We start from the raw sequence: 122,169 nt of genomic DNA on the forward strand, positions 1-122,169 counted from the left end.
TGTCAAGAAAGGAAACGTTGTTATAATTGGTATTGGAAGTAGCGTGGTGGTGGTGGGGAGTTTCTAGTTGAATGAGGTAATGGTTGTATTAGAAATAGTCGCCGACCGTGATTTGATGGCGAGGTCAAAGGTTGTGTGAAAGAGCCAACCTAGTGCTTAGGCATATGCAAATTTACACAGCCATGATTTTCAGTCAAATGTCGTTTTTTATTCACACTCACATTACATCCACATATAAACAACGAAAGTCATGTAGCGCATATTTTAGCATCAGTTTCTTGCATGAATGCAAGAATGGAAACGTGTAGCCAAAGCTATACACGTGATATTAGTCCATTCGACATTTGACTTCGCTATCAAATTATGAATGAACTGTAGTATACTAGTCGATCACGTTTGTTGGCAAGGTCAAAGTTTAAGTTGGAACTGTATAAAGTATATACAGGACTGTGTTTCAGTGGCCTGGCCATAAACGTATTTCACTTTGAAGACTTTTGGTCGTCTTGGCGCCTTGTTCATGTTCGTGTGACGTCACTATTCCGACCATTGTTACACACCAGGCATGACCATAAGTTAGAAAATCAAGGCGGTACGGTCAATGGATGAGCTTCCCAGGAGACAATTTGCCAAGAGAAATTAAATAATTACTAAATGAATAGAGTTCATAACCAAAAAATATCGCTCTTTCTCTCTCTCCCCCCCCCCAAAAAAAAATGTGTGAAAATGTATTTCCTGTGTGGTTCAACCAAATATGTGTCTTAAAGTGGACCATAGTTTGTGTCATGAAATCTGGATCAAATAAATTCCTTAGGTCAGACCCCAAAACTTACCGAACGATTATGTATATTTTTGTTGTTTTGGGTTTAACGCCATTTTCTCAGCCAAGGATAACTATACATGCCTAGTATATCTGAGAATAACCACCGACCCACGGTAAGTTACTGACAAGCTTTCTTAAATACTCATGCTGTCCGAGCCTGAGACTAGAACCCACGCAGCCAGAGGTGAGATTTCGGTGATCTGTATGTATATAGTTTGGGTCCCTCTATTGACACGTGAAAGAGATGATGAAGCACAAAACACATGACTTGATCACCCGCTTCGTTCTAATGATCCCGTCGTATTTACATCCAATCAAGTGAGCAGAAATACGATTGAATGTAGAAATCCTTGCAAACTCAACTTATATCTAAATTTACAGAACACATTCTTCCACTTGACCTCTGACTTCGCCGTTCAATCGTTGTCAAATAAAGTAGTTTTCTAATGCTTTGTACGCAGTGTTTTATTTATATTTTGGAGTACAACCGGTCTGACTAAGAAACTTAGAATGGTCAGTGATCGAATTAAGCAAAGAACTGCACGGTCAGTGATTGAATTAAGCAAAGAACTGTTATTTAATGGCAACACCTGTCTGTGAAAATGTGATTACCTGTGTTTTCCTCGGCAGATTTATACATTTCCACCCCAAAATCAAACTAGATTTAAAGTACATAGAGTACCGTGTTCACACATCAATGTCCAACGGAGAGAGAGAGAGAGAGAGATAAATTTGGATTTTTAACGTACCTTTAACAAGTTTAGTCATATCGCTTGTATCATTTTTATAAGTCTTTGGTATGGCTTGGCCGGGGTTTGAACCCGCGACCTCCCGTATCCGAAGCGGATGCTCTGACCATTTAGACCACTGTCGAACGGGGGAAAAAAAGCTACCTGCTTTGCCTGCAAGTAGCAGTAGGAGGAGGAAGCTGGTGGGAAGGAGAACGCATCAAGTATATGTAGCCTGAAAAGAAAAATGTGTACATGGTTTGTGATTATATCATCACATTTTAAATTAATTTAGGGTGAGTTTGGCATGCAAATGGCTGTAATTGGTGTTCACTAATTTAGCTGACGAAGTGAATGAATGCTTTCTTCTTTGCGTGACAGTGCGTCATAAACTGTTGTATATTTTAGAAAGTTAAAGACGTTAATTGTCATGATTACTTTAATGAATGAATTTCTATCAGACCGTTATAACAATATAAAGATATAAACAAATGAGAACACACAGATAACTTGCGCCCTGAAGTATGTCTTAGAAAAAATAAATATTGCTTCTTATTTATTTCACAAAGTTCAAAACATCGAATGACTTTAAAAGAATTAGAAAGTGACTAAGGAACACGCGTAGCGTTTCATGGGTAATTTCTTAATGAACGTATGTTTTAATATTAAAAAAATAATGCATTCACATTTAGCAATTAAACATAGATCATTAGAAGAGAAACCACTGCCTTGGTGATGAATCAAGTTTTAACGTATTCTCAAAACAAACGAAAAGAAAATTTCACAAAAAGAACGAAATTTTCTCATTATCATCAATCATATATTTTTTAATCTGGCCTAAACTTAGTGTTTCCCTTTACGCACATGTGTGCGTCAGGGACGCACGCTGGAGAAAATTGACGCACACATTTTGTTGCCGTGCGTTGTTTTTTTTTTACGTAAGGGATTCGCATAATGCAATCAGGATTTTTTATTTAATATCCAATGCGTTGGACGAAGGGTGGCATCGTGTATACTACGAGCATAGGCACTGACTGGTTCCCCGCTTTGTTTACTCCCTGTGTTGGGTTCCTCTATTCGTATAGCGGAGTGGAACGCAGGGAACATACGAAATAAGGAACCAGACTAGCATAGGCATGTTATGACAGAGTAGCTTCCCCTAATCTCGCGAGCTCTCACGCGATTTCCGTTGAGCTCAGCCAGGACATAGTACACAATTAATTTTACTATATGTTCTCTACATTTATTTCTCAGTACTGACCTTTCCACTGTGTGACAATCAATGCAAATCATATGTTAATCTAAAATACCTTCAAAGATGACTTCACGGTGAAGTTCTTGTCAAAGGTTGACCTGCTCTTTTTTTAGATGATTGACTGTCAACATAACAGCATGTAAACAGAACACATATTTCACTTCCGGATCATCACCAAGGCCTTATTACTCACTGTGCACTGTCGCCAAAATACATACAGACAACAACACCCTGAGCTCATATTATCAAGAATAAACAGTTACCTTTAAATCCCTACCAAAAATGCATAAATAAAACTCTTCTATCACCACCAAAATGAGAGAGAAAAAAAATGTTCTAAAAATAGACTAGAACTACATTCGTGGGTACTGAACTGGAAGTATTAATTGTGATGTAATTCCAGCAAGATGCCATGTCTTGATGCTTGACCTCAAGGCTTGTTGCACTAGAAAGTGATCTCCATATTAAAACGTCGTGCACTAAAAATCATTAGCAAAGAAAGTGAAAGAAGCAGAACACAAAAGAGTAACTGTGGATCTAACTGTAATGAAAAATGGAGAAAATAATTCCCTTGACTGGAATACGGCACATCCATTAGGATTACCGGTATGACTTCTAACAGCGTGATTGCGAAGACTGCAGAAGTGAATAATCCTTTCGTGACAGGGTTTAAGAATTTTAACAAATCTGCCCTCGTTCGCCACAAGATATCTGGAGAACACATTATAACCCAAGACATTATTTCACAACAAAGAAATCAGTAAACTTGCCGAGACAAATGCATTTATTTGGATTACAGTCAGGGGGTCATTGCAGATTTTGTTGGTTTTTAACTCTGCTGCAATAAAAGAAAGACCTTAAAGTTCAAGTGTAACTTATTAGAAACAAGATGAATCATTAGCCTCCTTGATTTTTGGATAAATTTGTTCCAGGACGAAGTACAATGAAACCGATGACAGTACACATTTTATGACAGGCAGTAAATTGACTGCCATTCGGTTAAAAAGATTTATTGGGCTTTTTGTATCGGCTTGTATGTAATATGTTGGTCTATACTATTGCTTCAAAAAGATTATAAGGAGACTGTTAAAAGTACGACTTTAAAAGAAAAATTAACTAATACAATTATTCTTTGAATGGACAATGCATTTGTTTGTTAACTGTGCATGTTGGTTTATTTGTATGTTGAGAGAGAGAGAGAGAGAGAGTATGTTGTGCAAGTTGCAATATCCTATTTCAAGCTGAAAAAGTACGAGTTGGATGAAAATTTGTCAATATTTTTTGACCCCCTCATTTTTTATTTGACCCCCAGTTCTGACACCAAGGTTGTTTTTTTTACCCTCAGTTTTACACCCCTGGGGGATACACTGCCTAAACTATAAAATATCAGAACTCAGGACAGGAACAATTATGAGATAATTACGTAGGAATAATTTTTGTTTTCATTGTTATGTAAAAACAGGTGAGTATGTTTGTACTCGTTCAAAAAACTTCTTGTCTCCTTGAGGAAGAAAGGTCACCAAAAAGGCAGTAAAGTACTTCTTAGAATTACAACAAAGTTACAACAAAATGTTCAATTTGTGACAAAAATTCACGCGCAAGAATCCAGCACGCTAGCTAATTATCCCCAAGCCAATGGGCAACGCTACTTTCCTAGGAAGACACATCCGAATGATGGTATGCAGGGTCGTCCTAACGGTGGGTGGATGGATGGATGGACGGACGGACGGACGGACGGACAGACTAACTTTCAATCTCATCTAATCATTTTAGACAACTTTTTATGTCTTTTTTTTCTTGTTCAAAATGTATAACTTTATCTATTTATTCGGTGTATGTTTTACGATCGCACTTGATTATTGGCAATACGCTTGTAATACTCTACCTCTGTTTATTTTTAGTTCTGGGAGGAAGTTTTACTTCAAGCGACTGCCCGCCTTTACCCCCCAACTGTAATCCCCATTGTATAAAGTTTGAACCGCATTGCCGTAGATGCGTCTGTGAAGAGCGTACGTTTTACACTAGATAGCTACGTAAATGTCTATTTATGGATGTGATTTTGCTGTTAATAAACCATTATAAACTCCTGTGTTCGACAATGGGTAATGATGGGATGTAAGTAAAAACAAAAGTATTTGATTAAAAATAGCATTCAGTATTACATTATATAATTTAAATCCTTTCTTCTGTGTGTGTGATGAGAGGCTGTGTGTGTGTGTGCTGGTAAGGCGACGAGTGCTGAGACTCCCCAGCCCAGTTTTATTCTCACTATGGGATAAAGTATGCTTCTGTTAATGGTATGACATAATGTTATATAAATCTGTGTGTGTGTGTGTGTGTGTGTGTGTGTGTGTGTGTGTGTGAAATAGATCAGGGCCACTTATATAGTCATTTTATTCCCACTCTTTCAGCTCTTCCTCAATATCAGGGTCTTCTTAGAGGATAGCAAAAATCCAGCGTGGGCAGGGAGATATATATAGTTCCATTTTCATCGTTTTTGCAATATATGAATAGATGAAATAAAATGAATATTGCTTTTATATCAACACCGTTCTTGTTTTCTTTTTCTCTGTTGTTCACATTCACATCTTCACGTACATTCACAAATAATGCTCATAATTTTGAATAATATTGCACCTTGACAAATCAATATGAATCAATATTTTATCTATTATCAAAGTATTTACGGTAATTTGCATGCAGTATGGTGATGCATTTTATTTTTAAAAATTAATTAATAAAATTTTTAAAAATTATTTTCGCTGAAAACCGACAATTCATTAGTGGGCAATCAAGATAAAAAGTTGTATTTCACAGGACCTATAACAAAATCAACATTAAGAACAAGTTGATTGATGTAGATTGACGTTAGAAACACATACAGTCGGAGTATATCTATATCACTGAGAGATAGGATGCGGTTACTGTATCAGATGAATGAATGTTGCGAGGACGAGCTACTAGTCAAATGTAAATAATTCTAATTCTTCCAAGATGCTTGCATTTCTTTGGCATGCTGTTCTTGATTATTGCTCGTTCCATATTTTCATTGTTCTATGAGTTTTCTCGCTCATGTGAATATAATAACTTATATGAGTATATACTACTCAGCTATATCTATCTGAAGGTATCTTCTACTCATTTTACCCATACACTAGCTAATTTTGACGCGTATGTATATATACATGCAGACACATGCATACATATTAGATACATATATACAAAAACACGCTTTCAAATATATTCCTGTACTTGTAAATTATATATTTCACATGGAAAATAGCCTCATTTTAGATAAACGTTACTATTTCATAACAATTGCGTTAATTGTATGGTGTGTCACATACTAGTGCGTAAATCGTTGGATATTCTACCAAGAGCCTCGTTTTGAAGTTGAGATATATATAGTCTTGCATTTCCCGCGCTTTCTATACTGGATAGATATGGTATTGATGCCACTGAGGCAACGAATATAATCTAATGATAATCATAGTACTTTCATAAATATATCACATGTTTAATATGTTGTGTGTCACTTTAATGTTTCTGTTACTATTTCTGTTATTTCTGTTTTCTAGATTTTGAGTTCAAGACCTACATACGTGTTAGTTGGGTTTTCCATTAAAATCATCAATACGTCGTAGGTCAAATGGGAATATTTATAAATAGGGTAAGCAAATTATTTATATTTTTAGATAGGTCTGGACTAATTTTCAGTTACTGATAGTAATCTCTTTTGAAGAGGAAATAACAGAAGTCATACATACATACATACATACATACATACATGCATGCATGCATGCATGCATGCATGCATGCATGCATGCATACATACATACATACATACATACCTTCTTTCATCTTGCGTTTTTCAACTGGTATTCAATCAACATGGATGCTCCATCTGTTTAACTCTATATCACTAATAATGACTGTATCACCCTAGTTGGAATCATGTGCAACGTGCAGTAATTCGATTCTGTATTAGATAAGATATGGCGATAAATAATGCTACCTCGTTGTAAAGCAAATTGATACAGCATGTGGGTCTCATTTGCAGCTGAAGTATGTGTTTTCAGTGACGTTCGCGTCTGGATGTTATTTGGATCTAACATAAGTTAAAATATTTGTGGATGCTCTAACAAAAATGATATCTAATAAATAGTCTACTATTTTCGGTCGGAATTTGAATTGCTCATTTTGATGGACGTGTGAAGACGTATTCGTGATTCATTTAAGTGCATATCGTTCGATTAGGTATAGAGCGACTTATATGTGTATAATTTATCTGAAATTCTCAAAAGTAGCTTGTAATGTATCACTGTACTATTGTGATGTAATATTGTCCCCATCTCTACATCATTTAGCATTGCCACGATCTTGCTCCTCTGTGATAAAATTATATGACAATTAAATAATATTAAAGACAGATAAACAGAGAATGAAAGAAATATTTTAGTTGCTTATCAATAAAATAAATGAATATACCATATTAGAAAGGTCGTTGAATAATGTTTTTGCGTTTCTTGTCAAATTAGGGGTTGTAAATAATTTGATGAAGACTCCCCCTCCAAAAAAAAAACAGAAGACGATATAAATAGTAAATCCATTGGATTCAATTTAATTATGTATCGTATAATACAACAAATCTCGCAAGTTCTCGTTTTCATTTATATTTGTTCTGCTTCTTCTCGTTCTTCACTTTGTCGCAAGTGAATAAGATTAGAGATGTCATCATTTCTAAAATACAAAAATTTAGCCTGTTTTCCCGGCCTTAAACGTGTTGATTGACAAGTGATTTAACTAAGCCTTCATACCTTGTCATCCTCTGTGTTTATTATTTCTGTATACAGTTGGCAACGCTGACTTTCGGTGACGATCATTTTGTAATATTATAAACTAATACGCAATTTCTAACATTAAAATAATTATAATATTAGATATTAAAATGTGTTTCCAAATAACTTTTTATTATTAGAAATTTATATCATAATATAAGAAAATGATTTTCCAATATTAAAAAAAATCGATTTTTGTCTACAATGGCTTGTGTGTGTGTGTGTGTGTGTGTGTGTGTGTGTGTGTGATGGCCGTTGCTAACCTCCAACATGCAGTAAGTATGGATTATATGCTTTGCGAAAATTACGACCCACTTTTTAAAGTAATTTGGAAGGTAAGAAAAATAATTTATAATGATGACTTACCCAACGAGACAGGCACATGGGCATATGTCAAAGAAAGTGAAAATAGTAATGTTAATTGACTCCGCGTGTCAAAAATATACATGTTTACAGAAGCGCTCCCTGCACTTGTGGCCTAACTTAAAAAAAATATTATTTTCATTATTTGATAGCTCTTGAAAGGTTGTGAACTTTTTATTAGTAATTTAATGTAAGTGGTAAAAAAAAACCGTGGCAGGTTTTGAGGGTTTTATTTAAAAAAAATTGTTATCGTGTTCGGTCTGAACGAAAAAAGAAATATTTCTTGCTGAACTTTTCTCGACTACATGCGATATTGCGTTTCACCCCCAATCTCCGTCACATAACCTTCTGAATTTTAAATTTCTTTAAAGAAACCCTAAAAGTGAGAGAGAATTAAAAAAAGAGTAAAGTCTGCAAAATGCCTGGTTAGCCAGTTCAGCATGTGAAATGCGCTCATTCTAAAATGAATGGAATTTCCAAGTGAACGCTGAAACGCCGTTTGGTTCACATTTTCTTGATTGAATACCCGACACTGTGTATTTCTTTCAATACTTTAAACTAAACTACAAATGGTACAGAATAACTTCATAAACGGAAATGACACTATATTCGATGCTTCTTATTCATTTTCATCGGTGACAATGGTATTATTGACAGTTTCAAATATCAGTAGTGTCCTGACGAGGCTGTGGGTGGGGACGGGTTGCCCCGAGCTCCAGATGTGTTGTGGCGCCAAAATAATTGGGCACTAGATGTTTAAAGGGGCGCTCACCAGTTATTATGTACTTTTGAGAGAGTGACATATGTAAGGTGAAGTCGTTTGCATTGGAAACATACACAGTGGAGAGAATGTTGACATACCTGTATAGTACTTTGATGTAATATTGCTGATAATTCTTTGGATATTGTAATTGTGGAAATTGTACATGATCTAAGCACATTACTAACTAAAATGACTGCTATCGTAGGCTAAATAAATCAGCCTGAATTAGTCTAAAGTACACTATCTTTAGCACCTATTAAAATAGGAAAATGAATTTTACCCAACTAGACAATACCAGATTTTGAAAGTACAATGGATGAATTACTGCATATATAGAAAATGTAAACAAAAAGTTATTGGCTCTTTTTTTAAATACAATTTACCTCTGATGTCCAGTTAGTGAAAATAACCAAGCGGAGCTAGCAGTGTTTTGAAAGGTGTACATCTGGAACAAGGCCAAGCTGATAACTCTATAACGCATATTACACCCGTCAATCATACACCAAAATAAAGGGAATTATAGGTTCTTTGAACAATATCTAAGATATACAAGGTCTCTTTTTAAATAGCCAGTATAAACAGTGAGGAAAGCCGGGGAAATTCTTTTTCTTTTAAAATTATAATGCAAAATACGAAACTGTAGAGCGCTATCTAAGGGAAACCAACACCATGGGCGCCAGAGGTTTTAGGGCGCCAAACCACTTTGGGTCTTCTTCGTCGCTCTGGACGCAATTTATCCTTAGTACGCTAGTGTCCAATACGTAAAAAGTTGAACCTGAAAATGTGACACATAATCAATACTAAATATCCGCAGGGAAGGAAGAGGATTTTTACGATTTTCATTCTACAACCACAGAAAAAGTAATGTCTGTTAAACTGAAAGTAACCATCATGCTCTCTCTCTCTCTCTCTCTCTCTCTCTCTCTCTCTCTCTCTCTCAAAGCAACATAATTTCTCGCCAATCTGATCATGCTATTAAACATGTGGAACTTTGGAAGATCAAATCCCCATATGCCTTTGTTTTAAGGGCTAGGTCAAACTTATTACAGTGTAATCATAATGTTGAATTCTTATATATTCTCGTATACTCGGCAAGCGTTTTTTGACATAGCCTCTTCTGAAAATGCAAATTGTTTAGATCTTTAATTCAGTAAAATCCGATAAAATTATTGTTTTATTTTAATATTTTGAACAATCATTTAGTCTAGAAACTTGCGGGAATTTATCATGCGGACCATACGTACCGTAAACATGACTATTTTTGTGTAGGGAATCTGGTACTAATTGTGTAGGGAATCTGGTACTAACATACTTTTTCTCAAATTTGGCTCCTTTTATGTTCTTATATTGCAATTACATCAAAAAAAGGACGGACATCATAGTTTACTGTTACTACAATTAGTGAGTGTATCGTGTAGTGGAGTAAACTGTTACTACAATTAGTGATTGTATCGTGTACGGGAGTAAACTGTTACTACAATTAGTGATTGTATGTCATATTTGTGATCTGAGTCAAATAAAAGTTAATGTTGTGCTGTATTTTGTTGCGTAGTTTTGTGTTATGTGTTGTGTTATGCTATGTTGTCTTATGTTGTGTTTTTATGCAGGGTCATATTATACTACATAATCTAACACCATAATGTCATATATATGCTCTGTTGAGTTTGTATGCAGGGTCATTGTATACTACATAATCTAACACCATAATGTCATGTTTATGCTGTGTTGAGTTTTTATGCAGGGTCATATTATACTACATAATCTAACACCATAATGTCATGTTTATGCTGTGTTGAGTTTTTATGCAGGGTCATATTATACTACATAATCTAACACCATAATGTCATGTATATGCTCTGTTGAGTTTGTATGCAGGGTCATTGTATACTACATAATCTAACACCATAATGTCATGTATATGCTGTGTTGAGTTTTTATGCAGGGTCATAGTATACTACATAATCTAACACCATAATGTCATGCTGAGGAGCTTCACTATCGCTATCAATAAGCATGTCTTGCAAAAGAGGTTCCTGATGTATCAATTGCTTTTGTGCAACATTTTTTAAACGCTACACGTAAATTCAAGCTTTTGTATGTTGTAATTTTAACAATTTTTGTTTTTCTGTCAAAATGCCAAATTAAATTCAATGATAACAAGTAACTGAGTATACCTTGTGAATACGTTTCATTACAACCATCATTGAACAGGAAAGTTTTCTAAACTCTCATTCATGCCCAAAGTATAAAAGTTGCTTTCAAGCTTGAGCGTTCTACAATCTAGAGTAGTGACCAGTGGTCATAAATCAGGCAGCCCTTGATAAGAACTGGAATTTCTCATCAACTAGAAACTTCCTTCTTTTTTATCTTATGTCTCTCGGCTCGCACTTGGAGGATAGGTCCTTGACAACGTGTCGGACCCGGTCTGGGGCTGTTCACTTCAGCTCGGCCCACTTTGTTCTGTCAGCCTTCTTATCTTCCTCCACAGACCTGTGGCATGTCTTTCTTGATCTTTGTACCCTACTCTTGCCTTGGGATTTTAATTCTAGGGCCTGCCTAGTGATGTTGTTAGGCGGCTTTCTCAGTGAATGCCCGATCCACTCCTATACCCTTTCGGAGACTTCCTGGTGAATAGTAGCTGGCCGGTGGTTTCCCATAGATCGTTATACGGATCTTCTTTGTCGCCCTCCAAGTCTCGGAGTCTCAGCGCTGGACAAACTTCATGTTTATGTTGAAGAGTCGGTCCCTGTCTGACCACCGTTTAGACTTGGAAGACTTCTGGGCAGTTCCAGTTGTGAATCACTTGGAAGTGGAAATGTCGTATGACTGCTACATTAAATATATCTACTTCCCTGGGAAATCGTAATGTTGCATGTTCCTGTTTCTTCTATTCATATTTGCATTATTGATTCATCTGCTGCTTTACTGTTCTACGATAGTTAACGAGCGACCAGGTCTCTAATGTCAACCATTCTTTGTGTCTTCTTTATCTCTTGATCGCATTGTGCTACAATAGTTCTGTCACAGCTCCTTTAATTTGATCCCGTGGTCGTCAATGGGTTCCCGAGTGCTGTGTAGCTGTAGCTAATTTAGAAGTTTAATTCCCTGCTGATGTCACTGTACTTCAAATTTTCACGTTGAACTTTGTATGTAGCCTGTCGCACCTGTCTCTGTAGCTCCATAGTTTCATTCTGAATTAAGGACTACAAGGTGGTGATCGGATGCTGCATCTGATTCTTTTTTTACTCGTACACCTTGGTAGTTTCTTCTCCACGTGCGGCCAATATTGTGGTGGTAAGTCATATTTTCTGCTTTCCTATCAGGTGAAACCAATGATGCTTTGCCGATTAGTTTATGGAGGAAAACAGTTCCGTCATTGATCATGTCATTAATGGCACAGAAGTCAGTGAAAAGTTCCCCGTTTTCATTTATTGTGCCCAACCCGTGCTTTCCCATTGACAGTTCTTTCTCTGTGTTGTCGGGTCCCACTTTGGCATTGAAGTCACGCATTATGATTCTGAGGTCTCTTTTAGGTGCCTGGTTAAACAATAAACTGTCAAGCCTACTAAAGCCGCAGACAATAAATTAAAGAAGTGATCTCTACCGTATGTTTCATGTACATTGCGTGCTCAGCTGTGGACATCTTAGACTACAAAGATCTGACGTCGAAAAATGTGCTGGCAGATACGAATTTACATTTTCTCTTCTGGTATAAGATAGATGCTCAGACACTGATCTTGCAGAGCAAACTGCGATGATAGAATTGGGTTTATAATATTCTCAGTCAGGTGCGCGTTATCCACGTGCTGGGATGTTACTCGTATATGATATTATTAAAAACAAATAAGTTGTTGCTTGCATATGCAAGTACTGTCAAGAACTGACACCCGATTAATATCATACTTGTTTTCGTACTAGGTCAAGACATAGACATCCTGTTTGGTTTTAAAATATGTAAACATAACTCTGATTGATTGGACGTCGAAGTCTAAATTCGTAGGCGGCAATCCTTAATGTGAGACAATAAACTTACACGAATCGATCAAACATAATACTCACGTTTTAAATAATGCCCCCTCCCCCACCCCCAGCCCCCCAAAAAACAAAACTAAAACAAAAACGACAGTCTATTGAGGATTTCAAAGTTTATCTTTCGACAACTCAGAAAGAGTGCTACGTTCCAAGATGCTTTTCGAATACGTACATGAGGTTTCCACTATTGAAGTCGGCTCTACATATTTGAAGTATAACTAAATACATTTGATGTTTTTCTTGCTTCACGACTAGTTCATGATATATACATTTCGCTTGCAATGGATTTTAATTCAGTAAAACAAATAACGTCTTCTCTGATTACTATATCTACTGCACGAAAATAATAAATTATTCGTTATTATCATTACTATTTCCAGATAAACAACTGTTGTATCGGACAACCTTACTCTGTATAGATGTTCTTTTAAAATGCTTCAGTTGTCCCAAACATGTTCCAAAGTATAATTTCTTGATTCAAGAGACTCTTTGAATCTCAGTTTTGTGTAGTATCGTTTATCACCCCGGCAAAGTGTTCCACGAATTTTCACTAGATGTTATGAACGAATATCTATATGAAAAGTACATAGGTCTGTAACTATAAAAAGGTATAGACTATTGGCATCATCATATGGAAGAATTATTTCCTGTAAATTTAATAGGGCATCAACATTTTTATTGTCTTTTACTCAAGGGAGTGAAGCCAATCTCCGAATATAAAGTTGACTTTATGCCGTAACATAACAACCCAATGATAAATCTGGACCACTTTGCACTGCGTCTAATTTCATCGAGCGTTCTTCGCCAGTCTTCTCGATTGGATATTTTGACTGTCTAGTTTGTTTGCCATTGGATATTTTAACTATGTTATTTGTTTGCCATTGGATATTTTAACTATGTTGTTAACTTGCCATTGGATATTTTAACTGTCTTGTTTGTGTGCCATTGGATATTTTAACTATGTTGTTAGCTTGCCATTGCCTATTTTAACTATTTTGTTAGCTTGCCATTGGATATTTTAACTATGTTGTCATTAGGTTCATTCCATTTTAAATTATTCTAAATTGTGAGACTAATATTCTTCGTTAACTATCATCATAGAAAATGTTTCTTCCAGATAGATTTTTCATCATGTGTTTTTTTTACAGCGTTAGTTTCGTAAGCCATTGTTTTGACCAATCATATTAGTTTCTCCTAGTCATGATTTATTACAGTGACGTAGGATGTGACGTAGGATGCTGGATAATATCAAGAAGTGTGAACGAGTATGAAAGCTCGAAGATTCAACAGCATCACTAACATAAATATAAAAACAGCCATGGTACCAACATTGATCCTTAAGCCTTAATATTATTTTCCGGCAATATCAGTTCCATGTTTTTTTAGGTACATGTTAAATTTATTAGAATGTTATGTTATTCCTTGCGTCCTTGGTGTAATAATTACTGGATTTGTACGCTTTGTGTATTGTTTGGCAGATACGTAGGTCGGAAGAGTGATACACAAGATTACCATTACTGTAATGTGTTCGCTCTTCTAAGATACAGCAAGATTGTCGACACTTTCTCTTTCACTGCAGCAATATCGATTAAAACACGAATGTCCAACACCTCCAATATTCGATCCAAACCTTTCTCAAAACTTCCTTAATACTTTCCAGCAAAAGAAGTGCGATTAATAGAAGCTGTAATCTGCACTGTGCTATTAATTTCTTCAACCGGCCATAAAAAAGAGGGTGACGCGAGTCGTGCGAAAGAATGGCGGTTAGAACCTTATTGAACTCATTATATTTTTTTCAACGAAATGTGATATCGTGCAACTCTTCTTTGAGCACAATTTGAATAGCGTGTTTTTGTGGGGTTTTTTTCGTACGAAATTAATTTTTCTTCAGGAGTTTGATACCTTTATTAAGAAAAGAGCAGAATCATTATCCAGACTTAAACGACACGGTTTTTCGTCCATCCACAAAATATGAAACACGCGAAGAATGTAGCATCATGTCCCACCCAGTCATATGTTATCCTGACACCAGGGCGACCAGTAATAACACTAACTTCTTAATAGTGAGGCAGCTGCTATTAACATTTTTCGAAGTCTTTGGCATGACTCGGCCGGGCTTCGAAACAGCGACCTCCCGTATCCGAGAACGCTCTAACCACTTATGCCACAGGGGCGGGTTTGAAGAGTTGAACAGTTGAACATCTAAAACCAAGTAACAGATTGGTGCACAGAGTTTGTGTGTGTGTGTGTGTGTGTGTGTGTGTGTGTGTTTGTGTGTGTGTGTGTGTGTTGCTTTTACTGTCCTTACTGCTTGCCAGCTGACGAATTAGTACCAACTAGGACTACGGGTGATGGAAAAATCGACAGATCTTCAATATTACAACAGCTGCCACTGATCTCATTAGCAAATGAATATCAAAGAGGTCAGCTCATCCATACTTAGAACCGGACTCAAAATGGGGCAGGAATTTTGCGAATGAAGCTAGAAACCTTTCTGGAATATTCGAGGTTAGTAGGTGGTAGGTTCTGATGAAAGAGATTTATCATGATTTCTACACTCCAACTCGACAAGGCCGCAAAAAAGAAGCAAGTTAGTTTTGAGTCTTACACTCCAATGCGACAAGACCACAAAATAAGCAGCTTAGGTCTGATTTCTACACGCCAACGCAACCAGACCGTAAAAGAAACAACTTAGTTCTGTCTTCTACTCTCCAACGCTACAAAATCTTAGAAGAAGCCATTTAAATCTGTTTTCTATTTTCACACACGACAAGACCGTAAAAGAAGCACGTTAGATATTTTTCCTACACTCCAACGCAACAAGACGGTAAAAGAAGCAAGTTAGATTGGATTTTTACACTTCAGTGCGACAATACCATAGAAGAAACAAGTTAGATCAGTGTTCTGCACTTCAACGGAACAAGACGGTTAAAGAAGCAAGTTATATCTGATTTCTACACTCCAAAAAGAGGCAAGTTAGATCTGATTTCTACACTCTAATGCGAGAAGACCACAAAAGAATAATGTTACATCTGTTTCCTACACTTCAGCGCAACAAGATCGTAAGAGAGGCAACTTAGAACTGTTTTCTAATCTCCAATGCGACAAGACTACAAACGAAGCAGCTTAGATCTGATTTCTATTCCAACTCGATAAGACCATAAGAAAAGCAAGTTAGATCTGATTTTTACACTCCAACACGATAAGACCGTAGGAGAAGCAACTTACGTCAGTTTTCTACACTTCAACGCGACAAGACTACAAACGAAGCAACTTAGATCTGATTTCTACTCCAACTCGACAAGACCGTAAGAAAAGCAAGTTACATCTGATTTCTACTCCAACTCGACAAGACCGTAGGAGAAGCAACTTACGTCAGTTTTCTACACTTCAACGCGACAAGACAACAAAAGAAGCAACTTAGATCTTATTCCTACACTCTAACGCGTCAAGACCGTAAAAGAAGCAAGTTAGATCTGATTTCTACACTCCAATGCTACAATACCATATGAGAAGCAAGTTAGATCTGATTTCTACACTCCAATGCTACAATACCATATGAGAAGCCAGTTAAATCTGATTTCTACACTCGAACGTGACAAGACCGTAGAAGAATCAGGTTAGATATGTGTTCTACGCTTCAACGCAACAAAACGGTAAAGGAAGTAAGTTAGATCTGATTTCTACACTCCAACGCGACAAGACCGTGGGAGAAGCAGGCTAGATTTTATTTTAATCAGAATATGCCCTGTTTTATATTAAGAGTGGTTGAATTAATTTGACTTACATAAACATGCTACGTAAAATATTGAAATTATGTATATACGCTGTGTCCTACGTAGAAAACTGTGTTATAGTTAAACGTAGGGCCGTTTTTAAAAATGTTACATATAAACAAAATGTACTGAACATAAAATTTTAATAGCGATTCTCCGTTATGAGATTTTTCTTTTGCATGATCAAAAGTGAAATATTTCTCTATAAATAGAATGTCTGTGTCTGCTTAAATAGGAAGTATGAGTGCTTCCTTAAGAATGTACAAGTTACAAATGAAAAAATGTATTAAGCCAAAATTACTAGCGATGCTTTATAATGTGTATGCTGAAGTAATGTCACGTTTGCTCAGCCTAGTTCGTAAGTCGTGTATAAACTAAAGTATTAGTACAAGCCATGTTTAATGTCTAAAACATAGCCGCAGGCTAGAGTTAATCTCTTATGCAATGTTACTGTGACCAGAGAGACGATGCAGCATCTTGAATCGGCACAGGCGTTAGATTGAACGACTTCCCACCAGGTGTTATAGACTGGCCTAAGATCAGAGGAACCGCGAGAGACTGGGCGTGTTCTAAATCCGTCCCAACGTGGACAGACAGCGAGAAGGACATTGTCCGCTAAGTTTGATTGGATCGAATCAAACATACATTCAATCGGAATGGAGGGTGTGGCAACAATTTCGATCCGAATTATAAGTAGCAAGCGAAAATTTAGTCTCGCCTAGGAAGATTGATGAGCAATATAGGGTTACTCCGAGAGAGCCACTTGTAATTCGGCGGTAAAACTTAGAGAGAATATTCTAAGTAAAGACAAAGCTTCGTAAAGGGCAGTAAGTTATTTGCTCGATTTTGCAGAATATTACGGCATTGTAATTTTAATCATGTGAAGTATGCATACTTAATTAATATAATCGTTTAGTACGTATAATTACTTTTGTAGTTTTTAATATACACAAGTATTTGAGAAATGAGCTTGAGTATTATGTAGAGAATTGTGTAGATTGTTAGCTTGTGGCCAGAATTAATTTTGTAATTCGCTATTAGATTACTTTTTAGTAAACTAGTGCGTTTATTCATGTGATATATTAGATTTTACACATGCTTGAATTGTGAATTTGGAAACTGGTTGAAGTGTGTAAGATTGGTTAATATGGATGTATGGATATATCAGAGCATGGGTATTTGAATAGTTGTGTACTTTGCATGAGTTGTAATGTAAATAAATGCGTCTGATTGTTGTGATTTTGTATAGTATAATGGGATTAAGAATATGTACTGTTGTAACGCAATTTATTGATGTATGTATGAGAAGCAATCGATACTGTGCTTTTATTACGACGTTGTTTTACCATACAAGGACGTATGAGTATTTCGATGTGAATGAATGCGTGACCGAAGAAATTTAATAGCCGTTATCTGATGATAGGCTGGGTATAGTGTGTTATGAGAGGGCTAAGGAAAATATTGCACCGCCCTTTTCACGGGAAGCTTTTTGGGGGACAGTTAAGTCCCGTGTCTCTAAGAAGGGAGAAGGAAGTGAGACTTATCAGAGCAGTCGGAGTCGACAAGTCTAGTCGGTATAGAGTCTAGGAGGAGGAGGAAAAAAGTCGAGGATGACAAAATGGAGAAGGAGGAGGGGTATCGAGGAGTCGGTGGAGAGAAGGAATTTGGAAAAAGTCAGGAGGAAGAGGAGAAGGAACTGGAGGGATAGGAGCAAAGAATACACAGATTAGTAGAATATAAGGGCAGGTGGAAAGCTATCTCACACTACAAATCAAATGATGCAATAGGCTATCTCAGGGTCGAGCGGAAGGAGAGTACTTGGGAAATTTTAATCATTTGATTATTGAATTGTCATTTAATTGTTATTAGTTGAACGTCACTTTTTTATATAAATCATTTAACAGTCGGCATTGCTAACTGAGGGCTCAGAGCTTTTACATCTATCTTTCACTAATTTAACTTCCAACCAAAATCGAGCCTGGGTGGAACTTCTATAATAATTTAAATAAATATTGGAAGCACCCCACCCCACACCTACCACAGTGACGGGATAACACCCCGTCACGTCACAGGTAAAGTACATTCAGTGGCACGAGTTTTAAACAAACGAAAATCTTAAGTGGACGTGTCGTGATGAAATTGGACCCAGCGTGAGAAATTTACAATGCAGATTTTGTTTCTTCAAAATTTAAACATCCAGATATATGTCCATATGCAACCTGATATCCTATTTGAGTGAAATATTTTGTTTTGCCATTTTAATAACATTATACTTTTTTCAAGGAATTAAATGCTTATATATGGTAACAGACTGACCATTATTGTAAATTGTTAGTTTTATACAATTCTTCTTGATCATATACGTCTAATATCATCTGCTTTACTCATTTAAATTTGCAATAAAAACTAACGTAATGACATCCAGTACAACACCGATATCCCATAATTACACAAATTTCACAATTATGTCGGCTATCTTTATTTCATCTTTTCTCTTTAATGCCGTAAATTAAATTTTTGTTGCTCAGGGCCGTGGGTTTCAATAACATAAATAAGGACCAATAATCGGACATTAATTATCTTGACTTACACATGAAATTGCACACCTAAAGATGACACCTGTGATGGCATTACTGATCTTCGATAACGTTTCAAAGGCCAACAAATACATATCTTTCGCTTTATACAAGTCATGACGTCAGCGAAGATTGTAGCCAGCCATACTTTAATAGGGTGAAGTATAACCATCGGTAAAGAACTTACATTTGTGAAATTTATAGATATCAACTTAGAAGTATGGTTAGCTGGTATTGCGTTAATTCCTATTTTGAAATACGTATAGTTCTTTTCTTTTTATGTGTGTAACAGATTTTCTCACATATATTTATGTATGTGTTGTGCATATGAGGAATAGATAATTTATTTCACATATGTGAAAGCCTATTTTATATATGTACAATTCTTTTTCATATATGTGATATCCAACTATTTCACATATGTAAACTTTCTTTTTAACATTTGTTTAAACATTTTTATCACGTACGTGATAATGTCAAACGTGCGAAAAAGAAGAGAAATAAATGCTTAAACGACTTGCCATGTGGTGACCTGCTTTTTATATGTGTGGTGTTTAGGAATATATTATTATATAGTTAGATACCGTTTCGTCAATTACGGTTATTTAGATCAATCAGAAATACACAACATCTGATTGGAATTTTGCTGGAATTGAACAACATCAGACATTGCTTTATAAGGTTCAGATTTTGTTCAGTCCGAATATAAGAATGTTTGCAGCAGAGAAAACAAGTCATTAAATTTCAGAAAACCCCATTTTACTGTAAAATGTACAGATAAATAAGTGTCTTGAAATAAAAGAAATATCGAATTCAGTCATTTCACTCACGTTTTGTGCAAGTTCACGCAAACTTTAAATCTTATCGCCATGGGATATGTAGACTTCGTTGTCATTGATGACTCTTGATAATCGATTGATATCATTCATGGCGTCGTTACAATTCCTGCATGTACACTTGTGAAAGAAAGACACGAAAGTTGTATTTCGTGATAATAAAGAAGTAGGAGGAAGGTTTTAATCACGTCCCTATTTCTTTAACAACCAATCTTTTGATGTACCAACCACGCGACAGACTAAACACTAATAGTGGAAGGTCTCTTTATCATACCAGTTGGTACTTGCACCTGCTGTATTGTCCATGTCTCAAAGATGTGGCGGATAATTGTTGTGTTATATACAATATTTTCTGTAAATATAAAAGGTAAGTAAAATAATTTATCCCGTATTCATGTTTCGGTGTTGTATTTACTGTTAAATGGGGAAAAAGAAAGTTGAATGAATTCATGACTGAGGTCAAAGCAGTTTATTTTAGCCTATCGCAGTACGTTGGACTAACTTCTATAGATTCGTTACTGAGTTAGCATTCCTTGCAACAAGACAATTTTGGGTGTGAATCAATTTAGATAAAATACATCAGTTGTTTTCACTTGCACTCCCGTCGTACCATCTCCTCGACCATCTTTTTTATGGATGTCTATTTTCCTTTCTTTTCTTAATATATATGTTATCGATCGTAAATTTATTCTAATCTTTAGAAAAAAAGTTCTATACCAGCTTAAAAAACATATTCCGAGTTCGAATCTTTGAAGTCGCTTTCCATTACCCTTATACATACATACATACATACATACATACATACATACATACATACATACATACATACATAGGGACCCCTAGTGGCCGAGTGGTCTAAAGCGCTCTCCGTTACGGATTGCTGCCATCTCACCTCTGTCTGCGTGGGTTCGAGTCTAGGATTCGGCCAATGTGGGTATGTGAGAAAGCTTGCCAGTAGCTTCTCGTGGGTCGGTGGTTCTTCCCGGGGTTTTCCCGGGTTCTTCCTCCACCATTAATACTGGCCGCCATACATAGCCTATCGTATGCTGAAAAATGGCGTTAAACCCCACAACAACAACAACAACATACATACAGATATATATATATATATATAATGATTTCACCGACAATATCATTTCTCAAGTAGACTGGGTATACATCGCCATTTGACTTCGAATACACATTTCTCACATCTGCCGAAGTAGGCTAGATGATGAACAAGCAAATCGTTTTGCCTCTATTGAACAAAAATTCATTACAAACAAAATAATAAATTAATCAAAGCGACACAGAAAATGGGTGCAAATGAAACGTAAAATCGGTGAACCTTTACTAAATAATGCGCTTGTCAGATTCCATCAGAGAATACACCTGCAGAGTATAAATGTGCGTGTGTGTCCGTGCGTGCGTGTGTGTGTGTGTGTGTGTGTGTGTTAAAGGAAGCAAAATACAAGAAGATTAGACCGGAAAACGAGACATTAAGGATTTCATAAGGGTTGGGAGGGGTCAGAGTAAAGCTAGAATTATCTAGTAGTTCCGTATGCCTCCGCTTTAAAACATAACATAGCATTGACTATGTATTCCAACTGGATCTATTACTGACTAGGATTCTTTGCAAGCGTCTCTTGGTTTCGTTTCCTTTCAGGTATCCAGTTCAATCCATTTAGCATTGAGGGAGTATCGGATTTATTTGGTAGCCAGGGGTCCGGAGGATCAGGAGGGTCTGCCTCTAGCCAGGGGTCCGGAGGATCAGGAGGGTCTGGCTCAAGAGGCAGTTTCTCCCACCCGGCCTACTCCATGTTTATGCATATGCCCATGGCGTTTCCAGGTTCTATCCCTGACATGATGCATGGTGGCGCCGCGCATAATGGCGGGATGGAGTGCATTCGGGGCAATATTGTTTGCCCCGAGTACTGCATCATGGTGGACGAGTGGGGATGCAAAGCTTGCCCATGTGGCCCCGGTAAGTCAAATTTTGTGGTTATTGATCAGGCAAGACAACGTTTCTGCAACGTGCAGGAAGTTGGGACATAAAAAGGGGGTAACGTGGGATAAAGATAAAGATATAAGTATAAAACCTAATGAAGTACAAACTTTAAAAATATCAACTTTTTTTTTAAAGACTGGAAAATTTTAAGATTTGTTGCGTTTGCATAAATCACAAAACAGATCTTTAGTCTTGACACTGAATTAACCGCAAGTATTCCTCCTAAAACAAATTGGAAAACGATTAAAAAAATGGGATTTTTATGAACGATGAAGACTTTTCAACATCGGTTTACAATCTTGGACAATGGTGATTTACTGTTTTAAAAGTTTTAGGTCTGTAGTTATCCTATTTTGTGCAACCAAGAAATATATGTTTATCTGACGTTTAGTACGTCCTTCAAATTATTTAAAACTGCATATTAATATTTTTAACTTGAAAATGTTAAACAAATCTATAAATTTGATATTGACTTCAAAGGAATATTAACATTTATAAGTTTTGGAGAGCCAGATAGAGAATATGGATTGGGACGTACTTTTACGAGACGTTAAGATGTAAATTAGGTCGGATAAAAAAAAAAGATTTAAAACATTTTTGAAAAGACGACAAGCAATGGAAAGCGAATAAATCCAGACTTTAGAGTTGCTGTCTGTGGTGATCCACTTATATCATGCCAAATATATAGATATATAAAAAATATCAGCCAGTTGTAAGCAAGTACTGCATTTCGGTTCAATCTCTTGAGTTGAAATTAGCAGCAAACTGTCGATAGAATAGATACAAATGCTATCATTATAGATCTAACTTTGACAGTATATCGCTGAAATCTAAATCGACTGGAAAAAGGCGATGGCATTATTGTTGTCATTACTCGAATAATTAGCGTGAATCAAATGATTCGCTCACACTTGGAGTAGAAAATTGAAAATGTCTGCATCCATGAAAACTCAAAATAAAATTTTGGTCGAACACTTCTTGATCTTGAAATGATGCTGTATTTGATATCCTTAGCCAATGGGATGTCGCCTCCAGTTGTGTCTCATGAGTACAGTGCACCAAATGAGGGTCCACCTAGAGAGTCAAAGGGAGGAGATTGTTTGGGGACGGTCATTTGCATGATGACATGCAAGAATGGGTACATTTTGGGCCCCAAAGGGCACGACGGATGCCAGTCCTGTTCGTGCAGTAAAAAAGGTAAGAGTGACAAAAAGTTCAAAGATTACGGTCTATCTGATTATACATGCTAGATTATTAACTGGGATTGTAGTGCTAGCGATTTTAGTAGTAATGCTTGTAGGAGTGCAAGTGGAAGCAGTAGTAGCGATCTGGTGTTGATGATAGTAGTTATTGTTCCAGGAGGAGGAGGAGAAAAGCAAACGACGGACCACGATGAGGACAGTGTGTCGTGGAGGAGAATTTGTCTGGGTCATCTTCACAGCGCGCTTCAGAGCGCGCAAGAGAGAGAGAGAGAGAGAGAGAGAGAGAGAGTACCTTCATTTCAAATCTAAATGACAAAAGCAGAAACATCGGCAGTACCATAAGTATTGTTTTTTGTATTGAGTCTCTAATAGTGGGAGTAAATAAAATAGTAGTTGCATTAGTGGTAGTACTAGTAATATTACTAGTGGTAACTGTAGAATTAGTAGCAGTAGTTGCAGTGGTAGTAATAGTAGTAGTGGTTGCTTTTGTAGTAATAGTAGTAGTAGTAGTCGTGGCAGCTGTAGTAACAAAGCGCCATCAACGCTGGCTCAGAAGCCGACCTGCAACGCAGTGTCATCATGTTCTCCAGCTCCTGCACAAGCTTCGGTCTCACCATCAGTACCAAGAAGACTGATGCCATGCATCAGCCGGCCCCTGGAAAGCCCTATGTTGAGCCCAACATAAGCCGTCACAGGCCAAAACACTCAACGTAGTGAACCACTTCGCCTACCATGGCAGCACACTGTCACAGGGCGTCACTATTGACGACGAGATGAACCTCCGCATTGCCAGAGCCAACGCAACTTTCGGCAGAGTGTATGCCAACATCTGGAATAGAAGAGTCTTCGGCATTCAAACCAAACTAAAGGTATACAGGACAGTTGTGCTCCACGCACTATTTTACGCATGCGAAACGTGGACGGTATACCAACGCCATGCCAGGAAGCTGAACCACTTTCACACCACAAGTCTCAGGAAAATCCTCAACATCTTGCAGTACACGGTCTCCTCAGCATCCACACCATCCTGGTGCAGTCCCAGCTACGCTGGGCGGGACATGTTGTACGTATGCCAGACCACCGGCTGCCTAAGAGACTCTTCTATGGCGAGTTACATGAAGGACAGAGATCCCACGGAGGTCAGAAGAAACGCTTCAAAGACAATCTGAAAGCTGCATTGAAAATGTTCAAAATGAACACTGATTCCTGGGAGTGAACAGCAGCAATCGAGTCACTTGGCGTTCCTCCGTGCACAAAGGCTCCAAATTGTGCGAATCTAGCAGGACAGCAGCTGCAGAGCTGAAGAGGCAAGCCAGAAAAGCGCATGTCATCAACCCTCCTAGAGATTTCCCACTCACCCTTTGTCCCTTATGCAAACGAACATTCAGTGCAATGATTGGCCTCATCAGCCACCTGCGCACGCACAGAACAAAACAAACCCTTCCATTTGTCGGATGACTAGAGTGGTCCTTGTCGACTGAAAAACATCATGTATGTGTGTGTGTGTGTGTGTGTGTGGTTTCATTCAACATCTTATGACGTATATGGAATTGAATTACTATGTATGAGTTTCATTCATTGTTTTTATACCAAGATAGAAATTCAACTGTGGAAATGCCTACCTATATATAGAAGTACATTCAACTGCATATGTTAAGATATAACTCACTGGAATTTTGTAATTCTACAATTACATATTCATTCGGTACTTGATATAATATAGTGCGACGTCAATGTAAGAACAGGCTCTTACTCCTCAGTATTGGCTCAAGGACAGATTCGCCTGACATCTGTACTTTTTTTCTAGAAAACGAAAGTTCTGTGACATCAACTACGATTACTCCAGATACACAAGATGGCGGACCGGGGCAAAATGGTAGCAATAATGGCAGCAGTAGGTTCCAGTTTTCTCATATCGAAACAATTATACAATGTATCTTGTCTAATTAAATGCAGATCCACATAATTAAATCGTGCATCGTGGAGGGGGGGGGGGCCACTATTATACATACTATAGGAATAATAATAATAATAATAATAATAATAATAATAATAATAATAATAATGTTATTAAGTATTATGTTAAAAATAAACATAATTACAAAAGATAACTCAAATTAAAAAAATTAAAACATTTTGTGTTTCAGTTTTATTAACTAAACAAAACGCATATAAAATATATTTGATGGAAACACTTCTTAATTGTTAGTTTTGAGCTACCAGTGAAACTGAAGACATTTTTATTCTTGGAGAAAAAGTTGAATCCTGATAAATTAGAGAGAGGATGTTGTGCTTGTCTGCAAATAGAGGGATTGATGTACTCCAGTATATAGTGTGGTTATTTTCAAAAGTTTCGCTTTTTTAGTTGCATTTGCATAAATAAGGTAAGGAACTATGGTGACTCAGGTGTGTGTGGTTCTGGGTGGGTGGGTGTGCAACTAACATATATCAGACTAAAACACCATCCAGGGGAAAGGAGCAATTATAAAGACTGTGTGGTAGCTCCAAGATTCAATACATAAATAAAAATGTCAGTCCCTTTCTGATCATCGTTTAACACTAGACTGATTCGCTGGACATAACTATCAAACCAATATCTGTATGAGCAAGTCACTATAATGGTAATGAAAGCTGCTTTAAGAACTGTTCTGTTTCGTTCTGCTATTTTCTAAAACCAGTTTATAATAATAATTTTTAAAAAAAACAACCTATGCAACCAGTTTACGTGTGTTTATGGGCCAAATTTCGTCATAAAGAACATGACATTCAGATTAACCTGAAGAAAGTGCTATTTTTCGTGCGCGTTTCAATTTTGTATTTTCAATTCGCACGTCTTCTCGAACATTCGATGCAATAGATGATGAAACTATATGTCATGAAATTTGTACTGGTACACATTTTGAAGGACCTTTTCAAAAAGTATTTCTCGGCAGCAAACTTAAGTAATACTCATCAATAATTTGAAATATGGAATCCACCATGCCTACACGGATTTCCCTTCCAAATCGGACTGAAATGCTAACACTATGACATCATTTACAAACCATTAATTGGCTGTACAGTGGGTCATTGCCATAGCGACGCTTTGTGAGGAAAATTAAAACTAACCTTGTTGTTGTTGTTCTAGGGTTTACCGCCATTTTTCAGCACAAGATAGGCTATACATGGCGGCCAGTATAACTGGTGGAGGAAGAACCCTGGAAAACCCAGGGGAGAACCACCGACCCACGAGAAGCTACTGGCAGGCTTTCCCACGTACCCACGCTAGTCGAGCCCTGGACTCGAACCCACGCAGACAGACGTGAGATTGCAGTGATCCGGAACGGTGAACGCTTTAGACCACTCGGCCACTCGGGGCCCCAAACTAACCTTGACAAATGCAATTAATCCATAGCTGAGAAATTACAAGCAGCGAGTTTTCTGTTTGTTTGTGTTTTTAATTTTTCCAACACAATATATTCATCGAAATTACGTTTTTCGTCCAATATTTTTCGTTCCCATTGTATATTCTTATTAAATAAATGAAATATGTGTTGAAATTATAGCTAAACTTAAGCAAATATTTGAATTATTAAAATTAAGTTTCCACAGAAAATGAAAGTATTTTTTAATGTGCGAAATATTACAGACCTTATAGTCGCATTTCGTCCTTTCTGACAGGCCTTTTCACACCGGGTACTTTGGGTGAATCGTGCATAGGACCAGCATGTTCAGCCAAAAATGGCAAGATCTGTTTTATTTCTATTTACCGCCATGCCTGCTTGACAGCTCGTTACATAAATTCTTGTACAACATGAATGCTTCTAGCAAATGCTTTCCTTTTCAATGTTTGCGTCGCTTGCTAGTATGAACCTAGAACCTATAATACATTCATCATTATGACCGCACATGCTTTTAGTGTGTGTTACAATTTTGGAATTTTCATTTCTTTTGTGAACTTATGATAGAAATAAAAAAAAAATATTTTTAGATTCTTAACAATTAATGGGTGAATTGCCAAAGAAACATATCGAATGATTTTTCTTGATTCAACATCAAGTTTCATGTCGTCGATATAGATCGATTCTCAATAACAAAAATATATAATTGCTAAAAATATAGTTTTTACAGATATGATTTTGCAAACCATATGCGGTCTCCATGTTTCATGCTTCATACCTCAAAATGCTGATCATTTGTTGGTTGACAATTTTGAAATCACAATTTACTATCGATATTTGAAATCAAATGATAATGTTTCCTTGCACTCTCTGTTAATTCCCACCTAAATTTAGCCACGAATTCATGTTGAAATAAGCAGTTCCGTCACCTCACCCGTCGATCGTGGGAGAATTTGCCGTAAGTTTAATTTTTGTACAATTTTCCTTGAAATCGCGACAATTAGTTTCAAATTGCTCTGATAAACTGTATATCTATCTATCTATCTATCTATCTATCTATCTATCTATCTGTCTGTCTGTCTATATTATATTATTTCCATCGTGGCTGATTGGTTCCAGAATAAAACCTTGTTGATATCCCTGAGAATTGTTGGGAGACACTATAAAATGCCATTCTTTTATATTATTAATGCACAATAAATGCACAACTGCATGTTCGCTGTTAGCCTATATCTACAAAATGTTGAATGTCTGAACTCTTTTTCTTTTCTTCTCCAGAACTAGATTAAGTCCTTATTTTGTTTGAATGTGTCTATGTCCACACTTCATCACTATGAAGTGATTTTGTCGAATGTACAATTTTGTTGTTAACTTCAAACTTAAATCATCAAGTTATCACGCTGACTTTATCTATTCTTATGAGTGATATAAATTACGGAAGTTCGGACAACTACGTTTAATTAAAAATTTCACGTCAAACAGTATTGTAGTCAGTGGACTCAGTCATGAATCTGTGGTAAACTACAACCCCCGAGGGGCATTGATTATATAATACATCTTATAAGGCCCGTGACCAGAAATTAAAGTTGCACAAGCCTGGTTAAAAGCATTAACGATTAAGAAAATAGTTTAAGTCTGATGGCATTGCATCTTCCACCCACTTTCATTTTTCAGTGAATAATACAAACGAAGAAAACATTTCAACTGCCAACGCTTCCACAGCTACTAAGCAGGCGTCAAGTCTTCAAAACAACGGTAAGAATGGAACTCATCTACATTTTACTCCATTAGATGGCGCATGCATTCTAGAAACCTTTTGGTTTTATGTATAAGATTATTAGATTATGCAAAGTTTTAGATGACAAATATAATAACAAAATGTATTATTATTATTATTAGTAGTAGTAGTAGTAATATTATTAGTCGTAGTTTTAGTATTAGTAATACCCTAGCTTCTGATAATTAAAGCAGTTACCATCATTTAGACTTTCTAACGCCGTGTTGTTCTGCTGTACCTGGAAATTAATATTCCTAAGCTTTGAGGTGCAGAGAGAGAGAGAGAGAGAGAGAGAGAGAGAGAGAGAGAGAGAGAGAGAGAGAGAGAGACCATATGTTTCTGGATTTAACACTTGTTTCCTTGAACCAGAATATACATAATGTAAAATATGTACATTTTTAAGTTTTACATAGAGTACAGTGAATACTCTAAAATGTGTAGTTTTTACAGAAGATGAATACGAAATGTGTAGTCTTTACAGAAGATAAATACAGACGTATGGATATATAAAAATGTGCAGTCTTTACAGAAGATAAATACAAATATTTTCATTTGTTAAGTGACAATGGGTGGGAGAAATATAAGAATCTGCTCAGATTCACAGTCCAGTGTATTCAGTTCTTTTTGTCAAAACCAATCTTCGTTGTTTAGCAAAAATATGACATTTTGGTCAATGGTTAGGAAAAATATGACATTTTAATCAATGGTTTTGATAAATATTACACTTTGATCAGTGATTTAATAAGAATAAGACATTTTCATTTGTGCTTTAGGAAAAATATGATAATTTGACCAATGATTTAGGACCAAAATATGACATTTTCATCAGTTCTTTAGGAACAATATTATAATTCAAACAGTGGTTTAGGGAAAATGTGAAATTTTAATCAGTTGTTAAAACGAATTTTGACAATTCTTCCGTGGTTAGAAAATATATGAGTTTTGATGAGTTTAGGAGAAATGTAATATTGTTATCAATGGTTTAGAAAAAAACATGGGACATGTTCATCCGTGATTTAGGACACGTGCAATTTCGATAGTGGAAAAATATGACATTTTGATCAGTGGTTGAAGAAAAATTTGACAATCTGATCAGTTCTTATTGATAAATATGACATTTTGGTAAATAGGATATGATAATTGTGACATTTTAATCATTTTTTTTTAGGAACAATATGACATTTAGGTTAGCGATTGAGTAAACATTTGACACTGTTGTCAGGACCTAAGTCTATTGCTTGTAATATGAATTTATTTGTCATCGCCGATAGATAATTGTTTGGATTCAAGTCCGTTCGTCATCACCGATGATAACTGTTACTTGGGTATTTAAATTTGCGATTTGCAGCAACTAAGAAAACTGCAAACATGTATATACCCCCAATCACCCAAAAGAATTAATTCACGGTATTTACTATCATTTTTATCGGGATTACAAATTGGCAGAGTTTAGCACAACAGTAAAAAAAACAATTTTCTACCCTATGATCTACGAGAGATTATAAAGAGAGAAAACAAGAAAAGAATAAATTTATGAAAAGAAATAAATAAGTATATGAGGATAAACAATTCCATTTTGAATATATTTACCTTCCTGAGGATATAAATCATTGTACTGTGGGAAATAACAATTTATTTATCGTAATGAAGAATGGATGCAACTTTGCCCATTTCAATAATTTAACAACCATTATCAGAGTTGTGCAGAAATGTAAAATGTTACATGGTCCGATTATGTTTAATATATCTGTAATGGAGTTTTATTGCCATTGAATATAAAAAAAGACAAAACACACTGAAAAGATGTTCATCCTCTAGGAAAAGTGTATTTCTTTCTCTGTATTTAACTCCATTTTATTCAGTATCCTCTTTATTAAACCTTATCTTCCGATTCCGGTAGGAAGCATGAATGCTGAAACACGTAATCTTTAACTCATGGATTTGTCAAGACTCGTAAACTGTATCATGTTTAATTGGCTTATTAAACAGCGGCATTGCATTGTTAATGATGCAGGTAAGTCTCTTCCCCCATTCACATTTCGGTCATGAAATAGCAAATCATGGGTAATAACGGGGAACCATAGAAACGGTGTGGAGGGGAACAACCTATATAAATCCAACGTTTCTTAAAATAAAATATTCTTCCCTCTCATCCGTCCTGTAACATATAATCAAAACATGGATAAATATATCCGCTTTTCTCTTCTTCAAATTGCCAATTATATAATGTCTACTGATTTGTATGGATAATGCTGATCTATCTCGGTTTGTCGTTTGGTTAGTCACTCATTTCCCCTGCATATTTTACGCAAATAAGGTGCTGAAAATTCCGAAAGAAAGCAACCAACAAACCAGTGACCTACATGAATTACTTTGTATGTCACAAATAGGGACGTTGTTTTATCCATGATTGAATATTAAATTATGTTTATCTCAGAAACGGAATTGACGGGAGTCCTGGACATCAAGAATGGTATGCAAACTATTTTTTTTAAAGTTCTTTTCTTGATAATGTCACCAAGATTAGCAAATATGGAATAGATCAAACTAATGGATTGTATATATGCCCTCTACGACACTACTAAACGGAGTCTCTGAATTGTATACTTGCTATCTACTACCAAGTCCATTACATAGAGTATGTATATTGTCTAATGCTCTCTACTACACAGGGCATGTGTTTTGTATATTTGCTCTCCACAATCAAGCCTATTACACAGAGTATGCGCACTGTCAATGTGCTCTCTACTACCAAGAACATTACACAGGGCATATGTGTTGTATACTTGCTCTCTATTACCAATACCATTACACAGAGTATGTGTATTGTATATTTGCTGTCTACTATCAAGATTATTGCAAAGAGTATATGTATTGTATATTTGCTCTCTACTACCAGATATATTACACAAAGTATGGACCGCTCTGGTGGCCTAATGCCTCACTTCGCGCTCAGAATTAAGAGGTTAGTTTTAGGACTGGTCGGCCTAGTGTCATGATAATGTGACTGGGTGAGACATCATTCTACATGTCTGCGGCATGATGCCCCAGTGCTAGCCATCACTATAAACTGTCACACTGCAGACATCGTAGTGATATGACTGAAATTTTTTTAAAGCTACAATAAAAAATCCAAATCGCAGAGAGAGAGAGAGAGAGAGAGAGAGAGTATGAGTATTGTATATCTCTCTACTACCAAAACCATTATACAGAATATGTATCTTGTATATTTGCTGTCTACTACCAAAACCATTACACAGAGTATGTATCTTGTATATTTGCTCTCTACTACCAAAACCATTATACAGAATATGTATCTTGTATATTTGCTGTCTACTACCAAAACCATTACACAGAGTATGTGCATTGTATATTTGCTGTCTACTACCAAAACCATTGCACAGAGTATGTGTATTGTATATTTTCTGTCTACTACCAAAACCATTAAACAGAGTACGTGTATTGTATATTTTCTGTCTACTACCAAAACCATTATACAGAGTATGTACAGTGTATATTTGCTGTCTACTACCAAAACCATTACAAAGAGTATGTGTATTGTATATTTTATGTCTACTACCAAACCCATTGCACAGAGTATGTGTATTGTATATTTTCTGTCTACTTACCAAGACCATTAGACAGGGTATGTAGATTGTTTAATTGCTCTGCTCTATTAAGACCACCGCATAAAGTGACCACAGTGCATACATACTCTCGACTGTCAGGAACACTTCACCGAGTGAATACTTTTTTCTCACAAGCAGGACCATTATCCATAATGGGTGCAATGTATGTCAGCTGTCAACCACTAAGAAATTACACAAAGTATGTGCACTGAATGGCTATTTCCACTACCATAACTGATGCACAATGTGTGTGCGTGTATTATGTACTCGCTCTCCACCAACAAAATTACTACACCTGAGCGTTTGTACTGCATGCTTGTTATCCACAGAGTCCGTGCATCGTATTTTAGCTTTCCATTACAAAGACCATTACACAGATTGTGTGCATTAAATGCATTCTTTCCACTACCAAGACAATGCAAAAGAGTGTGTGCTCTGCATACTTCCTCTCCACTACCAACACCATTACACAGATTAATACACAGAATGTTTTAATCGTATATTTGCTCTTTAATACCAAGACAACTCCAATGTGTGCATTGTATACACTAACAGGACCACTCCAGTGTGTGTGCATTGTATATTTGCACTCCACTAACAGGACCACTCCAGTGTGTGTGCATTGTATACTTGCACTCCACTAACAGGACCACTCCAGTGTGTGTGCATTGTATATTTGCACTCCACTAACAGGACCACTCTAGTGTGTGAGCACTGTATACTTGCACTCCACTAACAGGACCACTGCACACGAACATCTACATCATTGTACACGAGGTACCATGTCAGCACATTTTGTCTGAACAGGGAACAAGAAAAAAAAGACTGATTTTTTTAGAATTTTTGCAAATATAATGTTTGTCACATGTGCCATTTCACGGACACAAGTATGGAAAACGTTCCCATCTTATTCTTAGTCTTTCAAATTAAAGTTCGACATATGCTTGCACATAGCAAAGAGGCTTTTCTATTCGCATCAAAGAAAATATTTATTCCAGATAAATGCATAGCAACCAAGCTTTGCATTGCAACTTGTGTGGACAATTATGTGCTTGGCGAGAAAGACCTGGCAAGTTGTCAGGCATGTACATGCACGAGAAAAACGGGTAATATATTCGTGACAATCTCTATCTTTCTCTTTCGTCCATTTTAGAAATAGACCGTTATAATTTCAGTGAAATTTGGGGTTTGGGGTTTGGATTGAACAGTATTTGACCGGATGAACATCTGATTGTAAAACATTTTAAGATATTTCAGGGTAACATCAGAGAAACGACCACTTCCGAATGAGGTTATCATACATATATATTTATGTATGCACTGGCAAGGTATATCTCTTTCATATAATATTGAATGAATTTGCATTCTGGGAAATGGGCTTCCTAATAATATGTGAGGACTTTAAGTTAACCCTGAATACTGCAGCTAAGCAATGAAAGCTAAGCAGCTACTGCAGCTAAGCAATGAAACGTATCTGTACCAAAAAAGAAATAAAATGTATGTCACAACAATACACAGACTGGTGGGTGGGTGGTAGGTGAGAGGTGGGTGGTAGGAGGTGGGGAAATGGAAAAAACAAACAAATATCCTTTGAAAAGTGATTCTAAATTATTTTAATAAATTTGTGTTGCCCATTTGTATGCCTTAGAAACCAAATCATGCAAATACTTTGCAAGAGTTTAAGTAAGAAATGCATTTTATTATTTACTTTCGTTATCTACTTTTATCGTTATGCACCTTGTTGTGTCTTAAACTCTGGTAAAGAGTTAACGTCTATGTGAGGGAAAAAGTGATGTATATTGCAACATTCTTTTATTACAGTTTTCTTTGGTTTGTGGGCCCAAGTATAATGTTTTTGTTTTGTTTTTGTTTTTTGGTTTGTTTTCCATCTTTCTTCTCGATTCGTTCAATGTCTCACCCAGCCAAGCCTTTCTATATTTGTTTGACAACATGTTGAACGTTTGTACTCTTTCTAGCTTATCTCCAGCAACGCAACCTCTAACATACATGCTTTGTAAATTTGCTGCATTAATAACCTGCCGTATTAGACTGTATTACCCTTGCATTGTTAACAGCTTGTCATATTAGACTAGATGATCCTTTCCGTGTTAATAGCCTGTCATATTAGACTAGATGATCTTTTCTGTATTAATAGCTTGTCATATTAGACTAGATGATCCTTTCTGTATTAATAGCTTGTCATATTAGACTAGATGATCCTTTCCGTGTTAATAGCCTGTCATATTAGACTAGATGATCCTTTCTGTATTAATAGCTTGTCATATTAGACTAAATGACCTTTCCGTGTTAATAGCTTGTCATATTAGACTAGATGATCCTTTCCGTGTTAATAGCTTGTCATATTAGACTAGATGATTCTTTCCGTGTTAATAGCTTGTTATATTAGACTAGATGATCCTTTCTGTATTAATAGTTTGTCATATTAGACTAGATGATCCTTTCCGTGTTAATAGCTTGTAATATTAGACTAGATGATCCTTTCCGTGTTAATAGCTTGTCATATTAGACTAGATGATTCTTTCCGTGTTAATCGCTTGTTATATTAGACTAGATGATCCTTTCTGTATTAATAGATTGTCATATTAGACTAGATGATCCTTTCCGTGTTAATAGCTTGTCATATTAGACTAGATGATCCTTTCTGTATTAATAGATTGTCATATTAGACTAGATGATCCTTTCCGTGTTAATAGCTTGTCATATTAGACTAGATGATCCTTTCTGTATTAATAGCTTGTCATATTAGACTAGATGATCCTTCCCGTGTTAACATCTTGTCATATTAGACTAAATGATCCTTTCCGTGTTAATAGCGAGTAATATTAGACTATAATTTCAATTATTTTAATACAGCAATAATTTATTGAATCTAACAACCTTCGAAACAGCAGTTTCCTTTAAATATATGGCTGTGTAAGATAACAACACAGGAGTTGGCTAAGATGTGATTTTTTTATCGCAAGACAACCATAATGTTACAAGCTTTTAAGATGAGGTCAGTTAAAACTTAGTCAAGATTTTTCAATACAAATATGAAACAAACGTATGTTATATCATAAATACTGAAGAGCAATATTTAAATTTAATGAATCTATTAAATAATTAGTATATTAACTGTATCTACTTAACTTATGTTTTTGCTCTGTACATATAAATGTCTAAACATTCATCCTCTAAATTTCATTCTCAGTTTACAAATGTTTATACAATGTTTCGTAATGATTTTTGCATACAAAACTAGGTCAGAAACTTCTGGAGCAGCTACTGCCCACGACCACTCCGGCCCCTAAGAAACAGTGTCCGGCTACAGACACGTGTATCCGATCCTGTACAGATATAATTAAGTTAGGACAACCGGACAAAGATGGATGTAGATCATGCCAGTGTGTGGTGGAAAAACGTAATCCAAGCTCTCTTTCTTCTTCTTCCATTATTAAAATAACTCTTTTATGTCGTGCGAGGGGTGGGGTGCAAACATAGCAAATCATATCTTCAGTTTAGTGTAAAGTGCTGTGAATTTTAGGTAACAAAACAAAACTTGTCTACAAGAACTTTTTAAAAATTAAGACTGCCATAGACTGTCCTTGTTTACAACACTTTAAATCATTTTCTTCTCTTGCGCTTTATTTAATTAGCCTTTGTTCTGGTTTCATTATATCGTTCATTCCATATATACTCGCTTATAAGTCGATCAAAATAGCATGATGCGCATGCAGATCAGTGTCTGCGTTGTTTGTTCCACTGATTACTCCTAACAAACTGATCAGATCCGGATGTGTCCGTGCATTATGCGACGGCAGATCTCGGTCTATGCAGTTTGCATTTTGACTCGACTTATAAATGAGTGAAAACGGTTCGGTTATTCACTTCACTTCCTGGTCTACATCTGAAAATGAAGAAAATTACTCTTATGTTGTGACTTTGTTTCGATGGTTTTCACAGGAATTACAAATGAGTTACCATTTTTCGAATTTTTCGAATGTTTTTTAAAAGAGATTTTGCTGTTATTATTGCTCTCGTTTTTTTTTATAGGAGTCTATTGTAAAACGATGTTATAAGATTTGAATTTGTCCATATATTTATTTTTGTTCAAATTAACGTGCACATTAATATGAATTTAAACCATTTAAAAGGCCAATCCAAATTGTTAAATGTCATTATGCGCATTTAGAACGTAAAAATTAGACGAGCTTCCGAAACTGAATAGCATTGAGTTCAGGTGATAAAATATTCACAAGCGATAGAAATTACGGTACATCTTTTAAAAGCTTTCGTTTACAATTTCCCTTGAAGGGCGTTCTTTTATAGTCTTATATATTGTCTATATAAAAGAAATAAAACAAGAAACAAAATAAATCTTGCCTACATCTACCTCAGCGTGCGCTGGGTAGAGCCAGCGTTGCTAATGATGTTCTTGGTTCTATTTCTAGTGGTGTAACAGTAACCCATAATCGACCTTTCCTGTGGCCTAAGTGGTTACAGAGTCTGCCTCGGATGAGTTAGGTCGCGGGTTCCAACCCCGACTGAGTCATACTAAAGACTTATATACAAAACAAAATTGTAGTAGCAGCTACCTCGCTTGGTGCTCAACATTAAGAAATTAGTGTTAGGACTGATCGGCCTGGTGTCAGGATAATGTGACCGGGTGGGACATCATGCTACATGTATGTGGCATGATGCCCCAGCGCTAGATATCACTATAAACTGCCACACTGCATACATCATATGACTGGAAAATTGTTAAAAGCAACATTAAAAATCCAAATCACATCCCAACCCCACCCGACCCCACCCCATCCCACATCCCCTCCCCACACAGTAAGTCATTAGTCATAACCCTTGCTTGCCATATTTGTACTCAGTATTAAATATGAGCTGAATACCAATTTTCAGCCTTGATTCTTGCGACATCGCCTCCAGAACAGAAACTATGTTCCGAGACAGTGGCATGTATGCTGGCCTGCAAAGACACAGGGTATGAACTAGGCCATGACGACCAACATGGATGCCCATCGTGCAAATGTCTGCAGCATCGTAAGCATACCACGAATTTATATGTTGTTATAAGAATTTTGCTGAGGTAGTTTGCTACAACAAAAAGAAATAATGATTTCGGCAATAGAAGGGAGTTGGATTCTTATTACTCTTTCAACTCAATACGTTACTTGAATGTTTAATGGTAGGTGATGTTTCTGTTGTTTTCATCGTTGCAATTATTTTGCATTTACATTTTTGGGACTCTGGATTGGGTCCCTTTTATTTTCACTGCAAGAAATGATCTTAGCAAATAAATGACATTGACGATTCTATGTTTTCAAGCACAATTTAAATATTTCTCTTGAAGAGCATAAAATGATATTAAAATTGGCTATGTAAAGAAGTTATTGCTGTTCGCATCCTAAAGAAGAATTTTTAGAAAAAGGTATTTGTGATATGACACAATTTGACCAATATTCCACGATGTCATTATCTACCCATAATTTATTGCAGGTGTCATGTTGCCTTCTAAATCACAAAACTGCAAAAATGCTTCTTGGTACACAAATTAACGACTACTCTTCTCTGAACAAGTAAGGGGAGTGGAGTAAATGGGGTGGTGCTGCGTTTTATTAGAAAATTTGCTCACTTTTTGTATTTATTTCGTTCGGTTTATTCCTGTCATAGTTGTTGAAATTCGAGTTAGATGATTGCACAATAGTATTTTGTCTAGTGTATGAATGTTTCAAACTGTGTAGATGCTATACATTGTATACATGTCTTATTTTCTTTCTTTGCCCTGGTGTCTAACAGTAAATCGGTTTATCAATTCATTCGTTTGCCTATTCACGCTGACTCAGAAAACGAAATATGTAAATATATACTCTTATACATATTCGTTTAAATTTCCAGCAACACTCACAACACCAGCCCCGATAGTCCTAGTTCATCAAGAAAACAGTTGTCCTGAGGTCACCAGCTGCATGAAATCATGTCGTCATGGTTTCCACTTTGACTCTAATCCAAATTCAGAAACTTGTCCACTTTGCAAATGTATGATTCGTAAGTGTCACGATATGTATGTACGTACGTACGTATGTATGTATGTATGTATGTATGTATGTATGTATGTATGTATGTATGTGTGTGTGTATATACACAATCGAAATATAATTTTACATTAGTTTTATAAATTTGGGAGATTTAATTCAGTGCAGTGCCAACTCGATGACACAGAAACCATATGTATATCTATCTACCTGTGCATACACCCAGGTGAACAAAAATGAGATAACCATAAGTAGTTTTTAAATTCGTGCTAGAAGGTTGTCTTTCTTCTATCTTGGACAAAAACAAAATACAGGCACACACAGAAACACATGCACGCAATGGTGGGATATAAGAATTGAGAAGAACGCCCGCCAATTTAGCAAGAATTTGATTTGTTTTAAGCAGTTGCCCCTATTTACTTATGATTATGCTGGAAATGGCACGTGAGTTTTACGTAGCAGCACAAATTCTGAGGATGACATACGTTATTTACTTGTGTGCTTCTGTCCGTCCGTACGTCTCGCACACTCAATTCCTTTCAAAAATGTCATGGATTGAAACCATATTTCATCACGGGTGTAATCATGCTAATACACTGGACAGGTCCGAGATTCACTTGGATTTTGTCCATTAATTGCGACGTTCGTTCACTCTCCATAACTTGTGAAGCAACATTCTGGATTGAAATGATAATCTTACAGGCTTGATAGCAACACGCCCTAGATAAGTTTCATCGTAATCTTATAATCATATAAGGTTTAATAGAAATGCGTCCTAAAATAGGTTTGATACATCATTGTGTTTTGTGACTGTTGACGCCAAAATTTATATTTACAGCTAGAACGAAATCTTTATTTAGCTATAATATATCATACATCAGTACGATCCAAATGCAAACTGTATATACTAAGATCTACAGTCAGATGATGCGCTGTTAGATCATGGTGTATGCAGCTTATTGGGATTAATCAGTGGAATAAATATCAGATCGGGGTCTATATTGTTTGCAGTTGTATCTGACGTACAAGCGAGTATATACGGTATAGTGGAAGGAGTACCCACGTCCTATTAACTCATTTCTTTTTGCCTGTATCGTTTCCTTTTTGCAACCAACAAGGTGGAAGCAAAACTAACAACATGCATTTAAAAAACCTGTCCTCAGTCAAATACTCTCTTAATCAGCTGCTTATAAGAAATGTTTATTGGTGGTGGGTGTTGATTTTGTTGTTGTGTATTGTTTTTAAAAAATCCTATCTAGGTCATGATCATTAGTAATTTCCCATAATCAGAGCATACATTTCTTAAGAGTTCGAAATTTTCGGCAATATCACGCTGCCTTCATCAGCTAATGTTAATCACGTGATTTATAATGGTGAACTCTTAAGATGTGTATGCTCTGAGCATGGGAAATTAGTAATGATAATGAATTATAAAGAGAAAGGAAGCGACCATTTCAGATAAATTACTTACAAACATCCCACGGAACTGATTCATCCATCCACCCATATAACGCTTAGTATGGTAGAAAGATAGACAGGTATGCATACCAATGCTACTAGAACCTGCTGATGTGTACAAACAGATTATTCCTCCAAAACAAACTAAAGAAAAGAACAAGTATCACAACCATATAATTGAATCACTAAAGTTTTCAGCAAACGAATTCAAATACACATGTGTGTATATTTGGATGTGTATTTATATGTTTCAACTTACATGCCATGCAAGTGTGTCTGTCTGTCTGTGTCTGTGTGTGTATGTGTGTTCTACATTTCTGTTAATATTTTAAACGAACATGCGTCAGACAAATTCAGAGGCGAATCACACTTCACTATTAGTGTCCAATATTGCTGTCCAAAGCTGTTGTTATCCAAAACAAAGAGCCTCAAATATCAATGTCCAAATCTTCTATTGTCAAAAATAAAAATACAGACGAAAAATAAAACTATTTCGGTGTCTGGTAAAAAAAAATCTTTACATTGCAAGCTTCTATTTATTTTATTTTTTTTCTAAAATAATTGTCCTTCAAAAGATATAAAGAAGAAGAAAAAGATGTCGATTATCCAGATGTTAATTATATTTAAATTATAATCATGTAATTGTACAGTAAACTACGTTTATCCTGAAAGAGTTCCATTAATTTCTAAACATATTACCGTTCGTTCCAAGATATAGAAGTATCAATCGATATAAATGCTACCACATTTATATGCATTCTGTAGTAAACTCTTGTATATCTTGATACGTTGAATATACGGGAAAACATTGAACATTGACTGTTCTATGTTGGAATTTTTCAAGTTCCATGCTTTGTACTTTTCCGGCTAAGTTGATGCTTTATTGAGCTCAAAATTTGCACGTTGATAAGGACTATATAGTTCCTGTAATGTTTGCTTGATTTTTGAGCGTGTTTATTGGCTTATCAATACATGAAAGGTTATAGTGTCAAGGCAATAGGGGTAATGTCCCTTGATGATGGATACACACTGGGACTGACCAAGCTTGCACTGGTCAGAATGTGAACCCACAATTCTTTATATATCTGTATATGGAGAGAGAGAGAGAGAGAGAGAGAGAGAGAGAGAGTGTGTTTCTGGGCTTTGTAACAAAAATAAGAAAACAATCATAACAACAACAATTTTGACCAATTAAAACTAAATTTAAAAAATGTATTTTAGAAGTATTGTTTAATCATTTTATCAATAATCTTAAGAATATAAACTAAAAGTCAAACATAATACGTCGCAAGGTAACGTCTTTTGGACAGAATATCAATGCTGGCACAACTATTGAATGTCATAGAAAACTTATGATGAGGTTTAGGAAAAGCAGCATGCAGCTATTTCTGGGTTAGGACTAATTACACTTCGCAATTTGTAAGTAGGCACTGATGAAAGCGTTAAATAGCATACAATATCGCTATACGTGGCAACAACAAGAGGAAAACAGTTCTAATAAGCATGAAGCTAGGTTAAGATAGGAAATAAAAAACAAGAATTACAACGTTTTCAATCCAGACTTATTAAGAATATAGAGTCTTCAGTTGCTGATTTCAACTGTATCTTTTCGATCTATAGCAGTGCCTCCTACCACCCCAGCTCCCACAAGGGAACCAGACTTCCTAACCCTGATGAGAAACTGTCCGGAAACTGTTCACTGTATGAAGATCTGTAAGAATGGTTACACACTAGAATCATACCAAACAGGGTCCTGCCCAGCATGTAGGTGTCATACAGGTAAGTCGTTTTTTAATTTACTGTAATTTTCTTAACAAATGTGCTCCATAGTATATAACAGAAGCTGACACATCCATATCTCATTCTACCCAAGAATGTATACATGACTCAGACAATAGTATGAAGATTAAATTAATGTAATTAATATAATACGAAGATGAAATTAATGTAATACGAAGATAAAATTAATGTAATTAATGTAATATGAAAATAAAATTAATGTAATTAATGTACTATGAAGATAAAATTAATGTAATATGAAGATAACATTAATGTAATATGAAGATAACATTAATGTAATTAATGTGATATGAAGATAAAATTAATGTAATATGAAGATAAACTTAATGTAATGTAATATGAAGATAAAATTAATGTAATGTAATATGAAGATAAAATTGATGTAATATGAAGATACAATTAATTTAATGAAATATGAAGATACAATTAATGTAATAAATGTAATATGAAGATAAAATTAATGCAATTAATATAATATGAAGATAAAATTAATGTGATAAGAAGATACAATTATGTAATTAATGTAATATGAAGATAAATTAATGTGATAAGAAGATAAAATTATGTAAATTGATTAAATTCAACATTCATGTTTAAGCAATAGTCAATATTTACATGATATCTGCCTATAGGAAGTTATTGCTATTATTGATACCTTTATAAACGTACATAGCTAGATTATTCAAAGTTTTACTATTCTGGGTATTCGTAGCTTCTAAAAGTTTATAAATATATCATCTTTTTCTGAAATCTTTATCTATATATTTTACCGTTAGATCTTTAGACAATGCGCATTCAAGTGCGTAATGATATTCGTCTTCATTTAGAGCAAAGGTTATCATGATTCGCTTTATACATACATAATGATATTCGTCTTCATTTAGACGATTTACGTACATAATTATATTCGTCTTCATTTAGAACAAATGCATCATGAATTGCTTTATACGTACATAATGATATTCGTCTTCATTTAGAACAAAGGCTGTCATAAATTGCCATATACGTACATACTGATATTCGTCTTCATTTAGAACAAATGCATCATGAATTCCTTTATAGGTACATCATACTGATATTCGTCTTCATTAAGAACAAAGGCATCATGAATTGCTTTATACGTACGTAATGATATTCGTCTTCATTTAGAACAAAGGCATCATGAATTGCTTTATACGTACATAATGATATTCGTCTTCATTTAGAACAAATGCATCATGAATTGCTTTATACGTACATAATGATATTCGTCTTCATTTAGAATAAAGGCATCATGAATTGCTTTATACGTACATAATGATATTCGTCTTCAGTTAGAACAAATGCATCATGAATTGCTTTATACGTACATAATGATATTCGTCTTCAGTTAGAACAAATGCATCATGAATTGCTTTATACGTACATAATGATATTCGTCTTCAGTTAGTACATTTGCATCATGAATTGCTTTATACGTACATAATGATATTCGTCATCATTTAGACGATATACGTACATAATGATATTCGTCTTCATTTGGAACAAAGGCTATCATGAATTGCTTTATACGTACATAATGATATTCGTCTTCAGTTAGTACATTTGCATCATGAATTGCTTTATACGTACATAATGATATTCGTCATCATTTAGACGATATACGTACATAATGATATTCGTCTTCATTTAGAACAAAGGCTATCATGAATTGCTTTATAGATACATAATGATATTCGTCTTCATTAGACGATTTACGTACATAATGATATTCGTCTTCATTTAGAACAAAGGGACCATGAATTGCTTTATACGTACATAATGATATTCGTCTTCATTTAGAACAAAGGCATCATTCATTGCTTTATACGTACATAATGATATTCGTCTTCATTTAGAACAAAGGCATCATGAATTGCTTTATACGGTAAGGCCCAATGTGTGAGAATGTATTCTAAATATAGCAATTGCATTTCAATATTGACAGGGTAAATGCTGTAAAGATAAAGTTATGTTCAGACATTTGTAATATTTACATTTATATTTATATCTTGTCTACGTATCTTATTTACATCTTAAGATGATCCATACAATTTTGAACAAAATCGTCCAATGTCCATAATTTACAAATATGTAAAACTATGAGGAATTAAAATGTATCATTGGGCAAAAAATGATATATCTATATTGGCGATACCATTTTTCTTCGCCAAAGTGACGATATCACTTTTGGAACTACTTTTTCTCATTTAGAATTATATATGCCGTTATCTGTTATTCAACCCTATATTTCTATATTTAGGTCAATGTCATATTTTTTCTTCTGCTCCATCTTTCTCTCCCGCACTCCACATCAGGATGTGCAGATTTTAAAATGTAGCAACTGTAGACCATCTAGTGTACATTTATCCAATCGATCATGTGCCGTCAAGAAATATCTAAACACAAATTCCAAATCGCCAAAAGTAGTCTTCAAGTACTACCTTTATTATGATTAAGCATTCTACGTGAATCATGGAAATTCTCAGTGATTGAACATACATGATCCGTTGCTATGTTACACCCATACAGTAATGTAATCCTGAAATACTCTAAGACAGACGTTTTAGATAAAATATGATAATTAACATTTTAAGTAGCAATTTTAACTCGTACCACAACCGAATATCATCAGTCCGCGAATGAAATGTGTTAAGAAAATGTTAAAATCTATAATTTTATTTTCGCCCGAATATAGTCATTACTTTGACAAAATATGCAATTTTAATAGATGGTATGAAAGCGTTAAATCTGTACAACGTCGCTGTGCCAAACGTATTGTAACATTTAGGAACTTCAATCTATCGATGTAGTAATACAGCTGTTAAGCGCACTGCCAAAGAAGGGAGCAAATCTATGCAAATCGATGGTTTGTGCTTTAAAAAAAATATATATAATAGAAAGAAAATTCTCGTTTACTGAGTGACAAAACAAAATGTTTCCACTTCACGTGTGAAATATTTCTGTATATCTACCGCTATATATATATATATATATATATATATATATATATATATATATATATATATATATATATATATATATATATATATATATATATATAGGGGCCCTGAGTGGCCGAGTGGTCTAAAGAACTCTCCGTTACGGATCACTACCATCTCACCTCTGTCTACGTGGGTTCGAGTCTCGGATTCGACTAATTTGGGTATGTGAGAAAGCTTGCCAGTCGCTTCTCGTAGGTCGGTGGTTCTTTCCGTGGTTTTTCCGGGTTTTTCCTCCACCATTATCGTGTGCTGAAAAATGGCGTTAAACCCTACAACAAAATATATATAGTACATTCACTAGTCCAAGCTTACGTACTTACTGGTAATAATTCAAAATGCTTCCACTTAACGTATGAAATCTTTCCTTATAATAATAATAATAATGAGGACTTTGTATAGCGCCATAATCTTTAGAAGCTCTAAGCCCTTTACAACATTAGACAACACCTATAAGATAAAAAAATATAATGATATGATTACAAAAACAAACACCAAGGAATTAGAAAACATTACAAAAAATCATGCTGAGAATATTTAAGGTAGGAAACATTATTAGGTCTTTAAGTTTGTTCTTGCAGTCGAAATAAGTGAGTTTTGAGAGACCTCTTGAATGTGACCACTGTGTCTTTGTTCAGTGGGCAATTCATTCCATGTTGCTGGGCCCTGGTATGCAAAAGAACGCTGTCCATATGACTTTGCTTTTATAGTGGGAATAATGAGTATACGATTGTCAAAAGAGGAGCATAAGTATCTTGCTGGTGTGTACACCTGGGTGAGGTCGGATAGGTATGTTGGACTAGAGTCCGACAGTGAAATATAGCACAGAGAAAAATTTTGTGTTTGATTCTGGATCAAATGCATAGCCAGTGTATGGTACAGAGCAGCGGGAAGATGTGCTCTGATCGTGGTACTCTAAGTATGATCCGAACAGCTGTGTTTTGAACTTTTTGAAGTTTCTGGAGCAGATATTGAGATGAACCAGACAGAATTGCGTTACGATAGTCCAGTCTTGAAAGTACTAATCAATACACAAGTGTTTTAGGGGCATCAACTGAAAGATATTTGCGAATTGAGCTGATGCGTCTCATCTCAAGATATGCAGCCTTGCATATGTTCATGACATGTTGGTGCAATGTGAGAGTACTGTCCAGAGTAACACCTAGGTTTCGTACTGATTGTGTGAATTTAATGTTGGTGTTGCTGATATTTCTTGTTTGAGGTAAAGGATATGAATGAGAAAGTCTTTGTGTTGTGATCAGAATGACCTCAGTTTTATCATCATTCATCTGCAGCTTGTTACATATCATCCATGATTTCGCACCAGAAATGCACCTCTCTACACCTTGGATGGTAGCATCAACTTCAGTTGGGTGGCTAGATTTGTATATTTGGGTGTCATCAGCGTACAATTGGTGAGACACACTGGATGATGATCTATGACACTTGAGAGCGACTGAGTGTACAGAATGAAGAGAACAGGTCCAAGAACAGACCCCTGTGGAACAACACAACATAGATCAACTGGGCTGGAGTGTATTCCATTTGCCGATACAATTTATGTCCTGTTGACTAAATAGGACTTGAATCACAGTAAGGCTGTATCATGAATGCCAAATACATGGTGGAGACGGTGAAGTAATATATCATGGTCTATTGTGTCAAATGCTGCAGATAAATGAAGAAAGGTGACGACTGTAATCTTACCGCTATCCAACGCAGAGAGAATGTCATTAACTACTTTTAGAAGAGTAGTTTCAGTACTGTGGCAAGGGCGATATGCAGATTGTACATTGCTAAAAAGACTATTTAAATTTAGATGAGATACAAGCTGGGATAGAACAACCTTTTCTAAGATTTTTTTATATGAATGGGAGATTAGAAACTGGGCGATAGTTCTTTAAATCGTTATGGTCTAGTGGTGTTGGTTTCTTCAGCAGAGGCTTTATAATGGCAGTTTTGAAAAATGATGGGAATTCCCCGGATGAGAGAGAGGTATTAATAACATCAGTTAGTGAAGACAATACTGGATCTAAGCACTCAAGTAGCAGTGATGTTGGAATTGGATCAAGTTCACATGACTTTGGTGCACTCTTCATCAGGATTGTACGTACGAAATCCATAGATACAGGTTCAAATACTGCTAATGGTTGCCGCTCAAATTCTGTATCCCAACTGTATGGTGACGACAAGTCAATTGAAATTTTGTGGTGTCAAGCTTATCTCTAATAGTTTGTACTTTGTCACGGAAGAAATTTGCAAACATGTCCGGAAGGTCGACTGGAGAGAAGGTAGTTGGAAGTGGTGTTGATTTGTTCCTTGACATTAGCTTGTTAGTAATCTCGAAGAGCTCTTTGCAGCTGAAACTTTCTATGATCTTAGTAGTGTAGTGGACTGATTTCGCTGCATGGACTATATCTGTGACATTCGTCTTAGCGGCTTCATAGATTTGCTTATGAATAGTGAGTCTGGTGGAAAGCCAAAGCCTCTCAGCTTTGCGGCGGTATCTTTTAGCAGTGCGAAGCTGGTCCCTAACACTGCTATACCATGGTGAACACGTTTGAATTGATACTCTGCACTTGGTAGCTGGTGCATGTTTGTCAAGCAATGAACGCAGGCAGTTATCGAGTTGTTCTGCGGTAGGAGGTAAGCAAGTTGTTAGGTTAGCTTGGATGTCGTGCATCAGTTTGGTTCTATTTATCATACGGAGTTTCCTCTTAGTAGCAGATAAAGGTGGACGGTTATGGACTGATACGTCAAGATGGCATATAATGCAGAGGTGATCTGATGCAAGGCCATGGGATACCAGGGAGGACCGTAGAATGTTATCATCAGGTCTATGAAGAATCCAGTCTAGAATGTGACCATGTTTATGGGTGGGTTGGTTAACTGACTGAGGTTGAAAACATTAATGGAATCTGAGTTTTGGTGTGTTTGGGTTTCCGGGACAAAGTGAAAGTTGAAATCTCCAAGAATAATCAGGTTGCCACCTATCGAATTTCCATAATCTAGGAGATTTGGAAACTGCTCCAAAAAGAGAGATTCAGCCAGCTTGTTTTTTTCTACTAGGAGGAGGGCGGTATAGGCAGAAAAAATGGATTGACCTTTGCTCCAGTGTGAGTATGGTTTGGACTAGTTCAAACAATGTGTGGTCGAAATTGTATGTTGTGGTGTGGTTAAGACGTTTTATCATGGAGTTCTTTGTGATGACAGCAATTCCGTTTCCGCGAGAATTACGGGGGAACGACTTGATGGAGTAGCTAGTGGGTGTTAGATCCGCACACTTGGGCTCATCGCCTGATGTTTTACCCATGTTTCTGTCAGGAAAATTATATCAATATTCTGGTCGTTGATAAAATTAACTATTTCTGTGCGTTTTTCTGGTGGTCCTACTGACTGGGCATTGAATAATGCAATACGCAGAGGTATCTCCTCGATAGCTGACACAAAGGTTGACGAAATACTAGGGATTTGAATTAGGTTATTTAAATTAACGGTCGAATTTTTGTTTAAATTGTTGAGCCGAAATAAGGGAGATAACTGGAATTCTTCTTCCTGTTCTTAGCCGGCCAGCTTTGAATCAACGTTTCTTTTTTCGCTTGTGTTTACATTTAGGTAATGATGAATGTAGTCCCAGTTCGTTTAGTCTAGAGCACAATGTAGTGTGGAGAGCCAAGGAGTGATCATTTAAAGCAATTAATGAGGGTCCATCGTAGCATAAATGGGTTGACTAGTGAGTATCACGTGATGTCGGTTTGTTCAAAAACAGTGGAGCAAGACAGTTGAGAAAAAGTTTAATTGTTCTCATTTCCGAAACAAGGAGATGAAGAAACATATACGAATTGTACAACCAATACATAATGAACACAATAACGCAGATGAAGACAGGCAACAAGCACAAATATCATGAAAACGGCAATACAAAACGGAACAGCTGTTTCAAGCCGGTTAAGCGATAGAAGCCATCTTGTTTGTTATCATTATATGTACAAAAAATAAATTTGTTTTTCAGTATGTAACTTTCAGGCAAAAAACGCCCATTTTGATGTATTTTCACTTTTATGTGCCAATGAAAGCAATGGCTGCATTACTATATCGATATAAAAGTTTGTAATTGTTCAATAGTTTTAGGACAGCGTTTTTTTACATATGCATCTCATGCATCCGATGCTTTATATTGTGTATCTTCTAAAAATGATGGCTGTTTTCGTTAAAAAAAAACTGCTTGAAGCACATTTTTTGCTCGGATTGCAGATGTGAATATTGTAAGGTATTGTAGAAACGTCACATAGTATTCGCTTCAAACAGACTTCCGAGCGTATCAACTTTAAACAAGATTTTGATGAATTAGATTTTACTTGCAATGATTTGTTTTCGTTTTTGTTCGCTTGTTTGTTTGTTTGTTTTATTTCTGCATTCAAACGTGAGTTGTGTTTCCTTTTCAAGTTTGCAGTCTAGTTTGGTAACATATGCTTCTCTAATATAGCAATTATCACTTTATTTCGGTTTGCAAGCAACATTCGTCAATCCACTGTTTCTCCAAATTCTTCAAACATCTTTATGACGGTTTTGAGAGTTAAAATCGCTTCTTAAATAATTTTGGTACTGTATTTAATATATATTTTTGGTTTGATTTTCTAAAACTATATGACGTTTGTAGTAGAGTGTAAGAAGTATACGATAATGTATGTGCCACACAGATTATCCAATGGCAACATCTTCTTGTAACTTCATATTTGATAATGTGCATGATACATATGGAAAATCATGCCTTCCTACGTTGTTTGGAGTTTTTCGGCATTTCTGGGTGGAATCTTTCATTGATTGCATTCATGTATGTTAGAGGGTATACAGTCTTTACATATTTGAAGAACTATTTATCCTGACTTGGGGGCGGAGAGCAAAAGAAGGAGAAAATTTAAATAGGCCAAACTATGCAAATTTCAGGCATGAATAACATACATAAGAAAAGAGATATTTTCAAAATGTGAAAAGAAAGTAGTTGCAAAAGTGGCATTTTTCTTCCATTGATATATCCAACACCTTAGTGTGATATATATTGAACACGTTAATCGTCCACCGCCACAAGTTTACTATGATCTAATCCCTTTGACACTTGTGTTCACGGAACTTGACAATAATAAAATGATCGTCCATTACACTTACATTAAACTTAAATCTTTAGATAGATAGATAGATAGATAGATAGATATATACACATTCAAATGTACACTGCAGGACACATTTAATTGATATCCTTCCATTCACAGCACTACTCTTTGACCCAAATGCATCATCTGTATCACCTAGTATCCTAAAGAAAAAATATTATCCAAATCTGCCTGGATAATCTCTCTCTCTCTCTCTCTCTCTCTCTCTCTCCTACTTCAGCTTCGATAGCAGCCACTTTTGTCAGTCTTAATGTTCAAAACTTATTACTGAACGCTCTAATTAGATAGATTCATGTTATTTCATACATACTCGCAAAGTAATTAAGTTATACGATTTCTCTACAGTCATTGCATGAATAGAAAGTCAACACTCAATAGATATGAAATTATTATTATTATTATTATTATTATTATTATTATTATTTGTTGGATATAATATGCTATGTAAATAATTCCTGTGCAACAACTTTGAACATTTGGTCTCTTATTAAGTCGAGGTAAATTTTGGAAATCTGATCTTTCGTGTTGTTTTGTTTACATTTTTCATGTCACCGTTCTTCAGTATTGTCGTTTTGTTTTCAGACACTACATTTGTTCTCATCTGCGAGGAACAGCTATACTGCCCACAGGGGTGCAGTGTTGGATACAAGTGTGACGAAACTTCCGGTTGTCCTACTTGCACGTGCATCAAGCCATCGGGTAGCTTTCATTTCCTTGGTGTCATACAGCTAAATCAAGGGCTGAAAGTACTGTTCAAAACCAGCCAACGAACATACATACATACATACGTACATACATACATACATACATACATACATACATACATACATACATACATGTGCATGGTTAGTTTCAAATATAAACTCTAACAGAGAAGAAATCATCCATTTCAGAAACATAGACTAGTATGTATTTATATTTGTTCGTGCATGTGGAATTAATCCAAAAGCATCTGAATTTGTGAACATGATTGTCTTAAATTTTATCTTAGGAGTCACAGTTATTTTCTAATTATAATTCAAAAAAGGGCTTTAATATATGTTCGTTATCATTTATACCTGCATCACATGTATATACATATACACATGCAACACACACACACACACACACATATATATATATATATATATATATATATATATATATATATATATATATATATATATATATATATATATATATATATATATATATGACATACTTAACAAGCATATTATATTATTCGTATTTTTGGGATTATTTATTTGGTTCACACTTACATAATATAACACCGGCATAGATTTGAACTCTACAGAGCCCAGTAGTTAACTGACATCGTTGAAACAGGACCTTACACATAGGCTGAGGTAGTAGTTAACTTTCATATCGTTGAAACAGGACCTTATTCATAGATTGATGTAGTAGTTAACTGTCATATCGATGAAACAGGACCTTATTCATGGATTGAGGTAGTAGTTAACTACCATATCGATGAAACAGGACCTTATTCATAGATTGAGGTAGTAGTTAACTGCCATATCGATGAAACAGGACCTTATTCATGGATTGAGGTAGTAGTTAACTTTCATATCGATGAAACAGGACCTTATTCATGGATTGAGGTAGTAGTTAACTGCCATATCGATGAAACAGGACCTTATTCATAGATTGAGGTAGTAGTTAACTGCCATATCGATGAAACAGGACCTTATTCATAGATTGAGGTAGTAGTTAACTACCATATCGATGAAACAGGACCTTATTCATAGACTGAGGTAGTAGTTAACTGCCATATCGATGAAACAGGACCTTATTCATGGATTGAGGTAGTAGTTAACTGCCATATCGATGAAACAGGACCTTATTCATGGATTGAGGTAGTAGTTAACTGCCATATCGATGAAACAGGACCTTATTCATGGATTGAGGTAGTAGTTAACTTTCATATCGATGAAACAGGACCTTATTCATGGATTGAGGTAGTAGTTAACTACCATATCGATGAAACAGGACCTTATTCATAGACTGAGGTAGTAGTTAACTGCCATATCGATGAAACAGGACCTTATTCATGGATTGAGGTAGTAGTTAACTGCCATATCGATGAAACAGGACCTTATTCATGGATTGAGGTAGTAGTTAACTGCCATATCGATGAAACAGGACCTTATTCATGGATTGAGGTAGTAGTTAACTTTCATATCGATGAAACAGGACCTTATTCATGGATTGAGGTAGTAGTTAACTGCCATATCGATGAAACAGGACCTTATTCATGGATTGAGGTAGTAGTTAACTGCCATATCGATGAAACAGGACCTTATTCATAGATTGAGGTAGTAGTTAACTGCCATATCGATGAAACAGGACCTTATTCATAGATTGAGGTAGTAGTTAACTGCCAAATCGATGAAACAGGACCTTATTCATGGATTGAGGTAGTAGTTAACTTTCATATCGATGAAACAGGACCTTATTCATAGATTGATGTAGTAGTTAACTGCCATATCGATGAAACAGGACCTTATTCATGGATTGAGGTAGTAGTTAACTGCCATATCGTTGAAATCGGACCTTATTCATGGATTGAGGTAGTAGTTAACTGCCATATCGATGAAACAGGACCTTATTCATAGATTGAGGTAGTAGTTAACTACCATATCGATGAAACAGGACCTTATTCATAGATTGAGGTAGTAGTTAACTTTCATATCGATGAAACAGGACCTTATTCATAGATTGAGGTAGTAGTTAACTTTCATATCGATGAAACAGGACCTTATTCATGGATTGAGGTAGTAGTTAACTTTCATATCGATGAAACAGGACCTTATTCATGGATTGAGGTAGTAGTTAACTTTCATATCGTTGAAACAGGACCTTATTCATAGATTGAGGTAGTAGTTAACTTTCATATCGATGAAACAGGACCTTATTCATGGATTGAGGTAGTAGTTAACTTTCATATCGATGAAACAGGACCTTATTCATAGATTGAGGTAGTAGTTAACTGCCATATCGTTGAAATCGGACCTTACTCCTGGATTGAGAAGACATGTCATTTACATGATTTACCTTGATGTTTTTTTCACATAGAGACAAAACTAGCGGTACATGTAGAAACAACCATAATACAATCAGTCGTCCAGTGTGGAGCAAAGTTCTCGTGTGCAGAGCGATGTTCATTTGGATACAAAACTGGAAATAATGGCTGTCCGACTTGTGCATGCCTAGAAGCCGTACTTGGTAACCTTTTGTCATGTTGTGTATAACCATTTTAATCCCAGGGGCGTAGATAATATTGTTCCTTATGAGATCGAACAAAATAAAAGTTACACACGTTTGTTTGAATGATGTTTACGTCGAGGGAAAGTATAAGTTTCGGCTTAGCTGATGGTAGAGAATTCCGCCTAGAGTTAAATTAGTCTTTGGTTCGAGGAGCAGTCTGTCCTTGCATTTTTCTCTCTTTAGCTGTCCCAGGACAGCATGTGGTGGCAGAGCATCAAATTAATGGCCGTTCGTGTCAAACATGTTTGTGAATCAGTACAATAGAGATTAACGCATTATAAATTGCAACTAACGCGTTAGAACATGGATCTGAATGTAAACTTCAAGAAATTTTAAATGCAAGTCTCATTTACTGTATCTAAAAGATCCTTCATGTGCTGAACATTGTAGTAATGATCGCGTGTAACTTGAAGATCGAACCAGTCGATTAGACAGTTCATTACGGTTAATGGTTCGTAACAAGAGACGCACTCGCATTTCAGTTTAGGAGTGGTTATACAAGTACGGCCAATGCCAATTGATTCAATGACTAACTCGTCCCTGCGATCGAAGACCTTAAATAAATATAATTCTGTTCAAGTATCGTCCAATATCTCTATTTAATGTTGTATACAAATTAGTATCTGGACGTATTGCCAAAAGAAGTAAGATAGTAGTGAATGAAATAATATCTAACGATCAGATTGGTTTTGTAAAAGGAAGATACGTTCGTGAAAATGCAAGGATCGTATATGATACAATGCACATTACATAAGAGTTAAAAATTCCATGTGTACTATTATTGATCGATTTTGAAAACGCATTTGATTCAATTTCGATGAATGTTATTCACATTGCTCTAGCTTTTTTTAAATTCTGGACTAAGTACAAGGCACTGGGCCCACAAATCTTTTAATTTAATATCTCAATGGCAGTTTTCCACAATGGCTTCCTTTCAGAGCTTTTCAAAAGTTTCAAATGTTGTCAACATGATTATCAAATATCCCCATATCTCTTATTCTTATGTGCAGAAATATTGTAAAAGACTAAAGGGAATCAAGCTAGAGGAAACAAAATATGTATTGCCACAGTTTGCAGATGAAACGACATTAATTTGTATGGCTCTTTTTAATACTTGGAATCCTGGGGAGAAGTATTAGACTTCTTTGCAAGGATTTCAGGACTGAAACGTAATATTGCGAAAACGAGATCGGTTTGCATAGGAAGCAGGATGTACAGTGCAGAGACATTTAATCACAGATTACAACGAGTGGGTGACTGAACATACATCATCACTGAGCATACAGTTTTCGGTTAAATTGGATAAAATTGTTAAAGTGAATTTTGTAAATAAAATAGAAACGATTCAAGCTTGTTTAAAAGATTGAGTGAAGTGATCCTTAACAACAGTTGGTAAAATAACTGTTTTCAAAACCTCAGCTATTCCAAATTTTAATCATTTCTTCATCTCGTTACCAAATCCTGCACAAAATTCATCGGGAAATAATTACTGTATATATTTTAGATACTTTTCATTTTGATATACAAGTCAGAGAAATTTAATCGTCCAGAATGCGTATAGGTATCACCTTTCTTAATGAATGTGATGAAGAATTTTATTATAATATTATTTCCACTGCTATGACCAGCTGGTTGATAACCTTTTACTCTCTTTATCTACGTTGGATGCAAATCATTAACGATAATTTCATATCAACGAAAAGTTATCTAAATGACAATACTCAGAACACTTTTGACGATTACTTTGTAACAAAGGAAATGATGTGTAGCTCCGCAACACAATTCTTCGCTAGGGTGGCACCCTACGGTTTCGTATTTTGCAACTAGTTATATTTTAAATAAATAAGTTCCCAGGATTCCCTCACTGGTTATACTGACTATTTAAGTAAGACCTTGTGTAGCTTAGGAATTTTTTAAAAGTACTTTGAATTCCTTTTATTTCTTTGGGTTATAATTTGGGTTATAGAGTTCACAGATTGGCCTTAGATCAGATGCGCACCAATCAAAAATATCCTAGCTCTGCAAGGTCATTTTCATTTCCTGGACCTAGGTATAAATTATAAATTATAAAGAAAAGAGAAGAAACTCTTTTAAATTTTATATATTTGGTAATTTATTCATTACACGTTCAAAAGCCGGTATTGTATAGTCTTTCAAAATTCATTTCCCCTGTTTTTACACTAATTCAGGCTGATTATTTAGCACATGGGAGCAGCCGTTTTGGTTATCTATGTTATTAGAGCCTGTGCTTTTTCCACAAGTACAACATCCAAAGAAATTTCAGCCATAGTGCATGAAAGATACAATGAGGTATGCCAATTGTATCTCCAAAGTGCATGATGCAAAAACAGACAAATTCACCTTACACCTTGCCACTCTCTCAGAAGTTCATGATATTTGTAGTGTCCCCTAGATGCCAGCCGGTTGACTCAGTTTACAAGGCAGTCTTGAGAAATATTGCAGTCATGGACTCAGCACACGATTATATTCCTAATTTAATCTTTAAGTTTGCTTTCCAGTACTAATTTTTCCAGTATATCCAAATCCAAATAAATGACCGTTCTGGTGGATTAAGTGGTTGGAACGTCCGCCGCGGATGCCGAAAGTCGAAGGTTCGAACTCATGTTAAGTCATGTCAAAGACTTATTTTACACCAAAAAAAATTGTACTAGCAGCCACCTCGCTTAGCGATCAGCATTAAGAGTTAGTTTAAGGACTGGTCAGCTTGGTGTCAGGATAATGTGATTGGGTGAGACATTATGCCACATGTCCGCGGCATGATGTCTCAGTGCTAGACACCACTATAAACTGCAACACTGCAGACATCGCATCGATATGACTGATAAATTGCTAAATCTTTGTTAAAATCCAAATCACACTCCTACAAATATATAATATATTGATTAGAAGTATCTTCCTATACAAACTTACTGTGAAGCTCTTGTCGTAGGTTGTCTGACATTTTTTGTTTAAAGAGAGACCGAACTGTAAACAATGCAACGTGTCATGTGTCACATATTTCACTACCGGGACAGCATTAATGTCTGATTACCCACTGTGTACTGTAGCCAACATAAACTCAGAGAATCAGACGAAATAACGATCCACTTTAAATCAGAACCAAGAATATTAAATCGAAGCAAAGGATCAGCTTTAAAAAAACAACAGGAAAAATACCCTGTGAGTTCTGACCCGAAAGTAATAATTGTGGTCTGAATCATATCAAAGAACGCTGAGGTGTTTTAGGTAAATATTATAACAACAACACCGGTATCATTTTATATTCATCCGAGTTTAGACGCAATCCTTTGGGGAGTACCGAGTATCGTCGGCATTACGGAGTGAGAAGTAAAGCGATAAAGCGATCGGAATATCTTCGATCTTTTCTGTCGAATCGAGAAAGAGACCTCAAGTGCATTTTGCCGCCATTTAGAACTATATTCGGAACTAGTTTTATTACATGGTTCATTATGCCAGCAGACGGAGAAAACGTCACAGTCGGAATACAATGGCCGTTGATAATCGGAACATATGTAGTGCATTCCGCCTAAGGCAAATCACCAAACCGATCAATCATATGTGTACTCCTACGGTCACTGCCGAGGTTAATTATCCGATTTTACGGAAATGGCCAAGCAAGGTTCTGAAACACGCTAAACTTTGTATTTTGAAATCTCATTACTCGTTATTAGTGCTTTTGGGAACTGAAAGCGTTTTTAATCAAACAGAAGTTATGTCAGACAACGAGGCGAGAAGAGAAACATGCCGACTGTTTGCATTAACAATGTTCAGAGAATTCGTTTTTTTTTTTACTGTAAATTCTCCAATAACATATTAGAAAGGTTTTATACAGACATTTATTTTTTAAAATAACGCTTTCTTCCTTTCTTCTTAACTCGTTATAAACATTGAATCCAAATATGGACATGGCTTATGTTTCAAACACGAAGAAATCGACGGTAATGTTGTATCCACATTCAACTTATGAATCTCAAAATACTTTCAAATTAAAACCATTTTCAGTGGTTGATTCGGCTGGAGGTCACGTATCTGCAGGACAGACCAATACATTCCCAGTGACAGGTGGAATGACGCACGCGAGCGGCAGCCATGAGTACCAAACTCACTGCATCGGTCCGGAATGCTCAGCCAAAAATGGATTAGGTAGATAAGGATTATGTCATCTAGTCAATGCGTTAATACTAATCAATATATATATATATATATATATATATATATATATATATATATATATATATATATATATATATATATATATATATATATATATATATATATATATATGACATTCGAGGTCTTCCACATGTGTCTCAAATGGAAATTTCAAACTAGAAACAAATTTCAAGTGCTTTTGTTCCGTTAATTTTTTTCAGGTATGATATTATTATTTTTTTCTTCAATTTCCAATACAAAGGAGTGATTTTTTGTGATTTTTAAAAAAAATTATTTTTTACTTCCTATTCTCATACTATGCCTTTTGTGTCAAAGAAGAAAAAATAAAATTTTTAATCGGAAACTTTTCTTGACCGTAAAAGGGACGGTCAAAACTTTAATTAAAAGACAATATTTTTGCATCATTATATTTCAGCGACTGTGTTATTTTCAAGTGCTCATGATATAAAATATTATTTAATCATTTGCGAAGCCAAATTCGTCAGTCATCGTTGATATTCATGACCTATATATTTTTCATCATTTAATTGTCGAATATTCTATAAAATAGACTGTTTTCGACAACCTCGTCGAAAATAAATGATCTTTTGGTAAGTTTTACCTTTTAGTTATGAGAAATTTATATGCTCTAATTCAGGCCAGTTTCTGCCTCTGACGGGTCAGACCGGGGGTGGTAGTCACTTGCTGACTGGAGTTGCAACAAATCATGGTCAGAATGGAATCAGTGGTCATCAGAGTGCCTCTTCAGGATCCTCAGCAAGTCCAGGTATTTGAGATCGTCTGTCGTATCTATGAGCTGTAAATTTCCAAAATATGTAATCATACGTGAAGTTTGTTAGTAGAAAGATATTTGTGGTCGATTTATACAGGTGGAAAGAAACCACTGTTATTTCGGCATCGGTGCTGACACAAAGATCACAATCATTAAAGTTGACGACATAGATATAAGTGACCATGCCATACGCCTTTTAAAAATCTCCAACGACGTTTATGGTAACTGACCATGTTTGCAAAAGTTGAATAAATTGAATTACATATCATAATACTCATCATAATTGTATTATTCTGATGTAAACTTTTGTTTAAAACAATATTTGGAGCTATAGGAAGTATAAACCTTCTTATCAACGTGATAAATTGTGAATGTTTTGTAACGAAGCCTTACTGAGGTTTGACCTTGAAAAATGTTAAAATACTTACATTGTTATGAATCTGTGGTCATAAACTAAGAAACAGAATGTAGCTAAACGACCTTTTATGTAAGAGGAACTTACAGTATCATGAATAGCATCCCAAATTAATCATGAAAATGTTATATTAAACTCCAAGAGAATGAAAAGTTCCGTAAAAATTTCAAATCCACGACAACTCTGACGTCAATTGGCGTTATCCAGAACTATATTAAATAATTCACATTAGTCCCAGAATAATATTATTGTCCACCGATCACTTTCTATTTCCACTGAATATTCAAAATGAACGGATTTCCTCTCAAATAATATTTAAATACAAGATAAAATACGTCTGCAGACTTGATGTTTCGATAAGAACACAAGAAATATTAATGAGAAAATTGTTCAGAGATAGCCACTAATATACAGGCGCAAGAGAAAAAACACGCATTTAGTCACTATAGCTACGTGACATATCGCAAATCTCCAACATCGTAATCGAATTTGCAGGGTCTAACCCATCCAATGGGAATTATCAAAAATCTTCTTAGAATCCACCTGACTGACCTCTCCAGTGGGAAACAGCCCGAAACAGTCACCATGTTTACCACTAATATTATTATTAGTAACTGTCAATACGTACGTAAGCATCTATTTATGGATCTTATGAAATATTGTGTTCTTAATATCTTACAATAGAACTTAAGCACGTACACGAATTTCAGTTAAAATAATCACTGCAATTTACAGCCATGAAAAAAATCATTAATACTACATATATACATAACAGTATTCAATGGTCCCCCTCAAAGTAGTATATTTGATAGTAAATATTTTTTATGTTGGTCAGTAATGGTTTCAATTTACTACAAAGTAATTTAAATATTTTACACAATTTCAAATACATATCCAAAGGAAATCATTTCAGAAACTGTCCTTTACAATAGAACTGAGATGGACATATAAAAGTGGGAACTGAAGATGTTATCGAAGTACAATATTTCATCTGGATTTCACAGAAAAAGATTAAGTCTGTACAGATGATTCAGCCCTACACTGTGACATACCAATGGTGAAATTTACAATTCTACATAAAACTGAAGAATCAAGTGCCATAATTCAGATTTAAATAAACAGTGATGCTGTTAGAGACTTACAGCGTAATTATGATTTTGTGGCCATCGGGTTCAGGGAATGAAGAGGCATGTATGCTGTGTACGGATAAACCTGTCTTTTAATGGCATGCATGAGAGAAGGCGAGTTAGTCCCCTACAAATAGGTGTCATTTACATGAATGATTTCTCTCTCTCTCTCTCTCTCTCTCTCTCTCTCTCTCACACACACACACACACACACACACACACACACACACACCTTCAATAACAATATACAGTATTTCTCATCCTTGAGACATCCTGGCCAATCAAACACATTCGTCCGCATTCATGGCTTCAAGAGTTGGAGGTAGTGACAATTTATGCAGAGGTCGTTTCTGTACATATTACATGTTTCAAGAAAATACACTTAAACTTCAGTACTTGCACAGGTGCCATTGACGGATCTGTGACTCTAAGAGCTCCTGGTGTTGCTGATATAATGAAGAATTGTCCCGCCTTGGCTGCCTGTGTAGAAAAATGCACCGTGGGCTATGATATAGGGTCGGCTGCACCAGGACAATGTCCGCCATGCCAGTGTTCGTGTAGGTATCATTAGTTGTAGTAATAGCTGTTTTTTTTTTTTTGTCGTTGTTGTTGTTGGTAGTAGTAGACATTATGCTAATTTTACCCCTGACATTCTATAGAACTCATCCAGGGCAAACACGCATGCAGTTTATAAAAATAGTCAATCAGATGATAATATAATACAGAGTAATGCGCTGAAGAAAAAAAATATGTATTTGCCTAACCTTTCAGAATTTCTTCTGACAAAGACAGCATTATAGATTCCTTTTTATTCACACAAATAAGGGTTACAAATTCATTCATCTGCTCAACACAAAACGTACACCACAAATCCTGTGAATCCATCAATTCTTTATTAGCCACAAAGGAAATCTTCATATCTTTTAAAACGTATTTACGGAAATGGAGCACCATGGAAATGCATAAAAATAACGTTATTATGTAAATTATATAGCTTTCAAACCTCAAAGCAAAATATTTTCCTTTTTGAGGTTTCCGCCGGAAATGTGATACACGTGACTTCCTGTCTGATATAGCAACAATACATGTGCTGTAAACGTTTAAACTTGAAAACATTATTCTACTTTGAATATGAAAGATTTACTGATTTTACGGGAAGGGCAATGCCACTCCTTTTATTGGTTTTGTTTCACTCATTTCTGAAATATGATTTAGAATTTGTCGTTTCATAGATATATAAATTGTTTCATCTTATATTGCATCAATCATTCAGACGAACCACCTCCGATAAAGAGTACGCCAATTTCTCCTTTCCTTGACCAGGCAACTTCCTGCACAGGACCGGAGTGTGATAGTGAAGGTATTATGTACATGTACAAATCCATCTCTTCTCTGTCGGTACTTTAAAAAATACAACATATCATGCTTATTACACAAGTCCTTTAATTTTTAAATCAAAATATACATTTCAATCTTCAATAATTTTCTTGATTTTAAAAAACTACCGTTCAATTCCAGTCCGTGTTCGGTTTTCCCACAAATATTTGTTTCATTGGTATTTTATTCCCTTAAACACTCAAAATTGTCCTTTCTGTGGGTGGCCTGTAAGGAGAGGTCGAATTTGTCTAGAAAGCGTCAAATCATCTCAGGCCTGTCATCCACACCTCTTGCCTCTTTTCTTACTAGACAACTGAACACTCGTTTTTTATACATATTACGTTACTCCCAACCCACGCTACAGCCATCGGTCCAATACATTTTTTTAAAAAATTAATCGTAAAGGTTTCTTCTGAGGTTTTTCGTGTAATAGTTCATAAAACATCTAAATATGTACTCAGAAACTTCAAGCGTTATAAAATGTATTATTTTATAAATTTGTTAATAAATAAAGGAAGAGAACAAGTCTAGATGTCGAACTTGCGTCAGATTCTTTGCTTTGAATCAAAAGGCAATTTTTTTGTTTTAAGTAATAAAAGCGGCTTTACTTAAAACGATCCCCCAACACTTCCGTAGACACCTTATCACGTGATACAATGGCGTCAAATAATCTAAATCTTGGTTACTTTTGTTTTATTATAATAGTAGAATCGAAGTTAACGGTGAAAAAAAAAACAAGAAACGCACTAAAATCGAGAACACCGACATAATGAAGATCTGACAGGCGCCGATACGAGGTCATGTTCTGTTGACCTTTCGATTCACCAATCAAATAACACCTTTCCCCAAGAAGAAGAAAAAACACGCCATTCAGAACATAACTTTTATAATGATAACTCTCCCTGATACGAAAATAAATGTTTGATCTGATAGGTTAATTTAAATATGTTAATTGAGAATTCAGGAAGGGCACCAAAAACATTTATCATTGCCTAACATATTTACTTACTACGACAAGATTTCCATTTTAATCAGATTGGTCAAAAGTAGTTACCTCTTCAAGGCTCCAGCGTGAAAGAATTATCACCTCTCTTATTTTGGCTATATCTATTGTGAATAATCCGTGCACGGCTTGCCCATTATTAGTACCAATATTTGCATCATCCATGACGGTCATTATATAGTAGCTTCAAAACTTCGTTGGAACGTCAGTGCTGAAATAATGTAGATACATATACACGTATCTCCTTGCTTTTGATTTTCTCTTTTATTGATGGGGTGGGTGGGAGGGTGTGTGCGACAGTGAAATCAGAACAGTAAAAATGTCGTCATTAAAAGCATCCAGTACATAACACGAGATTGAACTCAATCTGTATTCGATTTACAACAGTTCATTTGTGCAGTGAATTATCATTTACTTCTGTAAAACCGTGTAATATGTACAATGCAAACCTGGAATATTATTAAGGCGATAGGTCCCAATGCCATCATTCATAGCTTGTTGAAGCTTGTTGAAGTTTGTCTCACAAGCAGTATCCAAAGCCCATTTCTACTTGGCTTGTCTCACAACCAGCATCCAAAGTCTAGTGCTACTTGTTCATTATGTCTCTATAGGAGAAAACCATTAAGTGTCAATGAGGCTTATAACCGTCTAATGCTACGGAGTTGCCATGGATTGAAGTTCAAAATTCGTCCATGTCTTTAAGGAGAAATGATTGGAAAATATATGCATCTGTCTCCGGCATTCGTTTGTGTGTGTCATCGAGGATTATTTTGAAGATGAACGGGGAATGAACAGCGATATACTTGACTGGTTTGAAAACTATCACTCTGTTCGTGAGATAAAATCTTTCATAAAAAGGTTACATCAGTGTTAGATAAATCATTAAAGGAGCACCCCAAAGTTCAGTAATAGGTCATCTATTATTGTGTGTTTATTAAAAGATTCCCCCAAAGTTCAATAATAAGTCCATTATTATTGTTCCTTTATGCACATGTGGGTCATATTGCCGAATCACTGAATTCCGTTACTCGTCTTTTCTGCAGCTGAGTCTTCATTATGTTATTCGTTTCCTTACATTGCTTAAATTTAAGGAGTGATTAATTAACTTCCAAAGATTGACTACTGTTCAACAATATGGGGACGTTGTACTAGTTCCCAGCTTGATATACTTATCAAGCTTCACAGAATTAAAATGGTTAAGAATAGACGAGAGAATATATTTTCTAAAAGCAGTTCTGATTTTAAATGTATCAATGGAGGTTCTCCAGACTACATCACTAGCTTATTCTACAAAACATCTGCATCCAATAATCTAAGATCAAATTTTAGCAATAATTTAGAAATACCAAAACCTTGCATTGGACGATTTAGTGGAAGTCTTCATTATTCAGTGGCTAAAATATGGAACTCGCTGCCTGCTCAAACTGGATCTCTTTTTTCAGTATCAGGCTTTTATAAAAAAAAAAATGTACATGAAGTATTTCAAACCTGCATATTAGTAAACTTACAAGAAAAATATATCTTCGAAATTGAAATCTTGGATTTATTACAATATTACTCTTTATTGCAACACTTGCTCGTTTTGACGCCATATATATATATATATATATATATATATATATATATATATATATATATATATATATATATATATATATATATATATATATATATGAGCTCAGTGCATGAATGTCTCTCTACTGTATACCTCTTGATTAATTGATTAATACTATATGACAACGTATAAGACTGATGTAAACTTTAATGCATCCCACATTTTTGCAGAATAGCCTAAAGGATATATCTTAGCAGAAGTGATCATTAACGGCTATGTATACATGAAGATCTTGCTTAAAGTCATTTCATGACATAGTTATGGGAGAGATGAAATAAAAATGTATATATGCAGTTAAGTTCTCCTAGTTTCATAATATATTTTAGTGTGTATTTGTAGATACGTTCACTTGTAAGTAGCCATTTTCATGAGAAAGGGAGATGACTGCTTGAAGATTATATATCGTTTTTAGTAAAGGGCCCTGAGGGAGATTATTTGTATTTAACTAAATGAGTTACGGTCTTTAAATAAAGAGATTATTATTATCATTATTATTATTATTATTATTATTATTTAAAGAAAATGAATGGCATGCTACCAGTTGTTTATATATAACGAGTGCGTGTTCTTGTGCATAATCTAGACATCTTAATTTATTATTTTGATTTGTATCTGAAAAGCATTCTTCGTATAGGAAACAACTTTAGGTTGTAATGTAATAAAGTTTTAACCGACTGAACTGTTTGCAATAAAACAATATTTTACACCAACAATATTTGCAAGAAATATAAAACTATCTGATATAATTATTTTCTCTTGCGATAGGTTAGAAATTGCGTTAAAAAAGATTCATCCAACGTTAGTTCTCGTCAAGTTTATTTATCGATCCATTTATCTACAATAATGCAGTCATTTAGTCGACAGTGTAATCTATATTACGTATGCCATTCTCTGTTATTGCCTCTTTCCTGGAAAAGAAATTCCATCGATTAGCAAATTAACAAAGAAAAGTAAGGATAACTCAAAAAAATCGTTTACACATGTCCATATATTTCAGGTCGAAAACAGACTGACCTATTGGTTTCTCCTGCTCCTTTGGTTAATGCTAATCCTTCGGTAGCGAAGCCATGCAAGGGACCGGGTTGTGCAGGAGGTCATTTTAACATTATACCGGATAAACTTCTTTATTTTACCTTCTTAATACTTTTAGATGACGTATGGAATGAAAAATATCGATAAAACTGTATTGTGTGTATGGTACTTGTCATGATTATTAATAGTGAAAACGAAATAGGCATCATTTTCAACAACATAGGTCTACAAGCTTAAGACATTTGGTTTGTCAATTTGAAACACGATATAAATTTCAGCCAATCAGGTCACTGGATTCTAGACATTAGTTGAAGTCAACAGTTAACTTCTATTGGTTAATTCCAAGCGAGGCCTAAGCTAAAACATTTTGCGTCGTATTGTCTCACTTCAAATCACTGACCAATCACACACAGGAAATGAGAGTAGAAGCCGAGTCTATCGTCAGATCAATGACCAGTCACACATCGGCTTTTAGAGTGGAAACAGATTCGACTGTCAAATCAATGACCAATCAAATATCGGAATTTAGTGTAGAATCTGAGTCAGACGTCAAATAATTACAAATCGGTTATCAGAATTTAAAGTAGAGTCCGAGTCTGAGCGAGCAATTTTGTTTTAGTCCCGATGTTATGTTTGTTATTAAGGAAATCAAAATCGGAAATTCAGAGCAGACATTTTGTAAACGAAATTTACAAGTGTTAATATTAGAAACGGACGATAAATAACCGATGATAAAAATTGTAAAACCATACAAAAGAATGAACGAGGACTTATCTAAACGATGTTCCTGACCAAAGTACTTCGTCGATGATTTAACTGACATTTCCACCGATTCCAGCATGTTTGATTGATCGTCAGACTAAAAAGACATAAGATGCCGAAGATAGCATAACTTTAAATATAAATATTTTTTCTTTATGGTCACGGTTTCATATTTTTTAAGTAGAGAAGATAATAATAAGAATATAGTTCCATTGTACCTTACATCGTTGTACTATTGCACAAAGATGGAAATCTCCAAAATATCGCTGTTTCTTACTGTGCTCTATTATATGTTTTAGCGTCTTGGTATGTTAATGTTTCATTCCTCACGGAGCGGCGTATCATTGGGAAGGGCATTTAGCTCCCGTGTCCTCAGCGTGATGTACTAAATAATATACTGAATGTCGCAGTTAAAAACCAAATAAAGACCTATACAACATCTTCTCTATATTGGTGCTTTGTCCTTGTTACATCTATTGGATTTCATTAGTTACATCCCTTAGTATGTAATGTCGACTAACCAACAGCGTAGTGCATTGTACATCGGCCGAAAATGGGTAGGGGGTGGGGCGAGTGACTTAAAAAGGATACTTAGCAAGTTTAACATCGAAAGTATGACTATATACCAGAAGGAAGCCATTACAGGTATATTTGAGTGAAAGGTGTTGGTGCAAACAAGTTCCGGCAGTGGAAAATTGCTTATTTATGAGCTCGTTCAAGTTGTGTGCTCCCCTTGTCTAGATCATGTAGGAACAGTGTTCAAATTTGAACAACTTAATTTGGATTGGATGCGGTGGCTCGCCGTCACATCCAATGAAATTCACTGACCCGAGGCTTATGCCTATAAAGTAACCCTGAACTTTATGTCTTGTCCTAGCTAATAATTACGTAAGCGTCCTAGAACACAAATTAACCATATTCGATACTCAATTTTTTTTAAATAAAAAATTTAAAATATTTCACGCATTTTTAATTATCGTTGAGATTAACATTTGTATAGTTTCAAAGGATAAGATGTCGCGAAAATGTATGATATTCTATTCACATTCAGAGAGGCATTACATAAGTTATGTAAGTCTGAGCATGCTAACTTCTCTTCTCTTCTCTTTATTTATCACCTCTGATTACATTCAGAGGTAAACATTTGGGTTCATAAACAATTTTTGGTGCAATGTGAGCAACTTGTTCGGATCCGATACAAACTACTTGAAAAGTTCTTACCCCACCCTGACCCACCACCCAACCCGATTTGACCGCCTAGAAGCACTTTAAGTTATATAGGAAAACACTGACCAATTGAACTTGCTCTTTTAGAGATATTTTGATAGGGTATCCTCGTCAACTGAGTGCATCTAGAAGGAAAATAAAAATAAGCACAGACCTACGAAAGATCTGATTGTCTAATCGAGGCCCCGGTTGGGCGAGTGGTCTAAGGAGCTATAGATCATCGACATATCACCTCTGTCTTCCCGGGTTCGAGTCTAATGTCCCGGCCAACGTAGGTGTGTAATAAAGTGTGCCAGGAGCTTCCCGTGTGTCAAGTGTATTTCCCGGGAATTTCCCGCGTTCTTTCTCACACCAGATATATTGGCCGTCATGTAAGGCCTATCATGTGCTAAAATGGCCATAAACCCACAAAATTCAAACTCTGATTGGATAATGAATTTTCGATGTCATCGTATGAATATGTATGCACGCCGAGGCTTTGCCGGCCACTATACACAAAAATAGGTTACTGCATAGGAAGAGTTTGTTATTGCCTGGGTATCCAAGGATGTACCTTGGTCTAAGTCTGGTTAAGTGGGACCCTAATTGCAAATCAAGATGGTTTCGTACTTTCAATTCAACAGCTTTAGGTGAATTTCAGCTTTTTGTAGTCTATGACGAGCTTTGTCCATGATTGGTACAAAGTATTATACATTTGTTGAGTTCATTACTGGCGGACGCGAAGCCGTAGAATAAAACAATTTATTCAGTGTAACAACTGCCCGTGATAGAGACAGCGACACATCACTTGCAATATAGTTTTTAACGCAGTGAAGAGCCCCAAGAGTCAGTGGTCATTCGGAGTAAACAGTCGCCATTAAGAACAAATTTTGACAGATACACGTGTAAATAATGCTGCTTTTAGGTATTGTATGCAAAAGTGTTATGTTCTACTATAAAATGAGACCGAGTTAATTCTTGCACCCATTATTTTCTTGCTTGAATAATTCTTTTAATACAAATATGAATTGAGCATTATGGAATTCCACCCTGAATGACATCCGGTCCAACGCAAAAGGGACATCACTCATACAAAGTGGTAATACTTTCATTACTTATATACCGTGACCTAACAGTGTCCCCGACATGGTTTTGCAGCATCGAATTTTCACAAGTACTTTGCGTTACTGTTGAGTGCATGCGACCTGTTCAGCTAATGAGAATTCAGAATAATTTGTATGAACGAAATAATTATATTTTATTTTTTAAAAAACTGTATTATTATAGTATATGCTTCAAAAAATGTGATACAATTCGGATTCAAAAATTTGATGATGAATCCGCAACATTTGTTAATCTCGATTTTATACCTTGATTTCAAGCTAAGAAGCTTATTTTACAGACGAGCCGAGTTCCTCGAATGCCAACTTCTCGCCAACCCAATCCATCACAGACGCCTGCATGGAGACCATACAATGTGTCCGACACTGCGGAGGGGAATACACTTTACGATACAACGGTAGAAAAACTTGCCCATCCTGTGAATGTACATCTGCAGGTATGTTGCCTGTGTGAGGGCATATTAGTCGTAGTAGTAATAGCAATGGTGGTGTTGGTTTTAATAGTTGGAATAGTAGCAATATTGGTGTTGGTTTAGTAGTAGTAGTAGCAGTAGTAGTAGTGATGGTATTTATGGGCGTACATACACGTGGGGCACTTGCTACCCTTACCCACCTGGATTTTACCTCTAAACATGTTTTGGCCTACATTCGTAGAACTTAATTGATACTTACAACTTTGCCCCCCCCCCCATAGTCACCACTGATGGGGTTTGTTTTAGTAGTAGTAACAATGATGGTTAGTTTTAGTCGCAGCAGTATTTTTGTTGTAGTAGTAGTTTGATATAGTAGTATCAATTATGGTGATGGTTTTAGCAGTGGTTGTAGGAGAGGAAGAGAAGAAGGAGCAAATATGCTAATAAAACTTATAGTAGTAGTAGTATTAGTAGCTGTTGTTTTTGGTGCATCTTCGCTAGCTAAGGCTCTGGTGTAATAACCCTATCAACACATTGGCATAACGAACAGATATGTATGTGTTTCGGGTCTGTAAATTTCATTAAATGCGGCGGCAAGCCACTGAATCCAATCAAAATTAAGTTGTTAAAATTTGGACACTGTTCCTGAAAGATCGATACAATGGGGTGGGGGTGGCGCACACAACTTGAGTGGACCTATAAATAAGCAATTTTCAAGTGCTGGTCCGTGTTTGCACAAATTCCTTTCACTCAAATACACCTACAATGGCTTCTCTCTGGTACGTAGTCATGCTTTCGAGGTTAAACTTGCAAAGTATCCTTTTTAGGTTATTTGCCCCCCCCCCCCCCCCATTTTTGGCCGACGTACAATTACAATGCGCCACGCTGCTGTTTAGTTGGCATTATATACTAAGGGAGTTAACTCAATAAATCCAATAGATGTCGCTAGGACAAAGCACCAACATATTTGTTCGATCCGCCAAGGTGCAGATAGGCTTATCAAATCAGAACCTTGCCTAGCGATGATGGCTTTGATGATGAAAATAATATGTCAGGGCTGCCCACTAGTTTCGAAGTGGTAGTAGTTGGTCTTGTTGTTGTTATTGGCAACACCGGTGAAAACTTGACAGCCATTTTGATTCCATCTCTTCATTGCCTGTAATAACTCTAACAAGAGCTGAAGGGCCACAGATCGCCAGACAGAGTGACAGAAAGATGGAAGACAGACAGAAACAGACATACATTTTTAATGGATGCATGCTTACATTAACACATGACTTTTAGAAACAAAATCTTCATTCGCTGCGAAATATTTCTTTTGAAACCGCCATGGAAAGATGTGATATGGCGATCACGTTGGAGTCCGTGTGCGAATGCGTCCGTTCCTCCGTGCGTTCGTTCACACCCTTGATTCACCTCGGTGTTAAAGTTTATATTAATTTCGGCGTTAAAGTTGTTCACATGTCAATGAAAATGGTTGGTCAACAAAAGGATGTCTATTGTTTCTTATATTGTCAGTAAACTAGACGTTGAAAGCAAACTCTTTAACTTTCATAGACGTCTTGGAAGACAAAATTCGATGTTTCTTTTGATGTCATTCAATAAAAAGAAGCCCATTCTGTCAATTAGTTTTTATCCACACCATTAATCAAATCGATATTAATTATCGTAGGAAAAAAAAGCTATTTCATAACAGGCATATTAAAGCCAGATGATTGTGGCTTTTAAATGTACTTCATTTTTCTTAGATTTTGAAGTTGAAAGCCATTTCAGAGCGGTTTTTCTATTAAATTCGATACAACATAACAAAGAAGCCCCAAAACCGCCATCTCCAAGCATTCTCTGGCTTCATCAGTTGTCACAAACACGCGACATCTCTGTCTTCGATCAATTCCTCCTTAACTAAATCCATTGTTGAATAGGAAAATATCGACAACATTGTTTCTAGAGTCACTAGAGTTCAGCTTAGTAATTTTACTTGGAAACAAAAATATGAAGAAATGAAACTGGATACCTCTTCACTCTATAAGAATAATCTTTTCCGTTAACGGTTGTCAGATTTTCGGAGATTTTTTTCCCTTTCTTTTTGTTGATCAATTTAATTAAATGAACATCTGGAAAAGATGCTACTTTTTCCACTGAACTTTGTGCACAAAGAGTTTCTTGGAATTAAAACCTTGCCAGTGAACGCGCTTAAAGATATAGCAACAAAAAAAAAAAAAAAAACTAAGCCCCATCCCCATTCTAGGAAAAAGAGGTAGATCATACAACGTCTTCTGACTAATCTTAAAACAATATACCCTATGGAGATGAGCCAAAGCATGTAACGAAAGCTACAATTTGGCATCAAGTTTTTAAATTTGTACGTCCCGACACCAAATCCGGTTGATCACGAAACACATAACAGTTGCCGTTATCAAAAATACATCAAACTTTTAAATGATTTGATATAAAAATAAAAACAAAATCTTATTAGATGAACATTTTCAAAGAGCATTCTTGTACCTTTACAATTTATGTAATTGAATATATCCTGCAATAATGATGGCCGCCGTTACTAAATAAAGCACAATGTTAGCATTATTTTGTTCTGTAAATACAATTGACATGATTGGACCAAATTTGACGAAGAACAACCTAATTTAAAGAACGTTTAAGTTATAAAAATGATGCAAAATAAAATAGGGAAGCAGGTAATAAAAATAAATTTTAAAAAAAAATTATACTGCATGTTTTTGTCGACCAGCTTAGAATAAATTTAGCAAGAGCTTATAGGCACAGTGACCTTCTCATTTGCAAACATAATGACAGTTTGTATTCCAGCGCAGTTATGTTTAAAAAAGAAAGACTTAACTGAATAAATTAATTCCGTTTTCAACTATGGCCTTGGTGATAATCTTGGTTTTAAATCTGTCAGTTGTTTCTATCAGCTAGATTGCCAAGCGATTTTTTTTAGTATTGGACTTTTAAGTTCATTTTAGCCAGACGAGCGGTCCAATTGGCCCCTCGTGATTAATGATTTTGTTTATCATTATTTCAATACATCACAGCATGAACAAACGCTTCATTTCGTAATCATGAAGTAACTAGCACCAAGTTCTTATTTATCAAAGATAAACTCTATATATTTTATAACAGATTGTACAACTGATCCTCTCACTTTACTAATAGAAGGATAGACACTAACAAAACAATCTTTCCTATGTTTTACATAGAACTAACGTTCCGTCATTTAAATTAGTAATGTCAAGAATGTGCTTGTAAACGTGGATACAAATGGTGCTACTGAATTATACTTAGTGGTTTGTTTGCAGAACCTGCTGGGAGTAAGGGATGCATTGGCCCCGCCTGTTCTGCAGCCAGCGGAGCACGTGAGTATATATCTTTTCCATTTACATAAAAATTTATACTGTTAGCTCTAAAGTCTTTCTCGCTGTCTGCTTGACTGTCTGTCTCAGTCACTTTTTATATGTCTCTCTCTCTCCACACACACACACACACACACACACACACGAGTTGGCTACACGTTGAACGAGAAAGGTGATTGAGAATGGACTAGTTGTATTACGGGTATTTTGTATCTATAAGCCAGTTTGGACACCTCAGGTGAGAAGGTGAGAGCGATGATGTTAGTACGCATTAACTTAATGGGAGCTCAATGATGCCTAATATATATTTCTTGACCATGTTTGTGTTGACTATTAAAATTCGCATTTGAACCAGCTTTTATATATATATATATATATATATATATATATATATATATATATATATATATATATATATATATATATATATATATATAAGTGTGTGTGTGTGCGTGCGTGCGTGCGTGGAAACCAAATGAACGGAGCTAGAATCACTTTCACACTTAATAAAAGCAGCACAGTCAGGCCACATCTGAACTGAGAGAGATTTGAATGGCATCACTGGTGTTGATCGGCCACCTTCATGATATACCTTCATGATATACAAACAGTGGCGGCGCGATGGTTCTGGGCGCCGGGTGGTGGGTTGTTCTTTAGTGCCAGCACTACTTTGCTACAAAAAGACCAGTTTGATATTACTTACCATCACCCGTCCCCCTCAAATGTAAGCTTCATGAAGATTTGCCCCCTTTACCCTAAAGTGAGGTTGAAATACTATGAAAATTTCAGCTTCAATAACAAAGAAGCAAGAAAGCTTCAGACGTCGCCCCCTTTGCCTGTTACATGGGGCACACTACTCAACCCATCATTACATTTATTTATTTATTTATTTATTTATTTATTTATTTATTTATAATTCAATACGTTTTAGATATGATGACGGCCAGACTTCCCCCATCTCCAGGAGAGTGTGTCTCAATACTTAACTGTGTACTAAATTGTGACAGTGGATACGACTTGGGAGAAGTGGGTACAGATGGATGTCCGAAATGCACGTGCCTCGATGATCAATAAAAACAATTTGTATATATTGTCGTCCTAACGGTTGTTGACTATAAAGATTTAGCATATCTCTATTTACTTGATTTCTCTCCCTAACTTCAAATGAAAGTCATGAAGCACATCAAAGATTTAAATCTCTTAGTTCTACATGAATATCATTGCGGTATTGATTATCGCATGAACCTTACCTTTGAAAATAATCTCATTTGGAATATCTTTTGTACCTTACTTAGATCATAAGCACTTATGACTAGCATACACGTCATAACAGATGTGTGCCGCATGACGCTAATAGTCTTTTATCTCACGAAGTCCCAGTTTAGTCTTGTCCCAGTCAGTTTTCCTCGTTTTCACACAGCACACAAAAATAGTGTCGACTGTATTGTAGCAAAAATTATGCCTCGTTTATGGCGATTTCATTATAATGGAAACGCTGAAATCGTGATGTACACCACCGCCTTCTGTGACAAATGATGTTACATAGCCATAATACATTCCTTTTTGTCTATTCTGCGGGCCAGCTGAATCATTCCTCTCTAACTAATACAGCACACGTTGCACATCATTATGGATCATACAGGACATGCCAGATTTTTAGTTGCTACTCATGGAGTTGTGCACCAGACACAATTTTAAGAATCAGTAAGCAAAATATTTTACTCTGATGTAAGTTACGATACAGCTCACTGCGATTTACCACGAACAAGCAATGACCTATGTAGGGTATTAAAACACGACAGAATACACTAGTTCTTACGGCTTAGAAAAGGTATAGTCTTTTTGAAAATGTAAAAATGCACTTTTAACTCGCATACCTAAATATTTAGAAAACTTGAAATTATATTTTCGAAACAAACTATATCCCTCTCACTGGTCACAAAGTCTAGGCTACGTTGAAACTTCCATTCATCTGCATTAGTCAGTTAATATTTATGGGATCATACTATAGTTATAAATTATTCCGCCTGATGGTTGGGTTTTAGCCACCTTATAATTCAAAAATGTGAGGTCACACGTCTTAATTATATAATTTTTGGTGCCACATTGTGCAGCTGGTCCTGATGGCTTTGGGCTTTTAGCCAACTCATAGATCTAATGTTTAGGTTCTTACATTAAATTTAACAAGAATTTGGTAAAGTCGTTGCCGCATTGTTCGGCGGGTCCTGATTGAACAATTATCTGGGTGTCAACTTCCTATTTCCTTATTTAAATCCGGGATAGTTAGCGCTGAAGCAGTTCTGTCTGGCTTGTTTGATTTTGATCCGTCTGTGTATATTTCGACGAATTCCTTATAAGAATTATCCAGTATAGTCAGGATCCTTTGATCTTATTTCTAATGATTGGTATTCTTTGGAGCGGAAAGTTGTTGCTAAGGTGTTAATGCTGGGTATTTTGCTTGTCCATGGTGTGGGGTCTGGGTATCGTGTGGGCCTTGCATGAAGACAGTCAAATTATAATTCTTTACATAGTTAATGGATCTTTTTTTCCGGATGGTGGATAGGGGACGAGTCTCTGGATAAATGGGATGTTGCATTTGTTTATGATGTCCCTTGTGGGATGGCTGGGGTTGTGTATGGAGATTCTGGCTGCATATCTTAGTGTTAATTCTTCTCTTCTGAATGTTAACGATGTTTCGCCTGTAAGGATCTGAAGTTCTTCTTTGGAAGTATTTTTAAGTGTACGTGTACATATACGCGACGCTTTGGCTTGGATTATGTCGAGACGTTTGAGGAGTGAGGTTTTGGCTGAGGCGTACATCTGGCATCCATAATCCAGCTTGGACCTAATTAAGGCCCGGTAGAGCGTTTTGAGTGTGCATTGGTCTGCACCCCACTTTAGACACGTGATGTCTTCAGGAGGTTTACGTCTCCATTACATTTGCGTATTAGCCAAGTGATGTGGTGTTTCCGTGAGAGGTGCTGGTCGTAATACATACCTTAACATTTTGCTACTTTTTCAAATTTGATGAGTTTGCCTTGTATGCACAGCTTTGGGGGTTCTATCGTGTACCTATTGTTGGCAGAAAATATAATTCCAGTTGTTTTTCCTTTTATTAGTTCGAATCCCCATTTGTCGGCCCATTTGCCAATCTTAGTTAAATAGGCTTGCAGTTCAGTAAGTAACTGTTGGCTGCGTGGGTTTCCTGCTTTCCATATGCCACTGTCGCCAGCAAATTGCGATAGATCGATTTTACTGAGGTCGACAGAGCGTTCTAGGTCATTGGTCATGTTATTAATTAAGGTCGGGGTTAATACACTTCCTTGGAGGGGCGCCATTTTCATTTACTTATTCTTCTTAATATTGGTCACTTATTCTAGTTCTAATATGTCTATCTTTTAATAAGTTTTTGATCCATTTATGCATGTGACTGTTGATTCCTTAGTGGTTCAATTCTGCGATGAGACCATCAGTCTAAATTAGGTCAAATGCTTTCTTAAGGTCTAGAAAAATCTCTATGAGATGTCGATTGCATTTTCGTTTAGCATTAAAAGTTAGTTTAATGCGTGACTCAAGCCTTATTAGTTGGTCCAAAGTAGATATTTCTTTCGAGGAAGCCACTACGATTTTTTGAGAGAAGATTGTTACTTTCTAGGTGATGTTTAAGCCTGTTGTTTATCATTGTCATATAGTGTAGGTGAGGGATATTGATCTGTAAGATGATACTTTTGTTGGGTCTTTACCAGCTTTAGGGAACAGAATAAATATAGTCTGTTTCGATTTTTGGGTATATGTCCTGTCTGCCATGATCGATTACTCACGTGTAGCAGGATTTCTTCAATATTGGGTGGAACATTTTTGTAGATTTCATATCCTTGATTGTCTTCTCCTGGAGAGATGGATTTCTTATTTCTGAGGGCAGATTTCCATTCGTCTAAGATAAAAGAGTCGTTAAGAGAGGAAATCCAGGAGTCTAGGTTAGTAAAAGGCTGGGAATATTTGCTCTCTATTGTTACTTTATGTGCTTGAAATTGAGCAGAATGGTTATAATATTTGCTGATTCCGGCGAAATATTTTGCTATATGTTCAGCTTTTTCTTTCTTGGTTGATGCACCCTTGATATTTGGGATGATGTTACTACTATTGATTTTATTTTTTTCCTGACCTGCTTGGAATTGCATTGCTTGATCTCAAGGATGGAGCAGTATTTTTGCCAAGATGTTTCCTTTGCTCTTTTGATAAAAAATTCGCTTGTTTTTGTATTCAGTGTAGTCTATCGATTGTCCTGTATTGAGGGCTTTCTTTTTCTCCTTGATTATGTTTATGCAGCCATCGTTCCACCATGGAATGGGTTGTTCTGTATTTGATCTGTTCTCTGTTGCAGTAATGGCGAAGCTTTGTGTGGCGGCTGCATTTATCACTTCAAGGATATTTTTGCTGTATCTGTCAATGTCGTCCTCTTGTAAATTGGCTATAGTTATGCTGGTAAATAGGGTATTGAATGTATGCCAGTCGACTTTGTCAAGTCTCCATTTGGGTACTTTTGAGGAGGCGGAGACTTGGTTTGTAAGGTTTATAATAATAAGTATTGGTTAGTAGTCGCTAGCTAATGTGGATTCTCTATCTACTTCCCAATTAGTCATAGATGCTAATTTGGGTGTGCAGATTGTTAGATCAAGAGCTGAAAGGGAACCATCCTATGGGGAGATTCTGGTTTTGGTACCGTTATTTAGTATGACTAGGTTGTTGTTAAGGACCCAATAAGCCTCTCTTGTTTTGGTGATTTCCACTCCATCTTTTGCTATGTGAGTTGAAATGGTCACAAATCTTATACTCACCCGTTGAGCTGGTTATTTGGGCATAGTTGGGAGAGAGACAGCATATGGTTTACCAGGGTCATATATATTAAATATTTCAAATGAAAATTGACCACTGTGGTTGAGTATCGATTGATACTCAAGAGTTACGGGATTGTCGGAGTCCATTGGAAATTCGGAGTTTGGGAGTAAGTCGCTGATGACTTTATTGGTGGAAGAACAGGGGATTTTTTGTATATGTTTCGAATTTTGGTGAACTCGGTTTATTGAATACAAATTATATTTGGTTTGTGTTTGGATTTTTGAAGTTTGATCATTATTTCAGGTTTGTTAATATTTAATCCCCGGCTATTCAATTGACAAATTACTAATTTGGTTTTCCTGGTTTTATCCATTTACATATTTATATAATTAACGTATTTTTATAGATTCTAATGTTCATAGTGTGTGGGGTCAATGTGTTTCTCTAGTAAGTCTGACAGCAATTTAAAGAACTGAATACATGGTATATGGTGGTTTTGAGAGAGTGTTGTGACTTCCTCCAGGAGGTCTTATAGATGGTACATAATGGTGGTATGTGAGAAGACCTCGGGGGAGGGCGTCCTTGTGTTATCTACACTACTTTTGCCTTTGTCACTTGCAATGCTTATCAATCGGTTGTTTGGTTTGTCTGCTGTCTCGCTTTTGCTTGAGTGCGTACCTCCTGAATGAAAGTTGCTAGGTCAGGGTTAGTTGATTTGATGGTATTAGCATTAGCATTGCTTTTATTTTTTAATGGATCTTTTACCTGTTTTCCGTTATCGTTTGAGGGCAAGGGGGAAGGTCCCTTTGGCAGCTGTTTTGGGGGATTAGGGTGGGGATTGTAGGGGAGGGGTTAGGATTGAGGATAGCTGGGCGTTGTAACGTTGGATCCGTTGTCTGCGAGGTATTTTGCAGGTGCGTTGAAGCTTTTGCTTTTGGGTATGATAGTTTCTGTTCAGTCATGAGTAGGATTACTTCTTTTTCTCTCCTGGAGCATGGGCAGTTATTAGAGATGGGGTGATGTGGTCCTTTGCAATTTGCACATTTCTGGCCTGTCAATGTGCATTTGCTACTGTGGCTCTACCGCCGCAGTTATCACAACGGTTCCTAGTCTTACGCTTGTTAGCGTAATGTCCCCATGCTTTGCAATTACTGCAAAAGAGATGCTTATTTATATATTCTAGGAAGGGGTATGAGTAACCATCGAAGTAGACAAGTATTGGGGGGGGGGTGTGTTAAATTCCAATAGTATTTATGTAGCCACAAGTCCACGACTAGTCCTTAACCTGAAGGCCCTGGAGATGTCAGCTTCTTGGATTATTAACTCTCGGGCGAGATCATCATTGCTTAGCGAGTTATACTTCGCAAGCAATTATATCACCTTTTTGTAGGGTGTAGCCAGACTGACGAACACTTCCGTTATATTTGTCAAGCGCGAACGTGAAGGAAACCATCCCCTTATACCAACACTTCCAAGACTCATATCATCACCCCAAAATCATAGAACGCGCGGACATAAAAGAAACACTCGTTCACTTTTTACTTGCAAACACTAATTGCAAACACAAACATTACAGATTATTTTTTGACAAGCATCGGAAATGAAGTGCTGATAGAGACACGTCTATTTTCTAACTTGCTAACATACAGTTGGCAATGTAATTAATATCTCTTTTCTAGAATATTGAGATAGCCCTTAATATGGCTGTTTTTTTTTGTGGACAGGGAGTTATGCCAATCTTTTATTGTCTAAGATTGCGTCCACGTCTGGTGACAGGCTTTTGCACAGGATAGGGTCTGCTTCTTCGGAAAGAGGACTTGAGGTTTGCGATCAGGCAGTTCATCTTTAGCACACACGGCAGGATTCTAAGAAGCAGTGTACGAACTGTGGTTCAAAAGGTAATAAAGTTCCCAGGTGCCCATTTTTGTGGGTTCTTTTCTGTTCTTTCACAGGTAATGATAAGTCACCAGGTCAATCCGAACTTTTTGCTTGAAAATCTCTGACAAGTAATCGTTTCTTCGCTTCGTCTCCGCACTCTGTGCCAAGAGAGCTTCGATGTGATGGATCTCTAGAGCAATCAATGGGGGAAAGGAATGATCACGCAAGTCTTTATACCACTGATGCAACACGGCTTTTTCCGAGATGAGACTCTAAGCTTCGTATAAATTTTTCTTCTTGTCTCAGCATCAGACAGTTAATGTGTTGAATTTGACCGGAATGATCGTTTTGACATCCATAGCAATCTTTCTTGATCAATTCCGTAATTTTTCTACCAAGTGTTTGGCAACACAGGAGACTAAACGTTGTTCTTGTACTGACCTTCTAGACCTCATCACCATGACCTCTTCATCTATGTCTTGGGGATCTGCTTCCACGGTATCCTTCCATTCCATGCCCATAGATTCTCCACTATTCAAAGAGGGATTACATGCTTCCATAGTTTTTAATAGTCTAGAATGACTTCTCTCAAGCTGTTGATTTATATGGTATTATCAAATTAGGCTTACAGGATGACATTCACAGTGTTATCTGAGGGTAGAGGATTTACAAACTGAAGCTCGCAGACGAATCTGGCCGGGTTTTATAGGGTGGAAATGACCCTCGTCGCTGACATGGTCTGCAGTGAAATCAAAAGCGCACAAAGCATAACATCCTGTGTAATCCTCGTACGTAATACCTTGACTAGTATTAGTTCCTAACTGTCCGGTGGCTTCGTATAGGGACAAGTACGATATCAAGTAATTCTTGTCACCAAACTTAGGTTCGAAGGATCTGGTTGACAGGGTTATGCCTCGCGACTGACTTCTGTCTAGATCACGTTCTAATGCTTAAACTCGAAAGGAGTTTCATTGTGAATTCCTTTGAAGCCTGAATTCTTGACGATGTCAATGATCAAATGCTTGGGTAATTGTCCTTGGAACAAATGATATTCCATCATGGATCGCTGTCCAGCGGGAATAGTGAAAGTTTTCACTCCCACACGTCGTATCGGATAATTGGCGGTCGTTCTTCTTAATTTGTGAATGACGTGTCCCCCTATCTAGGTAATAATTCCACATGACGCACGTAGAGTCTGGCTTCTTCGATGATGGTTTTCTTTTCGTTGGCATGGGCCATCAAATGAAAAGCGCTACTGCTACGATTCAGTCTCAGGCGGATATCCATCCCGTTCAGCAAATACATTTCTTGCAACCACATGTCCAAATGCAACCGATCCAACAGTTCTAAACTACGTCCTTACAGGTTTTTCTTTGGACTGTCATTAAACCCACATTGTGAGGATCGTCATCTGCTGTCAGGACTGTGTAGTTAAACGTGTTTTCACCCGCTGTGTCAGGTTTCCATACCACGCAAGCGTCCAGATGGGTGTTCTTTGCCTCTTTTCCGTAGGTCAAGAGATTTTGCAGGTACGCTCCGTAAGGGTACGTATCCATACTACTGCTGACGAGTTTGTTATTCAAGTACAAATCCACTTCACTGAACAAGGAATGCATGAAATTGTTGATGGGAGCTACTTTAGCATCGTCTCATGGAGCGTTGTTGTCCGTTTTGATCACTTTGACTTTCAAGTACAGGTAACTGCTATTCAGATCAATGTAATCTTCGGGCTGTCCTTTGATTTCAAACTCGATGGGAGCTGAATCCGTCAAAGAGGAGAAAGGATGAAATTCTACCCATACGGATTCTTGCATCGTCATCATGGTGGGTGGCATGGCAAACATCCAGTTTCGACTTGGAACAGGGCAAGACTCTGTGCATCATTTTATTTATTTCTCTCTATCATTTAATAATCAAAACCTTCTAAGTCTCGGACGGTTCTTCTTTTCTTAGTCTTTCTAGCTTTATTAGTGTGTAGTGCTCCGAAGAGGTCTTTTCGTCGTCGCTTTCTGCTTTGTCCTTACTGTGGCGTTAGGGAAGTATAAATGCCTAACTCGGTAGCGTCCCGGGAATTTATAGGAGTTTCTCGTCAGCCCAGAATGTTATTGCACGTTTTCAGCAAGACATTTTTGCCTGCTCTCAAGAAAGCTTCTTTGGGGTTTTGTTTGTCGATGATGACATTTTGGAGAAATTCTTTGCCGTGTGTTAAAGCAGCGGCATCTTTCAATGCGTGAAATCCTCGTGTCACCATCGGTTTCAACACTGTGGCCACCGAACGAAACGCTGATTTCAACATATCTCCTAAACCATGTCCTCGCTGTCGAGCGACGCCTCGGTACACTGGATATATGACTTACGAGTCGTTAGACAATTGTTTTCGAAAACGGAGTTTCACCGTGACTTTTCCTTTGCTGAATGAAATATTTTGTCCCATATCTCCTTTTATAGAAATGTTGACAGTGTCGAAATACGACTTACTGACGAGTAAATAGTGAGGATGTACAAATTCAAGGTGAACATGATAGGTGTTTCCACCTTCTTCGCCAGGGTTCGTAGCAGAATCTACATTAAAAGGAATGACACGCAGTAACGGTACGGAAGTATGTCCTACGAAAGAAGATCAAATTCAGTCCTTGGTTCAATTTTATCGGGGAACGAAAATATTTTGCAAAATCCAGGTTGTTGGTAATACTTGGTATGGGGCCACCCTTCAGTTTGTTCATGTCTCCACCCAAAATGTCATACAATTCACGATAAAAAATAATACCTTCCACCTTTTCCTCCGGAAATTTCATTAGTAGGCGACGAGCCACTTTATGATACTCAAGGGTGACCCTTTTTTGTTTTTTGTCAAAATATTTTTGTCAAGCAGTGCATTGAATCTGGTAGCAATTGTGTTCGCCAAATGTTGACCGCTAAAATAGTTTCCTGCAGTAATATGCAACCCATAGGAGTACCATTCAATTAGCTCGTTCGGCTGTATTGACTTAGCGTCAGCTGCAGTTACAACAGCTGAGTGAGTGCTCAACTATTCTAACACTTGAACGTCATAAACTTCGACCGCAAAACTGTTTTGATTTTCAGTGATGTTTTTGATTTGTGTAGGGTGAATGATTTCCACCAAAGCCACTTCTCAATGGGCTTCATGATCCAATTGGATGGCCTGAGGTAAATTGGCCGTGTAACAACACAAGGCATTGTTGGAAAAAAACCGCCATCGAACTGTCACTGGGTAACGTTAAGCAAAATTGGCTGTTTTTATTCATCATTCAAGAGTTCTGCTGATGTCACTAGCAGTGAGAGGAGTGTCTCCTACCGAAATGATGTTGTTGGGTGGTGAATGGCGTTGGACGCAAGACTCCCGTTGTTCCCGTTCGGGGAGTATTTCAGAGAAGCTTTGGGAAGAAGGTAGCGATTCAACTGCTCAGTAAAATGGTCCACAATTGTTGGTCTCCTTGTTGCAGACTCATATTGGCAATGATCGCACCGATGACACAATATACCACAAAAATTTGGCAGAAAAAGACAATTTGTGTTTTATGCACACGTTCTCCACACCACACCCATAAGGGTTGTTTTTGTAGATCTTGCAGAGAAGAACTCGGTGAAGGAGCCGTCACTGCGGTGGTAGCGGTAGCTGAGGCTGTGTGAAAGGGCATTATGGTCAATTCTTTTTATGGTCGATGACTTTCGAAGCGTCCATCGAAAAATCAAAACTGGGAGGATATCCTTTCCAACGTTCTTTGACTTCTTTGACACGTCCTTTTCCCACTTTATGGGTTCCTGATTCCAGAATGATTTCGATGTCGTACACTTCGTCTCCTTTTCTGGTTACGCGTTGTAACTCTGGCAAGTAAAACGTTCCTTTTAACACTTTCCCGCTCATGTCTTCCAATTTATAGACGGCAGGATGATGACCACGCACTTGTCCAGTGACACGAAACAACTTGGTGGTCCAGTTTGGTAAGTAACCTTTGTCGAAAGTGCGTTTGGTTTTGCCAATGCGCACCCAATCTCCTGCTGACAACATTCCACTTTTCTTGGGGACAGCCACCGTCGGGTATGTACCAAACAGGCGCTCAAAAAACAGTCACATCGTTGTCGGGAGTCACTTCTTGTGGTCACGTCTGATGCACCGATGGTAAGATTGGTTGTACGCTTGAACCAAGTGCGGTAAGACGTCGATGTACTTGAGAGTGTAGTGATGTGTAAAATATTTCCACATGAGTTCTTTCAAGGTGCGTTGAAAACGTTCCACGATCATGGCTTTGGTTTCGGGATTCTCGGTGGTGAAAAAATGAATGTCACGTTTCTTTAATTCTTTTTGGAAAGCTTGGTTCAGAACTTCGGTGTCTTTCTCGGTTTGCCATCGAAGAAGGTGACGACCACCTTGTTTCAACATCAGTTTGAGGGCTCGTACTAATTCGCTGCTCAATTTAGTGGCACGACCCAGGCAGATTTGGAAAAGAAGCCGATGACACGAAACAAATATTTGAGCGACGATTGTAGTTGGCCAAATGAGAGACATCGGCTAAATCGGCTTGCCATTGATAGTCGATGCCTTCCACTCGGGTGCGACTTCTGGAAGTAATTGACGTGATGTCACTGTAAACCATCTTAAGACTTCTTTGAGAATGGCTTCTAAGACACGAGCACGTATTTGTGGATGTTTTTCGCGACTGATGCCGTACAAGGCACGAATCAGTTTAACGGGAAGATGAGACTGAAGGTTCGTCATGTTGTCGCTGTGTGAGACAGACCCAACGTGTCTGAGGTTTTTATACAATTTTGTTGTTGTTGTTGTTATTGTTAAGTCGACAACGGGGACGTGTATACGACATGCCCACCGTCTTGGCACCAGTGATGAAACAGATGAGTACAAAATCGCAGATAATCGGGGGTGTTGGGGTTTAAATCCACGTGTAAATAGGATTCAGGGGTTTGAGTGGCATTATCGTACGCATGAGTCACCCAAGGCGTTCCTAACTGTTTGGCTAAGAGTTGCACTTGCGATTTATGTCTAGGGCTTTTAAACAAGACCACGTAATGAGCATTGAAACTGATTATGCGATAGTCTTTACTTTGTTGAAACACATTTTGAGTAATGTAAATAACACTGGCATTACGATGATGCCCTTTGCGCGTAAACCACAGTTTAATTTCTTCTTCGTCTTCTCCTAACATGTCGTCGAAGATGACTAGATGGGTTTGACTGGGGTCAGACACGATCTCGTCGTTTTCTCTAGAAATGCCTTCCACAAACACGATGGAATCGCCTTGACCTTCTCGCAAGAGGCTGTACGTCGATTGCCACTTTTTGTAACACCACACGATCCGTTGAGGTGGACGATCGATCAAATGAGGTTTTTTCTGAACCGCTAGGTCCGGCAATTTTTATGTTAAAGGGATGGCGAAGATACAAGACCTCCCAACTGGCACGATCTAATTGTTCGTCGATGACTTTGAAAGTGAAGGAAGAGGGAGCACAGACAGTATAGTAGCCATCGTGCATGTTATGTCACTTTTAACACGAAAACAAACAAGACAAGAGTTTTTATACTTTTTTCAGGACAGGTTTATTGCAAGTTGAAATGGAACAACACGAAAGACAAAAATACATAAAAGCCAAATGGTTAAGTACAGCGATAAAATACATATCTAAACGATCAAAGTGGAATGTAAAACAAGTCTCTGTACAGCATGTTTTTGGTAACCAATGTGTGTAATGTTCTTACAGTCTCTACATTTGGTACAGTCACACAGGTATCCTCTCGGAATGGTCTTTCGGGAATGTCCATGACAATCCTGTCCTGGAGGGAGTGATTTTCCTCGGTGACGGATTCTTCTGGCACTGTCACTCACACAGGTTTAATAGCTACTTCTTCACTGGAAGTTTGAATTGAGGATCACAACTCTTGGGCATAATTGGCCACTTCTTTGGTCCATGCCTCAAAACCCCAACTTTTCCAGTCGCGAACATCTGTCCAGTGAGGGTGTAGGTCACAAGCTACACACACATCGTCATACACATCTTCAGTATCTAAAGGTTGACGAATCTTTATTTCTCGTTGAGGTCAAGAAGTATCCAGACGAAAACGCAGGGTTTTTAACGCGAGTCTCTCGTGCTCATTTAAAGGGACCACTTTCGTGCATTATTTGGTGGTAAGTACTGTTCGTAAAGTGTCCACAAGGAATCAGCAGGTAAACGAAATCCCAGAAAGGAAATCACTAAGATACACATCACAGGTCTGCCCTAATTCACAGTTCTCGTAATAAGTGGCGGTAATCCTCCACTGTCTGAATAGCGTCATTGATTTCCTTCCACGGAATTTGTTGTATCACGAGTGATAGAGGTCGTGGCATGGTAGAAAGTTTGTATTCCTTCTTTGGTCTAAGGTAATAAGTGTACTTTTTGAACAGCATCGGTTTTATGTTAGTTCCTTGCCAAAATTGTTTTGTCATTAATTCACACACCTCACGTCGTATAGAAGTTTCCTCTTGAACCAAGATTCCTTGGTGTAAACGATTTTGGTAATCATCTAACTCGTCCGTTGAAATTCGGTGTATTAGTACCACCTTGTAAGAAGAATGAGTGGCATACAAAACGTTCTAAACCTCACGCGATTCATCAATGTCGGACCAATGGAACGCTTTGAAATGAATCAGTGCTCTTATAACCTTCAGCTACCAGTGGTTCCGAAATCGGTGACGTGACGGATGCAATTGTTCTTTGTTTTTGAACTTGTATTTTGACCCGTTCTCGGTAAATGTGTTCTCTCAACTACACTGGACAATCACTAATGTTCTCTTGTAAAGTACCCATCCTGAGATTACTGGGGTCATCCCACTAAAGGTAGTTAGTGATAATCTGGAGACCTTCGAGCATGTTCCAGGTCATCCGATTCTTTCTGCTCCCACTGGTGTAGTGACACACCACAACTGAAGCACTTGACTTAATCCCCTTCGGCCAAGTAGAAAAAAAACCGGCTCTCCTTAATTCTTCGGGGTATTTCATTCCCCATATTTAGGCCACTTTCCTTGGAAGGTTTGGAATCGACTTTCAAAGTTACAGTATTCAGGCAAACGCACAGAGAACGAATAATCGTCTTTCACAGGCTCATTTCGATGATGCTAAGGTAAAATTCGCAGAAGTTTGCTCATTTTTGGATGACATCCGTAGGGTGATAGACATCGTTTCTTTCCTGAACATACGTGTGCTTTGGCATTGTTGGTACGTATGATTTGTCCACAAGTAGGGCACAATCTCAGGAGTTGACAAGCACTTTTCTGTGAACCTTGCGTCCTTAGATATTGTTTGTAACAGGCAGGGATAACAAAAGTGCGCTGACAAGCAGGGCAATGCACTCGTTCTTGTCCTTCGTCGAGACAGGGTGGACAGGCCAATCATCCCTCACATTTTGATCCACAATCCTTGTGTTGCTCTCGATTGTTATAGCCATAGTCAAATTTCTCGCAATAATAGCTGTATCCCAGGAATGCAGTGATACTGGTAATTGCATTGACATGTTCATCGTGATGTTAGATGTGAATATATTTTCCGTCTTTGAAATATTTGCCTCGAAACAACAGAGGGTGTACTTTCAAGGTGTAGCGTGGAGCCATGACGTCTTGCAATATTTGCATTTCAGGAATGCCGCAAGGTGTGTCTTTGGATAGCCATGCTTGCTATAACAGGAGTTTTGCTTTTCTTCGTTGTTTGGCCTGGTTCAATTTCTGAATTGTTTGCCAAGCTCTTTTCCGTTCTACCGGGTCGTTCTTGTCGGCATACGCTCGTCCCACCACGCTGTCACGGGTTAAATATATCTGGTCTTGAGGACTGTTAATTTGAACAAGGCTACGCTTGATGCTACGAAGGTTGTCCACCAGTAACACCTTTCTGTGTCCGGTCCCATGGGGAAGAGAAACGTGGGTCATGAACAGTGTCGCTTTTCTATCGGTGATGTGAAACTTGTCGTTGGATTGATGCACATGTTGAATCTTGTCGATGACTTTGGAAGGTGACATTTCTGACTGTCTGCTAAACTCGATCCAAACGGGGAACTTCAAATTGCCGTGATGAATGGAAAGTCTCAAGCGATCGTCTTCTTTGGCTTCACATTGCTGTTTCAGTGAGGTTAACAAAGAATCCCACACCTCAGTGATGAATTCTTCTGCTTTCTCTAGTGGTACGTCGGACTTGAAATCTTTAAATTTTACCGTGTACGTGTCAGCCGTCGTTCTAAATTTTCTAGAAGAGCGCTTTTCCGTCTCTCGAATGTGGTAGTACTTTTCAGGGTTTACTAATGGTGGTGAACTTTGGTTGGGTGTAGAATCTATGGGTCTGGATTCTGGTTCACTGATGGCATCTTTAAGATCACTGGCATCAATTTGTGCCATGACTTCAGCTACTGTGCGAGGTCATAAGTCACGTTTCTGCCCCTTACATTCTTCTCATTTCTCCACGACATGATGCGAGCGTTTCATCTTGACTGCAAAAAGTCAAATGACTACATATTAAATGCATTGGTCCCCTATATAGTCATGTCAGACTAGTATCTTCCTTAATTAAGGTCAGTCTCTTCCCTTCCAGTATTCATTTTACTCTCAAACTGACCAGTACGATGGAAGAGCCATCACAGATCGAACTTCTGATCAGAGGTTTGCGAGGTGTCATACGAAAGTTTTCTTCAGACCAGCCGACGTACCACTCCCCCTACTTTCGAGATAAAAGTCAAGATACTTGCTATATCTGTAAGAAGAAAGGACATTGGTCTTTTGAGTGTCCAGACCGTCAAAAAAGCAGCAAAACATGTGTCAGAAGAGACAACAGTCAAGATACCTGTTATCATTGTCAAGAGAAAGGGCATTGGTCTTCAGAATGCCCTAAGAAACAACTGGAGCAAGAGGGAGAGAGGTTCAGAACAGGAAGAAGAGGTAAGCTCCCCAAAGGAAAAACCCAGACACGTCCAGAAAGAGAAAAAAAGAGACGAAAAGAAGACGAGGAGAGAGTGTGGAAAAAGAGGAGAGAAAATAAAATCGGCGAAAGAGAAGAAATTCAAAAAACAGAGAGAGTGAACAGAGTCACAAAAGAAGTCTATGAACCTTTTAAAGTGTTGTGTTGTGAATTGGATTGTAAAATTTGTACCAGAAAAGACCAGACAGAAAACATAAGAGTCTCTTGGTTTTGACTTTTTAAAATATGGATCTAAACTCACGCTCTAACTCACACACGTACATCATGGGCAAAAAAGAGATTTTGAGTTTTAATTGATTTTGGCAAAATGAATGATATCTCTTTTCAAGAGAAGTGGGTGGTCCTGAAAAGGACCTTTGGGTGTTTGTTTTATATATATATATATATATAAAAATTCAGGAATGGGACGTAGCCCGCTTTAACTGACTTACGCCTTTGCCACGGCCAATACCTACTTCTGGACTGGCTACTGTCGATGTTGATTTGGTTTAAATCTCTAGGGGTGGTATCGCATACGTAGTAATAGGGTTGGGTTGTTTGGCTCGGGAAGGTCTTTTTCTCTTGGCTCGTATTAAAGAAGTCCTGGACCTTGTTTTTACTCTGCTGTTGTTTCTTCTTCCTGTCGTTTCCTTGTAGATTCTTCTTCTTCTCGCTTTTGTGTTGAAGAAGTAAAGCTTATTCTGTTTCTTTCTGTTGTAAAAATTTCTCCAATTCTTCTTTCTGTCTCTGCTTAAAATCCTCGACGTGTGGTAAAGAAGGAGAAGGTGGCGAAGGTGCTTGTACCGGAACAAATTATTGCGAAGAAGAGAGAAAGCCCACTAAATCCCAATTAAAATCGGTTTCTTCTGGAAGTAAGAGTGTGTTGACTTTGGCACCCGCTTATATGCCATCGCTTCTCGTCTCCACAGCTGGTGCACCCCAATTCATCGTCTTCTTCGTTTCCGTCATGTTTGAAAACTCTGTTGCACGGATTCACAGTGCACAGACGCTAGCTCACCTATATAGGGAATGTGACGTCACACTCAACTCTCTTCGGATTGGAAGACAGACTCCACACTGTGACTGAATTTTGTAACGCGTGTTAGGATTGGTGAATAAACTCAAACCGTTTCGATCCGCTCTTCCACTACAAATAACCGCAGTTCACTGCATTCTCATCACCTGTTCTCGTCACGAGATGTGGACAAATGAAGATTCATCTATTCTCGTACCGTCAATGCTGTTCCGAACAGACTTATCCATGTATGTCAGAGCATCATGGATAATTATTCAGATCACCGATACCAGCGTTTGGAAAAGAAGAATTTATGTGGAGAGACAAGGCTGTTTGAAGAGAGTTCTCATCGACGGTCCAGAATTCAGAAGAAGTTTGAGAAAGAGAAGAAGATCTCTGCGTTGCCCTCTGTGTTAACGGAATGATGTTAACAAAAAAGCAAAAAAGGGCTTTCAGGGCCACTCATATGCCTCAAAACGATTTGCTTTCTTGCCTAACATTTTTTAGTCAGTTGTATAGTTATTTGTGTTATATATGTCTATGTCCAGCCAGAACGTTCAAGGGTTTTTTCTAGCTCTTTGGTCCCGATTGAGGTTAGCCCCTTGCTCCATTGTTACCAATCTTCAGTACTGTGACGTCATCTTAACTGTTCCATTCCTATTGTCCGTATATAACCCCAACCTTTTCTCCGTGTATAGTCCCAATGTGTTTCTGACTGAGATTTACATTGTCCGAATAAATCTTGTCCGTATAGTGTTCCAAGGGGCTCTGTAATGTATTTTCCCATTGTCCGTGTATCATACCCCTTCACTACTCACGCGTCTCAAGTAAATATTGTCACTGTTTACTAACAATGAAACAGATAGCGCTACTTGCCCAAAGGTTTTCGTAAACACACAGTGAGATTCTGACCAAAACTGCTTCAGAAAATGACACTCATTGTAAAACATCACGATAAATGTGACAGATTTGTATCGAAGAAGCAAAATAACAACAAATGTAAACTCGTGGATTAGTAAGAATTTGAGAATAGCATTATATAGGGCAGCTATTGGATACGGTGCTTTGTTGAAGATTGGTGTAAATAAGATAAAACAATTAATAAGAATATCTTATTTTTACTTAGAATTGATTCTTTTTAATAAGAATACTCCCTATAAATATGCAGAAAACATCACATGGGTGTCAAGGAGTAAGATTTAATATGTGTAAGGCGACAGTTCCTTCATAGCTAGTGAGACAATAGCAAATCAAGCGGCCCGCTTTTACATGCGCACATTGGGCAGCCATGCTGGTCCAGTTCGTTACCATTGGGACAGTAGATGTCGCAGAGAACGCCTGGACAGGAATGGAGGACTGGCTCTGTCGTGTTCTTGTTTATCACTGGTTCTGAAGAACATATGTTAATAAACCCATTAATAATAATAGTCCAGAACGGTCATTTTAGTAAAAAAAATGTTCGGAGTTTAGTTGTTAAAACACCAATCGGACATTAAACGGAACGATTGAGGTAAAATGGTCTCTGTAAATAAGAAAGTAAGTAAATGTCATCACTTTCAATTATATTTATCGTTAGGCAGACAAGTTAGTTTTCCTAGGTATTATACAGAAATAATCAATAATTAGGTCAAAATGAAAGATAGATTGATATGCGGATATAAGTATACTGACGTATATGTGAATACAACCAACAAAGGAGAATAGTAATTTCTGAGAGAGAGAGAGAGAGAGAGAGAGAGAGAGATTAGCTAATATACTGGTGTCAACCACATTGTAAGGTCTAACTACAGAATCGATACAACAATCTGCATCTGCAACTGTATTTATTAGGCTACCTAGGTGGTCAATATCCTTTTTTTCTCTCTTCATTTATTTATATATTTAATCCGAGCAATATAAATGGTGAACTGAATTATTTACTCAGAATGCAACAGACTGCATTTCCTTTACGTACCAAAGTGACATCTGCACGTCGGACATCCCCTATCGTCCATTACGTTCCCATACGGGCAATATATCATGCAAACAGGACCACAGATTGCCCTCTGGAGATTGGCAGCTAAATGATGAAAACAGGTGTGTGTTAATATATTAATTAGTATGTATGTATGTATGTATGTATGGATGGATGGATGGATGGGTGGATGGATGGATGTGTGTGTGTGAGAGAGACAGAGAGAGACAGAGAGACAGAGAGAGAGACACAGAGAGAGAGAGAGATATGCAAACATTTGTTCTCGTCATTCTTACATCCTTTTCGTCTAGATATATGTGCTATAAAAGACCTGACATTATAAACAAAGTTTGCTCTGAATGTTGAACTCTTGATTTAAAAAATAATGTCAATTCAATAATTGATTCCACATACGAATTTATAAATCAGCAACCTCTAGATTTCAACAGATGACTGGTAGCAAATAAAAGCCAAAGGAAAGACTTGCAAACACGTTTGAGCTTCATCATATAAGCTGTGACCAATGCTGAATGCTGGAAATTATGAAACAGTGCGAGACAAAAAAATAATAATCTTAAACTGTTACCTTGACGCATGCGCATACTTTTAAATTAGCCTATCCAATCTCTTCGATATGTAATACATTTCCTCCCGCTGTACTGGATTGATGGTCTTGTTAATGTCGATTAGCATTGTTATTTTTCAGCAAGAACTTGCACTATCTTCTAGCACGTCAAAATATACAGTTTAACCTACGACTGGAATTATTTTAAAACTCTTAAAATCCGTGTACAGTAAACTGGACTTCTTCTGAAATCGATTAATACGAAATACTGATAATCTACGGGTGTATTCCATGGTCCGGTCACTATTTAGTTCAAATATAACGATACTGGTCCATATTAAGAAGTATGGGATGCCAGATAGTGTTCTGAGGGTACCTATATCACAGTGAAATTACCTTTTCCATTTCCTGTGACAATTCAGACAATGCAACTTTCTCTGAGTGGTTCAGGGTTTTAAAGACTTAAATATTTTTTAAGAAAATAGAAAATTCTTTACGTCCAGTCGTCATATAATGTTTGTGAAGTCAGAACATAATTGTTTGAGGAAATATTGGCATGGAAAGTGTGTTTCTAGCAAAAACAATTACAGAATGCTGTCATAATTCTGCTGGTAAAATTAGTTCTTTCGGCCTCGCTTAGCAGTTGTTAGAATAATACCACGAGCCTTCACACAGAAAATTGTAATTACCTATTGGAAATGAATTATTGAATCACTGTTAGTCAAGAAATCGAAAACGAATACATGTGAATCGGATATAAACTTACAATAACATTCGGAACTAATAATAAACACTTTCAAAGTGTTAAATGCTAAATGTCATTTGCATAGTGTAGTGTTGTTTGTATAGTGTGAGGTCATTTGGATAGTGATGTCATTTGTATAATGTGATGTCATTTCTATAATGTGACATAATTTAACATCACCTCTGCATTTGATTTCTGATATATTATTTATTTATTTATCGTGTGTGGTGCGTGCCCAGTAAGTTAACATTGTCATCATCAGCAAGTTGCAGAGTCTGCAGTCCACCGGGGAACTTTGTCAGTGGGCAGTTGTTGAATCCGCGTTCACGTCGCGCTCCCCGTCAGTACTCAGTCAAGACTACGCATGAGCCTATGAAAACAAAGGAGCCAGATTGCAACCCGAATTCAGCATTGAATCACGGTTATGCGCCACTACCAAAATCAACCCCCGACGTGCCGTTGTCCTCTAACTTTTAAGCCACTGGACCGGCCCTACGAGTTTTACATCTTAACGTCGAGCCTCTCAGCAGCCAAACGAACCATCATCAGCACTATATCCCACCGTCATAATTTCTGATATAACGAACTACTCATGTGACGAAGCGTTTATTGTTTGTTTTTCGCCAGTCTGCTTAATTTTGTCATTAACTAAATTTGTCTTACAATGACTGCGATATTATTATGTTATTTATAGCGAGCTCTTACAGTGACCGCGGACTTAGAATCTTCGTAAACACGTGACATATCCAACGAAGGAACACCAGATCTCTAAGTAATCACTTCTTTACCACTGAGATTAGGGGAAATGCTTGCTATTGCAATAACGTATCATATTCGTTTCTAAACGGGAATGTGTATAAATGTAAAATGGCCTACCTTCTGCTGTTGCCACCAAGAAACCTATGACAGTTAAATAAGCGAAAACGTTCATCTTTCCTACTCGTAGAGGAATGACCAGAACTGTCCAATTTTTCTAGATATGACTGACACGGGTTTACCTAGTCCTGATATAGTTCGTCCAGCGATAACGGACTGAAGGATGGTAACAGATTATGCCAGATAAGAATCAGGGATTGAACATTGTCCTCGCAATCGGTCAAAGGTCAACAAACTTGCCATCTGACATTTGAAGTATAGTTCTCTTATTTACAGGGCGAATACGTGAGATCAGAGAAACAATTCCCATATCTAAAATTTCATGTCTAGCAACTTCTGTCCGAGAGGATACTTTCTTCGACCTTTCAGTTTCATTTGGTCTAACTGGGACTTTCTAGCGTTTAGCATTTTCAACAAATAAAGCTTATTTGATTATGAAATAGAGTTTAACAAAATATACACCAATCATCTACGACGACGTCGTATTACAAGAGCTTGATGTGCCTGGCACAGCAGGAAAATGTAATTAACTGAACTAATGTGTATACTTAACTATCGTGCATAATTAACTTAATTATCGTGTATCACTTAAAACCGAATATATGTACAAGAGAAGTGTTAAATTGTAGATTGTTATCGTTGTTTTTTTTAACAGCACTACGTGGTCTATTTTTGTTTATGGCATTCGGGACAGAAGATAACAATCTAGATTCAAGAAAATCATGATTGTAATCCAGCTCAAGACCCCTAATCTAGATTGTTATCTTCTTTCCCGAATGCCATAAACAAAAGTAGACCACGTAATGTGATGTCATTTATATAATGTGATGTCATTTAGTGGTGTGACTGGTTGTTATGCCGTCACTGTGGTAGGTGTAGGGTGGGGTGCTTCCAATTTGTTTATTTAAATTACAATTGAAGTCCCACCCAGGCTCGATTTTGGTTGGAAGTTAAATTAGTGAAAGATAGATATAAAGCTCCGAGCCCCCAGTCAGCAAGACCGACGGTTAAAGGACTGAATATACAAAAAAGTGAAAATTCAACGAATAACAATGTAATGACGATCCAATAATGAAATGATTAAAATTTCCCAAGTACTCTCTTTCCGCTCGACCCTGTGATAGCCTATTGCACCATTTGATTAACAGTGTGAGATAGCTTGCCATATGTCATTGTATTCTACTCATCTGTGTATTCATTCTTCTCTCCTATTCCTCCAATTCCTTCTCTTCCTCCCAACTTTACCCAGATTCCTTCTCCTCGACTCATCGATGCTCCTCCTCTTTCTCCACTTCTCCTCCTCGACTCCTTTTCCTCCTCTTCCTCGACTCTCTCCACCGACTAGACCTGTCGACTCCGACTGCTCTGCTAGCCTCAGTTCAGTCTCATCTCTTAGAGACTCGGGACTTAAGTGAACCGGAAGTTTTGTCCCCCAAAAAAGCTTCCTGTGAAAACACAAGGACGGTACAATATTTTCCAAAACTCTTTCATCTCACACTACACCCGGACTATCATCAGATAACAGCTATTAAATTTCTTAGCTCACGCATTCATTCACATCGAAATACTCATACGTTCTTGTATGGCAAAACAACGTCGCAATAAAATCACTTGCTTCTCATACATACATAAATAAATTGCGTCACATCAGTACATGTTCCTAATCCCATTATACTATACAATATCACAACAATCGGACGCTTTTCATTACGTTACAACTCATACAAAGTACACAAATATTCAAATATCCATGCCCTGATATATCCATATATCCATATTACACTAATCTTACACACTTCAACCATTTCCAAATTCACAATTCAAGCATGTGGAAAATCTAACACATCACATGAATAAATGCATTAGTTTACTACCAAGTAACCTATTAGCGAAATGCAACATTTATTCTGACCACAAGTTAACAATCTACATAATTCTCTACATAATACTCAAACTCTTGTCTCAAATACGCATGTAAATTAAACACTACAAAGGTAACTCTACGTACTAAAACGATCCTTGTAATTAAGTATACATACTACACATAATTACAATTATGATGCCGTAATATTCTGCAAAAATCCAGCAAATAACGTACTGACGTCTACGAGGCTTTGACTTTCCTTAGAATCTCCTCTCTAAGTATTGCCGCCAAATTACGAGTGGCTCTCTTGGAGTAAACCTATATTGCTCAGCAATCTTCCAAGGCGAGACTAAATTTTCGCTTGCTAGTTAGAAGTTATAATTCGGATCTAAATTGTTGTCACACCCTCCGTCTCAATTCCAATTGAATGTTGCTTTGACCCGATCCAATAAAACTTAGCGGACAATGTCCTTCTCGCTGTCTGTCGACATGTGGACAGATTTAGAACACGCCCTATTTCTCACGGGTTCCTCTGATCTTTGTAACACATAGGTGGGAAGTCGCTCGATCTATTGCCTGTGCCGGTCCAAGATGCCGCATCTTCTCTCTGGTCACGGTAACCTTGCGTAAGAGATTAACTCTAGCCTGCGGCTATGTTCAGCCATCAAAACATGGATTGTAATAATACCTTTGTTTATACACAACTTACTAACTGGGGCTGAGCAAACGTCACACACACACACACACACACACACACACATACACACACACATGGTATTAATCGGACAGAAATGTTTTCTTTTCTTGAAAAATTAATATATGAAGAAAGAATGGAAATTATAAGCAGTCTCATTGCATTAACATAGGTCACAAATGCGATCACTTTTATAAACACCATAAATGAAAGATCCAGCTTCCAGGGGAAGTTTATGATTTAAACGTCTGAGACAGCATGCTGTTCTTGTAAGCTTGAATGGTATAGAGGGAAGATATTCTTTATTACCAGTATAGGCCCTGGGTGGCAGAGGGGTATAAAGCATTCCCCTTTATCAAACACTACCATGTGACCTCTGCTCATTTAGATTCGAGCCTCGGGCTCAGCCAATGTGAGTTTGTAAGAAAGCTTGCCAATAGCTTTCCATGGGTCACTGCTTCTTTCCAGTGTTTTCGCAGGTTCTTCCTCCACCAGTTGTGGGGCGCTCTACAGATAATATGTACTTCTTAGTGAGTAACAGTTTTAAGGTGACGTTGTTTCCATTTGCAACATGCACAAAGGAGATAATGTTGGCATACATCTAGTTAAGTATATTTGATTTAATTTATATCTTATTTAATAGTTTGTAAGTTTTAAAACCTTTCTATTTTGTTTATTTCATTGTATGTCAAAATAATGTAGTTCTCTTTATTAGGAACTCGATACTTTTCCAGAAAATAGTTTGACCTTGACTGTTCATTTCTGTAAATACATAAGCCTGACCTGGTTTCCGACTTTAGTTCAAATTCAGTAGAAGTCACTCAACGAGTTCTTTTTTTTTTCTTTCTTTTTAAGAGTGAAATGGAGGCTGTATTGAATACGTGACTATAGGCTAGTAAATAGTTTGTTTTGAAGTAAACAAATTTTATTCTCGGAGTAAAATGATTGGTTTTTATCAGGGTCAAACTGGGGCTACGTGATTTTTTATATATAAACATGATCACGTGATTCTCTATTTTGCAGTCCAGGCATTTCCGAAATTGCGCATTAATTAGTTTTAATAAGTGATGCTTAGAGAGAATTTAGTCAGTCTGGGCTTGAAAACGATTGCTGTCGTTTCCTTCTGTTGTAACCAGTTTTCTAGTTATATGTTAATTTTTTCTTCAGATTATTTGGATTTTAAAAGATTAATTAGTTTATCTGGAAATATTTTTGTGCTCATATAAAATTCTTGAACAAAGACATTTCTTAAAAGTTTCATTGGATTTCCAAAACTGGGGAATTATTCATTGTGTTTTACAAGAACTGTAAACAACCACACTATACAGGATAGAGCATACGTCATCGCCTTCCATCTTGGATTCTTCGTCGGGGCTCGAACTTGAATTGATTAAAATATTTCATTATTAGGACTTCTAAAATTTTACTTGTGGATTATTCTTGGATTATTTTTAGATTTGATTCTTAAAACCGTATGTTCTTATATCTTTCCATTTTTACAGTAATTTTCCAGAGAAATATATAATTTGTTATATTTCACAAGGCTTGTTGTTTTCACTCTTTCTTGTGTTGCTATTTATTCGAATCTAAACACGTAACATAAGAATATATGTTACTTTCATATAATGTGGGTGAAATACCTTTGGATATTGTACTTGTAGAAATTGTACATGATCTAAGCACATAGCTAACCAAAATGGCTTCACCAATGTGCTCGAAAAAACAGCCTGAAAAGTACGCTGTATTTAGTAGTTATTAAAATAAGGAAATCGAATTTTGCGAGACTAGACAATACCAGCATTTGAAAGTGCAATCAATGAACTACAAAATATATAAAAAGTAAAGTAAGTTATTGTCTCTTTTATTCACAATTTACCTTTGAAATGCAGGAAGCCGTTTTTGAAACGGTGCGTCTAAGGCCAAACTGTATGTTCTATAATCTAATTTTCACCAATCATTCATACACCAAAACAAAAGGAACGAAAAGTTCTTTTAACAGTACCTATGATGTACAATTTTTTTTTTAAATGGCCAGTGAGGACATCCGGTGAAATTATTTTTCTTCAAAAATCTACCCCTATATAAAATACGAAACTATAGAGTGCCACCTATACTGGCCCCCACGTATAGTCTATCATTTGCTGAAAAATTGCATTAAACCCACAACAACAATATAACCAGTGATATACCTATGGTGCAATAATGTGAACACGGGAAACATATATATAAAAAGACTTGAAAATGGTATAAATGTACATGCCTGTAATTTTAATTTTTTAACAGCTATGTGTACTCCGACGGCAAGTAAATTATAAATAATGAATATACGAAGCAGTGTATTTGCGTAACGGTAGCTATGTTCTAACAACTGCGTCACACTTCAGGTGCCCATGAGACCGTTGAGAACTGGTATCCACCAATATGATGAAAGCACCGAATCTCCGTACTTTTCTCCGATTTTTATACCGCGCCCATTAGTCTGTTCTGCAGTTTCTTATGCTCTACGCACTCAGCTACATGATTAAGTAACTAATCGAAAACACGCATTTTTTTAGTTATCGACCTACGATATTGACTTACCAATTTAGGCTAGACATCAGAGAACGGACGCTCCTTTTTTGATGACAATGCACAGTATAATATTCAATAATTTAATACACTTATGGGAAATGAAAGCCTCATCTTTCAATATTTGCTTGAATGTAACAGTCAAGTTTTCTTTCGGAGATTTTGATAGATTACAAGACTTTTGTATACTTCAAGTCCAAGCATTGTATGAGGTATATTTATTTATAATTTCCTCTACTCTTGAATAATATATTCTCCAGAAAGTAGCCATCCATGCGTTAATATACAAACTTATTGATATATGCAAAAGTTCACTACGCACAATACAGTTCGGGCTTATTTCTACACATTCTATGTCGCAGCAAATAAGGCTAAGACAAAGCCAATTACAAAATCTCATTTAATTGGTGATGCTTTCCAATGAAGGTAGACATTCCTATTCAGATAAGATAATTCTGATAGACCGCTCCGGTGGCCTAGTGGTTAGAGCGTACGCCTCGGATGTGGGAGGTCGTGGGTTCCATCCCCGGCCGAGTCATACCAAAGACTTACAAAAATGGTACTAACACCTGCCTCGCTTGGCGCTCAGCATTGAGAGGTTAGTGTTAGAACTGGTCAGCCTGGTGTCAGGATAATGTGACTGGGTGGGACATCATGCTACATGTCTGCGGCATGATGCCCATCACTATAAACTGTCACACTGCAGACATCGTAGCGATATGACTGAAAAATTCTTAAAGCTACGTTAAAAATCAAAATCACATCACACATCACATCACATCACCATTTCTGCATCCAGTCTGAGTCTCAGAGAGAGAGAGAGTCTACATTTATTCCACAGAGGGTAAACTTTCATTGCAATATGTTTTATACAAGGGATTTTGTTTTATACATACAATAAGTCAATTTTAATTTTTCAGAGCCATTCACATCATTCAATAATGTATGTCCAATATAAATTTACAAAATGTCTGATGTTATATTGCATGGCATTCCTTAAATCAGGCTTTAAAATGAATGCCCTGTATAGGAAAATTTACTCGGATTGATGGTAACATGGCATTCCTGACAATTCAATAATTTTTTGAATTTGTAAAATACTAGACCAAATCCAAAATGGCGGTCTTAGTTTTTATATAATTCGAAACAGAATCATTTTCATGATCAGCTACAGAGTGATATTCATCTCTTAGTATGTAACAAAATGGGCACAGTCTAGAGTAGGATGTGGTGTGTTCCAACTACCAGTCTATAAGAATATTACAAATTAGACACAATATAGTGCAGGACAGGGTGTATTTCATCTAACAGATCTTTGAGCGTAAAACAAAATTAGTACAGTCTAATAGAGCTGGGTGCCACGAAAAATTGTGTAGCACTGTAAACCGCGGTACGTCTGAAGTTACCAACAATTTAAACTTCTGGGACAGGGGGCTGGTACTCTTTATTAGCTTTTTTTAAATGTGTGTCCAAAAGCTGGACAAATATTTTGCTCTGGTTTATAGCAAAATAAAAGCATATTATATCGATACATTGTTTGAAGAAAAAAATTTATCTTGAGATAAAAGAGAGTAAAATATGTCGACTCAAAAAAGGCAGACCCTCTTCCAGAGATTATATAAAAGTAGATGAATTTGCTATGTGTATGTTAATTGTATAAGCTGCTATCTAAAAACTATTACTACAATGGGATGATTAAGCTGACACTATAGCTGACACCCTGTCAAAGGCAGTTTGCTGATATTAGTGAGTGTGTTGATAAAAGTCGGAAATGTTTACACTGATGTCAACAATTTACTAGTTATACTATTGATATAATCGACAGGGAAACATTGAACGGGATGCCAACACCCGGGCTAGATATGTATCAGAGAGAGACAGACAGACAGACAGAGAGTAAACATCCAGTAAACATCAAGCATACTTACTCAGCAAACGGGAAAATATTAAGTGAGCTTAAAAACATAAAACCGTTGTTCGCCTAAAAGTCTTAATGTGTTTCGCAGTCTTACAATGTAATGCATGTACTTAAGAAACTAGCATGCTATATTAAATAAGTAAAACATTGACTTCATTTTTCAAAATTTCTAAATCCGAATTTTTTCCAGAAGTTGCACTTGACCCGAAAATCTTTCACAACACCTCTTTGGCCATCATGTTGCATATGTGACACGTGTCAAACGTCTGATGAAATGGTCATAAATATAATTATATTTAAAAAATTTAAAATTAATTTGCAACAAACACAACTCTTTTCTAAAAACAAACAATTCCTTTTAATTATTCTGTCATGAAAAATGTAATCAGGCAGTTAAAATAGCTTTAAATTCGTAATAAGATTGCTCTGGAATTTCCGTACAGTCCTTTCGGACTAAAACTACCGACTTACCAGTACACTGATAAAGTACTGTGGTACGTATCACCGGAAAAAATTAGGCGATAAACAGATATCCTGGTAATACTGCGCACCTCTTAAAGCGCTCTTCGTTACGGATAACTGCCATCTCACCTCTATCTGCGTGGGTTCGAGTCCAGGATTCGGCCAATGTGGGTGTGTGAGAAAGCTTGCCAGTAGCTTCTCGTGGGTCGGTGGTTCTTCCCGGGGTTTTCCCGGGTTCTTCCTCCACCATTAAAACTGGTCGCCATGCATAGCCTATCATGTGCTGAAAAATGGCGTTAAACCTCACAACAACAACAACTACTACGCCCCTCTACAATATAGAGTAGGATATAGTGGGTACGATATTCCAGTCTATGAGCATATTACATAATGGACACACTCGGGGAAAAGGACGTAGTATTTTAAATCTACCAGTCTATGAATATATTACAAAATGGGTATTGTTATATATAACTGATTTAAATTATATCTGATTTAATATATATTTATTTCAATTTAATTGTTTGTCAGTTTTTTTATAAATATTTTTCAGTACATGATATTATAATGTAAATTTATTCACTAAAGATGATACGTTTTTTTACAAAAAATAGTTTGACTTTGGCTGTTAGTTTATAAACACCAGGTGTTGATCTAAATCCTGACCTTGTTTCGGAATTTGTATCAACCTTCGTAAACAAGTTCTATTTTATTTTAAAATGATTGGTTGTTTCCAAGGTCATGATGGGACCTTATCTTTAAGATACAAACAACTTTTTATTATTATTATTATATTTAGAATAAAAATTATTGGTTTTCGTCAGGGTCACACTGGGTAAACGTGACCCTTGTTTTCGTTTTAGAAAGCCCATATAACCCACGTTTTGGAGAATTAATCAGTAGAAGTTGGGCTGGTAAATTGTTAGTTGTATATTGTGCTGTTTGGAGTTATTTCAGATTACTTGGTTTGGAGTTATTTCAAATTACTTGGATCCAAAAGGTTTAATTCTGTTATTTTTCTGGAAAATACGTGTACTCATGTAATACTGTGGAACAAGGACAGTTTTTTTATTATAAATATTTATGCAGCTATCAGAAACCGGAGTGATAACTTGTATTTCTACAAGGAACTGCAGACTTCAACACTACAGATTGTAGCATACGTCATCGTCTTACATCTTGGATTCTAAATTAATTCTTGGACAAGGATATTTACCGAAATTTATACGGAATTCAAAAACTGGAATACTATTTTCTGTGATTCAACAAGAGTCTGTTGACATATCAGTACAACGCTGACTATTGCATACGTCATCGCCTCCCATCTTTGATTTTCGTAGGGATTTGAACTGTGATTCACTTGGAACTTTTCATTGATAGGATTTGTTGTTTTAATTCTTGGATTACAATGTCGATTGAATTCGCAATACCGTAAGTTCTTTTTCTTATTTTTGCTACTTTGTAGTCAAGGGAAATAAATTATGTGTTAACTTTTAAATAGCTTGTTGTCTTCACTCTTGTAACAAACAATTGAGGGCTCGTCCTTGGGACACGAATTTTTGCTAAAATGTTTAAGAAAACTTTGTTTTTGATATTTAAATTCCCAGGTTGGTTTCGGAATTTTAAGTCCCAAGTATTATTTCACATTTGAGAATTATTAGTGAAATCAACAGACTTTTTTGCAATGTCATAAAAAGTTGCGATCTTTCTTTCAAATCATACCCAGGAGCAGTTAAACTATTTGAGAGAGAAAAAAAGATGAATTGGTTCAACTTGCCAGAAAATATGATATTTCTGATGCAAAAGCTTGCAAGAAATGAAAAATATTTTTGTCCAGTATTTGGTGGAAAAGAATGTTTCGAATAAAAGTGCTTTGGTTTCGATCAGTAAGTCTGTATCAGATTCTAACGTAAAAGCAAAGGAATTAAAATCAAAATACAAGATGAAATTACAGTTAAGAAAGCTGGAACTTCAGAACGAACAAAAGTAATTACCGGTACACGCGGGCGGAGAAAGAGAAAGAGAAGGAACAAATGCAGTAACAGAAAGAACAAGTGGAGTTAAAAGCGGAGAAAGAGGAGAGAGAGACAAATGCAATTACAGAAAGAACACATGCAGGTAAAGAAAGAAGAAAAACAAATGCTATTATAGAAAGAGTAGAAAGACGGATGCAAAAGCAAATGCAAAAAGAGAGGGAAGAGAGTGAATATCAATTTAGAATACAAGAAATAGATTTGGCAAGTGAAATGCGCGGTCCAACTTCACATACAAATTCAAGTTTTGATATTACTAAGAATTTTAGGTTAGGGCCCCTTTATAGAGAAACAAACGGAAACAAATATTTTCCTTATTTTGAAAAAAAAATTGCTGAAAATTTGAAATGGCCAAGGGAGCATTATTACAGTGTGCACTTTTTGGCAAAGCCCGAGACCAATATGCATCCCTGTCAGTATAACAGAGTGCTGACTATGATCTGGTGAAGGAATGCATCTTAGAGGCTATGAGTTAGTCCCTGAGGCTTATTGGCAAAAATTCAAGAACTATAAAAGAAGCTGGACAAACACATGTCGAATTTTAAAGAGAAAAAAGAGAGCTATTTGATAGGTGGTGCTTCGCCAAGAAAGTTGATTAAGAATATGAACATCTCAGACAAATAGTATAACCTGAAGAGTCAAAAACTGTTTCCATAGTGACATTAGAACTTATCTTGATGAGCATGCGGTCGAAACCTTGGAAAATGCTGCTCGTGCTGATGACAGTATTCCTTAGCTCACAAAGTTTCTTTTGTACGGGAGTTGCCATTCGGCAGTCTTCTGTTAGAAAATTATTTCAGACTAATACAAGCCCTTCTAAAGTTTAATCTGGCACAAGTGTTAGAAATCAAAATTGATCAGAAATCCTTGTCTCTTCATACGTGTACCTACTGCAAGAAAAAAGGACACGTTATTTCTGATTGTCACAAATTGAAAAATAAGCAACAGATTCAAGACAGGCATTCCAAATGCTCTTATTTCTAAGAGGTCAAGGTCACGGTCATGTAATGAAAGCAATACATTTGTTGGGTCTCATAAATCCCATTCTGATTTTATTATGGAGATACGGGATGAACCCTCTAAAACAGGAATACTTAAAAAAGTAAATTCAGTATTTGCTGGAAAATGATTTCATAGAGCCAGGTAAAAGTGACTTGAGTTCACCATGCATACTTGTTCCGAAATCATATAAAACTTTCCGTACGTGTACTGATTATAGAAAGGTGAACAGTGTGACTAAAACAGATTCATTTCCATTACCAAGAATCGATGACTGCATTGATAAAATTGGAAATGCAAAGTATGCCACCAAATGTGACCTTCTGAAAGGATATCTGGCAAATTCCACTCATGGAAAGGCAAAGGAAATTTCGGCATTCGTGACTCCAGATGGACTTTATCAATATAAAGTGATGCCATTCGGGATGAAGGGTTCGCCAAGTACTTTTCAACGTTTAATGAACATCGTTACGTTTGGTCTAGATAATTGCATCGATGATGTCATCATCTACAATGACACCTGGAAAGAACATTTAGCAACAATTCGGAGATTCTGACAGGCTCACTGATGCAAGTTTGACAATCAGTTCATCAAAATGTGAGTTTTGCCGTGCTTGTATAACATTTCTAGGACATATCGTGGGACAAATACAAGTTAAACCTATAGATGCTAAGGTCAATGCTATCTCTGAATTTCCCGTGCCTGTTAATAAAAAACAACTGATGAGAATGTTGATATATCAGTACAACGCTGAGTATTGCATACGTCATCGCCTTTCGTCTTGGATTTTCATCGGGATTTGAACTGTGATTCACTTAGAATTTTTCATTGATAGGACTTATATTTTAATTCTTCGATTACAATTAGGAATTAACTCGCAATACCGTAAGTTCTTTTTTCTTATTTCTGTTACTTCGTAGTCTATGAAAATAAATATTTTGTTAAATTTTACAAAGCTTGTTGTCTTCACTCGTTTATGTTACTTAATTTAAGATCATAGTCTCGTAACGGCGTACTTTCGTATCAAAAGAGTCGGCGGATCTTCACTGTACATTCATGCTATGTATAAAAGTAACGTTTGCTTATATGTAATGCTGCTCGTTGTGTATGCAGTATAATGTTGGACTGAGGTATTTAACTTCTTCGGGTATCATTTCCTGCTTGTAAGGAGTCGTGTATTTGTCGTACTGTCTCAGTATACTACTAAATTTACACACCTACACTGAATATGTCACAATATGTTACTTGATCTGAAGGTTGGCAATGTAATTAGGTTTAGGTTGTGTTGTTTTTCTGGTATTATTTTCTGAGTCATTAGGATTCTATAAAGTATCAGCATTACTAAAATCTGTCACAAATCTGTGTCACCAAAATTTGTCACAAGTCTGTATCACCAACATGTATCACCAAAATCTGTGTTACCAATCTGTGTCACAAAAATGTGTACAAAATATGTGTCACCAATCATCGTTCGTTCAATCTTCCATTCAAGGAATCCAGTGTTTTTGATCTGTGATAACTGAACTATATAGTTCTCGTGTCTAATGCTTTTACTGTCTCCATGAGTACCAAACCATTTAAACTGAAAGTTACTTTCTTTAAAATCTAGACCTACACCAATTGATTCTCCAATAATTACACTTCGATGGTCATTTGTGGTGCTGAAAACGACGAGATAATTGTAGTGTCCGCAACTTATTCTTATATTTATGAGTAATAGATGTTTATTATCCTACTAGACAAGTTTCTTTGTTGTGTTTCAATCCAAGCATTGATTAGGCTTTAGATTCTTTTTTTTTTCCTCCCCTCATGAGTAATCAACCTGCTGGTTGTATACTACCACTAAAGCAATGCAAAAATAAATTAACTTGAAAAAATAGTATAAGTTCAATAAACCGGTGGACACAAGCTTGATTTATTTTATTTGAATCACATGTTGCTATGAAGCATTTGTTGTGCAGAATTAGTATCCTGTACGATTTTATGGAGCGTAGTCGTATCCATTATTATTAGCTAATGTTTTCAGTGTATATTCCGATTTAAAATGTAAAGCAACCCATTCTGAAAACAAGATGGCCACTATTGCTTAACCGGATTGAAGCAGTGTTCTGTCTTTTTTTATTGCCGTTTTCATATTTGTGCTTGTTACCTGTTTTCATCTACGTTATTGTGTTCATTATGTATCGGCTGTTAAAATCGTATGTGTTTCTTCATCTCCTGGTTTTGGATATGAGAACAATTAGACTATTTCTCATCTGTTTTGCTCCACTGTTTTTGAACAAACCGCCATCACGTGATACTCGCCAGTCAACCCGTTTATGATACGAAAGACCCTCATTAATTGCTTTAAACGATCACTCAGTGGCTCTCCACACTACATTGTGCTCTAGACTAAACGAACTGGGACTACATTCATCATTACCTAAATGTAAACAGAAGCGAAAAAATAAACGTTGTTTCAAAGCTGGACGGCTAAGAACAGGAAGAAGAATTCCAGTTATCTCCCTTATTTCGGCTCAACGATTTTTAAAAAATCGACTGTTAATTTAGCTAACCTAATTAAAATTCCTATTAATTCGTCAACCTTTGTGTCAACTATCCAGGAGATACCTCTGCGTATTGTATTATTCAATGCCCGGGCAGTAGGACCACCGGAAAAGCGCACAGAAATAGTTAATTTTATCAACGACCAGAATATTGACGTCTTTTTCCTGACAGAAACATGGCTAAAAACATCATGCGATGAGTCCAAGTGTGTAGATCTAACACCCACTGGTTACTCCATCAAGTCGTTCCCCCGTAATTCTTTCAGTTGATGCCATTACAATACTTGTGTGTTCATTAGTACTTTCAAGACTGGACTATTGTAACTCAATTCTGTCTGGTTCATCTCAACATCTGCTCCAGAAACTTCAAAAAGTTCAAAACACAGCTGCTCTGATCATACATAGAGTACCACGATCAGAGCACTCCTCCCCGATGCTCTGTACCCTACACTGGTTATCCATTAGATCCAGAATCAACACAACATTTGTTCTCTGTGCTACGTTTCACTGTCGGACTCTAGTCCAACATACATATCCGACCTCACCCATGTGTACACACCAACAAGATACTTACGCTCCTCTTCTGATAATCATATACTCATTATTCCAAGTATGAAAACGAAGTCATATGGACAGCGTTCTTTTGCATACCAGGGCCCAACAACGTGGAATGAATTGCCCACTGAAATTAGACACAAAGACACAGTGATCACATTCAAGAGGACTCTCAAAACTCACTTATTTCGACTGCAAGAACAAACCTAAAGACCTAATTATGTTTCCTACCTTAAATATTCTCAGCATGGTTTTTTTTAATGTTTTCTAATTTCATGTTGTTTGTTTTTGTAAGCATATAATTATATGTTTTTTATCTTATAGGTGTTGTCTAATGTTGTAAAGCGCTTAGAGCTTCTAAAGATTAGGCGCTATACAAAGTCATTATTATTATTATTATTATTATTATTATTATTATTATTATTATTATTTGTGGCATAGTATTTAAAATTATTGGATTATTTGGATATCTTTAATAATTGTTTTTTCATCTCTTAAGTTCTCATTTATTTTTACCATCCAGGTACACCTGACTTGGCATAACAGAAACTTGTAAAGTAATGTACATCTCATCATTAGTCTGGTCTTGTCATGAAGCTAATTTTGGAATTTTCTTTTTCATAGTTTATCATATAAAGCGATATAATTTACACCAGTTTTGTAATCTGTTTTATTTTTCCATTTTTTTTATATTTTGGTTTCAACTCTATCAATGCTACCACTTATTGTGAGTCCCCAGTTTTGAATGTGTCTGTAACTGTTGAGGACTTTAATTCGATATGATTTAAATATTTTTCTTCCGTTTCATCCCGTGTATACTTTGTCAATACTATCTTGCAGCGAATCAGTATTGTTAATAACTTTTCGCTCACCATGATATTTCAGAAATATTTGTTATCGTTCATCATCAGTATGTAATGTATAGTACAATTTGGCGAAAGTAGCATTTTTCATCGTTTTGATCTTCTTGCTAAAAATATGCAGTCGATACACAATAATGAGTCATAGGCAACATAATCTTGCTTTCCTTCATATGTATTTTGTCTCTGACAATCTATATATGTTTGGTATTTTATTTTGCCGTTCTGACGCAGTATTGGTGTCAGTTGTTATATTGCTGCGTAAGTCAGTAATTTTGGGATAAAATAATGTATTGTCGTTTTGATGGATTTTCCTTTTTTTACAATTTCTCTGTAAACAGTTCCAGCTATTTTTCGCTGAGTACCACATTCTTCCAGTGAGTTCTTATTATCTCCATATTACTCTCCCGGGGTATATGTGGATACCCTCTGATCAGTTGGTTGAAAATATTATAGATACATTATCAGCTCTCTCCTTAATGTTTGCAGGACTTGTACGATATTAAAGTCCTGAATTTGCTGATTTAAAATTCACTATTAACTAATAAGTTTTCTTTGTGATATTTCTGTTAGAAATTGTAGGAGTTACATCATTTTCTTCTTGCAAGAAAAAAATTTCAACATCAACAGGAGAATCAACAGCCTAAATCTATAAAGCTTATAGAACAATTAAGACATGCAAACAAATGATCAAAACCAGATGAAAAGGGAGACAACAATAGATTAGGAGGAAGCAAATGGAAGGAATAAAGAGGTTAGCGAAACATAATAAGAGGGGAAGAATGTGTGTGTGTGTGTGTGTGTGTGTGTGTGTGTGTTGGATTTTTAATAATTGTGCAGTAATGTCCCTACGATGTCTCCAGAGTGTGGCAGTTCATAGTGGTGTCTAGCACTGGGGTATCATGCCTCAGGCACGTGGTATGATGTTCCACCCAGTCACATTATCCTGACAGCAGACCGGCCATACCTAACACTAACATCTTAATGCTGAGCGCCTAACGAAGCAGCTGTTAGTACCATTTTAAAAAAAATAAGTCTTGGGTATGACTCGACCGGGGTTCGAACCCACAACCTCACGCATCCGAGGTCGATGCTCTAACAACCAAGTCACGAAGAGGGGAAGAAAGCATGAAAATTCTTTTGTCGTCTGGTAAACAGAAACTACATTAATGAAGTAATGCCTGAACTTGTAGAAGATAATACATGGGTAACTAAAGCTGAAGAAGACATTTTGGAAAAAGCTAAAGCTTACATAACAATTTATAGAAAAACGCGAAAATGAACTGGTTGACATTGGCACTAGTAGTGAAGGGGGATAGTATAGCCTCAATGGGAATTAGCATTACAGACCCCCTTGGGAACATATAGCCTCAATGGAAATTTAACATGGAGAAAAATCGTGGGAACATATAGCCCCAATGGGAATTTAACATAGAGAAAAATCGTGGGACGATATAGCCTCAAGAGGAATTGAACATGGGAATTGGGACTGTATAGCGTCAAAGGAATTAAACAGGGTGGGACTGTATAGCGTCAAGGGAAATTGAACATGGGATTTTTTTTAAAATTTTTTTTTAAAAAAGGGGTAGGCAATGGAAAGGCTATCTCTTTTCGAGAAATATGGCTGGCCCTGAAAAAGGCCTTTGGGTTTATGTTAATATGCCCTTAACATAAAGGGCATCTGTGGCATCTTCTTGTCCTCAAGCTGCGTCTTACAGCAGGGCCATACATCAGAGTCCTCTTGAGGCAACCTTGTCTCTCTATGTAGACTCTTCGTATCCACAAACTGCTGGTGGTCCTGTGGACAACGGTCCACTTGGATCGGACATACATGAGCATGTCCGTCCTGAACATCATCGTTGACACAAGCGTTGAAGAGTGCACATCGGTCCACATGTTGAGGCGCCGAGAACAGGTGAATCAATGCAGTGAACTGCGCTTATTTATAGGTACAGGAAGGATTGAAATGGATTGAGTTCATTCACCAATCCGAACACGCGTTACAAAATTCAGTCAGCCCGCATCCAATCCGAAGAGAGCAGTCTGTGACGTCTGTTGGTCTATATAGATTCGCTAGCGCTTGTGTGCAGTCAATCTATGCGACAGTGATTCAACATGACGGAAACTCAGAAAACGATCCATTGGGGTGCACCAACAGGGGAGACCGCCCAAGGGAACCCGGACTTACTTTCAGAAGAGGTGAACTGGGATTTTGTGGATTTTCTCTCCTCGCAAGAATTTGTTCCGGAACCTTCGTTACCTTCTTCATTACCGCAAGTGGAGAATTTTAGACAGAGGCAGAAAGAAGAATTGGAGAAATTTATACAACGACAAAAGGAAGCGGAACAAGCTTTTCTCCTACAGTAACAGCAGCAAGAAGAAGAGGTAAGAAAAAAACAACAGCAAGAAGAAGTAGCAGCAAAGAAACAAGAGGGTGAAAATCAAACGGTCACGGTACTGTTGGACATTTTAGCGGAGTTAAGAAGTCTGAAACAAATGTATCAGACTTCTTTATTACGACCGAAGAGAATACGACCTTCCCGAGCTAAACACGTCAACCCTGTGACTAAGCCTATCGTACCACCCTTAGTGATTTCAACCCAATCATCATCATCATCATCAACATTACGCAGTCCAGAAGTAGGCCTTGGCCGTGGCAAAGGCTTAAGGCAGTTAAAGTTGATTGCTTAAACTCACCCCTTCACCATAAAGAAAAAGGCCCTTTTCAGGGCCACCCACATTTCTCGAAAAGAAATACAATTTCAATTTGCCAATAACTCAAAAAAAAAACCCACCCATTTTACCCTTATAGTACGTGTCTGTGTATGAGTGCGTGAATGTACGTTCTTATTTTAAAATCAAAACTCAAAGACACTTACCTTATATCATTCATTTATTCTTTTCTCCATTGTTACAATCCAATACACAATTCACAACACAACACTTTAATAAAAAGTTCATTGACTTCTTCTTTCTCCTTGTTTAGTCTCTCTGTTTTTTAAATTTCTTCACTGTCTTTTCCTCATTATCTTCCCTTCTTCTTTTCTTCTCCTGTTTCTTTGCCTCTTGTGAATAGAATTGTCTTCTTTCTTCCTCTTCTTCCTCTGAAGAATCCCTCTCTTCTTCTGAAGAATCCCTCTTTTCTTCTGACTCCTCTTGTTTCTTTTTTGGGCAATCTGGAGACCAATGTCCTTTTTCTTTACAATAATAATAGGTATCTTGACTTTTGTCTTTTTTAGTCCCTGTTTTTGTTCTTTTCTGACGGTCTGGACACTCTGAAGACCAATGCCCTTTCTTCTGACAGATATAGCAAGTATCTTGACTTTTATCTCGAAAGGAAGGAGAGTAGTCCGTAGGCTGGTGTGAAGAGAATTTTCTAATGACCCCTCGCAAGGCTCTGACGAAACGTTCCATCTGGTTAGTCTCTTCCATCGTTGTGCTCGGCTTGAGAGTGAAATGAATAGTGAAAGGACAAGACACACACCCTTTTATATACGCTGGTCTGCTATGACTATAAAGTAGCTCATGGTGTTTGAACTTGAGTCATTTGACTTTTTGCTTTCAAGATGAAACGATCTAATTCATTCGAGAAGAAAGAAGAAGAAAGTAAGAGGCAGAAACGTGATCTATCGCCTCGTACCAGGGCTGAAATCTTGGCACAAATTCATGCCAGTGATTTTGAAGAGGACATGAGTGAACCAGAATCAGAACCCTCTAAACCAAGTTCACCACCCTTAGTCAACCCTGAAAAATACTATTCCATTCGAGAGACGGAAAAGCGCTCCTCTAGAAAATTTAGAACCACGGCTTACAAATACACGGTGAAGTTTAAAGATTTCAAGGCTGAAGTGCCGTTAGAGAAAGCAGAAGTGTTTATCACTGAGGTGTGGGATTCTTTGCTCACTTCACTCAAGCAACAATGTCAACCCAAAGAAGACGATCGCTTGAGACTTTCCATACAACACGACGGTTTGAAATCCCCTGTTTGGATCGAGTTTAGCACCCCTGCAGAATTGACCGCTTCCAAAGTCATGGACAAGATTCAACACGTGCAACAATCTAATGACCAGTTTGACATCACCGATGGAAAAGCCACATTGGACATGACCCACGTCTCTCCTCCTCAAGGGACCGGACGCAAAAAGATGTTATTGGTGAACGACCTTCGCAGCATTAAGCGTAGCCTTGTCCAAATTCACAATCCTCATGACCAGACGTGTTTAGCCCGTGCCATCGTGGTGGGACGAACCTATGCCAACAAGAACGACACGGCAGAATGGAAAAGAGCCTGGAAAACTATTCGACAATCGGACAGAGCCAAACAACGAAACGAAGCAGAACTCCTGTTGCAACAAGCTGGCCTGTCCAAAGACACACCCTGTGGCATTCCTGAGATGCAAAAATTGCAAGATGCCCTAGCTCCACGATACACATTGAAAGTGCACCCTCAAGAAGTGCGCGGGCCTCTGTCGTTTCGAGGGCAAGATTTTAAGGACGAAAAATACAGTCATGTTTATCATCACGATGACCATTTCGATACCATTACCAGTATCACCGGATTCCTGGGATACGGTTATTACTGTGAGAAATGTGACCATGGTTATAACAATCGAGAGCAACACAAGCATTGTGGATCGAAATGCACAGGATGTTTGGCCTCTTCACCCTGTCTGAGCGAAGAACCAGTGCCTTGTTCAACTTGTCTGCGCACGTTTGTCAGCCCTGCCTGTTACCAACAACATTTGAAGACGCAAGGTTCACAGAAGAAATGCGCTTGTCAACTGCTGAGATTGTGCTCTACGTGTGAACAAGTCATACGTACCAATAATACCAAGGCACACGTATGTTCAGGAAAGAAAAAATGTCACATTTGTCACCACATCGTGGACTTGGAACACGAATGTTACGTGCAAAAATACCAACCCCCGCCAGAGAAAGAGGACGGTCACAAGAAGAAAGGCAATTTCATCTTTTTCGATTTCGAATGCATGCAAGAAACCGGCATTCACATTCCTAATTTCTGCGTGGCTCATCGAGCGTGCGAGAAGTGCATTCAAGAACCTATCTTCAGTCATTGCCCTCACTGCAGCAAGATTCCCGGAGGGCGTGAAAAAATCTTTCGGGGACCGAACACGCTAGCCGATTTTGCCCAATGGGTCTTAGACCCCGTCGACAAGACGTGGAGCCAAGAGGACATCGAACGTTATGTAGATTGTCATCGTCATGCCACGGTGATGGCTCACAATTTCTCTGGATACGATGGACAGTTTCTTTTGAGGTACTATACGGAACAAGGCACCGAGCGTCCTAAAGTGACTTTGAACGGAGCCAAAATCATTTTCATGCAAGTGGGACAAGTACAGTTTAAAGATTCGATGAGCTACTTGGCCATGCCTTTGAGCCGAATGCCTAAAACGTTTGGAATGACAGAAATGGCTAAAGGGTACTTTCCACACTTTTTCAATACGGAAGCCAATCAACACGCCGTTCTACCCCATTTACCTGAGGCTCACTATTACGACCCCGACAACATGCGTACCGAACAACGAGAAGCTTTCTACGCTTGGTACCAGGCTCACGCCCCGGACCCTTTCGACTTTCAGGAAGAAATGCTAAAGTATTGTCGTTCCGACGTGGACATTTTACGGCGTTGCTGTGGAAAATTTCGAGAACTGTTCATGGAACACGGAGGGGTCGATCCTTTGAAAGAAGCTTGCACCATTGCCAAAGCGTGTTCCTTAGTGTACCGCCAACGATTCATGCCTGAAAACACCGTGGCTGTCATCAGTCCTCAAACGACCCACTTTGTCAAACGTCAATACTCGGTCAAAGCCCTACGTTGGTTACATTACTTGTGCGACAAGGAAGACAAGTGGATTCAGCATGCCCGCAACGGAGGGGGGCGAAAAGACCATCGGAACGTATTCGGTCGATGGTTGGGACTTAGAAAACCCCAAGATCGTGTACGAGTTTAACGGTTGCTTATTTCACGGATGTCCCGTCTGTTACCCTGACCGTGGCACTAAAAATCAGTTTTTGCAACGAACCATGGAAGACTTGTACCAGGACACTTGTCAGCGGCGCCTAAAGTTAGAACAGCAATGATACCAAGTGGTGGAAATGTGGGAACACGAGTACGATCACCGTATGAAAACCGATCCCGAGTTTAAACGCCTCGTGGAAAGTTACCAGTTCATGGACCCGCTGAACCCGAGGGATAGTTTGTACGGAGGAAGGACCAATGCCACCTGTTTGCTGTACCAAGCCGACGAAGAGAAAGGAGAAGAAATCAAATACTTGGACGTGTGTTCGCTGTATCCCTACGTGTGCAAATATTGTCGCTTTCCTGTAGGGCACCCGCAATTGCTGACGGAACACATCGACCTGAAAAACATTCGACAATACGAAGGCTTGATCAAGTGCAAAGTTTTGCCTCCCACGAACCTATACCATCCCGTCTTACCTCACCATTGTCAAGGCAAACTGATGTTTCCCTTGTGCCGTACTTGTGCCGAAACGTGCAACCAAGACCAACTTTGTCAGCACACCCAAGAAGAACGGGCCTTGACAGGAACCTGGGTCAGCGTAGAATTGTTCAAAGCTCTGGACATGGGATACCAACTGTTAGAAGTGTACGAAATTTGTCACTTTCCCAAGACACAACAATACCGCAAGGGTGACCCTACTCAGAAAGGCATTTTCGCCGACTACGTGGATGCCTTTTTGAAACTGAAGCAAGAAGCCAGCGGCTATCCTTCCTGGTGTCACACTCCCGAAGACCAAATAAAATTCAAAGAGAAATACTACGAACAAGAAGGCATCACTTTAGACCACATCGAGAAAAACGAAGGCAGGCGGTCGTTTGCCAAAGTGATGTTAAATTGCTTGTGGGGTAAAATGGCACAACGACCGTGTTTACCCAAGACGGAATATTTGACAGAACCTTCCCGCTACTTCCAGATGATTCACGACAAAACCAAATACATGAAACACGTGGACGTCGTTCGCGAGGATTTGATCTTGGTCAATTACGAAGAAGATCTGGACTTTGTACAAGACGACCCTTTTGGAAATGTCATCATTGCAGCTTACGTGACAGCTCATGCTCGCTTAAAATTGTACGAAGCTTTAGAACTGTTAGGGGAACGTGTCCTGTACTTTGACACGGACAGTTGCATTTACATCCATCACCCGATTCAACATCACCCTAACATCGAAGGAGACCGTTTAGGAGCCTGGACAGACGGGCATCCCGACGACAAGATTCTAAGTTTCGTCAGTGGCGGTCCCAAAAATTACGGCTACGAATACCGTGACAAACAAGGAGAAGTGCACACGACGTGCAAAGTGAAAGGACTGACTCTGAATTATCGTACCAGTCGACTGGTCAACTTTGGGGTATTGAAAGAAGCCTTGCAATCGGGAGAGGATGGAAACTTTAAAGTGACCACTTATCAACCGAACAAAATTGTACGTTTACCCACTAACCACATCGTCAGTCGACCCTTGGAAAAAGTCTATCAAATCGTGTACCAGAAGCGAGTGAGACTTCCCAATCACTTTACGTTACCGTACGGTCACGTCGGTATTGGTCTGTATATAAAAAAGGAACCCTAGGCAAGATCGATAGTTCATTGGGACGACCAAGACCGAGCGAACAAGATGAATACTTTGAAAGAGACATCGTTCCAGTTTGGGGATTGTAAAAAAGTTGTATCTTCCTCTAGTGTGACTAATACTGGATGGATAAGACCCAGACATTGCGACGGAAAATGTCCGGAAGGAAACTGCGATTGTCCATGTGGTTACCATTGTAATTGCGTAACGGAGTTTGCAGACGAGTGCGATTGTGAGCCTTGCGATGGATACGATGCTGTACCTTGTGACCTGAGCGATGCCGTAAAGCATCATGGGAACTTTGTTCTCACTGCCCCTATCATGGAAAGTGATGCTGTGCGTGTCAAACCTGAGGGATGCGAAAGCGATGCCGCTCGTCCTCTTAGACATTTTACCGGGTTTAAAGGGGAATGTCGACCTTCACGTTTACCTCCCTACGGATGTCATCCAGCCCTGAGCAAACTCCTACCCATGTCACTCAACCCTCATCGAAACGAACCTCTGAAAGACGAATATTCGTTTCCTGTGCGTTTGTCGGAATACTGCGACTTTGAAAATCGTCTTCAATCGTTCAAAGGAAAATGGCCTAAGTATCTGGGAGGACCGACCCCCGAAGAATTAGCCAGAGCCGGATTTTTCTACTTGGGCGAAAGAGATAAAGTCAAGTGCTTCAGTTGCGGTGTGTCACTTCACCACTGGGAACCGCAAGATTCAGCCTACGTAGAACATGCTCGATGGTCACCGAATTGTCATTACTTACCCTTAGTGGGACCGAGACATTGAAGTAACTTACCATGTCGTTGACGAAGAAGAAACCAGATTGGTTAGGAGTCAAATGTTGGACATCACCGAGACCAGTATTTAAACTTCATTTCAAAAACGATATTGAATCATTACCTAAAGAACTACAAGAGAAGATTTACAAGGAAGTTTGGCAGGAGTTTGCCAGAGTGAAATCTCAATGGGTCACTGTAGAACTTTTGTGTCGAGAAATTCATAAGAGGAAAGTGAAAAAAGTCAACCAGTGTGTTAGATTTCTTTGGGTCAAGGGTGCATTCCTCCTATTGTATCGCTTTAGACCGTTTACATCAAAAGAGTTCAGTGACATTCTTGGACGTTACCCTGAATGGCAGTGGTCAGAAATTACTCACTATGTGGATTACTTTTGTGAATTGTACGGACTGACCTATTCATGAATACTTTACAAGAGAACATTCGTGCTTTGCCTGTGGAGTTGAGAGAAAGGATTTACCGAGAGCTGGTCAAAATACAAGTGAAACGTAAAGAACAATTGCATCAGTCACGTCACCAGATCTTTAACCACTGGTACCTGAATGGTATAAGAGAACTGATTCGTCAGAAATTCTTTCAATGGTCAGACATTGTTCAAAACTTTGAGGTCGCTAATGATCGACATGTTCATGATTATGGTTACTTCGAGATTCACCTAGTGCAACGCATTGAGGAAGACAAGTTAAAGGATTACCAACATTTGTCACGTGGAATCTACTTAGCGGAAGAGGAAACTTCTAAACGAACTCTGACGTTTCGGTTACAGTATGCAAGATTTAGATTCCCTACTGGAGAACGAAGATCTCTGGCTAGAAAGTACGTGTATTGCATCCGAAAAAAAGAGAATATAAAAACAGGCTGCCATGCCACGGTTTATGTCACATGTCATTCAACAGATTCCGTGGAAGGAACTCAATGACCATATTCAAACCGTGGATCATTATCATCAATTATTACAAGAATTTTATCCATTCAATTTGGGACGACAAGTGGTGTGTGTCTTAGTGACTTGTTTTCTGGGATTTCGTTTACCAGCCGATTCTTTGTGGACTCTTTACGATCAGTACTTACCACCTCAATGGCCTTAAATGGTCACGAAAAACTCCTTTTGCTCAAAGCCTTGCGTTTTCATCTGGATACTTCTTGACCTCAACAGGAAAAAAAGATTCGTCAACTTTTAGCTACCCAAGACGTGTATGACGATGTGTGTGTAGCTTGTGACTTACATCCCCATTGGACAGATGTCCGTGCCTGGAAAGAATGGGGTTTTGAGGCTTGGATCCAAGAAGTGGCCCAGTATGCACGAGAGTTGTTCAAGGAAAAAAGTTACTTTTCAACCCGTGTTAGTGACGGTGCCAGAAGAACCCGTCACCCAGGACAGGACTGTCGTGGACAGGCCTGAAAGACCCTTTCGGGAGGACACTTGTGTGACCTTACCCCCTACTATAGAACTGGTTAGAACATTACCCAAAACATGTGATTGTTGTACAGACACTTGTGTTTATTCCACGTTCATAGTTATCATGTGCCTTTTATTCTTGTACTTAAGCCTTTGGCTTTTATGTATTTTTGTCTTTCGTATTCATGTTTGAAAAAAAACATTCAATAAACGTGTTCTGAAAAAGTATATAAACTCTTGTCTTGTTTGTTTTAGTGTCACAAGTGACATTTCTCACACCATGGCTACCTCTGCTGTCTCTGCTCCCTCTTCCTCTACTGTCAAAGTCATCGACGAACACTTAGATCGTGCCAGTTGGGAGGCTTTGTGTCTTCGCCATCCCTTTAACATGCTCATTGCTGGACCTAGCGGTTCAGGCAAAACCGAATTCGTCAAACGTTTGATCGAATATAAACATCATTTGATCGATCGGCCCCCTCAACGGATCGTGTGGTGTTACAAAGAGTGGCAATCGGCGTACAGCCTCTTGCGAGAAAGTCAAGGCGATTCCATCGTGTTTGTGGAAGGCATTCCTAAAGAAGACGACGGCATCGTCTCTGACTCCCGTCAAACCCATTTGGTCATTTTCTACGACATGTTAGGAGAAGACGAAGAAGAAATTAAACTGTGGTTCACGCGCAAAGGGCATCACCGTAATGCCAGTGTCATTTACATCACCCAAAATTTGTTTCAACAAAGTAAAGCCCATCGCACCATCAGTCTCAATGCGCATTACGTGGTCTTGTTTAAAAGCCCTCGAGATAAATCGCAAGTGCAAGTCTTAGCCAAACAGTTAGGAACGCCTTGGCTGACTCAGGCGTACGATGATGCCACTCAAATGCCACACGCCTATTTACTCGTCGATTTGAAACCTACGACTCCCGTGGATTTGCGATTTCGTACCCACTTGTTTCACCACTGGTGCCAAGACGGAGGGCCTGTCCTGTACACGTCTCCGTCCTCGACTTCATTTCACTCCCCATGAAAAAATCTATAAAAACCTCAGACCCTTTTTCGTCTGTCTCACACAGTGTGAACATGACGTCCCTTCAGTCGCATCTTCACGTCAAATTGATTCGTGCCTTGTATGGCATCAGTCGAGAAAAAGATCCACAAACACGAGCTCGTGTCTTAGAAGCTAGTCTCAGAGAAGTCTTACGATGGTTCACGGTGACGGCACGTCAATTACTTCAAGGAATCATTCAGATTCCTCATCAAACCAAACGCTTTTTCGATCGAAACAAAGTCGCTTTGGTCCAACTGGCCGATCCCCGCATCGACACTCAAACCAAAAAACAAATCATTTTGAAACCTGGAGGGAGCGGTACTCTAGGAGGGGTCATCATTCGCTCACTCTTAAGATGGGATCCTAATGCCCCCAAAGTTATCCCCAAGACAAAAGTCCAACGAAGCCCCAAGAAGAAAAAGAAAAAGACCAGGTCCCCAAGAAGAATAACTTCTCCAGTGGCAGGACCCTCCTCTTACCAGACACCACCCCGGAAAAAGAAAAGAAGCCCCCAGAAAAAGAAACAGAGAAAAAGTCCCCAGAAAAAGAAAAGTCCACAGAAGAAAACTAGTCGCAAGAGAGGCACTTCGGCCAGGACGCAACCTTACACTCGCAAACCACGACCTGCCACGGCAGTGACTGCGTCTCCGGCAGCCTCACGTTTGTCCACTTCTCCGTTGATGTCACCAGGAACTGAAGAGTACTTGGAGACGTTGATCACACCAAGAACTTCTCCGTTGATGACCCCCAAAAGAACTTCTCCAGTGGCAGGACCCTCCAATTTAGCGGCAGTGACTGCTGCTCACAAAGTACCTTCTCCCAAAATCAAAGTCCATGAAAGATCGGGCATGTTACAAAGTTTACTGGATTTGTCCAAGCAAGAACTGGCTCGATTTAGTCCGTTGCGTATCCCTGCACGACGTGTCATGCCTGTCCTCAAACTGATAAAACGTAAAGACAATCAGTGGCGACGCGTTCCAGTATAAACAAGGCCTGTGACCAAGTAGGGGTATCAGTGAACTTGTAAAAGATGTCACCTCCAAGAAGCCACAAAAGAAAGAGACAAAGGCAGACGCGTCATCCGACAAAGCGCTTAGCCAAGCATCGACGTTACCCTAAGAAAAGACACAGTCGTTCCAAGAAAAAGAGGCGTCAACAAAGGGGAGGATTCCTTGGCGATTTTGGGAAAAACATTGTCACCTTTATGACAAAGCGATAGTCCCAAAAAAGATAAAAGGGTGTGTGTTAAGTCATCGACGTTAGTGTCTGTTCGGTGAATGTCCCGGAACCCACAAGCAAAAATGTCACCCTCCAGAAAACCCCAAGGAAAGAAAAGGAAAGGACTACCACCGCGTTTAGCCAAACATGGGGACATGTTATCTGTCCTGTCCAAAGCTTCTCCACCCCTACGAAAAAAAACTCATTCAAACGGCCTCCAAAGAGGTCATCGATACCGTGTGCGAATGTTGTTTGAATGTTTTGAAAGGCACGATCCCTTTGTCCAAACACCAGAAACAATGCTTAGGCAAACATCGTTACGTTCTTCGGAAAATGGTTCAAAAGAAAATTCCCATTCGTCAAAAAAAGAAGATGTTGGTCCAACGTGGAGGCATTTTACCTCTCTTGTTAGGCCCCATACTGAAAGGAGTCTTGGGAACCATGTTGGGAGGACTGGTGGGAGCAAGATAAAAAGGCCCTCGGAAGTCCCAAGATCTCAGAATCGAACCCTGACAACCCCATGGAAGGACGAAAACTAGCTTTAGTGCCTTACAAACGATGGATGGAATACCATCGGTGGCAAGAACAACGCACCCCGCATTTACCTCCCAATCCCAATTTGAGCGAGATGTCCCAGTTACAACACGAATTGCAATCCTTGATGGATCGCCAAGATTTGTCCGAAACAGAAAAATCGCAAAAGTACGGTCAACTCTTGCAACGACTGCAACTCTTTCACCAGAAAGCTTTAGACGAAACAGCTCTACCCACTCTGAAAGATTTTAAGACCTTGATGAAAAGTCCAGCACCATCATCATCATTACCATCACCATTACCATCCCCAAGGGTCACCAGAGATGCTACCCCACAAAGGCCTGAGGAAGAAGAGATGCGCGAAGTGTTTCAAACACCGTCAGCAGCTCCCATTTCGAGTAAGATTGCAGCATCCTTCTTGACCCCGTCCCCCACACCCCAACGAGAAGAAATGAAAGCTTGGGTTAAAAAGACGATGTCCACGCCTCCTTCGACAGAAGTGAAAAAGAAAGAAGAGAAACCAGAAGTGAAAAAAGAAAAGAAAACCAAAGCCATTCCATTACCACCTCCACCTCCACCACTACCTTTCTTCTTCTACTCCCGTAGCCCATCGGACACGTAAATCCGTTTCCAAACCACCCTTTCGACCCACCCAAAGTAGCATCACCGAAGAGTGGGTGACTTATTAACACACCAACACAAAAAAATGGAAAAAGTCTTAGCCAGCATTTACTACGATCCCTCGCATCCTGCAGGTTACGCAGGAGTTCAAAAATTGTATCGTGCTGCCAAAACGCGACTGAAAAGTCTCCGTTTACCTCAAGTGCAACGATGGTTACAAGAACAAGCTACCTACACTTTACACAAACCCATTCGACGCAAGTTTGCCAGAAGTCGCACCCGAGTGGAAGGCATCGATCATCAATGGCAAGCCGATTTAGCCGATGTCTCTCATTTGGCCAGCTACAATCGCGGCTACAAATATTTGTTTTGTGTCATCGACGTCTTTTCCAAATTTTCCTGGGTCGTGCCCTTGACTTCCAAATCCAGCAGCGAGTTAGTGCGAGCCCTGCAACGGGTGTTGAAACAAAGCGGTCGTCACCCTCTTCGATGGCAAACGGACAAAGGCACCGAATTTCTGAACCAAGCTTTCCAAAAAGAATTAAAGAAACGTGACATTCATTTTTTTACCACCGAGAATCCCGAAACCAAAGCCAGCATCGTGGAACGTTTTCATCGCACTTTGAAAGAACGCATGTGGAAATATTTTACGCATCACCACACTCTGAAGTACATCGACATCTTACCGCACCTGGTGCAAGCGTACAACCAATCTTACCATCGAAGCATCGGACGTGCCCCGCAAGACGTGACTCCCGACAACGAAGTGTTGGTGTTTGAGCGCCTGTTCGGTACGTCCCCGACGAGGGCTGTCCCCAAGAAAAGTGGAGAGTTGGCCGTAGGAGATTGGGTGCGCATTGGCAAAACCAAACGCACTTTCGACAAAGGTTACTTACCTAACTGGACGACCGAATTGTTTCGTGTCACTTGGACGAGTGCATGGCCGTCATCCTGCCATCTATAAATTGGAAGACATGAACGGAGAAGTGCTCAAAGGAACGTTTTATTTGCCCGAGTTACAACGTGTCACCAAAAAAGAAGACGACGTGTACGACATCCAAAGCATTCTCGAACGCAGAACCCGTAAAGTGGGCAAACGACGTGTCAAAGAAGTCAAAGTACGTTGGAAAGGATATCCACCCAGTTTCGATTCTTGGATCGACGCTTCGCAAGTCATCGACTATAAAAAGAAGTGACCATCATGCCCTTTCACACAGCAGACGCAGCTACGTCGACCACTCCTCCTTCACCCAGTTCTTCTGTGCAAGATTTACAAAAACAACCCTTGTGGGTGTGGTGTGGAGAACGTGTGCCTAAAACGCAAATCGTCTTTTTCTGCCAAATCTTCGTGGTGTATTGTGTCATCGGGGCAGCCATCGCCAATTTGAGTTTGCAACAAGGAGACAAACAATTGTGGACCATTTTACTGAGCAGTTGCATCGGTTACCTGCTTCCCAATCCCTCCCTGAAATTCTCCTCGAACGGGAACCACGGGAACCTTGTGTCCAGTGCCAGTGCCAGTCACCACTCCAACCACAACCAGAACCCCATTTTGGGAGGAGACACGCCTCTGACGTCCAGTAACCCCTCGGACAGCCACAGAACTCTGGAATTATGAGTCACCAAAACCAATTTTACTTAACCTTACCCAGTGACAGTTCCATGGAGGTGTTTCCCCACAACACGTTGTGCTGTTACACGGCCAAATTACCTCAAGCCATCCCCTTAGATCACGAAGCCCATTGGGAAGCGGCTTTAGTAGAAATGATTCACCCGACCCAAGTCCTCAATGTCCTTCCCAATCAAAATAAATTTGATGTGGAAGTTTATGACGAGCGAGTGCAACAGTGGTTGGATAACCATGGCAAATACGACAAGAAAACCCGTTTACAAAATCAAAAGTACACCACCTATCACTTGTTCATTCCCCCAAGCTATTATTTTAGTGGTCAACATTTGGTCAGCACCATAACCTCCAGGTTTAATGTCGTGTTTCTGAAGGCTTTGGAGGATGCCAAAAAAAGTGTCACCATGGAATACCACAAAGCAGCTCGTCGCTTCTTGATGAAATTTGACGGGAGTAAAATCGTGTCCATTTTATTTTGTCCTGAATTGTTTGACATGTTGGGCGGAGACATGGACATGAGAATGACCATGATGAAGAAAAACGAATTACCCATCGTTTACGACAACGAGTCTTTTAGCAAGTTATTTCGTGCCCCAGTAGAACTGAATCAAGGACTGAATTTGATGTTCGTGTATTCCGATGTGGTGGAGTACAACGTGGTGGGACACACCTCCGTACCGTTACTGCGTGTCATTCCTTTCAAAGTGGATTCTGCCACGAACACTGACGAGGAAGGTGGAAACACTTACCACGTCCACCGCGAATTTGTCCATCCTCACTATTTGCCTGTCAGCAAGTCTTTTTTGGACACGGTCAACATTGCTATAAAAGGAGATTTGGGACAAAATATTCCATTCACCA

The 122,169-nt window shown here is 37.6% G+C and overlaps 3 protein-coding genes across 3 annotated transcripts in view; 2 read left to right on the forward strand and 1 right to left on the reverse strand.

Moving 5' to 3' along the window:
* The window catches only part of LOC149793950 (uncharacterized), a 20,257-nt gene extending 14,914 nt beyond the window's left edge, over positions 1-5,343 (forward strand). Inside the window, exons 10-11 of the mRNA XM_089969070.1 lie at positions 4,705-4,812; positions 5,215-5,343. Coding sequence (XP_089825196.1) covers positions 4,705-4,812; positions 5,215-5,249 — 143 coding nt within the window. The 3' untranslated portion in view covers positions 5,250-5,343. The remainder of the gene's footprint in view (positions 1-4,704; positions 4,813-5,214) is intronic.
* Positions 5,344-18,193: 12,850 nt separating this feature from the next.
* Positions 18,194-72,266, forward strand: LOC149793951 (uncharacterized). Its single transcript, XM_089969071.1, has 17 exons — positions 18,194-18,248; positions 21,633-21,950; positions 22,989-23,171; positions 35,225-35,383; positions 36,877-37,017; positions 37,873-38,022; positions 41,088-41,246; positions 50,041-50,157; positions 52,534-52,683; positions 56,749-56,889; positions 57,557-57,685; positions 59,638-59,790; positions 60,507-60,593; positions 64,226-64,321; positions 67,631-67,786; positions 71,077-71,133; positions 72,062-72,266. The coding sequence occupies exons 1-17, from the start codon at positions 18,194-18,196 to the stop codon at positions 72,202-72,204; spliced, it is 2,394 nt and encodes a 797-aa protein (XP_089825197.1). The 3' UTR covers positions 72,205-72,266.
* Positions 72,267-89,000: 16,734 nt separating this feature from the next.
* Positions 89,001-92,114, reverse strand: LOC149793952 (uncharacterized). The gene is made up of 3 exons (XM_089966486.1): positions 91,956-92,114; positions 89,770-89,874; positions 89,001-89,204 (listed from the first exon to the last, which is right to left on the reverse strand). Exons 1-3 carry the CDS (start codon positions 92,008-92,010, stop codon positions 89,047-89,049), a joined length of 318 nt encoding a protein of 105 aa, XP_089822612.1. The 5' UTR covers positions 92,011-92,114; the 3' UTR covers positions 89,001-89,046.
* Positions 92,115-122,169: the final 30,055 nt, after the last annotated feature.

The sequence above is a fragment of the Sinohyriopsis cumingii genome, chromosome 8 (assembly GCF_028554795.1).
Source record: "Sinohyriopsis cumingii isolate HCF-2022 chromosome 8, ASM2855479v2, whole genome shotgun sequence".
Lineage (NCBI taxonomy): Eukaryota > Metazoa > Mollusca > Bivalvia > Unionida > Unionidae > Sinohyriopsis > Sinohyriopsis cumingii.

Bases quoted from the DNA above. Each gene is read 5' to 3' on its own strand.
- LOC149793951 (XM_089969071.1), top strand. From the start codon at position 18,194: ATGGAGAAGGAGGAGGGGTATCGAGGAGTCGGTGGAGAGAAGGAATTT. The intron at 23,172-35,224 runs GTAAGAGTGACA...ATACAAAACTAG, and splicing joins CTGTTCGTGCAGTAAAAAAG to GTCAGAAACTTCTGGAGCAG. The intron at 59,791-60,506 runs GTAGGTATCATT...TCAATCATTCAG, and splicing joins TCCGCCATGCCAGTGTTCGT to ACGAACCACCTCCGATAAAG.
- LOC149793952 (XM_089966486.1), bottom strand. From the start codon at position 92,010: ATGAACGTTTTCGCTTATTTAACTGTCATAGGTTTCTTGGTGGCAACA. The intron at 89,875-91,955 runs GTAGGCCATTTT...TTCATCATTTAG, and splicing joins CTTGGTGGCAACAGCAGAAG to CTGCCAATCTCCAGAGGGCA. The intron at 89,205-89,769 runs GTACGTAAAGGA...TATGTTCTTCAG, and splicing joins GACGTGCAGATGTCACTTTG to AACCAGTGATAAACAAGAAC.